Source organism: Phacochoerus africanus, chromosome 2, assembly GCF_016906955.1.
Source record: "Phacochoerus africanus isolate WHEZ1 chromosome 2, ROS_Pafr_v1, whole genome shotgun sequence".
In the NCBI taxonomy this organism is placed as follows: domain Eukaryota; kingdom Metazoa; phylum Chordata; class Mammalia; order Artiodactyla; family Suidae; genus Phacochoerus; species Phacochoerus africanus.
In genome coordinates, this window is record NC_062545.1 from 31757122 (window position 1) to 31874904 (window position 117783).

General features: G+C 38.2%; 1 protein-coding gene and 1 pseudogene across 3 annotated transcripts; one reads left to right on the forward strand and one right to left on the reverse strand.

The window, feature by feature from the left end:
• Positions 1–19814: 19814 nt before the first annotated feature.
• ENPP3 (ectonucleotide pyrophosphatase/phosphodiesterase 3) lies at positions 19815–113605 on the reverse strand. Of its 3 annotated transcripts, none has more exons than XM_047758591.1 (26): positions 113245–113605; positions 92126–92224; positions 90113–90188; positions 86013–86135; positions 84147–84272; positions 79577–79637; positions 74396–74493; positions 67419–67498; positions 66837–66956; positions 66161–66270; positions 64803–64868; positions 64234–64306; positions 58872–58980; positions 56929–57057; positions 56522–56553; positions 53480–53607; positions 48090–48156; positions 46074–46161; positions 44147–44325; positions 42428–42479; positions 39853–40007; positions 32396–32531; positions 29891–29968; positions 28868–29000; positions 26467–26623; positions 19815–20013 (listed from the first exon to the last, which is right to left on the reverse strand). In XM_047758591.1, exons 2-26 carry the CDS (start codon positions 92201–92203, stop codon positions 19843–19845), a joined length of 2625 nt encoding a protein of 874 aa, XP_047614547.1. In that variant the 5' UTR covers positions 92204–92224; positions 113245–113605; the 3' UTR covers positions 19815–19842. The 3 variants fall into 3 exon arrangements, with proteins under 3 accessions (XP_047614547.1, XP_047614530.1, XP_047614539.1); XM_047758574.1 differs by having other exon boundaries at positions 92126–92261; XM_047758583.1 differs by having other exon boundaries at positions 92126–92280.
• LOC125114934 (dihydrofolate reductase-like) lies at positions 69709–70253 on the forward strand (annotated as a pseudogene).
• Positions 113606–117783: the final 4178 nt, after the last annotated feature.

Here is a 117783-nt window from a genome sequence, read left to right on the forward strand (position 1 = left end):
TCTTATAAGATGTTACCCCTGGGAAAACCAGGGTAAAGAATATACTGGGCTTTTGTACTTTTTTTAACTTCCTGTGAGTCTACAATTAATTCAAAAATATTTTTGTGTGTGTGTGAGAAAAAGGTGAGAAAGGACTTTAAGATCTTCCTGGAAAGGCATAGTGCATTCAGGAAATATTAAAATGTTACTTACCTAATTTCCAGTATCTTTTATGACCCTAAGTGCTGTGTGCCTCATTTTAAAGTAACTAATAATTACCCCTTCCCTATACCTCATTAAGAAAGAAATACCTTTAGTTCTCAAAAACAGGTCTTTTTGAAAAGCATTAAGGGGATTTTTCCCTTTTGCCTATTTAGAGCATAAGCCGTCATCCCGACTTGCCCAAATGTGGAGAGGATATGAATGAAGTGAGGAAGTTAACCTTTTGCATTCTTTCATCAAATACCAGAAGAAAGACTGGTGTTCTGATATTCAAGGTCCTAACCTTGCATAAAGACAACTAGATGTTTATCACAGATTTTTTTTTTCTTTTGCTTTTTATGGCCCCACCTTCGACATATGGAAGTTCCCAGGGTAGGGGTCAAATCAGAGCTGCAGCTGCTGGACACAGCCACAGCCAGAGCAACAGGGAATCCAAACCGCATCTATGACCTATACTACAGCGCATGGCAACACCAGATCCTTAACCCACTGAGCGAGGCCAGGAATCGAACCCACATCCTCATGGATACTAGTCGGGTTCATTACCACTGAGCCACAACGGGAACTCCTCTCGCAGATTATTATTTGGGGAAACGATTATCTAAATTCCTTAACCTCCCGTCAGCATATTCAAGGACTGGCTTCACCGCCAAAACATAGTTTTCTTTGGGGAAGAGCCAGAAGAAAAGGCTGCTCCTTTTTGGCCTCAGTGGACTCTGGAAAGGAAGAGTAAAAAGAAAGAGGAGCAGAAAGCAAGCAGATATGTGTATTGGTTTTTATATCTCTGGCAGCCCAAAGCATGACAGGTTCACAAGGAAATAGCTTATGAGGGTACAGGTGAGGTGGTCTTGCCTTTTGAACTTGGTCTTGCCTTTTGAACTTGGGGAGGAAGGCAAAATAGGGTGCAGATGTAAACACAGAGCAGAATGCTAGGCAGATGGAGCCCCTGGAGTTAGCTTTTCTGAGCTACTTGGCTTCCTGCTGGCATGGATCCTGAGCTCAAGGTCAACAGTGTGGGAGAAGGTATCCCACAATAGGGGGTGAGATTGGATTTCAAAACTAACTAGATAGAGGGAGGATGTGGTGAGAGACTCAGAGACTGAGATGCCTAAGCCAAATGGATGGACCTTGACGTCACCATTGGTAGCTTCTAACTTGGAGACTAATGGGGCAATTCCATGAGAGGCAGAAAGGAATTTACCTCTGAGGCCAGAAGATGCCAGCCAGCCCACACTCATGGGATCTCTTCTTCCCAGCCCCATAAGGTCACAAACTCTGCTTCTTCTTCTTCTTTCAAACCTGGACACCATGCAAGAGAAAAACAAAAAAAAAGAAGATAGACATTATATAAGAATGAAAGATTTTCATCTTAAAATGTCAGAACACTACCCAAAAATATCACTTTCATTTTAAGGTCACACTAGGCTTTAAGCAAGACTAGACTTTTGGTTAATTTTTTCCCCTGTCAACCAGCATATGATGACTCCTCTGCACACCTGAATATAACATAGTTAGTTATGAGTTCTATTTTTCAGTCTGCTGTCCATGTGTCTTGTACGCTACAGGCATTCTACAGGGTACCTGGGCAACTAAAGAAAAAAAGAAATATTAAAATTGAGCAGGATTTGCTCTCACTCAGACAAATATATGGAAGGACAAATTATGTTATTTCATCTTTACATCTAAAGTCTCTCTAGCATAAACCACAATCTCTTTTTCCTTTTCTTTTTTTTTTGCTTTTTATGTCCTCACTTCTGGCATATGGAGGTTCCCAAGCTAGAGGTCAAATCGGAATTGCAGCTGTTGGCCTACACTGCAGCCACAGTAATGCGAGATCCGAGCCGCGTCTGCAACCTACACCACAGCTCATGGCAACGCTGGATCCTTAACCCACTGAGCAAGGCCAGGGATCGAACCCGCAATCTCATGGGGACTAACTGAATTTGTTTCTGCTGTGCCATAACACGAACTCCTCTAAGAGTAATTTAGTATAGCTGAAGCTATAAAAAATACTTACCTTAGCGTTTACTGAGCCTTTCTCAACAGATTCACTGGTAGTTACTAATACAAAGATGAGTAAGAAAAAGTTCCTACTGTCAATTGCTCACAAACATTTAAGGAAATCATTGTGAAACAACATAGGCACTAAAATTAAAGACAACTAACAGTCCATCTGCCAGTCTTTCACTAAAACTCTAGTCAGCAATGTAACTGAATCAATAACGTGTCTAATAATAATAATGCCATCTATAGTGGGTTAAAAAAACTATACTTCAAAATTGGCAGGTTGTTTTATTATATGCTCAATAAAATGTATTTTTTTCTGCTAATTTTTCAGACTAGGCTAAGTTCTTTCACACTGAGATCTATAGGCTCACTATAATTTTTAGAACAAGTATCAGCCTAGAAAAAGAAGCACTTTTCATTTTTCTAAGCATAGTTCAGTGTCATTTCACTTAATCCTTACAACAGGCATTAAGTTATCCCATATTGTCAGTAAAAGTGAACCACACAGAGTTCACAGTATCTACAAGAGTCCAGCTTTAACCACTGTGCTGCACTTGCTTTTACTGTGCTTTTCCTAAAGCCCTTGGCAGGTCTAAACTAGTACTAGTCAATGTAGTAGTACTAGTTTGTACCAATTGGCTTTAGTATTTACATTTACCAAAGTGTTTCCTTTAGAACACTAGAACTATAGGTATATGTTGCTGATATTTTTTGTTGTTAATTACAACTAGAATTTGGGTTTTTTTTAATGAAATAAATCCTCGGAGCTGTTGATACATTAAAGTGCACTGCATATATTTTCTTTTTTTTCTTCTTCTTCTTTTTTTTTTTTTTTGTCTCTTTGTCTCTTTGCTATTTCTAGGGCCGCTCCCTCAGATATGGAGGTTCCCAGGCTTGGTGTCTAAACGGAGCTGTAGCCACTAGCCTACACCAGAGCCACAGCAACACGGGATCCAAGCCGCGTCTGAGACCTACACCACAGCTCACGGCAATGCCAGATCCTTAACCCACTGAGCAAGGTCAGGGATCGAACCTGCAACCTCATGGTTCCTAGTCGGATTTGTTAACCACTGAGCCAGGACGGGAACTCCGACTGCATATATTTTCAAAGGACATGATAGTGCTTAGTGTTTTCTAGAACTATAGGCCATTTTGGAGCACCTCCCAGGTCTGTTAGGTTTCTCTAGAGAAACATTACTGATAAGATAAAAATAATATATATATAAGATAGGGAGGCTGGCGAGTCCAAAATTTGCAGGGTTGGCCAACACTCCGGGGGCTCAGAAAGGAACCCATGTACGGTTCAAGTCTGAAGAGCTGATGTTGTAGATGATGTCAGCAACTTTTGTTCTGAGTAGGACTTTTATTCAAGTCAGTCCTTCACCTGATTGGATGAGGCTCCCTACATTATGAAGAGCAATGTGCTTATCTCAAAGACCACAGACTTAAAAAAGTCCAAAAACATCTTCACAGAAGTACCCAGAACAGATGCAAGCAATTAATACATAAAATTCACTATCACACATAGAGATTAGAATTTCACAGAGGTCACTTTAGAAAATGCTGCCCTAGCTGGATTATCATCTTCTTGGAGGCAAGACCTGGGTTTAAAATTCTTGTATGCCTCAATATCTTGATTAATTGATGGCAAAAGATTGTAACTCTGATCAATGGGATGAGCACTGGACTTAGAGTCAAAAAACACAGAGTCCAGTCCTGACTCAGCATTCTAGCAATTTTGTGATCTCAGGTAAACAATTCAATCTCTATTCTTTTCAGGTTTGTTATATGTGAACTGGGAGTAGTCATAATTTTAGCAAGGAGTTCCTGCTGTGACGCAGTGGGTTAAGAATCCAACTATAATGGCTCAGGTCCCTGCAGAGGCACAGGTTCAATCCCCGGCCCCATACACTGGGTTAAAGGATGGGGTTTTACCACAGTTGTAGCACGTCACAATTGCAGCTCGGATTCAATCCTTGGCCTGGGAACTACCATATGCCACAAGTGTGGCAATGAAAAAAAAAAAATTCTATCAAAAGATTGTGGAATTAAATGAGAAGGTATGTGAAAGTGGTGCAGAGCACGGATTCTAAAATATTTATAACAATTATATAACTCCGTGACAAAAGACCACATTAAAATATGACAATGTCAATGTATACCTCTGAAAAAATTAATACCCTTTGTTATTTTTTTCTGTTATCCATATTTATTCGTTTTATTTTTAGCCAAAAGTGAAACATTTCATGTTATTTTAATGTTACCACATTGGAGTATAGGTTAAACCATATGAAATTGTCATTGTTTAGCAGTTGTTGAGTTACTAGAATGACAATGTATATGTCTTATCCTAATACTGTAATATGAATAGGTGGTAAAATGCAGGGTTACATTTGAGATTATTGCCAACAGATTTGTTATTGCTCACGAGAACTTGATAGACCCTATTCATTATTGTCTGCCTACAAAAAGATTTTATTCTGGAACAGAATAACTCAGAGTACCTATTAAACATAACCAAAAGGGAAAAAATTGATCACTTTTTTGAGCTGGGCATAACTTTTAAAAAATTTCCTTTATCTAGTTTTTTATTCTTCATGTGCATACAAATAGTTACAGGAGGTCTGAGGGGACAAGAAACTTCTCCTAATGGCCATGCTGACTTCCCACTCTTCCTCGAAACCGCCAGACTTCACAGATTCCTCCCTGGACCTGCCCAGCTAACACTTCATCTCCCCCAGGGCTTTGTCAGATCTCACCTTCTCCAAAAGGCCTACCCTGACCACCCTATTTATTATTTTTAGCAAACTTCCCCCTAAGTCTCCACAACCCATTGCCTGGATCCTTTTAACCCTGCTTTCTTTTTTCTTTTCATCCATAGCACTTATTTCTTTCCAACACATGTAATTTAATTTTTAAATTTGTTGTATCTATTATTTACTGTTTGTCTTCCTCACTAGAATAGAAGCTTCTCAAGGGCAGGCATCTTTTTGATCAATTTTGTTCACTGATGATCCAGAGCCCCTAGAACAGTTGCTGGTACATAGCAGGAGCTCAATAAACATTAGTTGAAATAACAGATTTAATGAGAAGATCTTGAACAGGCAAGATGTGTTGTTGAATGACTAGAAGAAGGTAGTTGGCTCCAGATTCAAAGGGACTGCAAGAGAGGAAGATATTTCCTGTTGAAGTAATTGATGAAAGATGTGATTCTAAATTTCTGTTCCTTAGTTTGTGGAAAACTGCTTCAATGCTGTAAGAGGCAGAAGCTGAAATCTGAAGAGATAGTTAATGATGAAATCTCTGCAGAGTAAATCCACTTTCTGAGATGAGATCCAGACAAATTGGGAAGAAATATATGAATCCACTGCCAATGCCTGTTGATCTGAGCCACTGTGGACAATCTGTTTCCGATTTTTTCAGTATCTCAGGGTAACAAGATTAACCATGCCAAGGTTCCTTTCCCCATTCCACCCTTAAATTGCTAACATGGCCAAAACTTATAAAAATATTCTTGGACCTAACCAATGAATAAGAACTGTAATAGAGGCAGGCCAAATTTAAAGATCGGGGCAACCACAAACCATGATGGAGGATGCTCTTAATGTGACTAACCCATCCTGGCAGGAAATATAGGAGTCAAACCTCCAAATCACAGGGCAAAGATCAACCTGACACAATCCACAAATTTGAGTCACTGAAACTGTGCCTAACCTAAGTGAAGCAGAAACCATTGCCTGGTTTGTTAAAAAAGAACGTGCTTTCTATACAATGGAGAGAGGGTAGTGCTACCATGTTAGAGCCTCTGCTGCACATAGTCTGGACCTGGTAACTTACTGAATCTCCACCACAACTCGGTGAGGCAGGGACTAAATGATTCCATTTTTATAGATGAGAAAACCAAGTCACAGAGTTCAAGAAATCTGCTCCAGTTCACACAGTTAGGAAGTCAGGATTTAAACCCCAGTGTCTGTAACTTAGAAATTCCTGGTCTTATCAATTCACTACCACCTCATAACACAACGAAAAAGAGTTGATTTCTTGAGAGAGGCTATTATAAATAAACTTTATAGATATCACATTAAATAGAGAAGCTATTGTGCAAATCATTAGGCAAAATTTCGAGAAATACGGGAGTTCCCATTTTGGCTCCGTCGGTCAAGAACCTAGCATTCATGAGGATGTGGGTTTGATCTCTGGCCTTGCTCAGTGGGTTAAGGATCCAACTTTGCCACAGACTGTGGCATAGGTCACAGATGTGGCTCCGATCAGGTGCTGCTGTGGCTGTGGTGTAGGCCGGCAGCTGCAGTTTTGATTCAGCCCCTAGCCTGGGGTCTTCTATATGTCTCTGGCGTGGCCTTAAAAAGGAAAAAAAAAAAATTGTTTAAGGTCTTTGTTTATCCCTTAGAGATACAGAACACTATTCTCCAGTAGAGCGAGTTATACCAAGGGCCTAGCTGGCCTCTCCTGATTGCTTCTACACCCATGCATCTTTAATCGACACAGTGAAAAACATAATATCTTAGAATAACATTATCAGCCTTGCTCTAAGTCCGGTGTTGTAATTTACTAGTTGTTATTCAGCTACATTTGTACTGTGGATTTGGAACAAGTTAGAATTGTGAACCCTCTGTCACTGAGAGGCTGAGGTTTGTTCCCCTCTGGGAGTTTATGCAAGTGTAAGTCCACTGATTGAGGGAGTGATTGTGGTCTGCCACGGGTGCTGTGTAAAAAGGAAGTTGTTTCTTCCAACAGCCTTGTTTGTGTTTTTGAAAACTGTTTCAGTTTATGTGCTGTCTACCATTCCCAGGCCCATCCCTCTCAAAATAAACAGATGACAAGTAGTGGTGGTGGGGTAATGGTGATGCAGGGGCGGGGATGGAGGTGGAGGAAGGAAAGAGATTTCCCTGGGGCAAGAAGCTTTTCAAAGAACCCAAATATAATTTCAAAATCAACACAAGTGCCCAAACCAGATGGGATTTACACCATCAAGATCAGTCAAATCTATAAGTATAAATAACGGACATTCTTATATTAAATTCCAACTAAATTAATGGTTAATGATGAATTCTTAGCACATCAATAAGTGCACCTCTTTAGCCCATTCACTTCCACCCATCTGCTTCTACTTTCCCAGAAAACTCATTTATTTATGATGCTTTCTGGAAGAACAGACCCTAAGCTCCCTTAATTCCAACTATGGCACTGAAAATTCTGAATAAGAAAGAGAGAAAGAGAGAAAGAGGGAAAGAAAGAAAAAGAAAGAGAGAGAGGGAAAGGGAGGAAGAAAGAGAGGAAGGGAGAAAATAATTTTCCAGGGTCTTAACTACATCTGGAAAATAATCCAACATTTAAAATTTCCCTTCATTCCAAGTATATTCCCAAGACCTCAGCTGACCTCACTAGGGTTAGAATATTTTCTTTCTACAAACAAGATTTAATTGTAATCCTTGATTCAGTAACATTGAAACTCACAAAAATGTCTTTTTTATATACTGGTCTACCAAAGTACATATAGCTAAAAATAGTAACAATGGGTGGTTCCTCTATTTAAAAGCAAGCAATTGTGTTCTATTAAATTATCATTTATATACAAAGCACTTGTCAAAAATTGAGCTGATCGCATACTTCAATGTCAGCAGGATAAAAAAGAAAGACAGTTACATCACCTGAGAGATGACATAGTTCGATTGTCTGAAAGTCAAAAAATAACTCGAGAAGGCTTGGGGTGATGGTTGATCGTGGATGCTAACACAGATTATTACTACACCCACATAAGTCTCCATTAATTCTCAGCTACACAATTTTGTAAAAAAAAAACCAAGGAATTTATCAAAATATCAAGCAATTATTTCCTTACTCCAATAAGTTAAAATTTCTGATAGAAAGTGTTTTTGAAGTCCTTGAAACTCAAGTATTTTCCTGAAAAATTCAAAATCCCTCTGAGAAAAAAATTTGATTCTGAACCAGAGTGACATGGATTGACATTTCCTCAAATCGATTTTCAGATACTGCATTCAAAGGAGAGGTATTCCCAGTGGCTATTAAGTAATAGAATATAATTGTTGTAACCACAATTAATTTTTTCATATAAGCATTTATATGTAAATTTATTATATATATAAAACGTTTATATACATAGTATAAATATATATATTTACTTTGGATATTGTTACAATGAGTATGTGTTTATGATTTAGAAAAAATGAATTATTTGCATTTTTGGTGGGGGAAAACTACATCTCAGTACATTCAGATCTTGAATATACCAATTTAGGAATTAAAGTTATGCCAAAATAATATTTTGATTTTTATTAAATAAAACTGCCATGTATATGTTTACCAGCTCCTAGGAATTTTCACAGATGATCCACTTTCAAAAAATTACATATGCATAAGGTTATTCATTGCTATATATTTTTAACTACAAAATATTGGAAACAATTAGAGGTCCTTAATAGGAGATTGCCATAATAAACTAGGATAGCCCAGAGATTTGATAACCTAATTCAAATGAGCCTTGAAAGACAAAATCTGCCAAAACCACACAGGAAGAAATAGACAATCTGAGTAGACATATATTTATTAAATAAATTAAATTATTAATGGGCTTCCCAAACAGAAAGTACTAAACCTAGGTGAATTTACTTATAAATTCTTCTTAAGGAGGAAATTATATCAATTATCTACAATCTTTTTTAGAAAACAGAAGCAGAGAGCATATTTCCTAACTCATTACTTGAGGCCAACATTACCCTAATATCAAAACCAAAGACACTATGAGAAAACTAAAGACTAATATCTCTCATGAACGTAGATTAAAAAATTCTCAACAAAATATTGGCAAAATAAATCCAAAAATGTATAAAAAGAATTGTACACCACAACCAAGTGGGATTTATCCCAGGTATGCAAGCCTACTTAAACACTTAAAATACAATTAATATAATTACACCCCACTGATAAATTATAAAAGAAAATCATATAATCATATCAGTAGATGTAGACAAAGCATTTGACAAATTCCAGCACCCATTCAGGATAAATAATTCAATAAACTAGGAATAGAGGGGAACTTCATCAACTTAATAAATAATATCTCCAAATATCTACCATGAAAATCACACTTAATGATGAAAACTCACTTTCCCACTAAGATTACATCAAAGGCAAGGATGTTCCTTCTTACCCCTCCTTTTCAACTCATGCTAAAAGTTCTAGCTAATGTAATAGGACAAGAAAAGGAAATAAAAATATATAGATTGGGAAGAAAGAAATAATGTCTTTGTTCACAGATGACGTGATTGTCTTTGTAGAAAATACAAAAGATTTACAAAAAATTTGTTTAGACAAACAAAAGACTCAGGATAGCCGACATGATATTGAAAGATAACAAATTTAGAGAAATTGTGCTACCTGACTTCAAAATTTACTATAAAGCTGTAATAACAGAGTGATGCTAGTAAAAGAATAGAAAAATAGATCAATGGAACAGAATAGACAGTCCAGAAATAGATCCACTTAAATATAGTCAATTGATCTTTAACAAAGGAGCAAAGTCATTGTAATGGAGTAAAGATAGTCTTTTCAACAAACAGTGCTAGAAAAATCAGATGTCCATGCACCAAAAAACTCCAAATGGATCAAAGGTGTAAATGTAAAATGCAAAATAATAAACTCCTAGAAGATATCACAGGAGGAAACCTAGATGAACTTGAGTCTGCTGAGGACATTTTAGGTATAACACCAAAAGCATGATCCATGACAGAAACAATTGATAAACTGGGCTTCATTAGAATCAAAATTTTCTTCTCTGCATAAGACAATGTCAAGAGAATTGGAGGACAAGTCACAGACTGGGAAAAAAATATTTGCAGAAGACATATCTGACTAAGGACTATTACACAAAACTTTCAAAGAACCATTAAAACTGAACAATAAGAAACAAAATACCAGATTTTGTTTTATTTTATTTGTTGCTTTTTTCTTTAGGGCCACACCCATGGCATATGGAAGTTTCCAGGTTAGGGGTTGAATCAGAGCTATAGCTGCCAGTCTACACTACAGCCACAGTAACACGGGATCTAAGCTGCATCTGTAACCTACACCAGAGCTCATGGCAGCTCCAGATCCCCAACCCACTGAGCAAGGCCAGGGATCAAACCTACATCCTCATGGATAAAAGTTGGGTTAATTTCCACTGTGCCACAATGGGAACTCCCCAAACACCTGATTTTAAAATGGGCCAAAAATCTTAACAGACACGTAATCAAGAAAGATACACATGTAGGAAATAAGCACAGGAAAATATACTTAATATCATCTGTCATCAGGGAAATGCAAATTAAAACAATAATAAGCCTTTTAGCGACTGTGAACTGGGGAAGATTGCTGGGAGGAAGACATAGGATCTGACTGTCCTCCCAGCTCTTTAACCCTCTCCCGAAGCCACTCAATAAAATGGCTTGATCCCAGGGAAAAAAAAAAAAAAAAGGCAATAATGAGATACCACTACACATTAAGTAGAATGGCCAAAATCCAAAAGACTAACAGCACCATGTGTGGAGCAACAGGAACTCTCATTCACTTGGGATGAATGCTTGCTGGGAATGCAAAATTCTGCAGCCATTTTGGAAGGCAGTTTGGTAGTTTCTTTTAAAACTAAACAAACTCTTACCATGTGATCCAGCAACTGCACTTTTTGGTATTTACCCAAAGGGGCTGAAAACTTACACCCATACAAAAACCTGTGCATGGATGTTCAGAGCAGGTTTATTGATAATTGCCAAAATTTGGAAGCAACCAAGATGTTCTTCAGTAGGTAAATGAATAAATAAATGAGTATATCCAGACAATGCATTAAAATCCAGTGCTACAGAAAAGAAAATCATGGACTTGGAGAATAGATTTTGGTTGCCAAGGTGGTGGGGAGGGAGTGGGATAGATTGGGAGCTTGGCATTAATTGATGCAGACGATTGCCTTTGGAGGGATAAGCAATGAGATCCGGCTGTGTAGCACTGGAAACTATGTCTAGTCACTTATGATGTTACCTGGTAATGTGAGAAAAAAGAATGTATACATGTATGTTAACTGGATCACCATGCTGTACAGTAGAAAAAAATGTATTGGGGAAATAAAAAAAAACAAAATAAAATAAAAGTAGTTTCTTTCAAAAGCCAATAAAAAAAATTCAGTGCTAAAAAAATGATCAAGTCATGAAAAGACATGGAAAAAAGTAAATGGATATTACTCAATGAAATAAGCCAAATAAGAGGGCTACATATTCTATAATTCCAAATATTTATCATTCTAGAAAAGGCAAAACTATGGAGACAATAAAAGCGTTATTTCCAGTTGTGGGAAGGGTAGGGAAAGAGATAAATAGGTAAAGCATAGAGGACTTTAAAACAGTTCAAGTGTTCTAGATGATATTATGATGGATATATGTCATTATGTATTTTTCCAAAACCATGAATATAAAACACAAGAATGAATCCTTAGGTAAACAATGGATATGGGATGATTATGATGTGTCAATGTAAATGTACCCTTGGGAAAAAAAATCACCGCTCTCGTGAGTGACAGCGATAATGCGAGAAGCTGTGCATATGTAGGGGTAGGGATTACACAGGAAATCTCCTGTACTTTCCTCTCAATTTTCTTATAAACCTAAAACTGCTCTGCTTATTTTTTGCAGAAATAAATACAGGAGGGATAAACTAAAAACGAATGACGTGAGTTATCTACACGTGTCATATGGAAAAGGATTGGAAGGACAAAGAACACTTCATCTGAGTGTTTTTTTCATCTAATATTAACTTTCAGAACCATGTTAACATTTTCAGAACCATGTCAACAAGGATGGAAAAAACCTTCAAATGCAATTTAAACAGAAACAAAGAATACTATTATATTTCAAAGAATAACGTAACTACACTTAAGGGGGAAATTTAATCCAAGCCTTTGGGAACACAGAATTCTAATGATAAATTCTTAGTCTAAAAATACAAGAAAACTGAAGACATCTCAATTCTACTGAGCAGATTTGTTTCTCTCAATGGTATTGGTTAGCAATCGCTTCTTTCCTTGTAGTGTGGGATAGAGCAAATGAGCAAATATGAGAAGTTTTGGAACTAAGTTTCTTAAAAATGGAGAAGGAAGATACCATTATGAAATGGGAAAGGGTTGGAGAGAACCCTGTAGTACTGAATGGTAATTGAGCTCATTGCTTTTTATACATGTAATTATAAAATATAAATAGAGAAGTATAGACAAAGAGGTGTGAATATAGACTGTACTTTTGTTGACCAATGAGGCCTAAAAGCAATGATACTCCAGAAGTAATTAGGGCACCAACACTCACTAAATGGAGAAATGGATGATTCCAGAGTTAGCATAAAAGTACCAGATGAGCCTAAACCATTATTATTCTTTTTTGTATCAGGAAGTAAGAAAGTGCTCAAAAAAATATTGAGAATATGTCAAAAGGACACAGGTCCTCATGTACAGGAGCTCCCACAGGCCAAATGTGGGACAATTTGAGTAACAAAATAAATAATTACAGTGTATTTTAATCAACTGGAATAAAAACTAATCCACATGTCTATACAGATAAGACACAAAGAGCAAACAAACAAACAAAAAGAAGAGAATGCTTTTCAATACAGGCAGAACACTAATAAAGGTAGAATGAATAACGGCAGTTTTTAAAATCACCCTTTTGCAACCGCTGTAGTAAAAACTGAATCAGGGTAGAATTATTAATGGATGCTGAAAAGAGTAGGTGAAAATTTAATGCAAAACAGGATATTTATAAGGTCTCAAGTACCCCCCCACCATAACTTCAAAATTATAAAGAGAAAAATACTATCTTTGCAGAAGAGACATCTGGTGAACATCAGCTTAACCAAGTGACCAAATTTGGCATCAATAATAATGGTGAAATTGAACATCTTGTGCTTCTCGACATGAACGACGGAGGACACAGTATCACTGATGTCGTGTCCTACACAAATGCAGTAGCATGGATCCTATCATAAGGAAATGTCAGACTAGCCCAAATTGAGGAACAGTCTGCAAAATAAATGAACTGGACTCCTCCAAAGGTCAACATTACTTGGTAAAGACTGAGGAATTGTTGGGAGTTCCCGTCATGGCTCAGTGGTTAATGAATCCGACTAGAAACCATGAGGTTGTGGGTTCGATCCCTGGCCTTGCTCAGTGGGTTAAGGATCCAGCATTGCCGTGAGCTGTGATGTAGGTTGCAGACGCTGCTCGGATCCCGCGTTGCTGTGGTTGTGGTGTAGGCCGGCGGCCGCAGCTCCAATTCAATCCCTAGCCTGGGAACCTCCATATGCCATGGGAGTGGCCCTAGAAACGGCAAAAAGACAAAAAAAAAAAAAAAAGAAAAAAGACTGAGGAATTGTTGTACCAAAAGCGAAAGAAAAATTAATGCAATGCATGAATTCTGCTTTGTGTCTCAGAAAAGAAAATGTAACGGAAATTCCTGAAAATGAGAAAAAATCAAATTTGATCAGGAAATTAAATGGCATTGTATCAACATCGATCTTCCTGACTGCGGTTGTGCGAGTTAATGTCCTCGAAGTTAGGAGATACACACTGAAGCATTGTGGGGTGAATGGGCATGACCACAGCATTCTCTCAGAAAGCTCAGGGGCAAAAATAAAGATGTACATAAATATACATAGCGAGAATTTTAACATTTAGTAAAGATGGGTGAAGGTAATAGCTCTTTATACCGTTCTTATAACTTTTCTGTATCTTTGAAATTCTTTCTAGATATATATATTACATATAAAAAATATATATGTATTTTTATGGCCACACGTGCAGCATATCAAAGTACCTGGGCTAAGGGTAGAGTCAGAGCTGCAGCTGCTGGTCTATACCATAGCCATAGCAACATTAGATCTGAGCTGTATCTGTGACCCAACGCCAGATCCTTAGCCCACTGAGCAAGCCTGGGGATCGAACCCACATCCTCACAGACTATGTCAGGTTTTTCACCTGCTGAGCCACAATGGACACTCCTAAATAAATAGTTTTTCATTTTATTGCTTACAATAACTTTATCATTTACGTTTTAAGATTTTTAAAATACAAGCTCATTACAAAAAATAGGCCACATACTGAAAATTATAAAGTAGTAATTGTAAATCCCCTGTAATTCCAGGACCTGTTAAATACTTGATGTCCTTCTTCTAGAATGCTGTTATACAGGTATATTTCTTTTTAATGGGATAGTGATTATACAAAAAGGTACATTATACAATCTATGTAAAAATATGTAATTTTTTTTCCCACTGTACAGCAAGGGGGTCAGGTTATCTTTACATGTATACATTACAATTACATTTTTCCCCCAGCCTTTCTTCTGTTGCAACATGAGTAGCTAGACAAAGTTCTCAAGGCTATTCAGCAGGATCTCCTTGTAAATCTATTCTGAGTTGTGTCTGATAAGCCCAAGCTCCCGATCCCTCCCACTCCCTCCCCCTCCCATCAGGCAGCCACAAGTCTCTTCTCCAAGTCCATGATTTTCTTTTCTGAGGAGATGTTCATTTGTACTGGATATTAGATTCCAGTTATAAGTGATATCATATGGTATTTGTCTTTGTCTTTCTGGCTCATTTCACTCAGTATGAGATTCTCTAGTTCCATCCATGTTGCTGCGAATGGCATTATGTCATTCTTTTTGATGGCTGAGGAGTATTCCATTGTGTATATATACCACCTCTTCCGAATCCAATCCTCTGTCGATGGACATTTGGGTTGTTTCCATGTCTTGGCTATTGTGAATAGTGCTGCAATGAACATGCGGGTGCACGTGTCTCTTTTAAGTAGAGTTTTGTCCGGATAGATGCCCAAGAGTGGGATTGTGGGGTCATATGGAAGTTCTATGTATAGATTTCTAAGGTATCTCCAAACTGTTCTCCATAGTGGCTGTACCAGTTTACATTCCCACCAACAGTGCAGGAGGGTTCCCTTTTCTCCACAGCCCCTCCAGCACTTGTTATTTGTGGATTTATTAATGATGGCCATTCTGACTGGTGTGAGGTGATATCTCATGGTAGTTTTGATTTGCATTTCTCTTATAACCAGCGATGTTGAGCATTTTTTCATGTGTTTGCTGGCCATCTGTATATCTTCTTTGGAGAAATGTCTATTCAGGTCTTTTGCCCATTTTTCCATTGATTGATTGGCTTTTTTGCTGCTGGGTTGTATAAGTTGTTTATATATTCTAGAGATTAAGCCCTTGTCGGTTGCATCATTTGAAGCTATTTTCTCCCATTCTGTAAGTTGTCTTTTTGTTTTCTTTTGGGTTTCCTTTGCTGTGCAAAAGCTTTTCAGTTTGATGAGGTCCCATGGGTTTATTTTTGCTCTAATTTCTATTGCTTTGGGAGACTGACCAGAGAAAATATTCATGATGTTGATGTCAGAGAATGTTTTGCCTATGTTTTCTTCTAGGAGTTTGACGGTGTCCTGTTGTATATTTAAGTCTTTCAGCCATTTTGAGTGTATTTTTGTGCATGGTGTGAGGGTGTGTTCTAGTTTCATTGCTTTGCATGCAACTGTCCAGGTTTCCCAGCAATGCTTGCTGAATACTTTCTTTTTCGCATTTTATGTTCTTGCCTCCCTTGTCAAAGATTAATTGACCATAGGTGTCAGGGTTTATTTCCGGGTTCTCTATTCTGTTCCATTGGTCTGTCTGTCTGTTTTGATACCAGTACCACACTGTTTTGGTGACTGTGGCTGTGTAGTATTTCTTGAAGTCTGGGAGAGTTATGCCTCCTGCTTGGTTTTTGTTTCTCAGGATTGCTTTGGCGATTCTGGGTCTTTTGTTGTTCCATATAAATGTTTGGATTGCTTATTCTAGTTCTGTGAAAAATGTCATGGGTAATTGCCCGGGCCAGCTCAGCAGGATGGGGCTGAAGAAAGGGTGCTGTGGAACTTAAGGAAAAATAGTTAACATAAAACAAGACACAGAGACATTCATCTTAAGTAGAGGTGGGAGCCGGGGAACTCAAGGTCTCAGGGACCAAGAGCGCCCTGCCTCAGGAAACCACACTGCTTTTATTGTGAGATCAAGTGAGGAGTGGCTATGGGTGGATGATACAGGGTTTGTTTACTATTATATAAGTTCTTTTACTATTTAGAAAGCCACTTAGGTGGTAAAGGGTTAAGCTTTTACTCTGACCTCTAAGCACATAACAGTTCTTAAGCTTAAGTCACTTATGCCTTTAGGTCTTTGCTCTTAAGCTTAAGTCATTTACCAGCACTGTGACTGTTTTTCCAAGCAGGAAGATGGGATAAAGTAAGATAAGAAGATGGGATAAAGTAAAGAAGGACAAGATGGAGTTTTCAAGGAAACATGTCTTGCAACAGGTAATTTGATAGGGATTGCATTGAATCTGTAGATTGCTTTGGGTAGTATGGCCATTTTTACAATATTGATTTTCCCAATCCAGGAACATGGAATATCTTTCCATTTCTTTACATCTTCTTTGATTTCTTTGATTAAAGTTTTATAGTTCTCGGCATATAGGTCCTTTACCTCCTTGGTCAGGTGTATTCCAAGGTATTTGATTTTGTGAGGGGCAATTTTAAAAGGTATCATATTTTTGTATTCCTTTTCTAATATTTCATTGCTGGTATACAGAAATGCAACTGACTTCTGAATGTTAATCTTATATCCTGCTACTTTGCTGAATTTATTAATCAGTTCAAGTAGTTTTGGGGTTGAGTCCTTAGGGTTTTCTATGTATAGTATCATGTCATCTGCATAAAATATGTAATTTTAATTTTTCTCTGACTAAAATTTTTATTTCTATGTTGAGCACCTATTTGATCTGATACAGAAGGCAACGTGGTTGCTTTCAGAGAAACTCGGAAGCAATAAAGACACCCAGAGTTAAACTCAGTTCGGGGGGGTGGATGGGTCACTTTGCTGTATAACAGAAATTAAAGAAATTAATGTAAATCAACTATACTTTAATTTTAAAAAGTAAAGTAAAAAAAAGTCAGGAGTTCCCGTCCTGGTTCAGCGGTTAACGAACCTGACTAGCATCCAAAAGGATTCGGGTTCAATCCCTGGCCTTGCTCAGTGGGTTAAGGATCTGGTGTTGCTGTGAGCTATGGTGTAAGCTGTAGATGTGGCTGGGATCCTGTGTTGCTGTGGCTGTGGTGTAGGCTGGTGGCTACAGCTCCAACTGGACCCCTAGCCTGGAAACCTCCATGTGCTGAGGATGTGGCCCTAAAAAGACCAAAAAAAAAAAAAGAAGTCATAAACTCTCTAAAACAATATGGAAAAATATGAACAATGTCAGGTTAAGTGAAGAAGTGGAATATAAAATTATTCATCTACCATGATTATAACTGTTAAATATGTTGAATATTCACAGGGCATAAACAAACATTAAAAGCTAAAAAAACAACTCAGTTCAGGCCTGTAACCATTCTTCGCTTTTCTCCTCCCACAGTAGAGTCTAAATTCTGGGTGGATTTGTCTAGTTTCCAGGCCACAGTAGGGCAGGGGACCATTGACTAGGGGAATTCTGTCTGTAAACAGGGCATCAACACTTTTGCCACATAGCTGGAAATAGTGTCCAATTTTTGTCTTGTCTTTCCCCTTCTCTGTATTGTACTTTTTTTTTTTTTTTTGGTCTTTTTAGGGTGCATCCAAGTCATATGGAAGTTCCCAGGCTAGAAGCTGATTTGGAGCTGTAGCTGCCGGCCTACGTCACAGCCACAGCAATGCCAGATGCAAGCCGCGTCTGTGACCTACACTGCAACCCAGGCAACGCCAGATCCTTAACCCACTGAACAAGGCCAGGGATGTGGATACTAGTCAGGGTGGTTACTTCTGAGCCATGACAGGAACTCCTATATTGTACATTTTAAAACGAATCCTGTAAGTAGAATTAAAAAAAAAAAAAATCCAATGGCCCTAAACTAACCTTTAAATTAGTTGTAATTAATGATTCAAAGTCCCAATAGAAATTGTTTTTTTGAAGCTCTGATCACAAGATTTTTTTTTTTTATCACCAGTAAAGCGTCTGTCCCCTGGATGAACTGGTCTTTGTGTCCGAAATGAATCTGGAATATTGCCAGTCAGCCAATCTAAATGTCTGACCAAAGGTATTGTTCCTCAAATAAGTACTGGGATCGTTTTGCTTAATAAACACATTTTGAAAGATTAAAGAGAGACATACAGAGATAATTTTGTTTTAAATTTTAGGCAATTCCAAAGGTCAAAAAGTAAAAATTTTATCTCCGTCTGTTAGTATTAATTCCTCCCTCTCTCCACACTGTCTTTATTATATAAATCAAGTTATTCACAATCCATAGTCCATAGGCCACCTCTATGCTGCCATTTGTTTTCGTAAAGAAAGTTTTATTGGAACAGTTACTTCATTTATCTGTTATCTGTGACTACTTGATGTAATGGCAGAAGTTGAGTAGTTGCAACAGAGACTGTATGGCCTAAAAAAGTTGAATATCCAGCACTTTCTAGAAAAAATTTGTTAGCCCTTAAAACATGAGAGCCTGCTATACATGCTATTGATTGCTTTCATTTAACAACAACCAGACAGTCAGCATGTAGATGGACTTGTTTCTTCATAGAAGTGGAATAGCATTACTTTGCTCATAATGCCATAATTTGCTCAACCAGTCTTTTACGTAGTTTTCTGGTCTTTGCAAAAGTTTTATAAATGAAATTACTTAAATGAAGGTAATGCATATTTTTTATTTTAATAAATACTGCCTGACTGCCAAGATTAAAAAATTTTATAACAAAACTGACATAGAATTGATTCAATTCAAAAGTGAGATCTACTTCTCTTGTTCTCCCTTTTGTTTCAATAATGCTGGGTAGAAAAAATACAGCCAAGGTTTACAAACGAGATGATAAATATAATAAGGAAGGTATAGGAGTTCCCGCTGTGATTCAAAGCATTAAGAACCCAACTAGATTTTTTCTCAAAATTCTCTATCAGATTTTACTATAATCATACAATACAGAACTTGTAAAAACTTCAGCTGGGTAGTTTTGTGAAGTCATGTATGTGTTCATTTTTTAGATTACTTTGTATTTTCTTAAACTTGGTAATTATGTATTTCTTCATCATTTAAAAATATACTATTTTTTTCAAAACAATAAAAAAAAAAAAAGAACCCAACTAGTATCCATGAGGATGTGGGTTTGATCCCTGGACTTGCTCAGTGGGTTAGGTATCCAGCATGGCCACAAGCTGGGGCCTAGGTCACGGATGCTCTTCGGTTCCATCGTTCCGGGTTGCTGTGGGTGTGGTTAGTCTAGAGGCTGCGGGTCTGATTGGACGCCTAGCCCGTGAATTTCCATATGCCGCAGGTGTAGCCCTTAAAAGAAAAAAAGAAAGAAAAAAAAAAAGAAAGGTATAACATAGCATAACCTTTGTGCAAAAAAAATGGAGCTTTAAAATAATATATTGTCATAGAAATGGAAAAGAGAAGGAAATAATGAAAATTATGCAACATGACTTTTAGAAGATTTAAGGAAAAATAGAAAAATTTATTTTATATTCTTCAACAGAAAAAATCATTTACATTTTGCCAAAATTGTTTTACATATTAAGTTAAATAATGGTTTCAAATGTGGGTAAATATGTCTTTAGTTGCAAAATTTCAGAGACAGGCTGTACTTTTTCCTGATAAAAGTCAAGTCCGGTAAGAAGTTCCACATCACGGACCCGGGCAGCGTGTGCGTGGAATCTCTCTTCAACCCAAAGAGCCTCTGATTTATCCTCCTGAAAAAGAAAAAACAAAAGACTTTTTCTCTGGAGTAAGATTTTTCACTAACAGAAAGATCTTTTACCACTCAGAAAGTCCTTATTCGTGTGTGTGTGACTGAGATATAACTGACATATACACAAGTTTCAAGTGAACCACATAATGATGTCATATCTGTTCCTGAGGTTTTTACTGCCTTAAATCTTAATTTGATACAGCTAAGTTTTGCTGTTTATTAAAAGAAAAAAGTACAAAGTATACTATAACAAATACAGACCATCATCAAGTCATAGAGGTTAGCTATTTTTATAGGTACTTCAGATACAAATTCTTTTTAAATGAAGTTTTAGAGATGAAGTTCCCGATCTTCCTCTACTCAGAGCTAATCATTATCATGAGTCAATCTGAATCCAGTCTGTTTTCAGACTTTTACTGCATAGCAATAACTAGCGTTGATTTACGTTTTCAAATGGATATAAATGATGTCAGTTGTAATCAATACTTGCTTTTTCATTCAATATCATGTGCATAATCTATCCATAGTGAAATACCTAGATCTAGTTAAATCAGTTGTTATTAGCGTGGTTTGTGGTAGCACATTTTATTTTTTTCATTGCAATGTTGATTGTAGTTCGGACATTATAAATAATAGTATAATGAGTAGATTGGCCCATGTCTTCTGTGTTCAAGAACATGAGCTTCTAAGATATGCAAATGGAATTGCTGGGTCACAGAGCACATGTCACTTTACCAGATAGTAAACCAAGCACTCTTCAAAACGTTTATATCAATTTACACTTCCATTGGCAGTGGAGGATAATACCCACTTCCTCACATGCTTGCTAAACTATGGTGTGAAATAATGGTTTTACCCTGTTTAAATTTGATTACCCTGAGTATTATTATCTTTTCAAATAATTAGTGGCCCTTTTAATTTTAACAGACTTTTAACTATATATAAAAATAGTAGTGAAAAATAGTAAATACTACAGTAAAAATGTTTAACTATATATACTATATATATGTAAATATAAGTTTAATAGTTTAGAGCCATGGATTTCTTCAAAATTCCTCATTAATTATTAATTTTTATGATAGTTATATGATATTGTTAAATTTCCAGTTAACTTTTTAAAAGTAAGAAAGTGTATAGGTTTGTTTAGTTAGATGGGTCTGCTTTAATAACTTTCAGTTGACTTCAGCATACACATACACATATCCTCCACTGCCAATGGAAGTGTAAATTGATATAAACGTTTTGAAGAGTGCTTGGTTTACTATCTGGTAAAGTGACATGTGCTCTGTGACCCAGCAATTCCATTTGCATATCTTAGAAGCTCATGTTCTTGAACACAGAAGACATGGGCCAATCTACTCATTATTGCTTTTTTTTTTAAATATACAAGATTAAAATAGGCAGCTGCTATTTGAGACAGAGGAAGTATAAAAGGAAATCAAGCACTGTTGGTTTTGAACCTCTAAAGTACTTCTCCATGTGATACTGGTGAGGTGAATTAATATTTTTTAAATAAATATGCACTGTACTAATTTTAACTCATATTTCCAATGGGAATCAAATTCAGTCTTTTTTCCCTGACTTCACTATTTCAAATTTTAGCAGTATTGAACATTTTCGATGATTTTTTTCATAAACTTTTCTCCCATTTGGATTTTATTATTCTATATTTTCTCCTGGCTTATCTGGTTATCTATCTGAATGTTTAGAATGTTTAGACTGAACACCTGACAGTCTTCATTTTAAAAAACTGCAGTGAAATGGAGTTCCCTGGTGGCTCAGTGGGTTACACATCTGGCATTGTTACTGTGGTGGCTCTGGTTACAGCTGTGATGGAGATTCTATCTCTGGCCTGGAACTTCCATGTGCCATGGGTTCAGCCAAAAAAAAAAAAAAAAGGAATGAAATGATTTTAAAATAGAACACATAATTATATTGAAGCAGGGGTGATACCCAAGCTGTTTCACAGCAGCTAGTTCACTGGTACCAAGCAATCTGAACAGCAGCAGCCAGCCACAGACAACTACTCTAGCTGTACCAGTGCATCCCAGGAGAATAGAAGCCTTGCATACAGTTTTTATGAGCCATGTTTAAATATATGCTTTTGACTCTATACATACACATGTGTATATATTTGTGTGCGTGTATATATATATTTGATTATATATGTATTCGACCTGTAAAATAAATAGAAGTATTATATACACCCAAATATAATTCAATTTTTCAGTTTTTTGAGGAAACATCAGTTTAAGTATTTCTCCCCCCTAACCACTTTCTTATTCTCTTCCTTCTTCACTTACAGTCTGGTTTATTGTTGCCATGATGCTAATTAAACCATTTTGACAGGGGTGACCTAACTGAGCAGATTTTTTGTAGACCTTTCACTTAGTTGTTCACCCCAAGGTTCTGAAAGTTCCTTCTTTGTCTTTTGCAGCCCTGCTGACTTGTTTGATGACACCTTCTTCTTGCTCAATTGCCTTTAGTTTTTTACATCCAAGAAGAATAGACATGTCCCTTAATATGATCTTTAGATTTCTTCTTTTCACTTTCTTCCCTTGGGCAATTTTATTTCACTTCCATGATTTAATACCACATCTATCTCTGCAGTTCTGTTCCCTTCCAAGATCCATATCTGTGCAATATACACCTATTCTATTTACAGTACAATTTTATACCCCAATTGCTTTTCCAATACACACTAATTTTGAATAATGATAGTCACTCGGGCCCATGGCAACATTCTCATTTATTTGACAGGCAATTTCACAATACAAAGTTGAGGGAAAAAAGGAAAAGGAAGAGGAAGGAAGAAAGATGGAAGAGCAAGAGAAGAAAGAAAATAGATAAGGAAATAAGGATCTAGTTTCCTAAATCAAGTGAGAGGTGTTGTTGGGAATATACCATTTCTACAATTGGTGTCAGTTCCCTCAAACCTCTTACGGTGTGAGTACCTCCCCATCCTTGGTGATTAGAATATTTAAAGGTGCAGAATTTTCATACAATATAACCCTTAAAACAAGCCAGCTATTTCATCGAGTGCTTGAAGCACAATGACCTGTTCTAAGGCTGGTTTCTCAATCTGAAGACCATCAACAGCAAATTTATCCTTCCCCAAAACGACTGATGTCTTATATATTTCTTGGCCAGTCATGCCCAAATTTTCGGTCACTTTTGAGTCCATTATCCTGTCGCTTCTATCCCTCGTATCTAAACAACAGTCATATATTATTAACTCTACAATCTCTCTCTTTTTTTTTTTTTTTTTAGGGCCACACCCACAGAATATAGAAGTTCCCAGGCTAGGGGTCAAATCAGAGCTGCAGCTGCCACCCTACACCACAGCCACAGCAATGCCAGATCCAAGCTGCATCTGCAACCTACACCACAGCTTATGCCACATCCTCAACCCACTGAGCAGCACCAGGGATTGAACCAGAGTCCTCATGGATGGGTTTGTTACCAATGAACCACAGTGGGAACTCCCGATCTCTCTTTCATACTCATTATGTCTCCTGGTGTGAGTACCTCCCCATCCTTGGTGATTAGAATATTTAAAGGTGCAGAATTTTCATACAATATAACCCTTATAGAGGTCATATCCTTATCACCATACTGCCAATTCCTTAAAATCTTGGAATATGCCCAATTCATTAGCAACCACATCTTATTCATTAGAGGCGATGCCCTATTTACTTGGAGGTTGTCTCTACTTTGAATGTTCGGGGAAAGCTTCCTACGATTAGTACTTTACCTTAAAGTGTAGGCAGAATTTTTAGCAGGTTGAAAAGAAGGGAATTCTAGAGGAGAAGAGAACATGAGCAATGATGTGTAGGCAGGGAAAATCAAGAGGTATTCAAGACATTTTAAGAGACTCAGTTGTCCTGGAACTTGGGTCTGCAAAGTCAATTGAGGGTAAATTGTGAAGAGCCTTAAGTATAGGCTGGGAGATTTTTGTTTGTTTGCATTTTTATTCAAGGTTAATAATCAAACTTTTGGGATATGAAACTATGTCCTCATGAAGGCAAAGAGCTTGGTAGTGGTATACAGAGGTGAAGGGGAGGAGGACAGGAGACAGTGAAACTACCTATCAGAAGGCCTGATAGAAGGCAATCTGGGCCCAGACCAGGGTTAGAAAATAGTTTCTTCGTTTCACACCCATTCTAATCCACACATAATGGCTACCCAGCACCTCTATATAAAGAACTAATTATTCCTGATTCAGTGGAAAACAGCACCACACTGAATTAATCACCAATGTCTGCTGCTAAAAGAGGAAGTGAAGAAAGATGGCTTACCCTTGTCTGGACTAGAAAACTTCTGACAAGAATCAACTATACAACATCTCCTGATAGCTTTTTGTTTCGAAAATCTTCCTCATTTTAGGGCTATGAGTGACCCACTGCTTAACCTCTAACCTTTGCCCTCCCTCTTTATTCACTGAAGGTGACTGAAACACTCAAGTCCAAATCCTATCTTTGAGACGCAGCGAGAATGAGAATGTTGCTCTCCTTACCGGGAAGTATTTATTTCTCCTTTGAAATCCCACAACAATTTTATCTGTCCCTCCTTGTGTCATTTATTCTTCCTTCTTTTATTTTACTAGGTTTCTAAGTGCTAGACTCTGAGCCTTTTTGGCTAGAATTCATGTCTGTTGTATCTGTGCATCACCCATAGTCCACAGTATGGTGAAGGCAGTTTGTGTTGAACACCTGAAAGAATAGTGATGAACCCCAACCTGGCCTAGAACCTAAGCTTTAATTCCCATCTCTAACAGCCCATGGGATTTTCCATGTGAATGCTCATTTCTACAAGCCAGATGTGCCTGAACTTAATTTTCCTACCTACCTGCCAAAACAGTTCTCATTCCTAACTCCCCTCTTCCTTTTTCCTAATTACTCACTTGTAAAATCTCTGATCCAGCTTTCAGACTCCCTTTTCCTTTGGCTCTTGCATCCAGGCAGTTACTGAGTCCTCTTCCCTTCTTCACTCCCTCCCTCCTAATCCTCTCCATCTGCTTAAAATTCTGCCCTTCCTTAAGGGTGATTTTTGCAACCTTTATTGATTGATTATTCCAGCCAAATGTGTTTTGAATTTGAAATACTAAATCCTTATAATGACATTTGGCAATCAGTCTTAACTTTATAATGTCTCTTTTTAACATAATTTTTAAAATAGTTCTTATGTGATCAACTGACGCATTGATGTGTCAAATCACATTTATATATCAAAGTTATATATGAACCCCTTGAGAGCAGAGACAATGTATTCCTCCTTGGTGCATTCCAAACAGTTTCTATCATGAGACACTATACTTAAAAGGTATATAATACATTTGTTGAATGACTTCAGTAAAACCCAATTACAAGAATACATATTTTTTCCATAAAGAACTGTATGAGGAGTCCCTTTGTGGCCCAGCAGGTTGATCCAGTTGCTACTGTGGTGCAGGCTCAATCCCTAGTCAGGGGAACTTTCATATGCCATGGGTGTAGCTAAAAAAAAAAAAAAAAAAAAGAACATATATGAAGGTGAAATAACTATATGCGTATAATTTGTCTTGATACAAAAGATTTTGAGGTGGCCTATTTCATGGTGTTAAAAAAGGAATGTTAAGTGAATTAATTCACTTTGTAAATATGTGTATGTGTGTGATCCTATCCAATCCAACATAGATAGACAGATATATATATTTTCAGACTCATGTTTCAAGATGATGAAATTGTTACATTTACATATTTATTTAATAAATATTAAATGTGCCAACATTGGGATGGAGTCTTAAAGTTTTTTGTCCAGAATAAAAAGATTAATAAGATACAATCCCTTCCTTTATTAGTGAAAATGAATAAAATGTATCTAAATAAAATACATGACACGCATATATAAACACATGTTCATGTAAGCATATGCGTGTTCAAACTGACTGTTTTTTTTTTAATGGCTGCACCTTCAGCATAAGGAAGTTCCCAGGCCAGGGACTGAATTTGAGCAGCAGCTGCAACCTGCTCCACAGCTGCAGCAACACCAGATCTTTAACCCACCGCGGGGGGCCGGGGATCAAACATGTACCTCTGTATCAACCTGAGCCACTGCAGTTGGATTCTTACCAGAACTCCTAAACTGATATTAATTCCATAGAGATCAGCATTCTAAGGAAAAGTTCAAAAATGAAGTTATATTTAGTACAACTCTAGCCCATGAAACACCTAAAAAATATTCTGCAGTCAGAGTCAGCATTTTTTTCTTTTGGCCGTGCCCATAGCATGTGGAAGTTCCTGGGGCCAAGGACCGAACCTGCACCACAGCAGTGACCTAAGCCGATGTAGTGATAACACTAGATCCTTAATCCACTGTGCCACAAGAGAACTCCCAGGGCCACTTTTATGAAAACCCAGATGAGCTTTGACTGATCATTTTCTCAGGCCCGGGGCCAATCGAGGAGCATACTCACAGGGCAGCTCTCCACATTGGTAGGTCGGTGAGGGATGACAAAAGGTAGGACATCCAGCCACCCAGGACAGTCTTCAGGGGTTTGGCTCTTATTTTTACAACTGGTCAACACCACAAAGTAGTGTGTTGGGATGGGAACACTCGTGTTGACTACATATCTAAAAACATAATTGAAAAGTTTTGACTTTATTATACTTTTGCTTCTGAAGATTATACATACCTTTATATATTTTAAAAGAAGTGTCAAGGTAAAATTAGAGTAAAAGAAAGTAAATAAATAGAAAATACAAAATCCTGTTATCATACATTTTTAAACTACAGTGAATCAGAAGAACCGAGATTTATAGAAGCCCATGCTTGGTCATTTTAACATCATGGGAAAATATTAAAATACAAAGAAAAGCAGGGCATAATAGTCTACCTCATGTGTTTCCTGGTTTTGTTGACTTCATATTTCACAGTGACATTTACCACTAAAGCAGCGCCTGCACATGAAGAAGCTGGGATTCCAACTCTAGCTGCGCACTTCTACAAGATGTTTGGATGTGTATCATCCTCTAATATTCTATGCATTTCTAAGTTTTCTCAAGTGATCCTGTGCTACCAGCTTCACTGTATAGACGGGGATAAAACCATACAGCTGATATGACAGTCCTCCAGTCTCAGATAGCAAACATAAAAGTTCTAAGTGCGAAGTAAAGGTAAGCTATTAGTATGAATCCACTAAAAGGAATATGAGCTGGTATAAGTAGTACCATATTACTGTGATTTAGAATCAGAGCTAGACTGTCTGGGTTCATGTTCTGGTTTTACCAGTTAGCTATGGAACCTAGACAAGCTGCTTAATGCCCCTGTGCTTCAGTTTCCTTTTCCAAAAGGAACTAGTAGAATTTATCATGGGGATCTTTTCCGGATTAAACGAGGTATACCTAAGTGCATAGATGTGTACTTAGCAAGGAATAAAGTGCTATCAAGGTGTTTGCTAGGATAATTTAACAGTGAAAGACAGGATCAACAAACACTAAGATAAGGACAAGGCAAACAAAATTTAAAAGGTCACACACTTAGTGGTCATAAATGTTATTTTATGTAGGTGTAGGTAGAAATCATTGCTTTACATAATCTAGGCATAGACAGTGCAATAGTTTAGTTTGGCCTTTCATCCAATTGGATAATAAAAATAATGGACAACATTTCTAAAACTCTCTATTCCTGGAATTCCCATTGTGGCTCAGCAGGTTAAGAACTGACTAGTATCCATGAGGATTCAGGTTCAATCCCTGGCCCAGCTCAGTGGGCTAAGGATCCAGCATTGCCATAAGCTATGGTGTAGGTCATAGACATGGCTCAGATCTGACATTGCTGTGGCTGTGGTGTAGGCCAGCAGCTGCAGCTCTGATTCAACCCCTAGCCTGGGAACTTCCATATGCTGCAGGTGCAGCCCTAAAAAGAATAAAATAAAATAAAATAAAATAAAATAAAATAAAATAAAATAAAATAAAAAGACACAAAAATTCCTGCCTCGTGCAGCCACAAAAAATTTTTTTAAAGTAAAAAAAAAAAAGCAAAACAACTCTCTATTCCTGTGTGCTACATTCAAGGTAATTCTTAGCAACCCATTATGACCAGGTTTAGTACAAAGATGTACAGTTTAGAAGGACTAGTTTTCTACAATAAGCCTACACTGTCTCCTAGGAGACATTTTTATGAATCATCCACTATCCAAAATATTGTACAATATTTTGAATAATCACTTCTTGACTTTTTTAATTTATTGCTGAATTGGTTCTGTATTTATTGATAGCACAGTGTATCTTCCTTACCTCCTTAACCTCTACAAAATCACATTTTCCCTTCCCCATTAGTTTAGAAATTTTCCAAATAAAAATGTTGCTAAACGTTTCCTAGACATTTTTTTCTTTGCCTGTTTCAAACATTTGTCATATAAAATTTTTGCTAAATGTTTAGGTAGACTACTTGAAAATAGAAAAAACAATTACATCTCTATATCAGAGTTCCTGTAGTGGCTCAGCAGTGACAAACCCAACTAGAACCTATCTAGTATCCATGAGGACACAGGTTCAATTCCTGGCCTTGCTCAGTGGGTTAAGGTTCCAGCGTTGCCATGAGCTGCAGTATAAGTTGCAGATGCGGGTTGGATCTTGCTGTGGCTGTGGCCTAGTCTGGCAGCTACAGCTCCACTTCAACCCCTAGACTGGGAAATTCCATATGCTGCAGGTATAGCCCTAACAAAACAATAAATAAATTTTTAAAAATTACATTTCTATATAAATATGTTAGATAATATTTAGAATACTAAACTTTAATTTAAAATATTGAAATTTCCCCTTATGATACTCTATTGGTAAATCAAAAAGTCCATTTGGTTTCAAATTACTTACTCAGTAATTTCATCTAGAGCATCAAAATGACCGTCATAATTATAATCAAATACTGGTCCACTAACCACATTGACTCCATTTCTTTCCATGGCATAGTTTATAAGAAGAACATGGTGGAAGTAATCCCACATTTCTAAAAATAAAAGAATAAGGTGTTAAAAAAAACCAAACAAACCCCGCCTCTATTGAACATGGAAGCACTCTCTCTTGTAAACAGGTACACTGAAATTAGCAACCAATTCCTTTTTTTTTGGTCTTTTTGCCATTTCTTGGGCCACTCCTGCGGCATATGGAGGTTCCCAGGCTAGGGGTTGAATCGGAGCTGTAGCTGCCAGCCTACACCAGAGCCACAGCAATGAGGGATCCGAGCCGCGTCTGCGAACCACACCACAGCTCAGGCAACGCCGGATCCTTAACCCACTGAGCAAGGGCAGGGATCGAACCCACAACCTCATGGTTCCTACTTGGATTCATTAACCACTGCGCCACAACGGGAACTCCTAGCAACCAATTCTGCTTCAATACTTGTCAGTTGTCATTGAGTAATTCTGCAAAACAATCTATGCCACAAAAATAAACAGCCACATCCATGATAGCTTTTTGTTGTTGATGTAGTTGCAGTCTTGAAATTACAGCTAAATACGTCTCCAAATGCCTCCCTGGGGCTTTGCTTTAGGGACAGTGAGTATTGAAAAATGGTCAGAACACATACCCTAATTATGACTGCAGGGACAAACACTTTTCATCTCCTTATGGTGAGTATCAGCGAATTTTGTTTTGTGACTAGCTCTTTACAGTAAAATTAAGATTAAAAGAATTATCAAAACTCTAGCAGCAAGTCACCCACGGTTGAAGTAAGTGGGAAAGAATTTATGTCAGAGATCCCTCCTGTTTCTATATTTAAAATATGAGAACAAAATGACTCAATAACAGGAACAAATTGCAATAAAATATGTGTCTAGTTCAGAAGTTCAAGGAGTCACTTAAGGTATTTAAAAATTAATAGTCTAAGTATATACTTACTTTTGAATGCTTCATACATAGGGACCAAATTACTTGTAATTAAAGCATCATATTGACTATCAGAAGTTCTGTTGTTTGCTGCAAAACAAATGAATTTTATTAAACCCAGCTACAAGAAAAATGTGACATTCTACATAATAGGCTCACTATGATTGCATGTTAATGTAAATTTATTAACACAGGCAACACAAGGACACCAAGCTCTCCCCAGTAGAAGTCACGAATAATGCAGGAAGTTTTAAGCATTTGATACCTGTAGTGGGTTGGTGACCCTCAAGAATATCTGTCCAAGTCCTAACCCCCATTGCTTCTGAATGTGATAGGTAGGAAAATAGTGTCTTTGCAGGTGTAAAGGTTTCGAGATGTGATTATCCTGGACTTAGGGTGGGCTCAATCCACTGACTGGTTTCCTTATAAGAAGAGGGAGGATTGAAAAAAAGGAGAGACTCAGGGGAGAAGGCCTTTGGAAGATGGAGACAGAGACTGGGGTGATGCAGATGCAGCAGCTCTAGTCAAGCAACACCTGCAGCCCCAGATGCTGGAAGAAGTAAAGAAGGACCCTCCCCTAGATTCTCTCCTTCAAAGGGACTGTGGCCCAGTCAACACCCTGATTTCAGACTTCTGGCCTCTAGAACTTTGAGAGAATAAACTTCTGTTTTTTTTTAGGCCATCAAGTTTGTGGGTAATTTGTTACAGCAGTTTCTAGGAAACAAACATAACACTGATAGGAAAGCATCGTTATTGAATATACATAAAATAATAATGCTATGAAAAATAATTCTTACAAAATAAAGTTTTCTTAAGAAAGAAAGACTTCCTTTGGGGCTCACAAAATAACGACGTGGTGCTGCTTCTACAGTGGCTGTGCCTCGATCCCTGGCTCAGGAGCTTCCATATGTCACAGGTACAGCCACTTAAGAGAAAAGAGAAAAAAAGAAAGTGAGTTTTAACTCAGTGAAGACTGCTGACAACACCACAAAGGACTGGCTTGGCGGGTTCATGGAAGTGCCATCTTGTACCGTGCATGCTGAGCGTGTGTGTCCTGGAACAAATCTACTGGTTGGAACCTCAGTTCCACTGCCCACCAGCTGACCCACTTGGACAAAATGCTTTGTCCCTCTGTGCCTCATGCGTCTCATGGCAGCTATCTTATTGAAATATTAGGAGGATTTAAATTGCTGTAAGCCTAGAGATGTTAGTTATAATGCTTTTTATATTTAAGCTACATTTGGTTGGCTACCTTAACTAATACTCCAATGAAAGGCCAATGTGTGGGCACCAAAAAGCGAAGAAAAGCAAGATTTTTTTTTCCCCTTAAAATTTCATATGCTGTTCATGTCCTCATATCCTCTGCTAGCCTTTTCTATTCTTAAACTAAACTCTGAAAGTTGGAAAAGTCAATAAATGTAACATTATCTTCTTTCCAGAGAAAAATAAGAATTTGCCTGTAACGGAACTGCTATCAGAATCTGTAATGGAGAGTTAGAAGGGAGTTTCATTCTATCCTTATAATTCTTGGAGACAAGCTGCTTAGTTCTTCATTTCATTTTCTTGTTAAGGCAAACATTTACCAATCAACCAATATCTTAGGGTGTCATAGAAATAATTTTACATGCCAATTAAAAATGTTTTGTTAACAAAATGTGCAACTATTTAAGGTTTATCCTAGGGTTTACATAAATTTGGTACAACTCTAATTATCTCTAGCTATTGTAATAAGATATATCAGTTTATTATCCCAGTTCTCTTAGAAGTTTTACTTTAATATGCTACTTGTTTTCATTAAGCCTTTTTTTCCCACTGCAAATTTCAGACTCTCTAAATTATAAATCTCTAAATTGATCTCTTTGATCATGGTTTCCAGAAAAATGAAGCCAAATATCTGAAGATACCCATTCCCAGAAGCTGAAAATTATTGGAAATCTCATGGGTAAATTAAAGAAATGACAATTCCTGTTGAACAGAGAAGAGATTTGAGTTTTAGAGAAATCACACTGGCTTTTGTATGTTCCCAAGAGAGATGTTTTCTGAAAAAAAAAAAAAAAATTTAAGTTCATTCAGCTGCTTAATCCACAATTTAAAGTTGCTGGTTCATAAAGTGAGAGGCCCAAATTCCAGCCTGATTTATCGTCACAAGTACAGCTGCATTCGAGAAGAAAGCCTTAGCTTGGCCAGTCACCAGAAAAAAAAAAAAAAAATGTTTTTTTAGACGCTTGTGTCCCTCTCCAAAGAATCTTCGGTTTTAAAATTAAACTTAAACCTGCCGAACTCTCTGAACATCTGGGCCAGATTAGAACTGATGTGTGGTTCCCAGAGCAAAATTTATTAGTCTCTATTATAGCTGTTGCACTACTCCAGGCCAGCCCATAACCACTGGAAGCCTCCTGGACAGCTAGTTTAGCCCAAGCAGGTCGTTTTGGTGGGGAGCATATGTTTAAGGCACATGCCCACATCCAGCTGATGAGAGCTTTCTAAGCTGCTGCTCTAAAAAAGAGTTATACAAACCAGGAGGGTAGAGGAAGCCGTGGGTGATATTCTTGTCTGCTAAATAGAAGGAACAATTTTGGCTCTCAGAAGGAGCAACCCTGACATCAGCCCGCAGACAGTCTGGGACAGTGGGAGGAAGAGGCGATGTGTCTCCCTGTTGAAAGAGAGAGAAGAAGAAAAAAAATGACACCCACATTGTGGCTCACCCATCGCCTTATATGGTTTGTCGCTTCCCTAGAATGTTTTTCATTTGACCGTTTCCTATTTTCTTAGTGAATCAGGTCTACACAAGCAATGGAAATGGATGTCTTCAGCAATGTTTTCTTCTGTGGTTCCCTTCTGGTTAGGGACATGGGAAGGGCAAATCAAATACACCTTGGAAAGGAATATTTGCAGAATAAAACCTAAATTGAGTGCAGAGGAACAGTGGGAGCTGCTACTGCTAAAAACCAAAATCCTTTTCAGGATCTTAATTTTAGGTGGTGATATTTGCTGCACTTGCAAATAAAAATTGAAAATAAAATATAAACAACTTATTTTTAAAATATTGATATCATCCTTCAGTTGAGCAAGAAATTCTAATTAACTTAGATTAACTCAAAGAAGCTAGAATTGTATAAATTAACTCATTTCGGGACTTTAATAAATTTGTAGCTATGCTTTATTCATCATGAATATAGGAATATATTTTTATCATTTTCTTTGCAACTTTATTTATTTCTATTTTATTTTATTTTATTTTTTGCTATTTCTTGGGCAGCTCCAGCAGCATATGGAGGTTCCCAGGCTAGGGGTCGAATCAGAGCTGTAGCCACCAGCCTAGGCCAGAGCCACAGCAACGCGGGATCCGAGCCATGTCTGCAACCTACACCACAGCTCACGGCAACGCCGGATCGTTAACCCACTGAGCAAGGGCAGGGACCGAACCTGCAACCTCATGGTTCCTAGTCGGATTCGTTAACCACTGCGCCACAATGGGAACTCCCTTCTTTGCAACTTTAAAGACTAAGACAATAATTTATTTATTAGCAATCATCCTATAAATGTGGAATTTTTAAGGTAATGCAGTATTATATGATCATATTTTGATTAGCACACAGTCACGAGTATGTAAACGTTTTGCTATTCATTTAATTTTTTCAGAGATTTTGATTTATATGCCCTCTACAGCCCACAATGTATATAGTCCTTGAAAAAATTATTTTATAATTTATTTGAAAAATTAAATTAAATTAGAATGTTCTCCCTCTATTTACTACATTATACTAAAAGCAAAATTAGCTATGGTGGTCTAAAACATATGTGGGAATTATTTTATAATATATGCATGCATCAAAGCATCACATTATATACCTTACACTTACATAATGTTATATGTCAATTATATCTCAATAAAGCTGAGTGAAAAGAAATAAAACATACAAGAGCAATTCACAAAGGAAAAGGCAACGTATACTGCATACTATATCCATAGGCAGGAGAGCCCCATCATGAGGTATAGGACACGCAGAAGTTGAAGATGAGGGGAAAGACAAGGAGAGAATGTATCCCTAACATACAGCAACATGCCAGTTGGAAAACACTATATAAAAGTTGAATAAATTTCTCAACTGACTGCCACACAAATATTTACCTCTGCTCCCTTCTGGGATCCCCTTAAAAGACCAGTAGTGATGAAGACATATAAGACATGGAAAGAAATTTTTAGAAGCTGAAAGTCAGATAAACATGTTTGTTTACTACTGTAACCTTGACTTGGTAAACCAGTAAGCACTGGTTGGGAGACTACAGTTGGGAAAAACCCAAAGAAGCTGATTCCTACTGTAAAACAGCAGAAGCATAAAACTTGGAGTCTCCTAAAGACAGGGGCTCTGTGTACAGTTGGAAAGAAGAGGAGAGGTTGAAAGTCTGTAAATGAAGCCAGATAATTTATTCACTGAAGAGGCTGAACCAGAGGAACAGCAAACCACATTGAAAGCAATGGAATTAAATAAAAAACCCTCCAGTCTCATCGCCTGCCCCCATGTAGCCTATAATCCTGTACTTTGATTCCGATGAGACGTGTCTTTTCTTCAGAAAACAAACCAGCCTGAAATGAAAACTAGATTCTTACTATTGGAAGTCCCCAACAAAATGTCTGGTTCTTGTCCTGATTAACCATCAGGAAGCCTATCAAGCTGGCAAGTCCCAGCCATGTAGCCTAGTGCCTCTCCCTTAAAATATGAGCTGACAGCAAAGGACCACCAGATATTTCTTGGGCTTGGGGAGAGAAATTGAGAAGATAAAGAGACAATGCAGAGAGCAGAAGAAAACTCACTTCTCAGAGAGATGAGACTATGTATGGCATCCATAAAGAAAGAGCAGAAAAGAGAAAGAGATAACAGAAAGAGCTCTTAGATTTATTTATTTATTTATTTATTGCTTTTTAGGGCCACATCCATGGGTTATGGAGGTTCCCAAGCTAGGGGTCTAATCAGAGTTACAGCTGCTAGCCTATGCCACAGCCACAGCAATGAGGGATCCGAGCTGCGTCTGCGACCTACACCACAGCTCATGGCAACACCAGATCCTTAACCCACTGAAAAAAAAAAAAAAAAGGCTATGGACCAAACCCGCAACCTCACGGTTCCTAGTTGGATTTCTTTCAGCTGCACCACAACAGGAACTCCGAGCTCTTGGATTTAAAAATATGACAGCAGAAATTAGATAGTCAATGAGATCTAGAAGATGAATTTGCAGATATTGCTCAAGAAGCAGAATTAAAGATGAGAGATGGGGAAAGGGAACATATAAAAACATTAGAAGTCTATGATATCACTTACATGTGGAATAAAACTGTGTTCTAAATAAACACATCCAAAGAACAGAGACAGACTTACACACAGAGAATAAAATTGCTGTTGCCAAGGGGGAGGGGGAAGGGAGTGGGATGGCTTGGGAGTTTGGGGTTAGTAGATGCAAAGTATTACACTTAGAATAGATAAGCAATGAAGTCATACTGTATAGCACAGGGAACTATAACCAGTCTCTTAGCATAGACCATGATGGAAGAAAATATAAGAAAGTGAATGTGTGTATACCGGGTCTCTGTGCTGTACAGCAGAAATTGACACAACATTGTAACTCAACTACACAAAAAGAAAAAAAGCATTAGTCTAGTACTCTATTCATTTTGAAGAAAAATTATGTCTAAAATTCTAAAGCTAAACCATCAATTAAGCATATCTACAGAATAAAAACATCTTGAGATGCTCAAAATCTCAGATATGTCTCTTCCCTAACTCCTTTTTCTTAGGAAACTCCTCAGTCATATAGTCACCAAAACAAGGAGCAGACCAAGACAGATGAAGACATTTGTGTTAGATGCAGTGGAGTAGCTCTCACCATTTATTTCACTCTCCTTCTGGTGGCAGATACTAGAAAGCTAAAACCATTTGCTTATACTCTTTCAAAAACATATAGTGAACAGTTCTGAACAGCCCGGTTTCTTCACTTGGCATTAAAGGGGCACATAAAGATGTTGTAAAGTGGGAGAATCACAAAGGTTGACTGCTGACCGAATCAGTCCTATAGACACCCAGCACATTCATTGTCTGTTGAGGTTTCCTACCACCCAGTATTTGACTTGAAGAAATATATGATATACACATAAAAGTAGCTACAGATGCACCTTCCATAATATAAGGAAAGTGAAATGACTATATTTAATACTTGAAATCATAAAAATGTTAAGGAGGAAAGTTTATTGTAATCTTTACTGAGTCTGCAGCCGTGGAAGTTGTGCTCAAGCGATTTAGTTGGGTGAAATGTTCACTACTTTTCTCGAAGTGGTGCAGACCTGGGGCTGGGGGAAAAGGGCCAGAATGGCTTTAGTCAGAAAGCACTTAAAAAAAAAAGTTATACATTTTCAGCTAATTGAAAATCTTAAGATGTGTTTCTTACATATCAAACCTGAACCTCCAAATATAAGTGCATCAAGACTGGGAAAGACAGACGTGGCCTCCTTTATAAAGGAGAGATCATGCAGTAAGTGGCCTTCTAGAAGGATGAAGGGAAGCTGTGGTTCTATCATTTCTGAATCTTGGGCTCCTGAGAGAAGGCACAGGGAACCACCACCTTATCACCACGCCCTGCGCCACTACCTCCCCTCCCCCCACTATTATCCTTTCAGAGTTCCTTCGAATTTTTTAAGCCAGAGGATAGAAAGGCAGGAAAACAATAAATAGAACCCAAGCACTCAGATAAAATCTGAACTCCCTTGCTCTCAAAATTCTTCAAGGGAAGCAGACAAGGAGCACAGACAGGAAAGTGAGATGCTTTCATTTCTAGTCTGGCATGGAAACAAAATAGAACTTGAACAAGGGATAAAATTATTTTTATTGACATTATAGACTCTCCTTACCTGTAGGCTGACTGCCAAAGCTAAAACTTCTTTTCTTGAAGACTGGATAATTATGATCTTGCCTTATGGTAAGGATAATGGCTATACACATTTTAAATTATTTTTCTGCTCATGGGACTTTTTTCTATAGGGAAAAATATTTCTTATAGTTCAAAAAAACTTATGCAATAAACAATAAAGTCCCTAGTTTTTAAAGACTCACAAAACATGACTGGTCATAATTTATAATATCAGAGCTAACAAGCTTTTGAAACAAAGACGTTGTAAAACTTTAGATATGGGAAATGTATATATATGTATATAGAGAGGGAGATATTTTTCAAAATGTATTACATTTTCTTCTCTGAAAAGCCCTTTCACTTCATATTCAACTCCTGAAGAATATATGCTAAGTAATAATTGTAATTCTTGCTATTATTTTTAATTTGTCACCAAGCAACAGAAAAAACAATTCCCATCTTCCTACTGAGAAGGCCCACAAGCAATACCCTTATACCGTCTGATCAACCTTAATGGTTTTGAAGCAAATGCTGTAGGACCATGATTTCAAATCACAGCTGCTTCTCCAGAACTCTTCTGAGATAATAACAACAGCAATCAGAAAACCCACCAAAACCACAGGAAAACAAAAGCTCCCTAAAATTTAAAGACACAAGCCAATTGGGTCTATGTTCCAAAAAGGGCTTATTTAAAGTCTGATTTTTCAAACACAGAGCTGATTTACAACATTTTTATGTGAATCTCAAAACATCCTCGTATGTAATTTTCTTGAACCACAACATACTAACAGTAATTTCTGAATTAGAAAGCAGAAAATTGCTAGAATTCCATCCTGTCACGTGGAAGGAGAAATACACAAGCAGCTCTGTGGGATCAGTGAAAGGACAGGAACTTTTGGTAACAAAGAAGCTAGTTTTAAAACAATAACAAAAAAGAATTGTACTAAACTCCTAGTCTGAGCCCACTTAAAATCTCTCTGCCTTTGGTTTCCGCTAAAGCTCATATAAATTCAGGAATGCAAGACAGCAAGGGAAAGTATTAAAAACAAACATTCCCCTTAACTCCGCATAATCTCTGGTACCTGGACTTTTCAAATAGAGAGCTGAATACTCAAACTGGCCTTGAATATACTGTCCTCCTCAAAAACAAAAAGGAAATAGAAATTATTTTAAGAAATAAGTAATTTCACACTACTGTTTCACAATATGCTTCCTAGCATGCTGAAGAAAATCAGACAACTGAACATTCTGCATATTATAGAAGCGATGTTACCATTAACCATACATATGAATGCAGGTAACTGTTTGTAAAATATTTGTCCACATTGGTAAACGACGTTAGTGCTCTCCTACCACTGAACACAGTTAGGCTATTGTCAGCAACAGAGTTGGCTTTCAGAACACACAAAGCTTTAGTTAGTAGTGGGAAAATACACTTATTTTTTTCCCAAAATTCTGAATTGGAACAAGAAGAGTAAATAAACTGGATACAACCAATCACTTCTTTCCCATAAAAGGAAAGGAATAACTATACCCTTAGCAAGAACAGTAACAAGTAGGGGGGTGTCATCAGAATCTTTGTATCTAAAAATACTAAGATTTCCTCTACAAATACAGCTTCCTGATTATTTATTTGCCCTGGTTGGAAGTACTGCTTTGTCTTTAGTTCTTTAAAAATAGTGGTTGGGGAGTTCCCGTAGTGGCTCAACAGTTAACGAACCTGACTAGTGTCCATGGGAACGCAGATTCAATCCCTGGCCTTGCCCTGAGCTGTGGTGTAGGTTGCAGATGTGGCTCAGATCCTGTGTTGCTGTGGCTGTGGCTGTGGTGTAGGCCGGTAGCTACAGCTCTGATTGGACCCCTAGCCTGCGCCCCTCCATATGCCATGGGTGCAGCCCTAAAAAGAGAAAGAAAAAAAAATAGTGGTTGTAATTAATTTATCCAGTGCATTCATCCAATAAGCATTTAACTGGGCAGCTCCCTTGCGCTAAATAAAACCATTCCTGCCATTCAGGAGTGTTTGGGCTGATTTTTGACAGACTTCAGTTTGGTTTAATTTTTATTTCCCAGACTGCTATTGAAATTCAATTACTTGACTCATTTCCTTAGCCCATTTATTAACTAAGATGCCTATCATTCTCTTGTTTACTGGTAGAAATGTATTAGCTATTCTGGATCCCAATTGCTATTCCGTACACTCATCACTTGTTTCTTACATGCAATGCAGGTACACTGTCCCAACCATAACTTTTTTTTGCCACACATTAATGTTGGTGTAGAAAATTAATCAATTTCCTCTGTACTTTTGCTATTGTTGTTATTCTCTGTCCTAAGAAATCCTTCTCTATCCTAAGGTCAGAAAGATATAACAAAGGAAAATATCAATTTGCCATTCACATTTAGGTCTATAAATTCACTTGCGATTTTATTTGGAATATAAATAAAAGAAGGAACCTAACTTTTTTTATGATAGCCAATTGTCCTGGTGCCTTTAATTAAAAAGGAGTTTGCAAGATAGTGAAAGAGGAAAGAGGATTTAAGCATTGGATTCTCAACCTCAGTCTCTGTGACACGACACAACCGTGCGCGTAAGTCTAGCCTGACTCCTTAGAGTGCTGGATCTTCTGGGAAGCATTACCTCTTATTCACATGGTGTTTCTTGTGCCAACCACAGAACGCAGCAGATAGTAAAGTATTTTTCGGTAATCAAATAAATACAAAACCTTTAAGACCTCAGTTACCATCACCTTTCAGATATACCCACCATATGTTTGGAAAATACCAAATGAAATGAGTCTCTGTACTTCCTGTTGCTTCTCTTTGAAATCTTTTTTCTGTCTGCTAGACCAACTGGCCAATTGGCCTGAAACACTTTCTACTTTCTCCTGGCTAAACACAATGTACTACTCTTTTGCATTTGTGTTGCACCTGTAAAACCTTGGACATAGTCTTACAACCGAAGGCCAGCGGGCTCCCTTTGGAATCTCTACTGGAAATCAAAATTCAACTTTTAGAATATTAAAGAACTACAATTTCTTTCCAGTCTGCATGGATCAAGGGACTCAGGAACTTACCGGTTTAGGGACAGTATATGAGCTCCAAAGGGGCATCCTGATAGTTTTGTCAAATCCACTGACATATTCCCTGTGATAAAGGAGACAGGGTTCTTTGTTCTTTTGCATAAGCCTGGGCCTCCCATATGGCAAATTTAGTTTCTCTGTTGCTGTTACTAAAATAAAAATAACATAAAATAAAAAAATTTTTGTGAAATTAGCAAATGTTTCTATACATAGCAACTATCACTCTCTGATGGCTTATTATTTTCCAGGTATTCATATATCTATTTCACATTTTTAACCTCTTTTAATCCTTACAACCACCCTATGAGGTAGGTGTTATTACTCCATTCTACAAATTATAAAACTAAGGCTTAGAGAAATTGTTTAGCTAAACAGCTAACAGCTCACAAGACATGTTTCAAGAGGTAAAAACCTTAAAATCAAAAGTACATACTGTATAACAAAGACGACCTACTTTAAAAATTCTCTTAGGAAAGAAATCAGAGTTTTATTAAGAGTATGTCCTAATGTATTTATTGGTTTTTAACTGTCTGCCATTATAATTTAAATTCCATCAATTATTGATGGTTAAAAAAGCCCACAGGGTATTCATGTCAAGAATAACCCTCAGTAGCTTATAAGAAGATTGTCAAAACAGCCAACATATTTATTGAAGTTACTGTGTGCAAGACACTATTCTAGGTACATACATCTGTTAACTCATTTAATCTTCATAACAACTCTAAAAGTAGGTATTTCCATTTTATAAATGATGAATCAGACCCAGAGAGTTTAATACAAGAATACTTAAAAGGAGTTCCCGTTGTGGCGCAGTGGTTAACGAATCCGACTAGGAACCATGAGGTTGCGGGTTCGGTCCCTGCCCTTGCTCAGTGGGTTAACGATCCGGCGTTGCCGTGAGCTGTGGTGTAGGTTGCAGACGCGGCTTGGATCCCGCGTTGCTGTGGCTCTGGCGTAGGCCGGTGGCTACAGCTCTGATTCAACCCCTAGCCTGGGAACCTCCATATGCCACGGGAGCGGCCCAAGAAATAGCAACAACAACAACAACAACAACAAAAGACAAAAGACAAAAGACAAAAAAAAAGAATACTTAAAAGACAACAGGTTGACTATAGTTAATAATACAGTATTGCATATTTGCAAGTGGCTAAGAGAGTAAGTCTTAAACATCATCTTCACAAGAAAAAAGAAATGTTTGTAGGAGTTCCCGCTGTGGCTCAGGGGGTTCCAAACCTGACTAGTATCCACGAGGACGTGGGTTGGATCCCAGGACTTGCTCAGTGGGTTAAGGATCCATGTTGCCCTGAGCTGTGGTGTAGGTTGCAGATGCAGCTCGGATCCCATGTGCTGTGACTTTGGGGTAGGCGGGAGCTATAGCTCCGATTCAACCCCTAGCCTGGGAACTTCCATAGGCCGAAGGTTTGGCCTTAAAAAGAAAAAAGAAAAAAAAAATTTGTGGAGTTCCAACTGCGGCGTGATGGGATTGGTAGCGTCCTGGATGCTCGGGACACAGGTTCCAATCCCAGCCCAGCACAGTGGGTTAAGCATCTGGCGTTGCCACAGTTGTGGCTCAGGTCACAACTGCGACTCAAATCTGATCCCTGGCCTGGGAACTCCCTATGCCGTGGGGTGGCCAAAAGACAAACAAAAACAAAAACAAAAACAGGAGTTCCCATTGTGGCTTAGTGGTAACGAACCTGATTGTATCCATGAGGACAAAGGTTTGATCCCTGGCTTTGCTCAGTGGGTTATAGGATCCAGCATTGCCATGAGCTGTGGTGTAGGTCGCAGACTCGCAACCTGTGTTGCTCTGGTTGTGGTATAGGCCAGCAGCTAGAGCTCCAATTGGACCCCTAGGCTGGGAACTTCCGTATGCTGTGGGTGCAGTCCTTAAAACATGAAAAGAAAACAAAAACAAAAACAAAAACCCAGCCGAAAAAACAAAGATAAAACCAAAATTAGTTACTATGTATGGGGACAGATGTTAATTTGACTTACCGTGGTGGTCATTTTTCAATATTCACAAATATCAAATCATTATGTTGTTCCCCTGAAACTTATGTTAAATGTTAATTACCTCAATTAAAATTGTTTTATGTAAAAAAAAAAAAAGAAAGAAAGAAAGAAACTGGTAGTAATAACATTGCTCCAGGCCAAGCACTTCTAAATTCTTTCCATGGATTAGCTTTTTTAGTCTTCACAGTTATATGAAGTGAGTACCATTACTATAGATGAAGAGACTGAAACACAGAAAGGTTAAGTAATTTGGCCCAGGTTACACAGTCAGGAAGCAGTGGATGTTGAACTTAAACCCAGGCAGTTTGTCTCTTTACATCTAAGAAAGTGAAGAGGGCAATATGGACAAGGCACATGCCGGGCTTAGAACCACTGTAAGTACTCCATGCTTGTTTTGCTGTTCTTAGATCTGGGGTTTTTTCTTTCCTGAATATTGGCAATAAAATCTTTACGTTCAGATGAACCTGTGAGCTTATTTGGGAGAACCCCCAAAAAGCAATATGGCACTTTGTTAGGTCTAAACATGGAAGCAACACACTTTCTATTGACTTACTTTCATCTTGAGTGAGATTTAGCATCTGATTCACGTGTTCTATGTCAGCATTCTGCAAGATAATGTGGGAGAGAGGGAGAAAGTGAATCAAAGTTACAACCTATGTTTTAAAAGGTGATCAAGATTATTTCTGTGGTAGTCACACGAATGTTTTACTACTGAACAAAAAAGTCAGACTAACTTGAGTTTAAATTCCAGTTCTGCTTCTAACTCAGAAATATAGAGATATAACTCCCAGGAACACTTTTTTTTTTTTTTTTTTGATGGGGGGGAGTTTGTGAAGATGTAATCGATAATGGGACAGATTATTCTGATCTTAGCTGGAATCAATGACTAAGTTGGGATGACAACATCTCAGGGCTTCTCAAGCTTTAATATGCATGCAACTTCCTCAAGGATCTTGCTAAAATACAGATCCTGATGCAGTAAGCCCAAACTCAATGGGGCCTGAGATTCTGAATCTCAAACTTGCTTACAAGCGATGCTGACATTGATCCTGGGACCACAGTTTGAGTAGCAAGGGGCATTGCTTACAGAGAAGAACTTGGGGTTTGCTGTCAGAGAGACTGAGATTCCATGACACTGGAAAATTTGCCTAACTTTTCTGAGCCCTCTTTATCTCTAAGGTGAGGAATAAAACACTCACCTTATAATATTTATTATTATTACTTTAATCGGTGGTTCCATTGAGGTTATCCAGAGCAATAGGAAACCTATACCCTTACTCTGATCTTTGGTCTGGATTTGATTTTTACTGGGAAATTTGGACTTTTGTCCCTTTAAGCCTTTTTTGGTTGGTAATTTATTTACGTATTTATTTCTGTGGCATAATATCATTCTGAGGATTAGAGAGTGTAGTCTTCCCTGCCCCTTGGCTCCCCAAAACAATTCTTATCTGAGGCAGCAGGTGTTTATTTAGTTCTACAACCACACTTTGAACTTGGTATCAAATGCACCTTGACATTAGCTTTAGCTTGATGGACTCCTGATAACTGGGCTCCCATTCCATTCTGAAATCCCAGCCCCATCCACGCAATGCAGTTCTCACAGGTGGGCTTGGTCCTTGCATTTTGAGTTCCTGTTCTGACTCCTTGACTTTAGGAGGCCCCTCCTAGCGCCGGAATCTCACCCTGTTGAGAGTCTCCTGGGAGCTGAAGTCCTGCCCCTGAGCAGGACTAATCCACTAAAAAGAACTTCCCAAGGCTGAGTACTGGTCAGCCAGCCCCCGAGCATTATCTGATCAGAGGATATTTCACTGCTACCCAGAAGAACACCTCCCACTTTGGATACTAGGCTTCCCACTGAGTAGATGCCACAGCTCCTATCCTGGTGAGTGTATCTGATGCTAGCTAGATCCCAGGCCCTGCATCCTCCCGCTCTTTCTGCTCTGAATTAACCAGGCATGACCACCTGATCCTTAAGGTATAAGAGGGATGGTTGATGAAGGAAATCCAACAGAGCCCCAGGCCTCCACAGTTTCAAATCACTGAAGACAGTTAACAAGGGATTAACAATTTCCAAATAGTGCTTTCCAGTTTATGAAATATATTCGCATACTTAATCTGATAATGTATCTCTCATTTCCAGATAAGGCTCAGAGAAACCACATGTTTACTTAGTAAATGTCTGAGCCAGAACACAAACATGGTTGTCAGCTATCCTGGTTATAGATTAGATTGCCCCTTTACATTCTAATGGATTCATGAAGTTACTACTTACATTTTGTAGCCCAGGGCATGAACATTCCAGAGTATCTGTGGGCAACAGCACAGTAAAGCTGCAAACAGAAAACTTTGATCCTTCCTCTGCATGGGATGGGTCATAAAAAGGCACCTTCAGAAGGTGGTTTAAACTACCATGGGTACCATTGTTTGGTGCTGGCTGAATGTGTAGAAGATCTGTTCAAAAAATAAATTCAAAGTAGTTTTAAATTAAAAGGCAACAATATCTATGTAGAGGGTGTGAGAAAACAAACACCCACTGTTCATTTCTTTAATACATTCTGCTGTAATGCAGTGGAATACGGCCATTCAGTTTACCAGTTTCTCCATAACACACAATTTCCATACCTACTCTATCTAGAAAACAGAAACAGTTGCTGAAATGAGCCACAGGAAAGTTCATGAACTGTTTCTGCTCCTCCAGAGAAAAATGTCTTTGCTTAAACCATCTCATTTTGCCTTAGACATATCATGGTTTTCTAGCATAAAAAGCCGTACTTTTAGTAAAAACAAAATTAATTTATTAATAAGATAATAATAATGACTGTACATTAGTTAAGTAATGTACAATCTTATGGTATATATATATATATATATTTTTTTGTCTTTTTTTTAAGGGCCGCACCACAACATATGGAGCTCACGGCAACACTGGATCCCTGACCCCCTGAGCGAGGCCAGGGATCGAACTCACAACCTCATGGTTCCTAGTCGGATTCATTTCCGCTGCGCCACTACGGGAACTCCCCACTTATGGCATATTTAATTCTAGGAAAATTCTCTAAGTACATATACTTAAGAGAAATTAAACCTAGTAAACTTTGCTTAATATTTTGAGAATTTTTCTAATTTTTCCCATAAAAACAAAACATACAACTATTTCACAAACATAACCTTGTAAGTGGCTCCTACTGAATACTATCAAAGAAATCTCTCCTTGAACTGAATCCCATCTGGTTCCTATTAAACCCTCCCTGAGAAGGGCCAGCAGCCCTGACCATAAAGTCAGCATTGGGAACCAGGAATTTAAGTTAAGGTTATAACACATTATTTCTAACTGAACACTCTTTGGTCTCTAAGTCACATTTGATTACCATGGGCCAGTGGCAAGATTAAGAGTGATAACTGTGAGCATATTTACGTTCACAAATTCTTATAGCTAAAGATGAAATTGCAACTCAGTCACTGACTAGCCTAGCTAAACGACGTGTGGTCCAAGGTAAGCATATAGGTAGGATGGGAGGTTAGATTCCTCAAAACTCTCATTCATTAAGGTTTTTTAACAATGAGTGTAATAAAAACGTCTACCCAAACAGGACTTTTTTTTAACCATCCTTTTATGCTTGAAGCTTTCTCTCTGTAACTACAAGGAAACACTTCTGTTTTTAGGTGTGTTACTCCTGCTCTGAAAAGTTGAAAGTGTAATTTTACTTATATTAAATTCTACTAAATTTTCATATAGTAACTAATAGAAAAGCTGGTTTCCTGAGATCTAACCTTTATCATTACCAAAAAAAAAAAGGAAAAGAAAATATTCACACTTGTAGCTGAATAATTCTGAATAATAAACAATTCTCCCTCATCTTTTCTATTTTCTGTTTTCTTAGGGCAGAGCATCTATTTCTGGGATTCAATTTATCACCAACTTCAAAAATGTGTGTTTAGGCTTTTTTCTCTGGTGCAGTGGGTTAAGAATCCAACTGCCGTGGCTCAGATCACTGAGGAAGGGCAAGTTCACTTCCCAGCCTGGCCCAACGGGTTAAGGATCCAGCGTTGCTGCAGCTGTGGCCTAGGTTGCAGCTACAGCTCGGATTCAATCCCTGGCCCCAGAACTTCCATATGGCATGGGTGCGGCCATAAAAAAAAATACATATGTTTAAAACTATATCCCTATTTGTTTGTTCAATTTATATAGACATACTTACCACACATTAGGTTATAGACTTCAATGTTGTCAAATGGTTCAACTTCAGTCTTCTCTTTAAAACTGGGTCCGTGTGCCAAAAAAATAGCCTAGGTGGTAATAGTCCTCCTGTTACTAGATGCCACGTAAACTCAAAAACAGATGTTGAAAGAAACACAATTTTCTTTCCCTAACAGCTCTCTATTTGTTGTCTTAGCCCTCTGTCCAGACTTTTTTCCACTGTATGATTTTTTTTTATAATTGAAGTATAGTTGCTATACAATATTACATAAATTATAGGTGTATACATATATTGATCCACAATTTAAAATACTCCACTTATATTGGCTGCTTTGCAGATTTTTGTATCATTTCCACCTGTGACGTTGTACCAGTCCCAATCAAATATAATCTATGCTGTGTTTTCTAAATCACCTGCTTCCATAGAGCCTCCTATGTCAATAGACTAAGAGAATACAAGCAACGTGTGCAACCAGTCCCAGCACAATTTTACAAGACTCGGGCAATAGAAATTAGAATTCATCACACAGTGTCATATATTCTTTTTATACTCCTTTCATATCATTGTTCAAATATGTTGCTGCTATGTGACCAAAAATGTTGACATTTCTAAGCATTAAATTTTTGCACAACTTGTACCAACTCACTGATTTCTTAGATACATTTCCCATTTACTTTTAGGATGAAGAGATCTAAATATTTTTCTTTGTGTTTAACTAATTAAAGGTAACTTAATTATATTATTTATAACAGATCTAATTGTTTTAAACTCCAAACAGGAAGAACAGTATCAAACATGGATAAGCAATTCTTTTCAGGTGACAGGAATATATACACACATATATATTATCCTGAGATAATCAGCCAAGAATTGGAGGCATAGGTATTTTCTTATAGTAATTAACTTAATTATCAAATAGTACCCTAATTAAAAGAGAAGTATGATGTCTCCAGAAATTTCTCAAGTATTTACTAAGACATATAACTCATCATGACCATGTTAAGAGGCAGTGTGTTCTATTCATAGAGAGCCCAATACATCTTTCTTTATTTGGAAAAGGGTGTGTGTGTGTGTTTGTGTGTGTGTGTGTATGTGTGTGTGTGTGTGTGTGTTACAAGTGGAACCAGGTAAGACAAGCAGGTTGTATTCCTTCACCTGTTGGGGAATATTAGCAACACTTTACACATGGGTTCCTTCAAGGCTCCAAGGACACCACACACTCCTGCTTTTTTCCTCTTTCATTGGATCTGCTTTCAAGTCTAAGTGCTTAGGGCTCAGTATTTGGTCTTCTTCTCCACCTACACTCAATCCTTGAGGATCTTCTCTAGTCACGTACATAATTTATATTGTGTATATTTACTTATACACCTTATACACGTAAACAATTGATGAGTCTAAAGCTCGGTTTTCTGTCTCTTTAGGTAAACTCTCTAATTGCCTTTACATAACATCTCTTCTTGCAAGCCTAATAAATACTTTGAATTTAACATGTCCACCTAACACTCACTCTTTCCCCTCCAGTCAGTTGCAGCCAGAGCCTAGTAGCCTTCTAATAGCCTAATGAAGGTTCTTGTGCCCTCAACACACCAAACACATTCCCACCTTAGGGCCTTGACATTGGCTGTTTCTTTTGCCTGGAACATTTGTCCCCTGAGTATTTGAAAGAAGAATTCTTTCACCTTCTTCAAGTCTCCACTCAAATGTCATCTCAATGAATCTTACTCTCTCCATCTTATTTAAAGTTGCACTCTGTTCCCATGGCACCCCCAAATACCCCCAATTTCTACCTGCTCTCCTTTCCTTTATCTTTATTTCCCATAGCACTTATCCCCTAACACACCAAACAATATATTGCTTTATTATGCCAGTTGTCTATATCCACCTGTTAGAAGGAAAACTTCATGAGGGCAGGGATCTTTATCTGTGTTGTTCACAAATGTATACAAGAGTCATCCTGAACATCAGCTGTCACAAAGTAAGTGCTCAATAAATGTTATAAAAAAGCAAAAAAGTTACCTCCATGCTCTTAAATTCATTATTATAACCATGGTTGCCTCCTCCACAAAATGAAGATGTTTTACTCCTATAAAGAAATGATATTATTACATTCTTATCAATCTTTTGACATAAACCTTATTGCAAATGGAGCTGTAATGGATTTTGATGTAGCTTCTACTTTTATATAAGTAAATTTTTCAGTCAAAAACAGCAGAAATATATTTATTTTCATGTGCAAATTCACAACCACAGAAAAACAGACAGAAAATGGTAGAGGATGGAAAATTCCAGGGTCTATAAATAGAATTCAAAAGTGTTTGACTCTTAAACATTAAGAAAAGGATGAACAGGAGTTCCCATCGTGGCACAGCGGAAATGAATCCAACTAGGAACCATGAGGTTGCGGGTTCGATCCCTGGCCTTGCTCAGTGGGTTAAGGATCTGGCATTGTCATGAGTTATGATGTAGGTTGCAGACGCAGCTTGGATCCTGAGTTGCCGTGGCTGTGGTGTAGGCTGACAGCTGTAGTTCTGATTTGACCCCTAGCCTGGGAATCTCCCTATGCCATGGGTGCGGCCCTAAAAAGAAAAAAAAGAAAAGGATGAACAAAGGCACAAATTTTTTAAAAATTTGTCTTCGGGCTTACCTGTACTTTTATACCTGTACTTTTATCCTTGTGTGACTAAGAATAGTTTGATTAATATGTTACTTTACGTATTTCAGTGCTTTAAAAATAAATCTTTGGAACTGAGGAAATTATCAAGAAAGGAGAAAGTAAGTACTACCTAGAATGGGGAAAGCAAGAGAGGCCTATTTATAAGGGGTTTAAATCTGATTACTCTAAGGTGTCAGTTCACATCGTCTTAATTCCAATAAAATTGTTGGTAGAAGGTAAAATTTGTTTTAAAAAATATTTTTATCCCTATTGCATAGATATTCGGTTTCCCAAGATTCATGGAACTGTATGGTTGAGGATAATTCAGTTTTAAGTTCTATGTGGGAAGCTAGAGTATTCATTAATGAAAAAAAGAAAAGGTCTTTTGAACCAAGCCATTGGTAAAATTTTCTAAAATTGATCCTTTATTTATCTTTCTGTTTTCAGAAAAATCTAGGGTTTTCTTTTTCTTTTTTCTTTTTTTGGCTTCACCTGCAGCAGGTGGAAGTTCCTGGGCCAGGGATCACACCTGAGCCACAGCAGTGACAATGCCATACACTTAATTGTAGGGAACTTTCAGAAAAAAACCTAGTTTTTGTTTTTTTGTTTTCATATTTCCAACTTCTAAACCCAACTGAATTAGAAAACTTTAGTATTACAAAATTGTATTTGGAAGCAAAAGTTTAAAATATTGTTTAAAAAAGCTCTATTTTCTATTGCTTTCCAAGTGAAAACCTTAGAAATTTGCTCCTTTAATTGCCTGTATTCAAGCTTTCCAACCATTAATTTGGCACTGGAAATTACATGTGGAAAGATGGAAGCTGACACTTGGAAAAGATGAGTTGATTTTATCTGTCATAGTCTAGCTCAACTTCCAAGTACCATATAAAATTTTTTGAAACAAATTCTCTTTTATCTTCCTCATGTCTAATTAATAAAGGCAAAATCAAGGCCTCCTTTCTCACTAGAGGTGGGTAATGACACAGATGGGAGATGGGAAAGACTTCTCTCTTGATACCCAATTAGTTGCCAAGTCCTATCTTTTTGTTTCATTTCTTTCTTCTACTTTCACTGTTCTAAGATAGATAGACTTCTCTCTTGATACCCAATTAGTTGCCAAGTCCTATCTTTTTGTTTCGTTTCTTTCTTCTACTTTCACTGTTCTAAGATAGATAGATCTGACCTAACTTGGTTATTGTGACTCTGAACTCCAGATCTTCCAAATAACTCAAATACACACACACACACACACACACACACACACACACACCCCTAATTGTCTTTAACACTATATATCCCTGCTGGAAATGGAAACATATGTTGTAATGAGTACAAATGTAAGACAGAATATAATGAACCAGTACCGTCCTGGGAAATCTGAGTCACCATACATAATTTCCTGATAGTGTGCTAACTAGTTTCACCACCCGCCATGGCGCCACAGTGTCCCTTGGGGCTGCCATAATGCTGAAGAATGAGTCACTACACCTCTTTCTAACTGGCTGTCTCTACCACTCACTGGACCATCTCCTCCATATGGAAGATGCAGCGAGACCTCTGAAATGCAAATCCCAATATATTTACCTCTAGCCCTCTTGTATCTCCCAATGATCTCCTATTTTCTCCACAAAGTCACAGTCCTTAGTCATAAAAGATAAGGTCCTTCATACAGAGGGAAGCTTCATTCACTAGTTGCTCTGGCAACAGGGAATACCTGCAGCTGATGGAATCTAGTCCCTCTGCCTGGAAACCTGACTCTCTACCCTTCCTTGCCCCAGAGTTGGTTTAAAAAGGGTTGGCGGGGTGGGGGGGGGGTGCTCCTCTGCTCTGAGCAGAATAGTCAGAGAAGGAAGCACCTCTAAGAAGACACAGCCAGGCAGGCTCAAGGCTCAGCAAGCAGATGGCTGCCTCCAGTAAAGAAAAGGGGTCCCTTTCCTTCTGCAGACACAGTTTATCAAGACTTGGTGGGGTAAGCAAGGGGTAGATTTCTGCTCCCACTCATCTTCTTGGGTGAGTGCCTCTGTGCAATGCACAGACCAGACAACTGCTCAGGAAGACTTGTTTATGGGGCAGTGTTTAGCATAAACCATCCTGAATCTTCAAAACCCAGGACAGGAAGCAGCCTACCAGGAAGCATTCTCTGACATTATCTGGCATCTATACCTGGGGTGTGAACCTGGGGGTGAACTCACTCTTTGTTTCCTTGTGCCTTGTACTTGATCCCAGGGCAGCAGTTGTTACACCCGATTATACCTGTTGCCATCCTCCTTCCCTGGGCAGGGACCCTTAGGGTGGGAACTGCGTCTATCTCCATTTTGCCTAGGATGTATTTTGTCAGTTTCCAAACATAAAATGAAGAGCTTTTATTCATGTTCTCTAAAAGGGAACTTTAACATTATTCCAACTGGTTTCAAATAATCAGGTTTCCCAAACTAGTGAGATCTAACACATTTTTAAAATGGCAAATAAGAGAAGGAAGATAGATTATGCTATATAATGAAATTTTCTATAATTCTGAAAAGGGAATCTAACCTAATTATCAAATATTCAACATGATAACTAAAGATGACATATTTTAACTTAGAAAATAGGTAGCCTGAGACTCATATGTTAAGAGCTGGAGATAAAGTAAACCCAGGACCTAATCAGATGGGACTCCCCAGGTGTTCTGGTTAGGGCTGAGGTCAAGGTTTCCTCTAAATTACTCTGTATGCAAATAGCAAGGGAATAATAAAACCAGACTATCCTTTTGTTAGAAATGAGAACAATGTTGCATTAAGACATTAATCTGTCCAAGTTCTCACCATAAGCTAGGTGTGGTGCCTGGTCTTGAACTCTAGGGCTGCTGCTCTTTTTATATCTGATGGCTAGCTAGTAAATGTACAAAGCTCACAATTTGAGACTGAGTATTAGTGTGTGAAGTCCAGAGGTATTCTGGCCACTGGACTCTCCTTCTATAACCCATAGTCCATGTTGTCAAACTGACGGGTACTTTCTCATTTTGTACCAGTGGTCTCCTAACTCCTTTGATCTCTTATCCTTAACAGTAAATAATTGGAGATCTTATTCACATTAATTTATTACATACATATACCACTAAAAATACTATATATTTAACATTAATAAAGCTCAATTTTAGTCACAAATATTAATCTTCTTTTAGGGGACAGTACCCTGACCCACAGTACAGCCCACTGAGCCAAAGAGCTATGAGACGCCAATTCCAAGAAGAAAGGCCAGTGCCATCTAGTGGTATTACTTTAAATTACACTCTCTCTGACAGCAGTGTACTTAGCTTTCTTGTTCTCTCATTCAATAGGCTCTACCAAATCTCTAGTTCCTCATCCTGCACACATTAATATCAGAACACAACTTCCTCTATTGCATCTCCTCTTCCTCTGTTAAACATATCTTTCATAAAGATGTTTATAAAAAAAGAAAAGTTGTTCCCATCGTGGCTCAGCGGTAACAAACCCAACTAGTATCCATCAGGATGCGGGTTTGATCGTGGGTTAAGGATCCCGTGTTGCGAAGGGTTGTGGTGTAGGTCCCAGACACCGCTCAGATCCCGAGTTGCTGTGGCTGTGGTGTAGGCCGGCAGCTGGTGCTCCTATTCGACCTCTAGCCTGGAAATTCCATATGCCACAGGTGCAGCCCTAAAATAAAAGATGTTTATGTTTCGTATCAAAAGCATTTTCCTCTGCTTCCCCCTGGCATTTTGTAAAATACAAACAAATAAAATAGGCCAGAAAATGTAATATGATCCTGATTCCATTTATATTCACTTATGCCTATGCAAAAATAACTGGAATACAATGCAAAAATAGGGAACATGAGTTAAACTATCAGAGAGTGTGTATTTATTTACTGGCTTATTATCAGGCTTCTCCATTTGACCAGGAGGGCAGGAATCATTTCTGTATCCCAAATGCCTAGAACAGGGTTTGGGATACACATAACAAGCATCAGTAAAATTCTGTTGACTCAATTAATCGATTATTTTGGGGTGGAGTGATTCAGAATGGCTTTTATTTTCTCTAAAGAGACATATTTTGCAAATGCTCTATAGTCAATATGAATCACAATTATAACTAGAAAAAAAGAAAGCTTACAGCTAATTGATTAGGTTGGCCTTTTAGCCATAAGCATGCTTTTTTGTAAAAACCACAAAGATGACAAAGACCTGAAAGAGCCATTTAATCAATTACTCACTACCAGCCTGTAAGACAACTGGTACATCTTTATATCTTGTTTGCCACCTGAAGGAGACCACAGCGGAAGTTAAGAATGTACTGATACGGATCATCTCTGGAAGAGTCAATGAACAGTCAGCCTTCTTCTTCATTCTCATCTACATTGTGAAGCCTAGAATGCTAAGACCAGCCAACCAATAACTGTCCTTTCAAACACGGAAGCGCTAGATAGCATATAAAAGATGAAGAAATTGTCATGCTCAGGAAAACCCATGTGATCATAATAGCAGATAAGGTCAAGCAAATTTATAATGAAAGATGACTGTTAAAAGTAGCACGAGACCCTAGTACATACAGTAAGACAACAAGGTCCTACTGTATAGCACAGGGAACTCTACTGAATATTCGGTGATAAACTGTAATGGAAAAGAGTATGAAAAATAATATATATGTATAACTGAATCACTCTGCTGTACAGCAGAAGTTAACATATTGTAAATCAAATATACCTCGATAAATTTTTTTTAAATATTATGAGATAAATTAATAGGGACACAAACCTCACAGCCTGCCACTGTCGATCCACCAAAAGATGAGCTTTATCAATTCTGACATTTTTGGCATAGTGTAGCCGTTTTGGCAAATCAGGGGTCAGATAGGGTTTGAAATGCTGATCAGGTTTTCGGCACTGAAAAAGAAAGTATTTCCTCATGACACCTTTAAAAGATGCAAAATAATTCATAACTTCATCTCCTAAGTCAATTTATTAAACACTTTTTAAAAGTAAGAGAGTTGATTCACAGAGCAAAAACAGACTTGTGGTTGCCTAGGGGAGAGCAGGTGGAGAGGGAAGGATTGGGAGTTTGGGATGAGCAGATATTAGTATATAATAATAGTTTTATTATATACAGGATGGGTAAACAACAAGATCTTACTGTATAGCACAGGGAAATATACCAATATTCTGTGATAAGCCATAATGGAAAAGAATATTAAAAAGAATGTATGTATATGCACCTATGTATGTACGTATATCTGTATGTATAACTGAATCAATTTGCTATGCAGAAGAAATTAACACAACATTGTTAAATCAACTACACTTCAATAAAATTTTTTTTAAAGTAAGAGGATTTAAGCCTGGCAAATAAAATAGGAATATTAAACCTGTTTTCAGTGTAGTCACATTCCCTAAGTATATTGTTTTTAACTGTTGCAACATATTTAAGTTGCAATTTAAAATATGATGTAAACTATATGTTTGATGTTTGAAGTTTTTCTTCCTGTGTATATATCTTAAATGACCATAAATACCCCTCCTTTTTTGACAGAGAATGGATAGAAGTCTAGATTTAGAGTGGCAATTACAACTTTGGAGTCTAAATTATACCTTAAAACTATATAAAACATTCATAGATATGGGTAAATTTTTTAAAACTAGTTTAATTGCTCCAAAACATTCCTTCACATTTAACTCAATTACCCTACATTTGCTTATTTTTCAAATCAGGTCAATAGTTTTTGAAATCTAGTACAGTCCTTCTACTTCTGAAAATTCTTTCTACATAAGAAAAAGAAGAGTCACTATGAAATAGACAAAAAACAATTTAAAAAGAAATACAGAGTAGGAGAGTGAAGAGTTATAGAATAAAAAAGGGAAGAGAAAAGAATTTATTGCACAAATATCTCCCCTATTTTTTCTTGCCTACTTTTCTATCTCTTCCAGGATTCTGGGAAAGAATGCTTTATCATTTATCATTACTTCTTTCTTAAGCTGCTATTTTGTAACTTCCAGGCAAGCACATGATGGCATCTGTTGCAAAAGCAACTTCCTCAAAGGTTCAAGGGACCAGAATGTGCCCTGAAGGACCACCGATCAATGGATGAATCACCCTTTGCCAGCCGGGTGTACAGCCAGATAAAACCCAGAGAAAACTGAGGATGCACTGCTAAGCTCTGAAGAATAATAAGGTTATTCTTTGCATTTGAGAATTTGAGACGAAGACCCTAGAGTTAAGATGAAACTTTGGTCATTTGATCTAAGAACAAAGCTGAAGCTGTTACCTGTCATGAAGCTTGCCAGTTCATGTTTGCTTATGATTGTCCAATATAAGCTCAAAATAGGCCCACAGAACAGCATTCCTGGAAATACTGCACAACCACACCATTTTCCTGGGAAGAATGGACTACTTCGTAAAATGACAGTCCATTTCTTTGAGACTCTACAGCTCCAGGCCTGGTGCATGTCTGCGAGGTTGTGTCATGACCATTTCCAAAGCCTGCATGTCCAATCCCTTTGCACCACTGGGATTATTAGACATTTGCCCTTTCTCTTCTCACTAACAGGACTTCAGCTATGAGGATCGATAGGTGGTGGAAAAAAGGGAAAACAATGTGTGGATTCTGAGTCCATTTGCTGATAATTTTCCACTACCACTCCAGCTGCAAGAACACACTGCATGTACACCCACACCAGCAGGAGGTAAGAATGCCCACCATGCTTAATCAAGACCAGAATATCATATGTGAGAGAAAAAAAGGAAGGATTAATACTAAAGAATTTCTGCCCCAACAGTGCTTCCTACTTCAAACTTGCAGGGGGTCCCAAGTTACAGCAACCATTCTTTCCCCAATGTTTCCGAATCTTCAGTCACTCACATTTCATTCTGAGTTTTTACTATAATTGCATATCACTTAGACAGAAATAAATCCAGCCCCATCCCAAGCATTGGCAAACTCATGAATCTATATAATCGTTTGACACTTGCAAATATACTTTAAGCATAGAACTATTAAAACCACCACACGAGACTATTTCAGGTCTTTCCAGGAGTAGCGAACACCACCTTGAAAAAATCCTGATTTCTCTAAGCTATTTCTTTCTTTCTTTCTTTTTTTTTTTGTCTTTTTAGGGCCACACCAGCGGCATATGGAGGTTCCCAGGTTAGGGGTCCAATCAGAGCTACAGCTGCCAGCCTACACCACAGCCACAGCAATGCCAGATCCAAGCCGCATCTATCACCTACACCACAGCTCACGGCAATGCTGGATTCATAACCCACTGAGTGAGGCCAGGGATTGAACCCGCAACCTCATGGTTCCTAGTTGGATTCGTTTCTGCTGGGCCACAAGGGGAACTCCAGCTATCTGGTTTTTTGATCTGCTTGTTCACTTACAACCTGAGATGTAAGAGCCAATCAAAAGCAGTTGCAATTACATTTAGGGTAAGGAATTGATTTTTCTGACTGGTACAAATGATCTATAATATCTGTACTTCACTATTTTCTGATATTAAATAACAAAAAGTGTGAAAACCAATGACATCTGAAGCTCACTAGCCCAGCTCCTTTAAATGAAAGATTAGCCCATTCAGTTTAGGAGTCAGCATCCCTGTTTTTCAAATGAATTTCCTATCATGGTGCCAACTCCAAAATAAGAACAACTAAAATGAAAGCAACTAACAGGAATATAAACTGTCAATGGCGAGTTTAAGAAATAAATTGCAAATGGCTTAGATGGAAGTTACAGAACACAAATTTCTTGGAACCCAGATTAAGGACATTACATTAACTTAAACATGTATGTTAAGAGACTGTACTTACACTGAGGTTCCTAACAATTTCTTCAGAATCAACTGTTTCGAAAGAAAAATAAATGTCACATTACAACTGATACTTGACAAATGCAAAAAAATGCAAAAGTTCACATGAAAATGAAAGAGACATTTATTAATGATTATGATCTGGTAAAATGAAAGCTTTTTTAAGAAAGACTTATTTTAGCACTTAAGAATGAAGTGGAATATATTTTAACCCAACAATATTAGATACCACCATAGACTCTATCAATAGACTGTACTTAAATAGGGGAGTTTCTCGGTTACTTCTGTATGGTCTTTCCAAGAAGTCAGAAGAGGGGGCTGGTAATCCCTTCATCCTCAGAATCAGAGGGCTATGGTTATTCACTTTTAGTTTTACCTTTATTTTTCCATTTCCATCTTCATACTTACAGGTAAAAAAGTCCTGAGGTATATTGCGAGTCCTGATGCGGGGGGCAGGTCCTTCATACATGTAGAAGTTTATTTGGGAAAAATAATCAGTCATATATTCCTGTTTTTCACAATAAGTCTGATCCATTCCTGAATTAAAAAAAAAATTATCCACTGAATGTATAAGATAGTAACAATTGGCTGTCTTTTGATCGGGTCAAATAGGAGTCATATTACATTATGGATCTCAAACCAAGGTTCCCTGAGAACCTCTAGGAGTTACCCAATTACTTTACTCCAATTACTTTACTCTCTTCCCTGGCAGTGGAAGAGAAGGATCATGCTTATAAGAGAAGAATAGACAGGAATTATAAACAAATCATCTAGTCAATGTTGATCGATTAAAGTAATTTCAAAGAAGAAAGTTCTCTGTCAGAAGCTAAATAAATCTTTTTTTTTTTCGGTCTTTTTGCCTTTTTCTAGGGCCGCTCCCATGACATATGGAGGTTCCCAGGCTAGGGGTCAAATCGGAGCTATATCTGCTGGCCTATGCCAAGGCCACAGCAACGCAGGATCCGAGCCACGTCTGCGATTTATACCACAGCTCATGAAAATGCTGGATCCTTAACCCACTGAGCAAGGCCAGGGATCGAACCCACAATCTCATGGTTCCTAGTCGGATTTGTTAACCACTGCGCCACAACGAGAACTCCGCTAAATAAATCTGTATAAATAAGGCAACATGCTATATTTTTAAATTTTTAAATAAAACTGTAACATGCATTTTTATAAAACAATATATTTAGAGAATATTTACTTTTCACATATGTATTATGTAAATTTATATACACAGTATATGTTCTAAAAAAGTTTTGGTAGTTAAATTTTTTAATTTGAAGATTCTTCAGACTCCATCCAAATTTCTATTTTTATTAATTTTATTATTTGTATATTTTATCATTTATTTTCACAAAAGAAAATTAAAATATTTCCTTTAATTTTAAACAATAGGCCAAAGTATTAGAGCAACATTTTAGAAACTTATAAAATAAATTACTACGTTTCCCATTATCTTGACATTCTAAGATGTAAAGAAAAGTTCTGCAGTCGTGCTCCTTTTCCTCTTCTTGCTCCACCTTGACCACTCCGTCTAGAAAAGGTCTATTTCTGTTCCTAACACACCATATTGAGGAAAGCACCCAGCACTGAGTTAGCACTTAACTTTTTTTTTTTTTGTCTTTTCAGGGCCATGCTCACAGCATATGGAGGTTCCCAGGCTGGGGGTCTAATCGGAGCTGTAGCTGCCAGCCTATACCACAGCCACAGCAATGCCAGATCTGAGGCGCATCTGTGACCTACACCACAGCTCATGGCAACGCCGGATCCTTAACCCACTGAGGCCAGGGATCGATCCTGCAACCTCGATGTTCCTAGTCGGATTAATTTCCACCGTGCCTCGATGGGAACTCCTAAACAACATTTTTTGAATGAGTGAGTACTTTTAAAAAAAGATGAGGTTGCAGAGAGTGTGATAGCTGTCTCACTTCCTTTAACACTCAGGTTAAATGAAATGGAGGAACAATAAATAAATACACAGGAAATGGTAAAACTAACCAATATTGTAAACTGCAGCCAATCTATACAAATGAGTCATTCACTGAAAAGAAGACACTTTTTACGATTAACAGCCCAACCACATCTCTGTGAGTACTATTAACTCCATTTTTACAGAAAATGAAGTCTATGGATAGATTTTTCGGGATGAATGTTAGGATAATTAAACTGGAAGTATAAATCTTAGTCCTCTGTTCATCCCAGCCTATGACAAAACTCATTCTTTGCTCATTCAAGAGCTTCTAGGTCTAGAAATACAGACTTTAAAACATCACAATTATTTTTGTATGTTCCCCGAAGTGATAAGATATAATCAATGATAAAATATAATTTAAAAAAACAAAGCATACCATGGTCAGCCAAAAGGATTATATTGACACAATTGTCTAAGTTTCTCTGTTTTAGGCCTTCCATCAACAATCCAAAAGTGTTATCCACTAACTGTAAGGCTTGAATTACCTAAGGGGAAAAAAAAATGGAGTTAAGATTGTCTGTATAACTTAGGATTTAATTAACCAAGTTAAAAATTAAATACATTTCCTTCTCTGAAATCATTGGGTTTTGCAATAGGATATCAGAGAATTAAGAAATCATTGGATTTTGAAATAGGATATCAGCAAGTTAAGAACCCAACTAATATCCTGAGGATGCAGGTTTGATCCCTGGCCCCATTCAGTGGGTTAAGGATCTGGGTTTTGCTGTGAGCTGTGATGTAGGTCACAGATGCAGCTCAGATCTGGCATTGCCGTGGCTGTGGTGTAGGCCAGCAGTGGCTCTGATTCAACCACTAGCCTGGGAACTTCCATACGCCGCAGGTGTGACCATTAAAAGATTTAGTGAATAATATTTAACTGACATAACTTCTTATTATTTTTTCCAGTGAATAAGAAAGTGTAATAGCATTGGATTGGGGGCAATGTTCAATCTCTCTCTCTCTCTTTTTTTTTTTTTGTCTTTTTGCCTTTTCTAGGGCTGCTCGCACGGCATATGGAGGTTCCCAGGCTAGGGGTCGAATTGGAGCTGTAGCCGCTGGCCTAAGCCACGGCCACAGCAACTTGGGATCCAAGCCACGTCTGCGACCCACACCACAGCTCACGGCAATGCTGGATCCTTAACCCACTAAGCAAGGCCAGGGACCGAACCTGCAACCTCATGGTTCCTAGTTGGATTCGTTAACCACTGCGCCACGACGGGAACTCCAAATCTTTCATGGTACTATTATTACAATGATTGTTTTTTTTCCTTTCTTGAGAAAGAATTTTACTAGCCAATTACTATTAACAGTGTTAGTGCATTATCTTATGAAATTATCTCAGCAAACATTCATAGATGGTGCTATTGGAACTTCCAATGGAGTAACTAGGAAACTCAAGGTTTAAAGAAGATAAGTAGCATATTTGTGATCCTACAGGACAGAGCAGGGCTTGCTCTCATATCATGTCTATCTACTGCCAAATCTATTGACTCCAAGATGTTTTCCTGCCCTCATTCTTGGGGTGACACATGCACTCTGGTTTGCCAGTGAGAGTCACAGTTTCCACTTGTTGTCATGACAGGATTTTGTTCCCTTTCACATAGTCAACCTATTCACGGCTCCTGACTCCTCCAGCACTAAGAGCCCTTCTCCTCCGTCCTCCCCTGGCATCCTACTAGCACTGGACTCTGCACAGTTTTGAAATCATCTGAGCATGTGTCTGCCTCCCCAGGAGCACATGAGCTCCTACAGGAAAGAGACAGTGCAATGTAACTCACACCTGCTTGCTAAGCACAGAGTGGTTCATGAAGTACACACAGATGGCACATTGCACTGAATGTGATGTGACTAGATGCCAGCCTCCAGCTCTCACCAGGACAAGGGAAGGAAACAAGAGATTCCTGTAGCAGGAGATGAGTAAGCGGTTTTTTGGATGCTAAGATAATTAATAGGAATAGAAAGAGGTGAGGCAAACTAAGTTTGAGCAGAAAAACCTGCTTCTTTCACATGGAATCATGATCATTCACTTTCACAGGGGACACTGCAGAAACGGTAAAAATCAATCTTTGATAAAATGAACTAACTGGTAAGGCCCTCAATGAAAATTTTTCTTTGGATCCAGAAGTTCCCTTTGGAATTCAAGGCTGCTAGGCAGGAAGATTGATGGAGCGGTGACACAGTCTACTTTTCAAAAGGTCCAACATCCTTCCCATCTTGTTCTGTCTCCCCACTGGAGAGCTTCAGCGCTCCGAAATTCTCCCACCGCGGACGTGAGCATTACCAACATTTAAATCAATCTGTTCTTAATTTCGATTTTGTTCTCTGAATTGAATTTTTCTTTCCAACCTTTTTTTTTGGCCACACCCATGGCATTCAGAAATTCCCAGGCTAAGGATGAAGCCCTTGCCACATCAGAGAAAATGCCAGATCCTTAACTCACTAGGGCACCTAAGAACTCCTCTTTCCCACTTTTCAGTCCATCTAAGATTAATAATTTGCTTTTCAATAACGTATAGCAGCTGGATCTTATTAAAGTATTAGACAATTACTGAAAGTTACTAGGACTGCAGGACATTCTGTGCCTACTTCAGTGTCAATGCTAAACACTCACTGGGACAAATTTGTTATGAAGAAGTACCTGATTTTACTATATTTCCAATGCTTCTCCACCTCCTCCTGCCTGTCCTAATTCCATCACCCTCTCCATCTCCATTTCATAAAGCCTTCTCCAGCTACCCCAGGTCATAATATTCTTCCCATTTAAATGCTATTTAAACTATGAAATCTTGTTAAGGTTTCTTTTTCTTTTCTTTTCTTTTTTTTTCTTTTTAGGGTCACACCTGCATCATATGGAAGTTCCTAGGCTAGGGGTTGAGTCAGAGCTGTAGCTGCCAGCCTACACAACAGCCACAGCAATGCCAGTTCTGAGCTGTGTCTGCGACCTATACCACAGCTCAGAGCAACACTGGATCTTTAACCCACTGAGCAAGGCCAGGGATCAAACCTGCATCCTCATGGATACTAGTCAGGTTCTTAACCCACTGAACCACGATGACAACTCCTAAGGATTCTTTCTAAAAGAATCTTGTTGTTTATTAAGCCATTATTTCCTTTAGCTGCCTTTTCAACATAGTTTCTGGCACGGAGCCTCATTTTCATCACCTCTAAGCATGCCTTGCACAACATATGGGCCATAGGAAGCAGCTAAAGGTAGGCTTTAAAGGGATAACAGGTCAAGAGCAAGGGTATTGATAATTTAAAAATCTAGAACAAGTTTATAAGCTTTCAACATAGTAAATGAGTGAAAACAAACTAAAATCATCTTTTTACTTTTAAATTATGTCATACTAACCCTGAGTCAAAGTATGTGATTAAAAGTAACAATAGCAATAATAAAAGCATGAAATCTTCCACTTTCTCCATCTGTTTTGCCTCTTCCTCTTAAGTTTTAAATGAGGCTTAGTCTTAATTCCTCTTCTATTTTCATTCTTCATTCTTTCCTGAGTACATCTCTACTTCCATGCACTATCTGTATGCTGCCAAGCTGCCTGATCTCCATCACCTTTGAGCTTTATTTTTTTCATTTTTATTTTTTGTCTTTTTGCCTTTTCTAGGGCCGCTCCCGCAGCATATGGAGGTTCCCAGGCTAGGGGTCCAATCGGAGCTGTAGCTGCCGGCCTATGCCAGAGCCACACCAACGCCAGATCCGAGCCGCATCTGCGACCTACACCACAGCTCACAGCAACGCTGGATCCTTAACCCACTGAGCAAGGCCAGGGTTTGAACCCACAACCTCAGGGGTTCCTAGTCAGATTCGTTAACCACTGAGCCATGACGGGAACTCCACCTGCGAGATTTAAACTCCACATTCTGTTGCTTTCCAGACATCACAGTTCCCCCACTCACAGCATGGTCTTCTCCTCTCAACTTATCGCCCTTCAATGGTCTTATTGGAAGGAATATGCCTGCTTAGGATGAAAACCTGAAAACCATCCTTGACCCACCACCCTGTCACTTATGGCACACCAAGTCATACCAAGTCTATCACTTAAATAAATCTTAAATATATCTTCTAAATAGTTGCCACCACCATAGTCCAAGTCAGTCTTATCTGTTTCCTGGAATGTTCTAAAAGCTAACTCGTCTCTCCCCACTTTCCCTTGCTCCCTCTAACCCATTTCTCTTCCACAATAAAAGTGATCTTTAAATGCACACAGATCTGATCATATCCTTCACTGATTAAAACACCTAAGCCCCCCATTGCACATTTTATGGCCTAGAAGGACCTGCATGTTTTGGCACCTGCCTCCTTCTGAAGACTTTCTACTAGCCCTGCCCCCTGGTTCATAGACCTTAGTGGGAGGTAATCCTCATATAGCAATTCAAACAATACCTGGCTCAGAGCAGCAAACAATAAGAGTTAGTTGTGATTGTTATTTTTACCATTATGATGTTTTCTATTTGTCTGGTCACCTGTTCATCTGTCTGTCCGTTTGTTCATTTGATATGTTTCTCTAATGCACTCAGCTCTTGCCTCAGTCAGATTGTAAATTTTTATCCTTTTTGTTATTCAAAGAAATTTTTAACCCGCCCTAACCCAGACTAAGCCCCTTTAGACCTCTCAGGGCATCCTGACCTTTTCCTTTGCAGCGCTTTTCCAAAGTATACCTAAAATGTATTTGGGTGCTACACTAGAGCATTAAATAGAAGAAAAAGATATGGCACCTACACTCAGCTGTTGGAGTCAAATGTAGACGAGAATGCCCTCTCTCAAATAATTAATCACATCAAATATGTATGACAATTAAAATAGAAAAGAGGAAATGGTGAATATGCTGTCGATAGTTACTAAGCCATCACTCTTGGAATAACCTAATTAAGTGTTAAGTTCTGTGAGACAGTCAAGGGTAGTATAGGAATATAAAAGAGGACTAATGGGTCTAAAATAGTCAGACTTAAGCAGGGCTTAAACTAGGAATCATTTTGATTTAATGGGAAGGAAGAAGGGCATTTCTGATGAATAGCTAAGCCATGCTGTCAGAATAAATATAATTGCATTCCAGTTGAGGACAACTGTTAAATGACTTTCCATGGGGTAGAAAAATGCTGTACTCATGGATACCTTTGCAGTTTTACACTGTGTCCAAGACAATGCTGGCTAGAGTCAATTTTGGAAGAGAACTGGCTTCAAAAAATCATATTTAAAGACTATTTCTGTAGTAAATACAGAATGGTTTAGATAAAGATGAAATTAATATTGAAGAATCTATTTCAAGTACAATGGGGGCCTAGGAGAGGAATAACTCTGTCTGAGGCAATAATATACTGAGTCCACTTATAAAGAACTTCTGATTGCAACTATGCTTGAATAGACAGCTGGATATTCCACGATGGACTTTCAGGTGACACAGCTTGAGATGGGCTACATTAAGATGTGAGGTAGACCCATGGTATCTAGCCTTACTGTTTTCGTCATGTGAAATAACTATGCTGCACCTAAGTATTCAATAAGTGTTATCAAATTAATCAAGATGTGGTGAATAAGGCAGATATTCTTTTTAGACATTTATTTTTGTGGTTAATAAAGCAGATAATTTTTTAGACTTTTAATTCTTTTTATGTCTTCATGTAGCTATCAAAATATTTATATTCCGTGGGAACTAAAGAATAGTGTTTCATGTTGTGGGTGAAGGCTAGAAAATTTTATATTTGTTTTAAAAAAAACAAAACAAACTTACTGCAGCACTGACTGGTCCCTCTTCATGACCTGCAGAATCAGGTTGTTCCACATATATGGTGTAAAAATCAGGTCTAGGGGTAAAATTGAAACAGAGAAAGACGTTATCCATTTGGGATAAACCTGCAAGTGGGGTTTGGGAGATCTGTAGGTCTGGAACATTGTAGCAGTTTACTTCTCTTGTTCTCTGGTCTTTCCTTCTCTTCATCCAGACCCAGTAGTTCAGTGTGTCCTCATCAGGGACAGTGTCCTACCAGGAAGTAAATGAGACCTTCCAGGATGGAAGCGTTGGTCTGACGCAGTTCTGAAAATCTGCCTTGTTCCTGCTAAGACTCCGTGCTGAGCCTCCCTATTTCCTGGTTTACAACCTTTGGCTGACTCTTTGTTCTGTCACTTTAGTTCTTTCTTTAAATGGTTGCAGGAAAAAAACTTTAAAAAAAACACCCATAAAAAGGAACTGCCAAGTTTTTGTTTTTGTTTTTCCAAAATGGTCTGAAACTAACGAAATACTTTCATTTTATGCCCACAAATATCACACTGTGCCAATACTTCTCTGACACTAGATGTTACCTTTCAGCTTTGGGCAGGTCCAGCCACTTTAACACAGTAAAGATCCTCTCTTCATATGTGACAGTACTAAAATGAAAGGTAAAAATAATCTTTAATGAATAATCAAATCAAGAACAACTTCATTATATTCTTACTCGGGAAGGCAGGTTGATTTTTCAGCTATTCATTTTATGTTCATAGATTATAAAAATACTGAAAGGGATTCAGGATTCAGTATTATTCAAAGCAATACCTGTTTTCAATACCCATATGGAGATACTCTTCTCTCCCTGTAAACTAAGTGTGTATTGCTTACTTTCCTTCTCATCCATCCCTCCTTCACTGTTCCTCCAAATAAAATAAATGGCCATTTATTATGATCCATTCATTCATTTCTTTTTATTCACTTCATTCATTTATGCATTTATAGGCAATGACTGTCTGCTGTCAGACATAACGTGTTTATTTCAAACAGAATTTATCAGGGAGCAAACCAAAGATGGCTTTCTTCCTCGAGGCTACACTCTAGATGTTCTAATAATACATTCTTACATTCTAATAATAAATAATAGGCCGGCTCCATAAATAAATTGCTTAGGATATTAAAAGGTGACAAATGCTATGGCCGGGTGGGAGGTGGGGAAGCAAGACTAGAGCCAGAATAAGGAGCACTGAGAAAGGTCTGGAATTGGAAATCGGCGTGATTAGGCTAAGACAATATTAGAAGATAATTTTGGAGCGAGAGCCAGAAGGAGGTGAGGGAGTGAGCTGTGATGATACACGGAGTGATATTATCACAGGCAAAGGAACAGCTGGAGCAAAGGCTCTACAGAGGAAGAAAGTCTGATGTGCTGAGGTCACCGAGGAGGTCAGAATGGCTTGACCAGAGTAAGAACCCAGGAAAATAGCAGGAGAGGAGTCTGAGAGGCAGAAGGATAGCAGGGCTCACGTCAACAGGACCTTGTAGGCTTTCGCTCTGCGTGAACCAGTGAGACACCGAAGTTTATGGTGCCAGGGAGTGTCATAATTGGACTTCTTTTCTTAAGTAATTATACTGGAGGATGAATTGAGAAGAGATTACAAGGACCAGAAATAGAACCAGGGAGATGTGTAAAGAGGCAACTGCAATACATGTAAAAGAAGATGATCGTTATCTATAAGTGCATAATAAAACGTTCTCAGACTGCATATATTTTGAATTAGAGGCACAAGCATTTGCTGACAGAGCAAATAAAGGGATGTAAGAGAGAGGAATCTATGTTGACTTCAAGATTTTTGGCCCAGACAACTAGAAGAATACAATTACCATCAAGATTCAGACCCAGAAAAATTTAACGATTCCTGTCTAGGTGGGATCACATCTGCAAGTGCTTCACTACCTGTTGTAAATTCTGTATATGGAAGGAAAGGTGCCATTTATAAACACATCTGATCCTGGCCAAAAGAAGGTTCCAGCTTTTAAACCTTGATACATTGCTGTCAGCCAGATCTATAAAAAGAGAAAATTTCAGGTAAATGGAGGGCAGGAGAACAACTAATTTGGGCAGAAATGGTACTATTTATGAGAAACTGAACAATATTAACAGCTGAAAATTGTATTTAATTATTAAATTGTATTTAAATTATTAACATTTGTATTTATAGTAATTTAAAAAAGTAATTATCCAGGCATCCACCTTGGAAAACAAACAAACAAAAAAAAAATGTAGGCAGGCAATAAGAAAGATCATGCTTCAAACTGAAAAATCCATAGTTCTTTTTTCCCTTTTAAAGATTTATAAAACAGAATGGGTAAAAAAAAATGAATGGATACTCTTTCTGAGTAACTTCCAGGCTGATATAACATCCAAGTTTCAACTCAAGGCAATTTAGGTGAACAATCATACACATTTAAAAGACTCAAATTAATTATAAACAGAGGTGAAACACCTTCTCACCCTTAGCCCTTGGAAATTAGAAAGATAATGTAAAACGCAAAGTGGAGAGAGAAGAATGGTCCACTGTCACATTGCAAAAAGAAGGTTACTTTGGTGCCACATGTAGAATGCTACATACTGGTTGTCCTTGCCACCAAGCTGGATTTTCTTTCTCCTTCGAGGAAAGTGAAAAATTCTTGTTGAGGTTTACATCATACATATTATTGTCAATGATGCCATGCGATTCTGGATATAACCCCTAAAAATATAATTTTAAAAAAAGATTTGAGATAAAATGGCATTAATAAAACATATTTTTAAATTGAAATAGCATAACATATTTTTAAACAATGTCATATACCTTTCAATATAAAGCCCCTGGGTCTGAACCCAAATACCAGAAAAATCCCACAAAAAAACAAAAGCACAAACATATGAAAAACATAGCACTAGACAGTAGACTGTGAAAACAACATTTGTTTTTAGAATGGAGTGTTGCTTTGTTAAACCCCGGTTGGGAACATGTGAGCTGGATAACTTGAGTGTTTAGGTGAATCTGCAAAATGGAATTTGCATTTACTTACACACACACACACACACACACACACACACACACACACACACACACCCCTAACTAAGGGCTAAAGTTTAAGTAAGCTGTAATTACTGTTCCAGAGTAATAAAAGACTAAAATGCAAAGTAGTTGCGGCCAAGCACTTACTGTGACAATGGAATAATGATTTGGGAAGGTTTTGGTTGGATAGACAGGTCTCAGGTATTTTGAATGAATTCCACATGTTTCTGCAACGAAGCACAGTGAGAAATTAAGACATTGTTTCTTCCTTGGAAGTTGTTTGAATAACTAAAAATCTGAAAATGAACGTTACCCAGAGAAACAGAAAATTAAGGGGTGAATTGCAGATGGAAAGAGGTTGAAATTCTGATGCCTAAAATTCCTCCATCCCAAGGAACGGCAGTTTTTAGGAGAGGAGGGAGCTAAATCATGGCTCAGGGGGGAAAAAAATGATAATAATATGTTAGGCTTTGATCTCTGTTGCAACAGCTCAGCTTTGCTATTAAGGCCCCAAAGCATCCATAGACAATATGAAAACAAATGAGCATGACTATGTTCTAATAAAACTTTTTTGTAGACATCAAAATTTGAATTGCAAACAGTTTTTTTCCATGGCACAAAACATTCTTCTCCCCCTCAACCATTAAAGAATGTAAAACAATTCTTAGCATCAGCAGGCCATACAAAAACAGGCAGAGTGGGACATATTTGCCCATAGGCCACAGCTTGTTGACCACTGAGCTAAACATACCTTAAATTTTTATACAGTGCCAGCTTTGTTTGATTTTGCCGCTCTCCTCTTTCTGACCCAAGTCATTACAATAAGAATTTCTATGGAACATTTGCTTCTTGCTAGTTCTTCTACGTAAAGTCTCTAATAAAACGAAAGTTCACACAACTATCTAGGTAACTGAGAAGGAATTTGACTCCTATAAATGCCTAAATTCATACCATGTAGCAATGTTTACAAAATGAACTAACTTTACTGCTTATTATTTTTCAGTAGAATTTCCACTGAAATTTCCTGTGATCTGTTTTCCACAAAGCATGGCATTAATTTTGCTTTCAACTGTTCTGTTGTTTCTGTCTGTGCAATAACCCTATTGAGGAGGTCAGAGCCACTGGAGTCCATCGCTCTTTCCTCAACAGCAGTGAAGTATGAGAAATTTTCCAAACCCAAATCCTGCTGACTCTAATTCTGAAAGAAAGCTTCACCATTAGATACTCTATTCGGGTGCAAGCAAAAAGTGAAAATGACTGCTGTCCAGAAAGTAACAAATTTTGCAGCTGGAAATAAGGTTTTCTCAAATAGGCTTGGAGGTGGTCTCCTTCTCAGCCTCTAGAGTACTGTTTCCAATATGATCTAGGAATTACCTCCTTTAGAATCCTCTTGGGTCCAATACCAAGTCCACCAAATGGGATTTGGGGAGCAGGGGAATGGTGAGGGTTGAAAGGGAGAGGAAAGGGAATGCAAAAAAACGCCTGCATTTCTAACAAGCACCCCAGTGGTTCTGATGTGCTTGAGTTTGAGGCTGGCACTAAGGCATAGCATATCATCAAAGATTAAAATAACCTTTTTCCCTCTTTTTTAGTCAATACCTCCAATAGGTAAATCTTGTCCTCAATCGAGGAAAGACACATTTAATATTGTTAAGAAGTCATATGATTGGAGATCCTGCTGTGGTACAGTGGGTTAAGAATCTGACTGCAGTGGCTGAGGTCGCTATAGAAATGCTGGTTTGATCCCTGGCCCAGCTCAGTGGGTTAAAGGATCTGGCATTGCTGCAGCTGTGGCTTGGATTCAGTCCCTGGCCTGGGAACACCCATATGCCATGGGTGCGGCCATAAAAAGAAAAAAAGTCATATGATAAGAAAACAAAATGAGAACTAATCCACCCATGTAATTAAAAGAATTTACGGTCAGGAAAACAATCATAAATAAACAGAGACAAAAAGTCAGTTTCTATTTCATTGAAACATGAGTAACACAGTCAAATTCTTAAATGCTTAAAGGCATACAGTATAAAATAAAAAACAAAGCTACCAGTGATGTGAAAACATGACACCATCCCAGTTTTAAACCAGACACACCTACTGACTATCAATAGCTTCAAGCTACCGTTTTGAATCACCTGCCTTTGAACCAGAGCTGTTATCAAAAGCAAGATCTTCTACCATTGTTTCTTCCAGATCTCAGTAATCTAAATCACAATCGAACAGAGTAATTCTGGAGGGATACACCATAAACCAGTAAGAATAGTTACTTCTGCAGAGAAAAACTAGGAAGATCAGGAAAGAGAGTCTGTTGGTTGGTTAATTATTTTTGTTTTACTCTGTACTCTTTAACATCACTTTCAAAAGTTTATCATTTCCAGATTTTACTTGTTAAAAACATCTTTTAAAAAGAAAGTACCAGGAGGTGTTTACAGCCACCGACATGGTTCGTCCGCTAAACTGCACCGTTGCTGTGCCCCAGAACATGGGCTTCGGCAAGAACGAGGACCTGCCCTGGCCTCCACTCAGGAATGACTACAAATGTTTCCAAAGAATGACCACAACCTCTTCAGTAGAAGGCAAACAGAATTTGGTGGTTATGGGTAGGAAGACCTGGTTTCCATTCCAGAGAAGAATTGACCTTTAAAGGACAGAATTAATACAGTTCTCAGTAGAGAACTCAAGGAACCTCCACAGGGAGCTCATTTTCTTGCCAAAAGTCTGGATGATGCCTTAAAACTTACTGAGAAGCCAGAATTAAAAAATAAAGTGGACATGGTTTGGCTAGTGGGAGGCAGTTCAGTTTATAAGGAAGCCATGAACAAGCCAGGCCATCTTAGACTTTTTGTGACAAGGATCATGAAAGAATTTGAAAGTGACACATTTTTCCCAGAAATTGACTTGGAAAAATATAAACTTCTCCCAGAATATTCAGGAGAAGAGAAAGGCATTAAGCACAACTTTGAAGTATAGGAAAAGAACAATTAATGTGAAAGTGTTTTTTGATCTATTTCACACCCTCTCCCTCTCCCTAAAATGTATTTTTTTTGTTGACTTTGGACCTGTGGATAATTATTTCAAAGCAGTGTGCTTCTATTTGCCATTCATCTAAGCTAGACATGTATCGGATACCTTTTGTGAAACATTTCTTGCTCTAACTGTCTGAATGCCCATCAAGAGCCAGGAATAGGTTACCAGCACCTGCCTAGGGTAGAATATCTACTATCTACCAAGACAACCCAGAGTGAGAAAGTCCCCTGGGGGCATGAGTTGAAACCAGGGCCTGTAGAGATAGGAGCTAGATAGATGGGTCCAAAGGTGAGAAATAGATTTTACACAGAAGAGCTAGAACTCGGTTATTAAAATTAGATGAAAAGAGGGACTATGAATTACTCTATGTGTATCACACATCTGAGAAAAATTCTGTTCATTCACACCAGGGAATCTAAGTTGCGAACTCCAGGATAGTCCTTGGATGCAGTAAGGATGCAAGTTTGAGACAGCCTTTTCAGTGGTTAAAAGGGTAGGTCTGAAACCTTTAAAAATGTTTAGCAAAGATTTAGATGATTATATATCTAAAAAAAAATAGCATTTTCTGACTTATAAGGTGGTACAACCTTTTTAGAGTGTAAGTTAGAAACATCAAGTAAGATTTAACATATTCTTCAGCGTTCCCATTGTGGCACAGCGGAAACGAATCCAGACTAGGAACCTTGAGGTTTCAGGTTCGATCCCCAGTCTTGCTTAGTGGGTTAAGGATCCAGTGTTACCGTGAGCTGTGGTGTAAGTCCAGAAGTGGCTCGGATCTAGCGTTGCTATGGCTGTGGTGTAGGCCAGCAGCTGTAGCTCTGATTAGACCACTAGCCTGGGAACCTCCATATGCCACAAGTGAGGCCCCGAAAGGCAAAAAAAAGATTCAACATATTCTTGGTTTGGACCCAGAACTTCCACTTCTAGAAATTTGTCCTGAACAAGGAGATGAATCTAAGAGTCTTTGTTAAAACATTTTTTTAACTTGGAAACAGCCCAAATGTTGATTAATAATAACTAACCAGCAGGTCTATTAAATGTATTATCTGCAGCAGTTAAAAGTGAAGAAGTACTGACAGAAAAATGACAAAAATTGCTGAGTAAAAGAAGCAAATTGTAAAAAAAAAAAAAAAGAAAAGAAAAGAAAAAAAAAGTACCAACCTGAAAAACCTTAAAATACAAATGGAATGAACATATATCCATAGTAACTATAAACTATAAGAAGGGGTAGAAGACAATGGATGAGTAGAAGAAATAGCTGAAGAATGTACAATGCAGTTTTTGCAGTACTAGGAAATAAGTTCATAGCAGTAAACACCTACATTAAAAAGAAAAAGTTTCAAATAAACAATCTTACTTTACACCTAAGGAATTAGAAAAATTAGAAAAAGAACAAACAAAATCTAAAGTTCATAGCAATAAACACCTACATTAAAAAGAAAAAGTTTCAGGAGTTCCCATCATGGCTCTGTGGTTAACAAACCCGACTAGCATCCAGGAGGAAGGGAGGTCCATCCCTGGCCTCATTCAGTGGGTTTAGGATCCGGTGTTGCCCTGAGCTGTGGTGTAGGTCACAGAGGCGGTTCAGATCCCCTGTTGCTGTGGCTGTGGTGTAGGCCAGTGGCTACAGCTCTGATTGGACCCCTAGCCTGGGAACCTCCATATGCCGTGGGTACATCCCTAAAAAGACAAAAGACAAAAAAAAAAAAAAAAGAAACAGTTTCAAATAAACAATCTAACTTTACACCTAAGGAATTAGAAAAATTAGAAAAAGAACAAACAAAATCCAAAGTTAGCAAAAAAGAAGAAAACAACAAAGATGACAGAAATAAGTGAAATTGAGGCTAGAAAAACAATTTTAAAAATCAACAAAATTAGAGTTGATTTTTTGAACAGATAAACACAAGAGACAAAACTTTAGCCAAATTAGCAGAAAAAGAAGACTCAAATCAATAACATCAAAAATACCACAGACATAAAAAGGGTTATAAGAGACTACTGTGAACATTATACCCCATAAACCAGATAATTTAGAAGAAATGGATATATTTTTAGAAATGTATAGCCATCCAAGTCTGAATTATGAAGAAATAGAAAATCTGAACAGAACAATAACAAGGCATCAAAAACCTCCTAACAAAGAAAAGCCCAAGACAAGATAACTTCACAGGTTAATTTTACCTAAAAATGCCAATTCTTCGCAAACTTTAACACGAAAACCTCAAGATCACTGATATGACTCTCATTTCAGGGTGGTATTAGTGCATGCTCAGTTTCCACGAGCATTGTAGCCCAACCCAGGCAGCTTTGTGGGACACTGGAGATGAGCTTCTAGACTTTCTTCAAGTGATGTACCTTACCTCAAGCCTGCCATTCTTGGCAGGTCCTAATCCTCACGCTTTTACATCTACTCTTAACTGGGCCTCCTGGAAATGAAAGGCCCCTTTTGCCTTGGTAGACCTAGATAGTGATGGCTTCACACATTAAAGGATTGAGATGTTGTATAAATGACTTTTAAAATATTTTAAACCTTCGAAAGGGAAAACTCTGAAGGGCCCAGTATTTCATTAGTGTCCTTTCCAGCTCTGGATGGGATGAGCAAATCAAATAATTCTACATCTAAAGGGATTCAGTTCAGCCTGGCTAGATGAAGTCCCTTTCGGACACAGGATTTAATATCCAGACTATCAAGGGAAATGCAGATAAGGGAACAGAAACTGAGATTTGTTAATTAACTTTCCAGGCCAAGTACTTAGCAGTAAGTGGTAAATCTTGAATTGGGAGTCAGTTCTCTCTGGGACCCAAACTCTTAATCTCTTTGCTAAAAGATCTGCCTCTGAAGTGAGAGAGAAGCTAAAGCAACAAAGTCCCTTGTGTTGTAGGGGGAAATAATCTGTCTTTCTAATCATGGCATTTTAGTGCTGGAATTAGTAGTAGAACATTTGATCTAATCCTTGCATTTTACAAATAAGGAAACTGAGGTTCAGAAAAGGTAATCAATATATAATATATGTTTGAGTGTACACACACACACACACACACACACACACACACACACACACACATGTTTGCGGTACTGCCATGGCAACTTGGGATCCAAGTTGCATCTGTAGCCTACACCACTGATCATGGCAAAACCAGATCCCTAACCCACTGAGTGAGGCCAGGGATTGAACCTGAATCCTCACGGATACTACTTAGGCTCATAACTGCTGAGCCTCAACAGGAACTCCTCAGATATTTGTTTAATAATTTGGAGAAAAATAAAAACAGGGAACTACAAGAATTGTCATAAATTTTGAGGACTGTGGAGGTAAAAGAGGGCCTGGCCCAGTAGAAGGATAAAGAGAGGCCTTGTGGGGCAGTGGAGAGTATGCACCCTGGAACCAAACCTCCAAAATGTCTTAGCTTCTTACCCTTGGGTACCCCATTCCTATTTATTATTAACTTTATAAAACTATGTGAAAGCCAACTGCCCTAACTCAGAAGTACATCATGATAAAGATGATAATAAAGCTAAGCATTACAGTAATAACTTAGAATCACCTAATGTACACTGTATATATATTCTCACAGTATTTCTATCAGGAGGGAAGTGACCATTTTACAGATGAAGAGACTGAGGCACCAGCAGGGAAGTAAAGTGGTCCGAGGTCTCAAAGCTGGTAAGTGGTAGAGCCAGGTTCCAGGCATTTTGATTCCACATCTGGGAATAGATGCTGGACTATTCACCTACTCAGGTTCCTTCAGGTTCTTATCCTAACTAGTCACATCCACCTTGCTAAGAACCAGAACCCAGGTCTAACAAACGCCATATGAGATGGTATATATGCATAGATTTTCACAGAGCAGAAGTTATATCCAAATACAAAACAAATCAAGACAAACAAAAAGATGAACATGCTGCAAAAAAAAAAAAGAAGGAGGAGCCAACAAGTATGAAAATATATATCATGTAGTAAAGTCTTCAAGTTCTTGAGAGGACTTGGGTTAAGACAAAGCACTAAATATTAAAGGTAAAGGTCAGAAAGAAAGGTGCGCTGTCTGAATAACCAACTAGGTGTCTCACATCTGTATGACCCTGTTTGTAGGAGACTTACTCAGTTTGTTGATATTAGGGATTAAAGTACCCCATGTCTGTAAATATTCAGCTCTAAATCCATCCATGGAAAACAAAATAACGGGTGGAAGGTCAAATCTGAAAATGGAAAACAAAAATTAATCCATTATTTTAATTTTTTAAAAAAAGACACTTTTCTATACTACTTATAATTCCCTAACTTAGAAAATGCTAGGAAAGTACATTCAGAGATAGTTCCTAACTCAAGCTTTCCTTTCTCTTTCTAAAAATTATTTCCATTGGAATTCCCATCGTGGCGCAGTGGTTAACGAATCCAACTAGGAACCATGAGGTTTCGGGTTCAATCCCTGGCCTTGCTCAGTGGGTTAAGGATCCAGCGTTGCTGTGGCTCTGGTGTAGGCCAGTAGCTACAGCTCCGATTAGACCCCTAGCCTGGGAACTCCATATGCCATGGAAGCGGCCCTAGAAAAGGTAAAAAAGACAAAAAAAAAGACTATAAAATAAAAATTATTTCCATTAACAATCAGTATTTCCCATTGTGGCACAGCGGAAACAAATCCGAGTAGGAACCACGAGGTTGCGGGTTCGATCCCTGACCTTGTTCAGTGGGTTAAGGATCCGGCATTTTGGTGTAGGTCACAGAGGCGGTTCAGATCCTGCATTGCTGTGGCTCTGGCGTAGGCCAGCAGCTGTAGCTCCGATCAGACCCCTAGCCTGGGAACTTCCATATGCCGCTGGTGCAGCCCTCAAAAGACAAAAGACAAAAAAAAAAAATCAGTATTTCCAGTATGTTATTAATCCATAATAAAAAAGCTTTCAACTTGGATCTACCATTCTCTGAGTTCTAGAGTTTAAAAAATTTTGGCTAACTTTATTTCCATTTACTCCTTGGCATTTGCCATCTATGAAAACCACATGCACCGCATATGAAATATATCTAGCCCTGAGAATTTACAATGACAGGGTAGGGTGCTGTGGAGAACAAGGAAGGGCTTTGGCGTTGAAAAACTTGAGTTCAGTTCTCTGCTTCATTCTTTATAAACTATTTAACTAAGAAGTTATTCAACCTCTTGAAACTCAATCTCAGCCCACTCACTCAACACTTTGGAATCATTAAAACATGGCACGTTAGTATCATTGCCTCATCTCAGATATATTTAGTATTTTACAGGGGTAGGTATACATAGAGCTCATTATGTGCACTTTTCCAATAAAAGTCAGCAGCATGCAAGAAGAGCACTAACCAAACATCACTGAAATGGGATTCTTTATTACAGACCTTTCACAATCCTGGCTTTGCCTAAGGATCCAAAGGAAATAATTGCTGAATTCAGTACTCACTTTCAAAAACTATAAAAGTTACAATTATTCAGCCATCTTTTGGGTATAACTGTTATTTATTATGATATTGGACTTAGAGACTCCATAGCTTATAAGACGTTTTATTCTTCTAAAGTTTTATATTTTTTATTCTTTACTCCAATATCTCAGGATATGAACCTCCAAAGCATTTCAATCTCTTTTGAGATGAGTATTTAAGTTATAATGATGAAAGGTAACTTTTGAATTATAGCCAGAGATTATCTTTTTTCCATTCAAAATTTTTTTCACTTTTAAAATTTTACTTGTGTTTTAAACACACACACATCAAAGATGTATAGCTTCATAAATGCTTCCTAACTGAACTCCAAGTGCAGCTATTACCCAGATCAAGAAACGCTATTACTTAGAATCCTTCCCTCAAGTTCCCTTCCTGTCACCAAACTCTGCAAACCACACTCCACCAAGGCCATCAGCATCCTGATTGTAAGAGCATAGATTAGTTGTATCTATTTTTGTACTTCTATTTATATATGAACAGAATCATACAGTATGTATTCTGCTGTGTCTAGCTTCTTTTACCTGATATTATGTTTGACATATTTTTACATATAGTTGTAGATCATTCATTCCCATGGCAGTCTAGAATTCCCATGAATGAGTAAACCACAGCTTATTCATTCAACTGTTGATGGGCATTTAGATATTTCCCAGTTTAGGGCTATCATGAATAGAAACTATGAACACAGTAAGTTTGTTGTAAAAATTAAACATAGTGCATACAAATAAGAATGCCAAAGATATTTTCAATTCAGTGCTCAGTAGTTTATCTAAATTTTTGAACAAACACATACAATTCCAAGAAATTTGCTTAGAATAAGTCTTTTAAAATTCTCATAATTGCCCAGTATTACTATAAAGAAAATTCTGAATGCTGATACCAGCCAAAAATAAGACAAATAATTTCAGTTCTTTTCAATACGTTTCCATAGAGCTAGCAAAAAATATTAGGGTTGTTGTCTATTTACACGTTGTGAAAGAAACGGTGAGGAGAGTCTGGAGGAGGTCTCTTTGGTTTCCTGGAATATGGCTTATTGTAGAGTAACTTATTTAACAAATATTTGAGGCAGACATGGTGCTAGATACTAAGAATAAAAGCATAGAGTGATGAAATTAACGTATCTAAGTGGTGAAATTGAGCCATAAACAGAAGTGGTTAAGGACTAGATTTGGGTACAGAATGTTATTCAAGTACATAAGAGGACATCAGATTCAATATTTGAAGGTAAAAGCAGGCTTTCCCGGGAGTGTGACATGTGAACTGATGCCAAAAAAATGAATAGAAAAATATGAAATGTGAATGAGACCAATGTTTTACTCAAGGAACACATGCTGTGCAGGAGCCCATGTTACAGAAACAATGCCTGCAATAATATTTATGACTCTCGAAAACATCAGTTGAGCAAAAACAAACAAAACAAAAAACAAATTCAAGACAACAAACGAAGGAGGTCTTGTCATGGCTCAGCAGTAAAAAACATGACCAGGACCCATGAGGAGGTGGGTTCAATCCCTGGCCTCACTCAGTGGGTTAAGGATCCAGCGTTCCCATGAGCTGTGGTGTAGGTCGCAGACATAGCTCGGACCCTACATTGCTGTGTCTGTGGCATGGGCTGGCAGCTGTAGCTCCAATTGGAACCCTGGACTGGGAACTTCCATATGCCAAGGGTGGGGCTGTAAAAATAAAAAAAAAAAAAAAAGAAAAGAAAAGAAAAGAAAAAAAGGATATATGATTCCATTTGTGTGAAATTCTAAAACAAGAATCTATGGTGATGAAAATTAGAACATCTTTCTGGGGAGATGGAAATATTCTATATCTTGGAAATATTCTATATCTGTGTGTTACACGGGGTTCTGAATTTCCTAGTCTCATTATACTGAATACATAAATGTGGAAACTTCAATGTATATGAACCACATCTTAAAAAAATATTAATGGAAAACTGTGACTACTTTGACTACAATGTGGGAAAAATTCATTAAGAAATTAAAGTGACATTGCAATTTGTATTTCAAAATACTTATTTTTTTCATAAAGTCATAAGTATAGTGCTGATCTTAAAATTTCCACTTATAAATATGCCATCAAAATGACATCGTCACTTAAAAACAGGGTTGTATATCTCTGGGATCAGGATGTTGATTCAATTCTCACAAGATATCTGAACTTGGCACTATTACTATTGCTATTATTATTGCTGTTATCCTGGTTTTATAGATAAAGCTTAGGGAAGTTACTAGTACAAAGTTATACAGGCGAAACCAGGACTGAAACTCAAGTCTTTTTTTTTTTTATCATTCTGAATTCTTTTTTTTTTTTTAGGTTTAGCTTTTGTTTTATTTTTTTTAATCTTTAAAAAATTGTTTTATTGTTATTTCCCCAGTAAAATTTTTTTTCTACTGTACAGCATGGCGACGCAGCTACACATACATTCTTTTTTCTCCCATTATCATGCTCCATCATAAGTGACTAGACATAGTTCCCAGTGCTACACAGCAGAATCTCATTGCTAATCCATTCCAAAGGCAATAGTCTGCATCTACTAACCCCAAGCATCCCATCCATCCCACTCCCTCCCCCTTCCCTTTGGCAACCACAAGTCTATTCTCAAGTCCATGATTTTCTTTTCTGTGGAAAGATTCATTTGTGCCCCATATTAGATTCCAGATTTAAGTGATATCAATAGTATTTGTCTTTCTCTTTCTGACTTACTTCACTTGTTATGAGAGTCTCTAGTATCATTCTAAATTCTTTGCTCTTCTAACTAGAAGCTTCTGAAGAAGGCATCTGGATCTGAGGACTGGCATAAACCAAAGTAGCATGGTATACAAACAGACACATCACCCACACACATTTTTTTTTTAACGAAACATTATCTAAAAATGCCTTCATCAATTCTCTCTATAGCCAGATATTCCTTTCTCCTTCTTCTGTTTGACTGTCCCCCTCCCACGGCTTGAGGCAGAAAAGCAGAGTAGGTGAAGGGTAGAAAGGACAACTGGAGGGAAAGGGGAACTCCTCTTTGACTGGGAGGGGACGTGGGTCACATTTCTAGGGCTGGGCAAAGTCTGGGGAGCCACCATCACAAACGTGTGGAGGAGATGCACGGGAAGGGTGGGAGAGGGGCGGCGCCTCCCCCAGTTCATCTCCAGGGCCCTCCTGACAGAGTTCTCCTTCCCTGTTCCACAAGGTCTACTTCACTGGGAGGCCTTCCATGGACAAACCTCTTCCCCTTCCCTCAGTCAGAATAGATCCGAGGTGCCAGGATAATAATAAAAGAGAGTTCTGGCTGGAAACACTTAGATCTAAATTCTCCTGATCACAAGACCTTGGGATGTTCATATAAATAATCACCTTTTCAAGTCACTGTAAGATATGAATATAAGGTAATATATTTTAAAATGCTCTGTAGGAGTTCCCACTGTGGCACAATGGGATCAGTGGCATCTTGGGAGAGCTGGCACACAGGTTCAATCCCCTACCAGGCACAGGGGGTTAAGGATCCAGCGTTGCTTCATTTGCTGCTTAGGTTGCAATTGCAGCTTGGATCTGATCCCTAGCCAGGGCACTCCATAAGCCCTGGGGCAGCCAAAAAAAAACAAAAAAAAGAAAAGAAAAAGAAAAGAAAAGAAAAATGCTCTGTAAACAGTAAAGCAAACGAAGGTGTGTTATGAGTTTGAAGCCACAAGGAATGTAATCTTTTGTTAACTTTTCTGTTTTAAAATGTTCATAGGGTGGAGGAAATTCCACCCTTTGTCTCAACTATATTCCCACATGCCATCCATTAAAGGAGGATAAATATTCCCATGTCCTTCTCACCCTTCTGGGCACTGAGGCTGCTGGGCTTCGCCACACTCTTCTTCCACCCATGGGGTTTCTCCTGAAAACATAAGATCAAAATCTTTAGACAGGGAAAGAGAAACAAATGTTCAATGACATGATCTTTGCAAACAACTTATTTCATGTTACTCCAGTGAAGTTCTTCCAGAACATGTTAAATACTACTTCACATGGTGGCAAGGTCAGTGCCTCTGGCGATTTGCAGAGATCAGTAATTGACACTAACTGAATACCAGGAAGCCCATCTTTACGAAAGTAACAAAGGGAATTCCTCTAGCTGGAAAGGGCCAATTTTGTACTTCTTTTTTAAATAATGATTTTTCCTTCAGGGACAATTTCTTCCCAACTGCTAGGAAAAAAAAAATGAGTTTAATAAATAAAAGAATACCATCCAAAGAAAAATGAAAAGCATGAAAAAAAGAGAAATAGCCAGTGAGAATAACTGATATTGATATCAAGTGGGAAAAACTGAACAAACAAAATTTCTAAGATTGTAAGTAAAAAAGTCTCATTCTATAGATGTTTCTGTTTATAGAACATTCTAGCTAGTTAATGAAGTAGAAATGATAGAATAGGAAGGTCAGTATTTGCAGCTTCTAATGGATCTAGGCAATGATCATCAACAACTAAAATGCCAAAAAAAGAGACAACCAGACAAGTGGTGCCTCTTTATGGAAGTAATACACTACCTGTGAAGGATACATGTTAGATAGATAGATAGCGGTAGGAAAACACTTGAATATGAACAGTTCTCAGGTTCTAACTACCAATTTGTAGGAAACATAGGGGATGACAAACCATTTCTTAAGTTACAGGGGATGGAATCTGAAAAATCCAGACTGGAAAATTCTACAAGACAAATGACCCCATTTATTCAATATGTAAGTTGCAAAGGGGATAAAAAGAGGAAAGGACAACCTACTTTTTTAAATTAAAATATAGTTGATTTACAACATGCTGCCAGCTTCTGCTGTACAGCAAAGTGACTCAATCATACACATACATGCTTTATTTTTTTATATATTATTTTCCATCATATTCTATCCCAAGAGATTGAATATAGTTCTCTGTGCTATACAGTAGGACCTTATTATCTATCCATTCTAAATGTAATAATAGCTGCATTTATTAACCCCAAACTCCCAGTCGATCCCATCCTTCCCTCTAACCCTTGGCAACCACAAGTCTAGGGAGAACCTACTTTTAAAGGACCTGAAATATATCAGCCAGTTGCAATGTATGGTATCTATTTGGATCCCTGTTTCACACAAATCTCTCTTTTTTTTAATGCCATGAAACAAAAAGAAAAATTTGAACTCTGATGGGATATTTGTTGACAATAAATAATTACTGAAGACATTTTTTAGATATATTGATGGTATTCTAATTTTGTTAAATCCTCATCTTCTTTTAGATACATGTGGAAAAGACTTATAGATATTTAAGTATAGGATTTGCTTTGAAGTAATCTAAAATTTTGAAAGAGAGGTTGACAGTTCCCATTGTAGCTCAGCAGGTTAAGGACCCAACACAGTCTCAGAGAAGATGAGGATTTGATCCCTGGCCTTACTCAGTGGATTAAGGATCCAGCATTGCCTCAAGCTGAGGCATAGGTCATAGATGTGGGTCAGATCAGATGTTGCTGTAGCTGTGGCGTAGGCCTGCAGCTGCAGCTCCAATTCGACCTCTAGCCCAGGAACTTCCATATGCTGCGGGTGTGACAAAAAAAAAAAAAGTAAAAGAAACAGAGGTTGGGGAAATACAGTGTATTTTTTTATGAAGAGAAAAAACCCCAAACTTGAAAATAACCAGAATGGGGACTAATCCCTAAACTTCACTTTAATGTCATGCTGGGAAGTATTAAAAAGCCCACCAGGGAGTTCCTGTTGTGGTGCAGCAGAAACGAATCTGACTAGGAACCATGAAGTTGCGGGTTCAATCGCTAGCCTTGCTCAGTGGGTTAAGGATCTGGCGTTGCTGTGGCTGTGGTGTAGGCCGGCAGCAATAGCTCCGATTAGGCCCTTAGCCTGGGAACCTCCATATGCTGCAGGTGCAGCCCTAAAAGGACAAAAAGACAAAAAGACAAAAAAAAAAATCCCACCTATGGATTATCCAATTACCTAGGAGTACATACCTTTATCTGGTTTAACCTTTACCATTTATTCATTTTACAACTTAATACAAGTTAATCAGTTAATCGGTGAAAAATTAACAGCAGTATAACTGATTCTTGCCTGAGAGCAGATAAACTGTCCTGTAGAAAAGCAAATCATTTCTAGTGATTATAGAATCATTTTTAGTGATTGTATTCCAACATTCCTTCAATCCCATGTATACTTAATTTCTTGCATTCTCTCTCTGAGCCAGCTTTAGATTCTAGTTGGTTATCTCCTTAATGAGTGAATAAATCTTTGATGTATTCACTTTACTTTCATAGGAGTTATATTGCCATCTTTTTGAAAGTTTTACTGTGTCAGTATGAGACAAAATTGGTCATGAGGTGATCATTGTTGAAGCAAGGTGATGGGCATATAGTAAAACATCATACTATACTCTTCTTTCTATATGTTAGAAATTTATCATAATTTTTTAAAATTCTAAATAAAATATATAAGCAATTAGTTGGTTTATTGCACAAAAATCATTCCTATACCCTCCAGCTACTACCTAGAGGTACAATTTTGGCAAGAAAGGGAGTTCCCGTCGTGGCGCACTGGTTAACGAATCCGACTCGGAACCATGAGGTGCGGGTTCGGTCCCTGCCCTTGCTCAGTGGGTTAAGGATCCGGCGTTGCTGTGAGCTGTGGTGTAGGTTGCAGACACGGCTCGGATCCTGTGTTGCTGTGGCTTTGGCGTAGGCCGGGGGCTACAGCTCTGATTCGACCCCTAGCCTGGGAACCTCCATATGCCATGGGAGCGGCCCAAAGAAATAGCAAAAAAAAAAAAAAAAAAAAACCAATTTTGGCAAGAACCATTTAACATCTTTAAAAAGTGTTGTATTCTTAGACTGAGAAAACATTTACCTTTGCTTAAAAAAAATGAACTGCAACAATTAAATGAACTCCCTCAAAGTAATTAATTAGTGGTAATAGTAAGCTTCAGCACTGCTTACAAAAATTACTTTTGTTTCTTTTAAATTCAAGCAATATCGTGTAATGAGTTCAATGAGAAAATTTTCCAGATGACCTGAGGATCAGTACTGAGACAAAAAGTTGAGTTATAAAATTAGGGTAGAAGGCAGGAGAATGCAAAGGTCAGAGGCAGTAAGGTCAATGAACTTTAGGGAAATAAGCAAACCTGAAAACTACACTTGCCTTTGTAAATTTAGGGGGATTTTTACCTAGACAATATTCACTGTTAAATATCAATTATTATTTAAAAACACAGTTACCATTTTAGGCTTTTAGTTTCTGTTCTGATTCCCATTTTTAGCTGATTTTCAATTATATTTTGTATAAAAACTTATTTGTCTATTAGTGCAAAACCTATTTTCTACTAAGAGATTATAATTTCCAAGTATAAGCTCTACTGCATGTGGTGTTATGAAAAGAGGGATGGTAGCTTGAAATAATTTTGTTGATATGTGTCATATGAATTCTTCCTAAGTCTCAACAGATGTTCAGAGGGATGAGTGACCCTTTAAAAAAAAAAAAATCTATGGAGTTCCTGTCGTGGCGCAGAGGTTAATGAACCTGACTGGCATCCACGAGGACTCACGTTCAATCCCTGGCCTCGCTCAGTGGGTTAAGGATCCGGCTTTGCCATTAGCTGTGGTGTAGGTCACAGATGCGGCTCGGATCTGGCATTGCTGAGGCCCTGGCATAGCCTGGCAGCTATAGCTCAGATTGGACCCCTAGCCTGGGAACCTCCATATGTCATGGATGCAGCCCTAAAAAGAGAGAAAGACAAATAAATAAATAAATCTACTTCACTTATAAAGTGGCAAAGCAGGTAAAATCAGGAGTTGAATAACTCGGATTCTGTGGAGGGAGTTTTGTTTGTTTTTTGGCCATACCCATAGTGCGAGGAAGTTCCTGGGCCAGGGATTGAACCTGTACCACAGTAGTGAAAGCGCTGGGTCCTTAACCCACTGCACCACCAAGGAACTCCATTGGATTCTAATCTTGGCTCTTCATTACCTCCTTGAGAGTCCTAAATCAATAATTAAAGACATAGTAGTTTCAATAATCACACTGGTTTAACAAACTGCCATTTGGGCCAGAGAACTTCTTTTGTGATGTTTTAACTTTAGGATCTGCCATCCAGTGGCTCAAACCGCAAGTATGTCCAGCATAGTCATTGGACTGACAAAGACCTCGTTTTACAGACAACATGGAACTTTCAAGTTTTTTCTTCTTCTTTTCTATAATATCTATGCTATAAACTCCTTTTCTCTATCATGCACAAAACTGTCTTCCCACAATAAATACATTTGGTCTTTTCATCTATATGGAGTCTCCAAAGATTTTTTGACTTCTTTTAATCGGCAGCCTAGGCCAGCTCTAAGGTCACTGAACTCACAGAGGCAAACAGACCAACACCTGCTTACCTTGGCAAACACTCCTATAGTCAGCACAGCAGTCTTTCTTCTGTAAACAATCATCTGAACAGGAGCAAAGGCTGGATTCTAGTCTGGTCTCCCCACAACGAAATTTATTGCATGTCCACAATCGAGCTATAAAATTACATGATTCGGTTATGAACATATAACTTATTTTAAGCATCCAATACCAAAAATATAAACTCTGTGCATTTCTTTTTGTATTATCGGATGATCAAATCTTAGTTTTCCTGCATTCATAAATGAAAATACATAATACAAATAAGAGGTGGGGGACAATGCACCCCTTTTCATTTGACATGAGTGGCAGACAAAAATGCAGCTTTATGAGTTTCAGCTCTGGTCTCCCTAACAGGTACACCTCTGAGAACCTCTGAACACTTGTCCCATTTCCACCCAAGTGCAGGAGCTCCTGATGGTAAAGAACCATTAACTTTGACTGACTGTTGCTCCCCAAGAGCAGCCCCCCACCCCCAACCCTATCTAGGGACAGACTCCTCCAGGAAGAGGCGATGACAACAGATCCAACACGGTCAGGTCTGTAAGAATGTGGGCAGGTCAGGGTGCCTCCCAACGGAGAGGAAAAAATTGGTAGATTAGCTCCCCACCCTGCCTCTGGTGTTCCCCCAGGCTAGGCACTTAATACGAGGTCAGTTTCAATAAATCCCAATGCTAGAAAAAAAAGGCTGGACCGAGGCTGCTTCCTGGGGCCACCTGCCAGGAAACAGTGATGAGAATCGACATCGGCCCAGTGCTCAGACAAATGCATTGGCTAAGTGTCAGCTGTGCGTTTCAGTTATGCACAGTTCCTCATTCTTCATCACTATGTACTCACAAAAAGATTTGGGGAGATTAATGAAAGGGGATACCGAGTTTATCTGTACAGGGTTACCCCCTTCCTCTTGCCCTTTTCAGAGAGCATAAATAAGGTAAGGAGCTCTACTGTTCTAATCTCCACTCTCTTCCTAGCACTAGATACCGCCCACCATCACTTTTCCTGATTTCTTAGAAAATTAAATATCGAACACTAAACTGTCTCTTCTGCCTCGAGAATACAGTATGTCTCAGGTTGTGTTCTGCGGAGCACCAGCATCAGGAGGCCCAAGAATCATCAGCTTTCCAAGGGAGTCTTAGGCATCCTGAAATCTGAGAACCACTGAAAATGAAACTAAATAAGAGGATTAACGTAAGCCACAGTAAAACACCTTTGAAACTGCTGTAATTAGACAGCTTTTCAGCTGCTAGAGGCTGTTTATTCCTCCACCTCAGTGAAAGAAAGTGTGGATTCTATAGTTAGCACTGTCAAGGGGAAAAAGGTAATAAGAGACCCTGTGTACAAGGTGTTATGGGCTAAATCAGGTCTCTTCTCCCAAAATGTTGAAGTCTTACCGCCCCCCTCCCCATTACTATGAATGTGAGCAGCTTATTTAGAAAAGGATCCCTTCAGATAATCAAGTTAAAGTAAGGTCATTAGGGTGGACCCTTAATCCAGTATGACGATTATTCTTCACACACACAGAGAAGACTGAGAAGACAGGGAGAAGGCCATATGAAGACGAAGGCAGAGTTGGGAGTCATGCTGCCCCAAGCCAAAAAAAAAAAAAAAAAAAAACCACCAAAGACTGCCAGCAACCCACCAGAAGCTAGGAGGGAGGCATGGAACAATCTCATGGCTTCAGGAGGAACCAACCCTGTCAGTACCCCTAGATCTCGGACTTGTGTTTCCAGAACTGTGAGAAAATGAATCTCTCTTGTTTAAGCCACCCAGTGTGGGGGACTTTGCCATGGCAGCCCAAGCAAACTCATGCACAAGGTGTCTGGTGAGCCTTTGCGCCTGTTCTCAGGTATGCGTACTTGATTCCACACAGGTGTCTTCAAAATCCCAGCAGCAGTCGCCTCGGCTTTTACATCCCACGTCACACCGGCAGCCTTCTAGTCCTCTATATGAAGGATCAAAGCATTTTTTCCTGCAGCTTCCTGGAGTGTGAAGGAATAAGGAAACCAGTGCTTAGAAGTTATCTAGTGTCTCTCAGCTGGACGGCGGAATGGACTAGGACAGATGATTAGATAATTTTTATTGTGGTGTATGATTAATCAGTGCAAAGTGATAATCAATGAGCAACACACAAGTGATTTTTACCTAGGACCCCTGAGAGGTCGCAGACTCAAAAACACCAGGTACCATTAGCAGAGAGTAGGAAGCATGAGCAGAGTCTAAAGATGGTGGAACTGGTTGAAAGTCTGGGTATGGAGTAGCAGCTACCCACTCCACCTTCCACTCCAGAAAAGAAAGCTCGCGAACTGGAAGAAACTGGGAGGAGTTGCTTTCATCACAGAGACAGTAGACATGGAGGGTAGCTATGATGAGAAAAAAAGATGAACATGTCTTACTCTTCAATGTGAATGTGTAATCATTCACATTTAATGATGTGAATTATCACATCATTACCAGACATTTGATGGACAGCAGGATAGTATCCAACATGAAAGATAAATACCAAACATTTGATTACCAGACATTTGAGGACAGCAGGATAGTATCCAACATGAAAGATAAATACCAAAACAAAAAGAAAAAAGAATGTTTGAAAAGGAAATAATGCAGGGAATAGAAGAGTTACACACACACATACACACACGTACACACACACTCACAACTGATACTGAGATGCTCAGAAAAGATACTGAGCATAAAATAAGAAAAGTAAAATAAGAAAGTAAGCTATAATTTTAAAAGGGGAAATCACATGCAGGGTGCTTTTGGAGATAAAAAAGATGCAAGCAGTAATGAAAAATTCAGTAGAAGAGGGAGTTAGGAGAATTATGGCTCCCAAGAAGATTCCATGGCCTAGTCTTTAAGACTGTGAATATGCTGCCTTTCGTGGCAGCATATTAAGGTTTCTACATAGTTGACCTTGAAATAGGGGGATAGTACTGAAAAGTGAAAACAGAAAATGGAGATGATAGTTAGAGAAATCATCTTATAAAATTTCCCAGTATTGGAGAGCAAAAATGATTCTATCAAAATTGCCTACCAAATTTTCCACAGCAAAACTCAATAGGGATAAAGAGATCTGGAGAGCTCACAGAGGAGGATGAGGAGAACTCTATCTATAAAGGATCACAAGACAGAATGCTATCAAGTTTCCTAGAAGCAGTACTGGGAGAGGGCATGGGCCGAATGGCATGTTAGATACCCACCAAAGAGTACCAGGCAATAAGTAGATAGGCGCACAAGGACAGATACATGCCTATCAATTTAGATGCATAGCAATCACATACCAAAGTTCAATGAGAAAGCCAGGAGGAAAGTTTATCTACCATTTACATAACAGGTCTTCACATTTTTACACTCACTCTCCTCCTTTAAAACATTTTCCATACGTTCAGGACACAATAATCACCTGCTTTCTTCCACATTCCTGGCTCATCCTTCCCAGTCTTCTGTCCTTTAAGATTCGTACCCTGGTCATATTGCTTTAAATCCCACGTATGATGCTGGCAATCACCATACTGTATGTCCAGCCAGGACGTCCCCCTTGAAAACCAGCCTCATGTATCCAACTACTTTTTGACTTTTCTACTTGGACATCTGGTAGGTATTTCAGATTTAGCATATCCAAACTGAGCTCTGGATTATTCTCCCCAAATCCGCTCCTTCTACAGCCTTCCTCATCTAAATTATGGAAATGCCATAGTTTCATATATTCATGTCAAATATTGAGATACTTCTTGACTCCTGTTTCTCACTCTTCATCCAGTCTGTTGATAAAAACCTATCTACTGCATTAAAAGATATCCAGAATCCAAATACTTCTCACCAGTTACAATGCTACCATCCTGGTCCAAGGCCTAGGGCTTGTCTACATTATCACGATGATTTTCTAATTGGTCTCTCTACTTCTGGTTTTGCTCTGCCATTTATTCATAATACTGCAAGCCGAGTGGTCATATTGAAAAGCAAACCACATCATGTCATTCTTCTGCTCAAAATCTCCAGTCACTCTCCTTCCCACTCAGACTGAAAGCCAAAGGCTATACTTTGACCTACCAACCCCTCTATGATCTGACTTCTCTTTGGCTGATCTTGTTTTATGACTAACCTCCCTCTGTCCTCTTAGTTCTAGCTCACTGATCTCCTTGTTATACTTTAAATAGAACACGCCAGGCAAGCTCCTGCCTCAGGCCTTTGTACTTGCTATTTTCTCTTTCCTGGAACGTTCATCCCCAGAATATCCCTGTTTCTTCCTCACTTCCTTTAGCTCTTTACTCAAAAGTTGTTACACACACTCCATCCTGTCTTGACTCAATATTTCGCATTCCCCCTTTCAGTTTTACTTATTCCTCAGTGCTTTCCCTATCATATTAGGCATATATTGCTTATTTTCTATTATTTGTCTTTCATGCTAGGTTGTAAACTCTTCGAAGGATTTTCATCATTCTTCATCACTGTATCCCCAGTAATTAGAATAGTATCTAACATAGAGTCAGTGCTCAATTGTGGAAGAACAAGTGAAAAAGGATCTGCACATAAACTAGAAAAACTAGTTTAAAAACTCACGCTAGAAAAAAAATGTTTATTGGCTATGAAAAGTAGGTTAATTGGAGCAGAGAATGGTGAAAATGATCCAAGGTTGGATTTAGGAACCAGTCGTGGTGGAAGAATGAGGGGGTGAATATGTTAAGGATGCTGGCAAAGAGGGGCTGGAGTTAAAACACCAATCCCCTGGGCAGGAGGGGGAAGAGAGTGATGCCATAAAGGCCCTGATAGACCGAGACTGAAGGAAGAGAATAAGGAACAATGACTCTGGGGAGCCAGACAGTACTATACTAATGCAAGGAAGGGAGGGAAAGAGTCAGCATAATTGGAGATTTTGTTTGGACATTACTATTTGCCTCTTGCAATTAATTTATGTGATTTGTGGGATAAAGTAACAAGAAATGGTGCCCATCTGTGTGCACCAACATCAGAATAATACCACCAAAATGCCCTGCCAACAGTTGCTAGATCTAGGACTGCTCCTGCAGCTCAGAAACATAACAGCCAAGTGACTGAGAAAAGACAGTCATTTTCCAGCCAATACACATCTTTTCCACTTCACTGTCTTCCCATGTTACACTAGGGGTACCGAGTGTTTGTAAATTATTAAGGGAAAAAATAACTGGAAAATTTCTGGTTAACCTCACCAAGAGTCTCCTGATGAAGAAGCAATAAGACGTTTCCCTTTAGAGTCAAATTAGAAGTTAATCAACCAAATTTAAAAGGGAGATAAGTTATCTAACATTTGACTTCCTACTTCCCCTTAGTAAAAAGTATCAAGATAGTACATAGTGAGATTATAGAAAGTGCTTTTCATAGAGTCACTTGTAAATGGTTTACTTACTGTTCATACTAATGGGATATGGCAAAAGGGATGTGAGGTGTTTTGATAATTTGGGCTAAGGATCTCCTATTTTTTCTTTGCTTCTTATGAGAAAAAGATGTGAAGCTTATCTTGTGCAGTACCTCTCAAGAAAGTGGCACTGTCTAACCAAAAAAATAGTGAGATTTCAGGGATGGGATAATGCTAATGTGATATCAAGATACAGAAGTTGTGGCAAGAGGTCCTGGGAGAGAAGCAACAAAGACTTTGGAGGCCAAGTTCATCACAAGTTATTAATAAAATAGGAACTAGGAGAGGTACCAAAGTCCTCTATGAAGGTGAGGAAAAGTAAGGGGAAGTACTGGAATGACGTGAATATCAAAGACGGTCAAAGAGGAAAGTCCAGAAATGACAGTGGATTATGCTAACTACAGATGTGGGCTCCTGATAAATGGGGTGTGGGAGAAAGAGAAGCCTAGCAGGAGAGTGCTGTATGTAGGGGAGTGGAGGCAATTCCAGGTTATGATAGAGAAAGTGATAAGAAAGAAGAAAGAAGGAAAGGTTCTGAGACAATGATGCCGAGGGGCGTACCTTGCTCTGCTTGTTTCCTGAGTCCAACCACCAGGCCAAACGCAAGTGACACAGCCACCAACAAAACAAGAAGAACCTATCACCAATGAAAAGAATGTGACCTTTGCGATTCCGTTAAAATATATAAAGATCCAGACAACCACCCTCCCTCAGTGATTGTTAAGGGAGCACAATAAAGAATGCTAGAAACCTAGTAGATACATTTACATTTTTAGATAAAACTTTGCTAGAATTTGGAGACATTAGGGTACCTTCGAAACTATGATTTTTAAAATATTGAGCTTCTATTGTGTGTACTAATAACCCACTGGAAGGATATATTAAAAAAAAAGAGAAACTAATGATGAAAAAGTTTTGCTCCCAAGTTGATAATTCCCTAAATTTATATGATAGGATAAATATAATAAATGGCATAAGAGCTAGAAGAGAAAGCCAAATTTCCAAGAAGGATAATGAATAAATCAAGTATCACAAGGGCTTCCTTTGTTATAGTCACCAAGCTCAATACTTACACACATTGTTTCATTTACTCCTTCAAACAATGCTTGTGTGACAGAGAACATGGTGATGACATTAAGTGAGGTAAGGAATTTAGGAGAAAAGTGTAGCCAGGTAGGCGTGAAAAAACTATTCAATTGGTTTTGGCAACCAGGGAGGTACCTGATAAGGGATCAGCAGCAGGCACTTGAAATCCTGTGACAGAAACTCAGGAAGTGGTCAGAATTAGTGGCTTACTTGGAATTCTTGGAGGAGAATATACTCCTAAAACCACGAAAGGCAGTGAGATTTCCTAAAGTAAAGCTCTTTAGCTATGATTTGGTGAAATGCAAAATGAGAAGAAAGATAAATCGGCCAAACAATGCACATAAGTGATAAAAATGGAAATTTCATGGAGTTCCATTGTGGCTCAGTGGTAACCAACCTGACTAGTATCCATAAGGACACAGGTTCAATCCCTGGCCTCACTCTGTGGGTCACTCTGTGCCTTGAGCTGTGGTGTAGGCCAGCAGCTATAGCTCCAATTTGACCCCTAGCCTGGGAACTTCCATATGCTGCAGGTATGGTCCTAAAAAATCTCCCGAAAAGGGAATTTCAATGCCATCATGCAATCAAAGGGATGGAAGAATTAAAAATGCGAAACTACTTCACAGTATCTGTGTATTTTTTTTTCTTTTTCAGCTGTACCTGTGGCATATAGAAGTTGCTGGGCCAGCGATTGAATCTGATCCCAAATTGCGACCTAAGCCATAGTTGTAGCAATTCGGAATCCTTAACCCACTGCACTAGGCCAGGGATCAAGCCTATGCAGCCAAGTCAGAGATAACACTGGATCTTTTACCCACTGCACCACAGCAGAAACTCTGCACAGTATCTGTGCATTGTTATGGAGACTGAGCAGGAGAAAGACAGGGGAGATGGACTGACTTTTGTGCCTTGAGTACAAAATGGGTGGTTAGAAAACAGAGACAATGGTTAGAGGCTAAAATTTGGTGGTAAAAGGCAAAGATAATGTAATCCAAAAAAAGAAGAATTTTTTTTTTTTTTAAGGACAGGAAATATCTTACTGTATTAAGGAAAAGAAAGAGAAAATAGCCAAAAAAAGTCTATCTATCTCTAGGAGTGAAGTAAAATAGGATAAAATTCATGGTCCAACAAAGAATATAAGGTACAGTGATTTTTTTCTCACTTGTTGATCTTAAAATATTCATGCAAAAAAAAAAAAGGTGACTTGGGAGGTAATTATAATGCTAGTAAAAGCAGTGCTGCCAAGTATTCTGCCACAGATCCTAATCTTTTAGATTGATCAAATATTAATTTGTTACTCAAATTTCTTCTTTGCAAAATGTGGTTTAAAACCTTCACTTTGTATTAGAGTTGTCATGAGGAACAAAACTGAACACAGTTGCTGAAAACTTCACATTTAAATAGCAACACAAACAAACATAACTGGAGAGTCATACCCCTAACATTTGTCAAAAAGCTACAAAGATGAAAATGCTCAAATGTACTTACAATACAAATTATCTTGTACTTCTTGGCAGCGTTTCTCTTAACAGGTTCTTCCAATGATAAACTCAGCATAGAATCCATTGTTCTGTTAGCTGTGTAAACCTGTTTTACCAGAAGACGACAGAACTCCTTCCTTTATCTAGTCCGGCAAAGAGAAACTGTATGAATTACACGGCTGTGGCTGACTTTTAAATGATTGGGAAGAGCACAGCTCTTTAGTGATTGGGCAGTTAAAAGAGAGGAAAAAAGTCGTAATAACAATACTGTTGAGAGATGAAAGTCCATTTCCAGTACATGGTAGACAGCTGTTCTTTTTTTTCCTTAGAGTTTATACTAAATACTTATCAAAATATATATAACAGGAATAATACAATAATCACATCTTAATACAATGATCATTTATTTTCTGTAAAAATAACCAAAACCAAAATGCCTGGTTATAGAAATTCCAGAAAGTTTCTGCATTTATATAAACTTCATTTTACAGTTGAAAACAATATATCAACCATGCGCTTTAAATACAGTAGAAACACCAACTCTGCTGAATCTATACAAAGTATTAATTATGTGATAATTATAGCTTGGATTTTACAGTGTTCACAATTTGACGTGTTTTCAAATGCATTATCTCATATCAAACTTAACAATATCCCTTATAAACATCTTGTCCCTATTTTGTATGATGAGTAAAGCAGGGCTCTGATTATTTGAATTAAGTTGTGTGACTTACTTGTCCCAAGTCACATTTACTAGATGTCAGAAATGGAACTGGAACCCAATTCTACCACAGCCCTAAATCCAAGGTAATTTTCACTAATCAATTAAACATGATCTTTTCTTATTTATACAGACAAGAACATCCTAATAAATATACTTTATGCTGAGAAGGGGTTACTGGTTTTTGAAGAAAGAATTTTTTAAAATTTTATTAGGGTATAGTTGATTTGCAGTGTTGTATTAGGTTCAGGTTTTCAGCAAAGTGAATCAGTTATACATACACATGTATCTATTTTTTTCCCATATAGGCTATTACAGAACATTGGGTAGACTTCCCTGTACTATACAGTAAGTCCTTGTTAGTTACTTATTTTATACATAGTAGCATGTAGGTGTTAATCCCATTCTCCCAATTTATCTCTCCCCCAAACGGTTTCCTCTTTGGTAACCCTAAGTTTGATTTTGAAATCTGTGAATTTGCTCCTGTTTTATAAATAAGTTCATTTGTATCATTTTTATTAGATTCCACATATAAGAAATATCTTGTGATACTTGTCTTTCTCTGTCTGACTTACTTCATTTAATACAATAATCTCTAGGTTCATCCATATGGCTGCAAATGGCATCATTTCATTCTTTTTATGGCTGAGTAATATTCCATTGTAGGAATGTACCACATCTTCTTTATCCAGTCCTTTATTGATGGACATTTAGGTTGCTTCCATGGCTTTGCTATTGTAAATAGTGCTGCAATGAATATTAGGATGCATGTATCTTTTTGAATTATGTTTTTCTCTGACTATATGCCCAGGAGTGGGATTGCTAGATCATATGGTGGTTCTATATTTAGTTTTTTAAGGAATGTGCACACTGTTCTCCATAGTGGTTGTACCAATTTACATTACATCAGCAGTGTAGAAAGATTCACTTTTCTCCACACCCTCTGTAACACTTATCATTTGTAGACTTTTTGATAATGGCTAGTCTGACTGGTATGAGCTGATAATCTTATTATAGTTTTGATTTGCATTTCTCTAATAATTAGTGCTATTGAGCATCTTTTCATGTGCTTTTGGCTATCTATCTTTCTTCTTTGGAGAAATGGATATATAGATCTTCTGACCATTTTTTGATTGGGCTGTTTTTTTTTTCTTTGATATAAAGCTGCATGAGATGTTTGTATATTTTAGAGGTTAACCCCTTGTTGGTTGCTTCATTTGCAAAGATTTTCTCCAATTCTGTGGGTTATATTTCATTTTTTTTATGGTTTCTTTCGTGGTGCAGAAACTTTCAAGTTTCATTAGCTTCATTTGCTTATTTTTGCTTTTATTTTCATTACTCTAGGAGGTGGATCAAACAAGATATTGCTGAAATTTTTGTCAGAGAGTGTTCTGACCATTCTCCTCTAAGAGTTTTGTAGTATCCAGGCTTACACTTGGGCCTTTAATCCATTTTGATTTTATTTATTTATTTAAAACAAGTGGCTGCACCTGTGGCATAATGGAAGTTCCCGAGCTAAGGGTTGAGCCACGGCTACTGTAGAAGCAAAGCTGGGTAGTTTGTTGAGCCACACAGCAAGTCCATGATTTTATTTTTATATATGGTATTAGAGAATGTTCTGATTTCCTTCTTTCACATGTAGCTGTCCAGTTTTCCCAGCACCACTTCATGAAGAGACTATCTTTCCTCTGTTGTATACTCTTGCCTTTTTTGTCATAGATTAGTTCTTGGATTTATTTCTGGGCTTTCTATCCTATTCCACTGATCTATATTTCTATTTTGTGCTAGTTCTTTAGTGTTTTTGATTACTATAGCTTTGCAGTATAGTTTGAAGTCAGGTAGTCTGATTTCTCCAGTTCCATTTTTCTTTTTCAAGATTATTTTGGCTATTTGGGGTCTTGTGTTTTCATAGAAATTTTAAAACTTTTTGTCTAGTTCTATGAAAATGCCACTGATAATTTGATAGGGATTGCACTGAATCTATAGATTGCCTTGAGTGTATCATCATTTTGACAAATACTGATTCTTCCAATCCAAGAGCATCTTTCTATGGTTTGTAAGTCACTCATTGATTTGATTTCTTTCATCAGTGACTTATAGTTTCAGAGTACAGGTCATTTTCCTCTTTAGGTAGGTTTATTCCTAGGTATTTTATTCTTTTTGGTGTAATGGTAAATTAAATTATTTCCTTAATGTTTCTTTCTGATCTTTTGTTGTTAGTGTATAGGAATATAAGAGATTTCTGTGAATTAATTTTTATCCTGCAAATTTACTGTATTCTTTGATGAGTTCTAATAGTTTTCTGGAAACATCTTTAGAATTTTCTATGCATAGCATCATGTCATCTGCGAACAATGACAGCTTTACTTCTTCTTTTCCAATTTAGATTTATTTCTTCTTCTTCTCTAATTGCCATGGCTAGGACTTCCAAAACTATGTCGAATAAAAAGGGTGAGAGTGGACATCACTGTCATGTTCCTGATCTTAGCAGAAATGCTTTTAGCTTTTCACCATTGAGAATGATGTTAGCTGTGGGTTTGTCATATATGGCTTTTATTATGTTGAGGTAGATTCCCACCATGCCCACTTTCTGGAGAGTTTTTGTTTTTGTGTTTGTTCTAACCAAAAATGAGTGTTGAATTTTGTCAAAAGCTTTTTCTGCATCTATGGAGATGGTCATATGGTTTTTATCCTTCAGTCTGTTAATGTGGTATATCACACTGACTGATTTGCAAATACTGAAGAATCTTTGCATCTTTGGAATAAATCCCCCTTGCTTATGGTTTATGATCCTTTTAATATACTGTAGGATTTCATTTGCTAATATTTTGTTGAGGATTTTTGCATCCATGTTCAATCAGTGATACTGGCCTATAATTCTCTTTTTTTGTGGCATCTTTGTCTGGGTTTAGTATGAGAGTGATGGTGGCCTCATAGAATGAGTGTAGGAGTTCCCACTGTGGCATAGCGGGTTAAGGATTTAGTGTTTCCACAGCTGTGGTATAGACTGAAGCTTAGATTCAGTCCCTGTCCTGGGAACTTCCATATGTTATGGATGAGGGAAAAAAAAAGAGAGAGAGAGAATAAAAAGAAGAAGTATGGGAATGTTCCTTCCTCTGCAATTTTTTGGAAGAGTTTCAGTAGAGTAAGTGTTAACTCTTCTCTAAATGTTTGATAGAATTCACCTGTGAAACAATCTGGTCCTGCACTTTTGTTTGTTGGAAGTTTTTAAGTCACAGATTCAATTTCAGTACTGTGACTGGCCTATTCATATTTTCTATTTCTTCATGGTTCAGTCTTGGAAGGTTGTACCTTTGTATGAATTTGCCCATTTCTTCTAATTGTCTATTTTAGTGGCATATAGTTGCTTGTAGTAGTCTCTTATGATCATTTGTATTTCTATGGTGTCAGTTGTTAACTTGTATTTTTTCATTTCTAATCTTATTGGTTTGAGCCCTCTGCCTTCTATTCTTGATGCATCTGCTAAAGGTTTATCAAATTTGTTAATCTTTTCAAAGAATCAACTTTTGGTTTCATTTGTCTTCTCTATTGTTTTCTTCATCTCTGATCTTTGTAATTTCTTTCCTTCCACTGACTTTGGGCTTTGTTTGTTCTTTTTTTCTCTAGTTGCTTTAGGTGATAGATTAGGTTGTTTGAGGTTTTTCTTGTTTCCTGAAATAAGATTGTATTGCTATAAACGTCCCTCTTAGAACTGCTTTTTCTGCATCCCATAGGTTTTTTTTTTTTTTGTCTTTTTACCATTTCTTGGGCCACTCCCACGGCATATGGAGGTTCCCAGGCTAGGGGTCGAATTGGAGCTATAGCTGCTGGCCTATACCAGAGCCACAGCAACTCAGGATCCGAGCTGCGTCTGCGACCTACACCACAGCTCACAGCAACACCAGATCCTTAACCCACTGAGCAAGGCCAGGGATCGAACCACACCCTCATGGTTCCTAGTTGGATTCGTTAACCACTGAGCCACGACGGGAACTCCATCCCATAGGTTTTGGATTGTTGTGTTTTCATTGTAATTTGTCTCTAGGTATGTTCTGATTTCCTCTTTAATTTCTTCAGTGATCCATTGGTTGTTTAGTAGTACATTGCTTAGCCTCACCTCCCTCTGGTGATCAGGGCCATGTCTATAAATCTGTTTAGAGGTGATTGCAAGCTCCAATAACTTTAGGAAGCCTTTCTGGGTTTAACTTCTTTTTTAGGAGCAAGAGCTGTTTTATATATGGATGTCTGTCACCTCTTTCCTTAGTATATGCTGGCCTTTATCCCCTTGATAGGAGGTGTGACTGATGTTGTGGTGACCAGAGCCTGTCCTGAATACTGAATGGGGCCTCCTCTTTGCTCTGCAGTTACCACTGGCTTTTCAGGGGCAGTGTCTGCTCCCTAGCTGTTGGAGTAGTAGCCCCCAATTGTTTCTGAGCTGTATGTCTGGTCTGTGGCATGAAGTAGGCAGGATGACCACTCCCACTAAGACAGGAGCTCCTGAGTGTTCCGCCATTGGAACTGTTCCCCTGTGAGTGTGCTCTATTGTGTCACCTTTCACCCATTGTGTGGATTCACAGAGTACACTGTTATTGGCACTGCTATGCTGGCAACTGGCCCTGGAATCTTGCAGGCATTGTTTTCACCGGGCAACCAGGGTAGATCCACTGAGGTCAGTTCTCAGGCCTGCAATAGTTGTGTACCTAGGCCTGTTGTGGGTTCTCTAGAGGCAGCTCAGACCCTGGTCTGGTCTCAACCCCACATGTACATGCCCGCATAGCCCATAGATGTTAAGCCAGACCCATCTGCAGAAGTCCTTTTGAATATTCCATAGTTACTGGATTTACAAAAGCCTGGAGCAGAGATGTAAATCTGTGGTTCTCACACCTAGGAGGAGAGATGTTAGGTTTCTTCCTTAGTCAGAGGGCACTGGGGCTCAACTGTGGTTTCAGCCTCACCTCTGCGTGTGGTCAACACCCTGGAGGCTGTTTCCTAAGGAAGCGGGAGTTCAGGAGCCTATCCAGGTAGGAGGGGAGTGGGTGGCATCTGGATGTATAAGCCCACCAGAAAGGAAGTGGGCAGGGTTGAGGTGCAAGGGATGATTCCTGTGGGAATGGCCAGAGATGTTGGCAGTGAATCCCTTAGATGGGGAGATAGGCTAGAGATTGGATGTCCAGGTTCACCCCAGTGGGAGGGCTGGGATAATGGTTTGGACAGTTGGACCAGCCTTGGTGGAAGCCTTTCCTGGGGTCCCCAGGGGCCTGCTTGGAGATAGCGGCTGCAATGATGGCCCTGCCCCTCCCATGCAGAGAAAAACTAATTCAGTGTCTTGTGGACTTCTTTCCATGGACCACATTGAATTACCGGGAATTTTAAAAGTTCAGAAGTAAACAAGAACATATTTGAATATCTTCAGCAAGTGGTTCTCTGCACTGGGTAAACGTAGAAGCACCCAAAGTAGTTTTGTTTTTGTTTTTTTTGTTTTGTTTTGTTTTTTTAATTTGTAAAATTCTGAAGCCCAGGCTCCACATCAATAGAATTAGAAGCTTCTGGTATATTGTCTAAGGTGGAAGTATTTTGAAGTATCCCACCAAGTGATTTTTTCTTTTTTTTAATATAGCCAAAGTCAGTCTAAACACTTTGCTTTGAGTCTTATATGCACTTTTGGATACTCTTCCGAAAAATTCACTCTAGATTCTAACCAAACTTGCCAATTTTACAGATAAGACTAGGGGATGTAAGGATTTGATCATTTTCCCAGATCACCTTGGTAAGTGATCTCTCAGAAGCGAGATTCTCCGAGGTCTTTTAGACTCCCACTGCAGGGAATTTGGGTGTTACTGTTGTATAATATCAAAATGATCGCATAAAAGAGTGATCAAGCCTACACCACAATTTGCCTCAAATATTAGGAGATTCCTAGGACCTATGGCTCTTAACTACTCATCCAATTAAGCCTTCTGTTTTTCTGGGTTTCTGGGTTCTAATTGCCTATTTGCACTTATGACAATCTATCTAGTCTCAACTCCGGTTCACAGTTGTGACACGAAGTTTGGCCCTTGCCATCAGCCTCTACATGGGAGTAAAACATGAGCCACTGCAGCTGCAGACCCACAGCAGCCCCTGAGCAGAGCTTAGGGTGGAGACCAGGAGTGAGGCACTGTGTGCTTTGGGAAAAATGGAAGAACAGGTCTTCAGATAGCTATATATATATTAGGAGAAGAATTTATGGGCCCAGCTCTTGCATCTTCTCATCTTTAGAAAAACACTAAAATCCTTCAATGATGACTGATACCTGTGACTAGCAATTACCTTCATGAGACCAGCAGCAAACTTCTGTAAAATGTGTGCATGGCTGCATGGACCTCCCCTTTCACCTTTACCACTTATATTTCACTGTATTTCAGATCTGCCTGAAATACTGCCTCCTGGTCTGTAGCTAAGTGGACAAAAGATGTCATGGTCATCTGAGAGAACAGTAACTCCCAAGAGTAGGCCAGTGAGCCCTGAGGGAACTCAGGGAAGAAATAAAGAATACTGGCCCGCAGCTGGGGTGCATATCAAAGGAGTAATGCCAATAAACCCAGAATTTTACATCTTCCCATAGAAACTGGTTTTCTGTAAATCTGCTTATCTATAAATCTTTTGTTCCTATTACCTTCCCTTTGTTGCAAAAACTCATATATCCTAGTTTCTCCCCTGGCCTCCTCGGAAACCAGGGCTACCTGAGATGCCGTCTCCATGACTTAAGTCCTAATTACACCTCAAATAAAATTTAACTCTCAACTTTAAGGTTGTGATTTTTTTTTTAAGTCAACACTGTATTCCTATCCTTACCTTCCCTCCTCTATGTGATAGTTAGTTTTGTACGTCAACTTGGCTAAGCCATAGTAACCAGTTGTTTAATCTGCCACACTGCCAGGAAATCTCTCCTATCTCCTTCCACTCTCATTCCCCAACCCCCTGCAACCCCAAGAACACAAGAAAATACTAGATAAAGAAGTCATGAGGCCTCTGATAAAGTTTTATGTCTGTCACAAGTTAATTGACCCTTGACATTAGATTCTTTATTTTCAAGGTGATCTCAGATTATCTCTTTGCTAATGAACATTGGTTATTATAATGCAGAAATATCTCAGTCCTGTAGGTCCTGAGGGTAGTAAGCCTCAGAGAATCTACCTGGGACATGTTCAGGTATGTTCAGTAGACATGTTGGCATTGCCCAGTCTCTAGTCATATGTTCTGTTAGAGCAGTTCCCCTAATTGAACCCTAAGACCCAACCTCTTTGGAATCTCTTGTCTTATAAACTTATTCCTAACAGTTCTTGTAAGTGTTGGGCACCAGCCAAATCCACACCTTTCATGAAACTTAGACTGCAGAATAGACTGTGTCATCTGAATCTGTACTTTCTAAGTTACCTGAACCTTGGAAGCCTCACGATTCTTTTCCCCTCAATTTTAGAACAATCTTCTCCTTCTGGGTTTTGAAAGCTTTGCTGTACATATTCTAATGTTCTGTACACTTGTGCTCTGAAAAGCAGATACCATTACATCCCTTACCAATCATACATATTTTTTTTTACACTCTACAAGGTTCCTGTGTCTACAGAATTCTGGAAAATTTTCTGAAATCACAGTTCATGAATTGACATCAGTATTCGTGTACCTATGTGTATGAACAAACGTTTTCCAAGATGAAATACATAAAATCTCATTACCAATCAGCACAGATGAACATTTATAATCAGCTTGGAGATGGGTACCAATAATTTTTAACCTCAATTAAACAAAATGTTATCTCCCAACCCTGGGGGTGGGGAAACAAACTCTACTATTATATTTTTAATTCTATCAATAAAAATGTGTGAAATGTGTTTCCTCTTTTGCTATATAAGTACACACTTCTTTGATTTCGTACATATATCTACATAATATCTTTGGTTATGCCTCTTGGCCCACAAAGCTTACAATATTCACTAATTGGCCCTCTGAAGTATTGTAGGTTTTGAATCTATCTCTTGATTCTTCCAAGTTTCAAAGGCTGGCACTAATAGACTTAACCAGAGAAATCTGCTCCAGCTTATCCCTTGAAACATTGACTACCACCTCTGATGATTCAAAAAGTTAGAACCTGATTTGATGCCACCCATGGCACTGCAATTATTTTCTACTGAACAATCATATTTCTAAGGTTGTGTCTGGAGCCTGAAGGATTATTTCTTTCTTTGCCTCAAGTGTGGAAATCTGCCTACAAGTGTTAGAATTCCACAAGCCTGCTCTTTTCCATTTCAAAATTCATATATAATCATATTTACAAAAAAAAGCCCGTTTTACTATGATCTTCCTCTATTTGGTGTTTTCAAGGGGGTCTCATTCAGGACTCAAATTCTAGAGACATCTCCAGAAGAGACATCCTCAAACAAGAGTCCCATCATGCTACATGAGTTCATCAACACTTGGGTGAGCAGCCCCACAAGTGCCATCCATAAAGATTCAGGCTGTGAGTTCACTCCACTTCTTTAAACCCTTATGGGAACTGGGTGACTTTCTGAAAACTTGAAACCCTTCTGGCATGTCAGCTCCATTGGGGCAGAGACTACATTAGTTTAGGACTGCCATTTTGTTCCATTTTGTCTAGTACAATGACCAACCAACACCTAGAAGACATTCCCCCCCCCCAGCTTTTTAGGGCCACATCCACAGCATATGGAAGTTCCTAGGCTAGGGGTCAATATGGAGCTGCAGCTACCGGCCTACACCACAGCCATAGCAATGCCAGATTCCAGCCACATCTGCTCACATAGCAATGCCACATTCCAGCCACATCTGCTCACATAGCAATGCCAGCTTGAGCCACACCACACTCATGGCAATGCCAGATCCTTAACCCACTGAGTGGGGCCGGGGATCGAACCTGTATCTTCATGGATACTAGTTTGGTTCATTACCACTGACCCACAATGGGAACTCCACCCTAGAAGATATTCAATGAACACTTGCTGAGTAAATTATTTAATGGTTCCAGAAATAACCTTAGAGGTCTAAGTCTACTTCACAAATGTCTAGTGAAACAAATTATAACCCTATAGATATGTAATCCAAATATTTCTCTACACCAAGCATTTCAAAAATAGCTATTACCTCAAAGGAAGCCTCACCCATGAAATAAATAATGCCACTTTGGGTGCTTTCATTCAATCCAGAGTAACAGTAATAATTGAGTATCACCAAGCCCCAAATTTTATGCAAGGTGTTAGGAGATGCAAGAATGTTCTGTTTCTGTATCTATTCTAAAGAGCTTCAGTCTGATAGAATAAACATTTAAACCATAATATAGTGTGACATGTACTATACACTAGTTACACTAGTGTGGTTAATGAAATACCAGGGGAATAGAGGAGGAAACAATAAACTTTTCTTCAGGGGATTTAGAAAGGTGCCTGTATTCATTCACTAAGGCTATCATAACAAGGTGCCCCAGACTGAGTGACATTAAAAAAAGAAATTTATTTTATCACAATTTTGGAGACTAGAAGTTTAAGATCAAGTTGTCAGCAGAGCTGCATTTTTCTAAAGCCTCTATCCTTAACTAGCAGCAGATGGCCATGTTCACATGGCTGTCTATGCACGCACCTGCCTGGTGTCTTTGCATTATTATCTTCTCTTCTTATAAGGACACCAGCCATTTTGGATCAGGACCCACCCTAAGGGTTTCATTTTAACTTAATTACATCTTCAAAGTCACTGTTTCGAATATAGAGACATTCTGAAGGTCCTTGGCCAAGGATCAAACCTGAGCCATGGCAGTGACAATGCCAAATCCTTAACCACTAGGGCATAAGGGAACTCTAGCATTAAGTTTCCTAATAAACATTATGTGACTTAAAAATTAACTCAAGGGGAGTTCCCGTCGTGGTGCAGTGGTTAACGAATCTGACTAGGAACCATGAGGTTGCGGGTTCGGTCCCTGCCCTTGCTCAGTGGGTTAAGATCCGGCGTTGCCGTGAGCTGTGGTGTAGGTTGCAGACACAGCTCGGATCCCGCGTTGCTGTGGCTCTGGCGTAGGCTACAGCTCCGATTCGACCCCTAGCCTGGGAACCTCCATATGCCGCGGGAGCGGCCCAAGAAATAGCAACAACAACAACAACAACAACAACAATAACAACAACAAAAGACAAAAAAAAAAAAATTAACTCAAGCACTCTTGCTGAGTAGTGAGAACATGAATCTCATCACCCACACCAATTCTATTTACAGAAGAGATTTTGCCGAGTTGTCACGAACTTGCATGGCTAGGATTAAAGAGAAGGTCTGCAGATCTCTGGAAATTATGCACAAACTTTATTGTGTATATAAGTAGGTATATGCACATGCATGTATTTGTTTTCTGTATAGCTTACATCAGAGTCTCAAAGGCAAAGAGCTAAACTTTCTAAGAAACAATACTTTTAAGGATACAATGACACACCTACAGAAAACAAAACATGTTTAGCTTGAACATAATCATGAGAAATGAGACAAATCCAAATTGAGGGGTACTCTGCAAAACAACTGGCCTGCAACCTTCAAAAATGTCAATTTTATGAAAGGGGAGGGGGAAACAGGTTCATAACTGTTCCAAGTAAAGGAGATCACAGAAACCTAATAACTAAACGCAAAGCAAGATCCTTAATTGGATCCTGGGGGAAGAAAAAAATAATAAGTGAAGGACATTATTGGGAGAAATGAGGAACAGTGAGTATGGATGTATTTTAGATAATAGTATTGTATTGATGTGAAATCTCCTGATCTGCTAAGTATACTGTGGTAATGAAAATCAGGTCCTACATGCATGACTTTCAGAAGGACACAATGAAGTATTTAGGGGTGAACTAGGATGTCTACAAATAATTCTCAAACAGTTCATATACAGACAATAGATTGATAGAGAGGAAAGGAAGAGACAGAGAGAAACAGCAAGTGTGGTAAAAACATTTAAAATATGTATGATGATTCTAAAATTCCTGAGTTTTTCTCTCAGTTTGAATTTTTTTCAAAATAAAGTTGGGGGAAAAGAAATAGTCTTTCTGAGGAAATTAATGGAGGATATGTTAACGTCCATTTTCAAATAAAAGAGTAAGTTGAGCAAACAAAAGATGTTTGTAAGAGAGAGACACTAGCACTGGACAGTAGCCAGGAAACAGGCTTAGAGATCTGTCAATCCAGACTGGCAGAGAAGGGCAGAAGTTCCAAGAAGGATGTCCCTAAGAGGAAGATGAAGTTGGTATCCACTTTATGTGTCTGAACTTGCTGAGAGGAGATTGATATCTCAGGTAGAGATTTCTGGACAAATTAGTCATTGGTACCTTCAAAACTAAGCGAATCAAAAACATGTGCAATTACTAACCCCCAAAGCAAAACAAAAATTGTATAGAAAAGGAAAATATAATCACAATTAACTGTATTGCATTGTGTAAATAATAAAGTGTAAATAATAGATATTGAGTCAGAACAACACGAAAGTCTGTAGTCTAACCGATAAATTCTGATACATGGGTAAGATGAAGATGGAGGAAATGTGAGGGGTATTCAGGAACACTAACTACTCATCTTTCGTGGTATGTCAACACATAGTACCTAAAACTGGGAGAGCAAGAAATGACATGAGAAAGCATGTTATTTACAAATAAAATTGAAAGTGGTTACTTCTGGGGAGTGAGAGTTGAAGGTGGGGAGGTGTTTGGGAACTGATACTACCAAAATATGAGCTTTGGAGAAGTAGTCATCTTTTTATTGACCTATTATCAATGTATAAGAATTAGTCATCTTTTTACATTTACATATTTTATTTGAAATTTTATAGGAGAAAAAGAAATTAATTATTATATTAACAGTATTATCAATTTCTTTTACAGTGAGTTACTAAAAAACTAAAGTTTTAAATTCTGGACAACACAATGAACACTGTTGGTATGGGCTAAAGTACTATTTGAATCAAAAATTCTATACACAAGTAAGATGATCTGGGACAGTTTTATATGGCAGAATAGATTGTAAAAATCAGAATTCTTCAGTCTGTAAAATTTGTGTGGTATGGTTAAAAGAAAAAATAAATTTTGAGTCAAAAGACACTTTGTGGAGAAAGAAGAAATGAAGAGGCTAGAATTAAAGAAACTGAAACATGAATCTGTAGCAAATGAAAGCATAAGGCTGAATATAGAGTCAGAGAGTAACATGGTGAGGAGAAAAAGGAACTCTCCTGTATTGTTGGTGGGAATGTAAATTGGTACAGCCACTATGGAAAACAGTATGAAGTTTCTTTAAACAACTAAAAGTAGAGCTACCATATGCACCTGGAATTTCACTTCTGGGCATATATCTGGAGAAAACCATAATTCAAAAAGATACATGTGCCCCAATGTTCAATACAGTCCTACTGACAATAGCCAAGTCATGGAAGCAACCTAAGTGTCCATTGGTAGAGGAATGGATAAACTAGATGTGATATATATACACAATGGAATATTACCCAGCCATAAAAAAGAATGAAATTGCCATTTGTAGCAACATGGATGGACCCAGAGATGATCATACTAAGTGAAGTAGGACAGACATCATATGATATCACTTATATGTGGAATCTTAAAAAAAAAAAAAGATAAAAATGAACTTATTTACAAAACAGAAACAGACTCACAGACTTTGAAGACAAACTTATGGTTACCAAAGGAGAAGCAGGGGTAGAAGGATAAATGAGGAGTTTGGGATTAACATATATACACTACCATATATAAAATAGACAACAATACAAGGACCTATGGTATAGTACAGGGAATTATACTCAACATTTTGTAATAGCCAATAAAGGAAAAGAATCTGAAGAATATACATGATACATACATATATATATATATATATATATATATATATATATATATGTCCCTTTGCTGTACACCTGAAACTAACATTGTAAATCAACTACACCTCAATAAAAAATAAAATTAAATAAAAAAGCCATAAATAGAGTCAGAGAGTATAATGATAAAAGACCTATTTTAGGAATATTTTCCTGGTTCTTGAGAGCACAATGGCCCAAATGGGGAGAGATGAAGTCAGAGAGGCCAGGAAGGTGTAGCTGTCACAGTCCCAGTGAGAGGTTACAAGTCCGAAGAAGGCAGTGGAAATGGATAACATACGTTGGGTTAGAAATATGAAGGCTGAGATTAAAGAAAGATTCCAGACCCAGGTGACCAAGACAAGTGCGGGGCCATTAGTAGAGAAAAGGGCATCAGGAGGGGAGGTTAGTTTTCTGGAAAGATGACAAGCTAGGTTTCGGTTGAGGTATTTAAAGAACACACATGTTGATGTCTTCAACCTCAAAAGTAAAGGGAAGAAGTGTAAAAATGGCTCTACTCTTTTTTTAAACTATTACTTTATAATAAATAGTATAACAAGTCAAATAATCTCTCCCATCCCTCTCAGGTAGCCAATATTGTTACTTAAGCATGTTTATTAGTTTTCTGTGGCTGGTGTTAATACATTACCACAAACTTAGTGGCTTAAAACAACACAAATTATCATTTCACAGTTCCCTTGGTTTAAAGTTTAAGTCTCACTAAGCGAAAATCAAGAACTCAGGTGAGCTGAATTCCTTTCTGGAACCTCTGAGGGAGAATTAGTTTTATTGCTTTTATTTCCAGCTTCTAGGAGCCTCCTACATTCCTTGTGATTCCCACCCTCCATCCTCCAGGGTGGAAACTTTGCATCTTGCTGACCATTTTCCCTTAGTCAGATCTCCTTCTGATTCCCCTCTTCCACTGTTAAGGGCTTTTGGATTACACCGGACCTACCCGGATAATCTTATTTTAGGGTCAGTGGATTAGCAATCTTAATTCCATTTTGCAAATTCAATTTCCCTTTGCCATGTAATCTAACATATTTTCAAGTCCTGGGGATTAGGACATAGATATTTGTGGGGGGGAGGTACTCAATATTCTGCCTACTGTAGGCAAAAATATTTTTTATCCTTTTGATGGATAAAATGTATATTTTAAGGCATAAGAAAAAACTAAACATAAAATTCTTTCTGTGTGTCTGCTTGGGCCTCCTCTCTCCCTAATGTGTAGTGTGCATCTGCATTACACATTAACCCGAGCTCCTCAAAGATGGGAGTGCCTGCCCAACTGTGAAGACCAATTTTTTTTTTCTTTCTTCTTACACTAGCAATGCGACTTTTTAAAGAATTACATTCTTTCCCAACTCTAGTGTGGGGGTGGGAGGTCATAGCAACTGGCGGCTCACTTTTATATTTACTTTATCTGGACTATGTATCCTTGGTGAACTTTCTATAAAATATCACAATGTCATTTTGATGTATGACCCTTTGTCTTGAAAATGTATATGACCGTGCCTTCGACTTCTAACAAGCAGAAGAGTTCTCAGAGCTTCCCAGGTTGTAATCCTCAGTTTGGCTTGAATAAAATTCCCTTTGTTTCTCAACTTGAGATTTAATTGAATTTTGGTCAACTTTTTCCTTGGCATAGTTGGTAGAATATCAGAGACATCCATCAGAACATTCCTGGCATCCACCCTGAACTAATACTTGGCGCCAGCCCCAGCCCTTGAACCCCACCTGCTTCTCAGAATTCCTCCTGTGCTTCAGTGAGTTCTCCTGATATCTGGACATCACTGCTTTAAATTATTTCCTGAATTTTACTTCAGCTGTTTGTCTTGGGATTTGGAGTCTTAAGAGGATTCCAGTAGCTTACCTAGGTAGGGATCTAGGGAGATATCTGGAGCGAATGGGCTTGGTCATCTTTTTTAAATTTTGGTTTATATTGGAAAGTCTGAATAAACTGCTAGTGAAAGGAGAGGCTGAAGGAACATTTGTTCCTTCTAGCCATGAGGTGTTCTTAGGTGACTAAGAACCTAGGGGAGGTGTCTGAGGCTCAGTTCTTAGCTCACAGAGAATCCCACTAGAATCATGAAGTAAATTCTGCTAGCCAGCTGGCATTATAAAGGCTGATCACCTAGTGTCCTGAGAACCCATGGTAGTTTTAGACTACTGGAGGGAGGAACCAAGACTCCTGACAGAGTCCAACAAACCCAAGCTCTTTGGGGAGATAGAAGCAGCAGACATTTGATCTATCGTGCTGCCCTCAGAAAGCTGTCCAGATCAAATCTGACTTAGGCCACCAAATTAATAGTGGGAAACTATGCCTCAGAGTCCTAACAGCTCCTGGATGGGCAGCCACTCACTGAAACTCTGGCTGGCTTCATGTACAATTGGAAGGAAGCTAATCTTTGCAACAACTTAACTCTTAAATGGCCAGGATGGAGCTCTGCTGACACTCTAGAGAAAGCCAGCTTGACCAAACACCTTTGCAAAATGCTGTACTCCTAGGAGAAAGCCTGAAGTTATAACTCTTACTATGTCCTTGAAATGAAAACACAGCCCATGTCATCTGAGACTACAGCCTCAATCCAATCAGAACTTAAACATGAAAGGAAATTTTTAAAAGACATGAGGTTTTTTAAAACTCAAGCATGGAAATTATGAGATCTCTGTGTCTGTCTTGATGTATGTATGTATGTCTGCTGTGTACATTACAAATGCGGTATGTCCCCATCCCTGGATGGTGTTAACAAAAGTAATTTGTAAAAGAGGTCTATTTAACTGGCTAAAAAGTAAGTGCTGAAAAATTGAATTTTTCTAAATGCAACTTAAATTAACCCCAAAATTTAAAGGATCACATGATCTAGGATTCATCTTTAATGAGTAAAAACAAATATAAATTGATGATTTAATTAATATAGGCATGTCTTTAGAGTCATCGACCTAAAGTATAACACTCTTTTCGAACCTGGTTAACTGAAAGTCAATATACTCATATTATCTATGTTAATATGATAACTTTGTCAATAAGGTAATTAATGGCATGATGATATTTTCCTAAGAAATAAAATATAAATGGGATAAAAGCTTTTGGGCGAATTCTTTAAGAATAATATGTTCTATAAAATGTCTACTAAAAAGAGTTTCTCCAGATTTTTGGCAACTCAAAACTTTAGAGTTCTGCTAAATTAAATTAAATTACAGAAATGTACTGAATATCTAAATCATTTTTAAAAAGATAAAATACTGAAACATAAATTGTCAAAGAAGTCTATGTTTACCTGTTTTTCATCTCATTTCAGAGAGACTAAATATGTTTGAAACTATTAAATATATTTTGCACTTTATTGAAAGATTGTCCTATGAAATGACATACCTTTCCAGAAATTAATCTTAAAAAGGGAATCTTGAGAAGCTAGTTTTATGCATGGTCAAGACTAAGAATAGATTGAATTTAATTAAATTAATGAATTCTAATACCAAATGTGAATCATGTAAAACTAGAATTTGGGTTTTTTTTTTCTGGTGAGAAGACATTTTCTTGAGATTTGCTTTTGATAACAGATTATAAAGTTTCTTTACCAGTAACTCTCTGCACTTGCCTTTGAAATTTTTTTTTTTTTCCATTTTGGTCATGTAAATAGTATCGTTTCACAGTGACTTATGATCCTAGTTGGCCAAATGTTTAAAATCTTTGGATATTTTTGGAGTTCCTGTCGTGGCGCAGTGGTTAATGAATCCGACTAGGAACCATGAGGTTGCGGGTTCGGTCCCTGCCCTTGCTCAGTGGGTTAACGATCCGGCGTTGCCATGAGCTGTGGTGTAGGTCACAGACGCGGCTCGGATCCTGCGTTGCTGTGGCTCTGGCCTAGGCTGGTGGCTACAGCTCTGATTCGACCCCTAGCCTGGGAACCTCCATATGCCATGGGAGCGGCCCAAAGAAATAGCAAAAAGACAATAAATAAATAAATAAAATCAAATAAAATCTTTGGATATTTTTGACAATGTTTCTCAAATCAAATTAATGAAATTCTTTTGACCCACAGCTAAATTTGGGATGCTTCAGAAGGCCCCTTAACATCCCAAAGAGTGGTATTAAACTAATTAGACTTCTTAAATTACATGGGAAACACCATCAAGTGAGTAATAATAAATCTTCTCAATTTATATTGTATTGAGAAATATTATTAATACAAATGCTTTAGAAGTTATATGAAATACCCAAACTTTGAAATGTCCTGGTATGTTGACAGTCATAATTCTAGTTATTATCTTGAAATGTTGTCTGTACAGAAATAGCCAAATTTCCTTGACAACTGCATGGTAATCAAGTCTTTAACCATGCTTTCTAAGTCTTTTGTCATTTACAGTGTCTTACTCTGATGCTTTTACAGAAATGCTTGTAGATGACTTGCTTTTGTGCTCTAAAACTAAATTAGACTCAGTGGCAAAAGGACTTTCACACCTTGTATGAGGGTAATTTCAGAAATGGCACTCTTATGCAAGGTTACTGAAGAAATAGGAATAGAAATAGGAATAGTCTCCATTAACTATTTATGTCCCACACTCAGTTGAGTCTCTTCCAAACTCTCACCACACTCAGCACAATTCTGGAAGTCAGCTACTTCTTAATGAAATATTGTTGCTTTCTGCCCCTAATACTACCTTGGTTGGATGTAATAACATTAATCTTGCAACTTTGCTTCTACCATCATAGGAAGAAAATAACCATGACTGTACTTTGTTAACAGAGTATCTTCTTGCTCCCAGGGCTGACTTACAAGAAAGCCCAACTGATAAGACTTATCCAGTTAGATTTACAGATGCCTCCTGCTTAAGGGATGAGCAGAGTCATCACAGAACTGGTTATGCAATAACATTCACAGTGGACATAATTGAAAGATTTATTTACCAGAAATAAAGTTAGCACAACAAGTCAAATGAATTGCCTTAACTCTAGCTTGTCAACTAGCTAAAGGCCAGGTAGCAAATATGGATACTGACAATCACTATGCTTTTGGAATGGCATGGAACTTTGGAATGCTATGAAAACAATGAAATTTTTAACCTCTTCAGGACAAGCTATTAAAAAAAAAAAAAGTCTGCAGATTCATTAATTGTTATACAACTGCCAAAATAGTTAGCAATTACTGAAATAACAGGGCATTCCAAATCGGACACTATGGAAGCTAAAAGAAATAGCTTCCTAATGCTGCAGCCAAATGGGCAGCTTTAAATAATCATCCTGTCCAGCCTTGAGAATGGCCACTGCTTGACATTAACCCTGCCAACCCAATAGAAGATTTCACTATACAGGCTCAAGAAATTGCCATTATAGAAGAAGAAACAGATATGGCCACAAAAGGGGGTAATTTTGACTTCACCAGGCAAATATAGTTTAGACCTGATAAAACAAAAATTACAGTGTCTATTGTAGCCCAACTGCCATTAATCCAAGATGTACATTCTTTAACCCACTGCACATGTGAGAAAATGGTTTTATGGGGAAAATAATGTTACGGAAATTCAGCCTCTGTCAGCCGGTGCCTAATTGAAATAGAGACAGAGTTTTTGGGTAAAGGAGAAAAAGATGGCTTTATTGCTTTGCCAGGCAAAGGGTGCCACAGCAGGCTAATGCTTTAAAGACTGTAGCCCCCAATGGAAAGAATAGTGAGGAGTTTTATTGTAAAAAGGAGATAAACAGGTTTTCAGATAGGAATCAGGATTGGGACAAACACACATTCTTCCTTCTTCACGGGAGTCTTAGTCATCAAATCTGAAGTCAGAGATCTTGGCATTATCATGATGGTGGTTTTCTGGGTTATTGCCCAGAATAACAGTACTTGAGAAAAGGGCACATCGATCAGAGATTAGAGCCAACTAGGAAAGTTCCTGAAAAACATCATGTGCTAATAATCTTTAACCCACAGGCAATTATGCTTAGGGTGCCTAATCTTTAGCTTATGGGTGATTGTGTTTAGGGTGCAATTAAGCCAGGGAGGACAAAGAAGGACTCTAAGCTGTCCAGTTTTAAAGTATTATTTCTAAAAGAAGCATAAGGAATATAACTTTTCTCTTAGGTATGTGAGATGCTTTTTTTTTTTTTTTCCTTTGGTCTTTTGTCTTTTTAACCTCCCTATGTCTGCAGCATGGGGAGGTTCCCAGGCTAGGGGTCTAATCGGAGTTACAGCTGCCGGCTCACGCCACAGCCACAGCAATGATGGATCCAAGCCGCATCTGCGACCTACACCACAGCTCACAGCAACACTGGATCCTTAACCCACTGAGTGAGGCCAGGGATTGAACCGGAGACCTCATGGTTCCTAGTCGGATTTGTTTCCGCTGTGCCACTGCTAACTCTGAGATGCCTATATTTTTATGTGTATCCCTTGAGAGCGAACCAGGATCCTTCCCAAGGCTGTACTTTTTTGCTTGACGATTCCTTCCTTGTCTTTGCATGCCCTGGTCTGTTGCACCAGCTTACTTTTAGAATTAATTTACTCAATTAAATTTATTCTAAACTTAGTCCCATCTATGCACAAAATTCTTTCCTCAGTGTCCACTTCCCACAAACTTTCCATCACTCTCTGTATCCATATGTGTCTGTCCCTTATTTTCCCAACCAAAACAACAAGATATAAGAGACTTATTTCTTTTCCCTTAATAAAATGCAATTCCATTTCCTCATTCCTTCTTTATTGAGAACACACACATCCTACTTTTCTAAAGCAATCACGGACTGTCTTTTATAATTTCTAAAAACATGTGTTTTTCTTATAGAGAACATCTCAGGGAGGTACCAAACATACTGGTTAATAGACCTAAATACCTTTAGTTTCTCTGTTTTATAACTGATGTCTCAGTGTCTCAATTGACTTCTATTAAACCTAGGTAAAATAAGTTCTTATACTTAATGTTGATAACTCTAAAATCATGTCTATATTAATTAGCTCAACAAACTTTAATTCTACTAAAAGATATTAATTTTATACTGAATATTTCCCAGGTCACGAGTCTAAAATTAATTCTGGCCAGTTAGTTCCCTTTCGTATTTTAAGAATTTATCTATGCACTTAATTTCCTTGAAGCCAATTAAATAGGGCTCATTTACACTTAATTTTTGATAATATCATCCCAAAGTTAGACATAAATGATGCATATGCAACTCATAGACAGACACAGAGATCTCATAGCTTCACTTCCTAAGCTTTGTCATGAGTCAGCTATTACAAATAAAACTCACTAGTTTATAAATATGTTTTGAAAAGACTTCTTTCCCCATGTTTTTTCTCAAGGTCTCAAGGCACAGGGTGAGAAAAGCAAGTTCTCCTAGAAGGACTTATTCCCTCAAGTTCAGAATTCTGAAAAGACATTTTCTCAAGCTTGCTTTTTTGAACTGTATATGCCAAAAGAGTAAATGGAAGTATCTTGAGTCTTCAAATGTTTCAAAAGGAGGACAAGAGGCCAGCTCAAGTTTGAAAAGAGAAAAGGGAGAGGGAAGGGGGAAAGGTCAACAAAGTCTCTTGTCCCTTACCCTGTCGGGGCACTCTGGCCAGTCATCCGTGTCAGGAGGAGACCAGGGACCAAAGGGTCCCTGTGGCAGCCACCGGGTCTAGTCCATCAGCAGGTGAGTTGGTCCTCAAGTACCAGAGTGATGAGGATGTCAGTCAAGGCAAAGAAAGGATATCTGCCCAGAGTTGTGAATTCCGAACTTCTTTCTTCCAAGCTAGCTTTCTCTAATCACTGCATATGCAATAGAAGAGCCCATTTTGACTATTTTCAGAGCAAAAAATTTTTCCTTTAATACTCATTTAAGTAGATACTTGCAAGCAACAGTTTTGTATGTATGTAAATCTGGCTGAGATGTTGGAGGCTGGCTTCCTGGTGCTCCTTGTTTTTATATTTGAGACTAATGACATTGTGGGGTGGGCCAGTGTGCTGCTTGAGAGCACACTGAAGCGCTGTGGGCCAGTGAAGCTGCTTGAGCACTTGTTTCAGTTCTAGCTCAGAGAGGCCTCAGTTCTCTCTTATGTGTCTTGGGTCTCCCAGTGGAAACTAGGACACCGAAGATGCTCAGATCATCAAATGGCCAGTTCTTTTTCAGGTCCCTGGTTGAGCAGATTTTAATTAATGAGTGGGTTTCTCTGTGGGACCACTGCACAGCGTGAGGACTTGGCCTCCACCACCCCCATCACCAGAGAAAACCATAACGGGCGGGAAGGAGTCTTGCCCCTTTTCTTTGGAGCAAACGATGTCAGGTACTACCCTGTATCTCTACATACTCCATTAAAGCAGCTGAACTGAGGAAAGGTGTCATAGCAGCCTCATACCTAAACACCCAGCCCAGACTCCTCAGTCTCTTCCAACTAAGCAAGCTGCTGTACCTAGCAATTGGTTCATAACTTTAACTTGACTAGTCACCTGTGATCTTCCCCAGAGGAGTGCCTGATGGAATTTTAGAGATGTTTCCCAGATTGGCTTTGTTTTCCCTTAGCTTTCAAAACTAAGGCTTAGGCTAGTACCTCGGTCAAAATCTTCTCTAGGGTGCCATCACAAGGAATTAAATACTCACGCATAAAACTGAAAGCAAAACCAGAATCCTTGCCAGCCAAAAGGAAGCCACAAAATTACAGATGGGATCTCCCCAAAGGAAAAGCCCCAAACAGGAATCAAGGGTTCCACAAATGGACAAGGTCCAAGGTCCAAGTCAGGGAACTTATCCAGTTGCTGGTAGAGGTGTCACAATGTCCCAGATGCTACTTTTCTCCTCCTTAATTGCTTTGCCAGACAAAGGGGGGGGGGTCACAGCAGGCTAAAGTCTTAAAGACTGTGCCCCCCTTTGCCTGGCAAAGCACTACAGCTATCTTTTTCTCTTTTAAGCCAAACTCTGTCTCTGTGTTTCAGTTCAGCACTGGCAGACATTTGGCAAAAATAATATTTTAGAAAACTTTACCCACAATTGTTCAAAGGACTTATATTACATTATTGACAAAATCATATTGAGACACTTTTAGAGCAAGCGCCCAAGAGTGAAAAGGATCACAAATTAGAGCCTAGATATTTTGTTTAGTGGAAACAACAGCGAATAAAAGATACTTTGCAGCCACAATGAAAAGAACCACATCAGATATTACTGACTAATCCAGGCACAGCCAAACTGAAAGACTCCCCTGTAGGAACTTGCCTCTCCACCTCATGCCCTCCCATGCTTGGATACCCACATCAACCCACTCAGATGCCTACATCCTCTGCTGAACTGTCCCTCCATCGGGTTCGATCTCTGGCCTTGCTCAGTGGGTTCAGGATCCTGCGTTGCTGTGAGGTGTGGTATAGGTTGCAGACGCGGCTTGGATCCCATGTTGCTGTGGCTCTGGCGTAGGCTGGTGGCTACAGCTCCGATTCAACCCCTAGCCTGGGAATCTCCATATGCTGTGAGAGTGGCCCAAGAAATGGCAAAAAAAAAAAAAAATTGACAAGCTTATTCTAAAATTTACATGTAAATGAAAAGGACTTAGAATAACCAAATAAACTTGGAAAAAAATAAATTTGGAGAACTTACACTACCCTACTACAAGACTTACTAATAAGCTATAGCAATTGAGACAATATGATATTGGCATAAGGGTAGAAAAACAGATCAAAAGAACTGAATAGTGTTTAAAAGCATACATACAAATAAAAGACAATTCAATGGGAGAAAAAAAAAAGGTTATTTCAACAAAGGACACTGGAACAAATGGATGAGACTAGAGGTATGACTCATCCTTTGGCAAAATTCCTTTCTGACTGTGAACTTGTAAAACTACATAAATTATCTGTTTCAAAAAACAGTGTTGAGCGTGACCCAGGCTGAATGATTGCGGCCCCAATCTGCTCCTCCGGACCTCCTCCCCAACTCCTGGGCCCTTCTTTTGGAGTTGGACATGGGATCCCAAACGGAAGACCCAGAAAGGGGTGTTGGGGTCAGACACACTAGGTGCGTCACTGCCCTGCCCACCCCTGGCTGCCCAGAAGTTGCTGGCCAACCCCTGCCTCACGCGTGCGCAATGCTTGTGAACCAGGTAGCCTGTGGATCAGACATTCACGTGAGACTGGCAAGACTTCCACGGGGGTGTGGGATGAGGAAGATGCTTATGCAAGCCAGAAGACCCCTGGGACTGTGAAAAAAATATATATATATATATTGTACTATTAAAATATATATATATTGTACTATTAAACTCAACACCTGTGCAGCGATAGCAAAGTCACACGTGCACACCCGAGCACCTATGCAGACTTCACGCTGCCCTCTTGTGAATATGCAGAACCAGGAGTAACTAGAAGTAGGCTGAAAAACTCAGTGCTTGTAAGTCCAGAGAAGGGAGCATTCAGCTTTTACTATATTCCAGAAAAATTCGGTTCTTTCTGGAGGGTATTTGCAAGCTGTAGACTGCTGAACAAACTAGCAGATACAATGTATGACATAAAATTCACGTTTTATGGTAAGACAAGAAAAATTTAAACATAAAGATTTTTGTCTGCCAAATATATATATATACACACACACACATAATGGTGAGACCAGCATTCCCATTGTAAAAGAAAGAAATCAGAAAGAAGAAAGGAGTCACACGGGTTCCAGGCAAGCCTGAGACTTGGCAGGGAAAATTCCATTAGATTTTAAGGCTCAAGAATAATTCTCTTTAGTTCGAGGCTCTATCCTCTAGGCCCATCAGGAGTCAGCCAAGCAGCTCAGCCCTAAGCAGCAGCCATGACCACTCTGGAGCAGAGAAGGAAACAGTTCTTCCTCAACTTCACACACACACTAATACACATCCACAAAAAAGAATTCAACTGATCATGGATCCAAATGTCTATAGCACGTATCTATACCCACTATCTATACTAACTATAAAGCTTCTAGAAGAAAACTTTGGAGGATAGCCTCACAACCTTAACATAGACAAAGTTTTCATAGGCTACTTAAAACAATAACCACACAATTTAAACATAATAAATTGGACTTATCAAAATTAGAAGTTTCTGCTAATTAAAGACAGTATTTGAAAATTGAAACAGCAAGTCAAAAAAGGGAGAAAATGCCCACCACACATACATCTGATAAACGACTTGTATATAGAATATATAAGTACTCCTACAAATAAATGAGAATATAAGAAATCACCTGATTGACAGTGAGCAGACGCTTAAATGGACCCTTTGTAAAAGGTATCTGAACCGCTTATAAGATATAAATTAAAAAGAAGTCAGTCTAATCACTAGGGGAACGTTCACCTGTTAGAATGGGTAAAGGTAAAAAGACTGACGCCATGAAATGTTGATAAGGAAGTAGAACAATTAGAAATCCCACAAATTTGTAGGATGTAAAAGCAGTAAAACCATTTTGGAGAACTTCTTGGGATTTTCTTATAAAGTTAAGCATATACTTACAATATGACCCCAAAATTCTGCTCCTAGAAAAATAATAGAAAAATAACTTGTCTCTAGAGAGACTTGAGAATGTTCATAGCAAAACTGAAAACAATTGAAATACCCGCCAACAGATAAACTGAACAATAATCTATAGTATATTCACACAATGAAATGCTATACAAAATATAAGGTGAATCTCAATATAAGGTTGTATGAAAGAAGCTAGATACAAGAGTAAATACTGTGTGATTCCAATTATATAAACTTTTAGAACAGGTAAACTAATTAATGATTTCAAAACAATGTTTGCCTCTGGGAGGGGAATTGGATGCAAAGGGACTTTAGGAACTTTTTGGGGGAGATAGAAATATTCTGCCTGAGGGAGTGGTTAAACAAGTATGAACATTTGTCAAAATTCATGGATCTGCACAATTAAATTTTTATGCATTTCATTGTATGTAAAGTATATATCAATATAAGAATGACTGAGAAGGGCATTAAGAAGGTCTAGAAATGGATGGTCAACTTTTGTTCAATGAATAAAATATCAGCAAGTATAATATAAAAATTAATTTTATTTAGTTATGACAAGTAATTCTTACCTGACCATTTTACCTACTTGATTGTACAAGCCATGGGCAACATTTGTTGATTTGGT

What these genes read in the sequence shown, in the direction of transcription:
- ENPP3 (XM_047758591.1), bottom strand. Translation starts at nt 92,203, where the DNA reads ATGGATTCTATGCTGAGTTTATCATTGGAAGAACCTGTTAAGAGAAAC. An exon ending in ATCATTATTCCATTGTCACA is followed by an intron (nt 66,957 to 67,418) that starts GTAAGTGCTTGG and finishes TTATATTTTTAG; the next exon opens with GGGTTATATCCAGAATCGCA. An exon ending in CGACAGTGGCAGGCTGTGAG is followed by an intron (nt 48,157 to 53,479) that starts GTTTGTGTCCCT and finishes ATTTCTTTATAG; the next exon opens with GAGTAAAACATCTTCATTTT.